The sequence below is a fragment of the Centroberyx affinis genome, unplaced genomic scaffold (assembly GCF_046629955.1).
Source record: "Centroberyx affinis isolate AG114_WGS23_722 - 3 ecotype Tasmania unplaced genomic scaffold, CSIRO-AGI_Caff_v1 ptg002495l_1, whole genome shotgun sequence".
NCBI classification, from domain to species: domain Eukaryota; kingdom Metazoa; phylum Chordata; class Actinopteri; order Beryciformes; family Berycidae; genus Centroberyx; species Centroberyx affinis.
The window spans coordinates 1-107,500 of NW_027280721.1; the positions used below are offsets into that span (position 1 = coordinate 1).

General features: G+C 41.6%; 8 protein-coding genes across 12 annotated transcripts; 2 read left to right on the top strand and 6 right to left on the bottom strand.

Annotated features, from left to right (window-relative positions):
* The first annotated feature begins 1,400 nt into the window (after positions 1–1,400).
* Positions 1,401–7,539, top strand: LOC139656534 (phospholipid phosphatase 2-like). 2 transcript variants are annotated; one of them, XM_071534146.1, is made up of 6 exons: positions 1,401–1,434; positions 2,940–3,091; positions 3,584–3,846; positions 4,405–4,462; positions 4,878–5,054; positions 5,630–7,539. In XM_071534146.1, the coding sequence occupies exons 1-6, from the start codon at positions 1,407–1,409 to the stop codon at positions 5,777–5,779; spliced, it is 828 nt and encodes a 275-aa protein (XP_071390247.1). In that variant the 5' UTR covers positions 1,401–1,406; the 3' UTR covers positions 5,780–7,539. The 2 variants fall into 2 exon arrangements, with proteins under 2 accessions (XP_071390247.1, XP_071390248.1); XM_071534147.1 differs by lacking the exon at positions 1,401–1,434 and having other exon boundaries at positions 2,927–3,091.
* Positions 7,540–11,746: 4,207 nt separating this feature from the next.
* LOC139656551 (TLE family member 5-like) lies at positions 11,747–16,568 on the bottom strand. 2 transcript variants are annotated; one of them, XM_071534170.1, is made up of 7 exons: positions 16,264–16,568; positions 14,518–14,615; positions 14,137–14,200; positions 13,539–13,583; positions 13,116–13,178; positions 12,683–12,757; positions 11,747–11,993 (listed from the first exon to the last, which is right to left on the bottom strand). In XM_071534170.1, exons 1-7 carry the CDS (start codon positions 16,288–16,290, stop codon positions 11,754–11,756), a joined length of 612 nt encoding a protein of 203 aa, XP_071390271.1. In that variant the 5' UTR covers positions 16,291–16,568; the 3' UTR covers positions 11,747–11,753. The 2 variants fall into 2 exon arrangements, with proteins under 2 accessions (XP_071390271.1, XP_071390270.1); XM_071534169.1 differs by having other exon boundaries at positions 12,677–12,757.
* Positions 16,569–18,009: 1,441 nt separating this feature from the next.
* LOC139656544 (guanine nucleotide-binding protein subunit alpha-11-like) lies at positions 18,010–44,525 on the bottom strand. 2 transcript variants are annotated; one of them, XM_071534161.1, is made up of 7 exons: positions 43,541–44,525; positions 33,288–33,472; positions 31,446–31,600; positions 27,829–27,957; positions 23,825–23,954; positions 23,112–23,265; positions 18,010–22,651 (listed from the first exon to the last, which is right to left on the bottom strand). In XM_071534161.1, exons 1-7 carry the CDS (start codon positions 43,674–43,676, stop codon positions 22,461–22,463), a joined length of 1,080 nt encoding a protein of 359 aa, XP_071390262.1. In that variant the 5' UTR covers positions 43,677–44,525; the 3' UTR covers positions 18,010–22,460. The 2 variants fall into 2 exon arrangements, with proteins under 2 accessions (XP_071390262.1, XP_071390263.1); XM_071534162.1 differs by lacking the exon at positions 27,829–27,957 and adding an exon at positions 29,304–29,432.
* Positions 44,526–45,898: 1,373 nt separating this feature from the next.
* LOC139656557 (uncharacterized) lies at positions 45,899–50,486 on the bottom strand. The gene is made up of 4 exons (XM_071534201.1): positions 50,228–50,486; positions 48,040–48,588; positions 47,709–47,869; positions 45,899–46,426 (listed from the first exon to the last, which is right to left on the bottom strand). Exons 1-4 carry the CDS (start codon positions 50,390–50,392, stop codon positions 45,997–45,999), a joined length of 1,305 nt encoding a protein of 434 aa, XP_071390302.1. The 5' UTR covers positions 50,393–50,486; the 3' UTR covers positions 45,899–45,996.
* A 3,583-nt stretch (positions 50,487–54,069) lies between these two features.
* tpgs1 (tubulin polyglutamylase complex subunit 1) lies at positions 54,070–56,015 on the bottom strand. Of its 2 annotated transcripts, XM_071534165.1 has the most exons (5): positions 55,567–56,015; positions 55,446–55,512; positions 54,732–54,785; positions 54,362–54,674; positions 54,070–54,301 (listed from the first exon to the last, which is right to left on the bottom strand). In XM_071534165.1, exons 1-5 carry the CDS (start codon positions 55,877–55,879, stop codon positions 54,140–54,142), a joined length of 909 nt encoding a protein of 302 aa, XP_071390266.1. In that variant the 5' UTR covers positions 55,880–56,015; the 3' UTR covers positions 54,070–54,139. The 2 variants fall into 2 exon arrangements, with proteins under 2 accessions (XP_071390266.1, XP_071390265.1); XM_071534164.1 differs by having other exon boundaries at positions 54,070–54,785; positions 55,446–56,015.
* Positions 56,016–56,145: 130 nt separating this feature from the next.
* Positions 56,146–65,614, bottom strand: LOC139656545 (inositol-3-phosphate synthase 1-A-like). The gene is made up of 11 exons (XM_071534163.1): positions 65,349–65,614; positions 64,862–64,984; positions 64,572–64,733; positions 63,494–63,623; positions 62,913–63,106; positions 62,613–62,762; positions 61,597–61,812; positions 59,051–59,215; positions 58,816–58,929; positions 57,364–57,581; positions 56,146–56,611 (listed from the first exon to the last, which is right to left on the bottom strand). Exons 2-11 carry the CDS (start codon positions 64,973–64,975, stop codon positions 56,410–56,412), a joined length of 1,665 nt encoding a protein of 554 aa, XP_071390264.1. The 5' UTR covers positions 64,976–64,984; positions 65,349–65,614; the 3' UTR covers positions 56,146–56,409.
* A 3,406-nt stretch (positions 65,615–69,020) lies between these two features.
* LOC139656539 (programmed cell death protein 10) lies at positions 69,021–77,479 on the top strand. The gene is made up of 8 exons (XM_071534154.1): positions 69,021–69,133; positions 69,787–70,011; positions 70,637–70,690; positions 71,813–71,930; positions 74,145–74,271; positions 75,381–75,459; positions 75,556–75,638; positions 76,546–77,479. The coding sequence occupies exons 2-8, from the start codon at positions 69,922–69,924 to the stop codon at positions 76,625–76,627; spliced, it is 633 nt and encodes a 210-aa protein (XP_071390255.1). The 5' UTR covers positions 69,021–69,133; positions 69,787–69,921; the 3' UTR covers positions 76,628–77,479.
* A 3,233-nt stretch (positions 77,480–80,712) lies between these two features.
* On the bottom strand, positions 80,713–97,393 carry LOC139656548 (beta-1,4-galactosyltransferase galt-1-like). Its single transcript, XM_071534168.1, has 5 exons — positions 97,277–97,393; positions 83,972–84,655; positions 83,223–83,553; positions 82,845–83,020; positions 80,713–82,353 (listed from the first exon to the last, which is right to left on the bottom strand). Exons 2-5 carry the CDS (start codon positions 84,625–84,627, stop codon positions 82,104–82,106), a joined length of 1,413 nt encoding a protein of 470 aa, XP_071390269.1. The 5' UTR covers positions 84,628–84,655; positions 97,277–97,393; the 3' UTR covers positions 80,713–82,103.
* Between the last annotated feature and the right edge of the window lie 10,107 nt (positions 97,394–107,500).

Sequence of the window (107,500 nt, forward strand, 5' to 3'; positions counted from 1 at the left end):
ATGTCAAAAATGAATTGTCTTCAAGCTAAAAACCACGCTGTTTTTCTTAGTTCCTGAAAAGCTGACATTTTGGAGATGCAAGGTAACAACAAGCACACTTACCATACACTGTAAGTCTGTAGACTAGGCCTCTGTGTGGTTAGGGGTTTTGCTTGTGGCTGAAACTCTAAACCAAGTTTACATACTAGTGAGATTTCTGTCTTTTCTGCTCTGTAAAGTCGACTGAGAGGAGAAACGCAAGCAAGGAGAGGAAAGGGAACGTTCACTATAAATGTTCACACCTGACAGGCTGCTGCAGTGTGTATGACCTCAGACTTAATTCACACTCCTGACCAGTAGACACACACGCGCGCGCACACACACACACACACACACACACACACACACACACACACACACACACACACACACACATATATATATATATATATATATATATATATATATATATATATATATATATATATGCAGTCTTCATCAGTGACATCATGTCAGAATTACCTTCCCAAAATTACCTGTCTGGAACATGTTTACCTTTCTGCATTAGTGTGTGTGTGTGTGTGTGTGTGTGTGTGTGTGCGCCTGTGTGTGGTTTCACTAAATCCCGCCTGTCAGAGCGACTGTCACACACAGTCTGGAGGAAGGAAGCAATCTGTTAGTGGAGAGCCACTCTATGGCATTACCGAATAAATATACAGCTCCCGCTTGCAAAAACAAACTCCGTCCCCCGCTCTTATTAACTGGACGAGTCAAAGCGCGGAGTTCTTGAAAACAGGAAGACTATTTAATGGTTCTAGTGTAGAAAGTTCCTGACATCGGCCTCGTGGATCGACCTATTGTCCTGCTCAGATTTAAGAGACAGCTTTATGTTCTTCTGGAGCCGCTGTGCCAGTCTGGCTCTGAGCCTTTTGTCTGCGCTCTCCTGAGTCACTGTAGAACCAAATTATCTTTTCTCCGTCTCTCTCTCTCTCTCTCTCTCTCTCTCTCTCTCTCTCTCTCTCTCTCTCTCTCTCTCTTTCTGTCTGTCTCTCTCTGTCTGTCGGTCTCTCTCTCTCTCTCTCTCTCTCTCTCTCTCTCTCTCTCTCTCTCTCTCTCTCTCTCTCTCTCTCTCTCTCTCTCTCTCTGTCTGTCGGTCTCTCTCTCTCTCTGTACGCACAAGCATGTGAAAGAAAGGGGGGCGATAGGGTCGGCGGAGGTGGAGAGAACAAGACCTCCATTCCTTACACTTTTCCGTGAGAGATCAGTTTTGGGGAATTTCTCATGATAACACCATAAATACACGATTCAGAATCCTGTGTGTGTGTGTGTGTGTTTGCAGTAGTAGGTTATCAGCCCCTTTTTGTATGTGTAGTGGGTGTGTGCACATTGGCACGTTTGCATGCTTTGTTGCACACGTCTTTGTAGGTATGCGTGTGTGTGTGTGTGTGTTTGTGTGTGTCCGGTCTCCAGCTCCCAGGCCCTTGACTGTGTAGACAGTGCCCCGAGGTCAAAGGTCAAGGCTGTTCTGTCCAGAGTGTATCCATGGTGACAGCAGGTTCCTCTGCTGGGAGAGAGAGAGAAGCCTTTGTCACTGTGCTGTACTGATGACGAATACGTTTACATGTGTTGTGTGGTAGACTTGAGGCTTCTGCCCACAGCCAAACATTAGTCCAACAGTGTGTTTTTAGCCGTTTCCTGAGCCGCACTTCATTATGTTGTGGTTCATGTGTGACTTGTCAACGCAGTGCTGACGGATCTGCCCCAAACTCTCTTAAAATGCCTCTTAAAATACTTCATGGTTTACAAATGCCACAGTCACTACTGCTACAACCACTGCTACTTGACTTTACTGTAGGGATATGGTTGAAATCAATATCATGATAAACATAAGGATTTTTCTCTATCAATATATATCACGATATGGTTTATGTATGCAAAATCACGTTAAATAATCAAATTAATGTTCATCTCATTGAACCGAATGGTGATGTTAGGAATATTATTTGAAAATTTCAGGTTTCTTTTACACCACACCTACCATACCTCATTTTATCAGAGTTTTTAAGTAAAATTTGCTTGTCATCATCAATTTAGACAGCAGAAATGTGTGTCACGATATTAAAATATCTTCATATCATCACGATATGATTACAATAAACGATAATATTGAATTATCGTTAACTTCCACCGGTTTTTAGCTGGAAAAGGCTCTGTACAAACATTAGAGATGGGACAATATATTGAAACTCAATATATCACAATACAAAAATGTGACAATATGTATTGTGGGCCGGAAAAATCAATCGCGATTTTAGCTATTAGCCATTTTATTCTGCTGTAGTAATCACAAACGAGACGGCTTGTCCATCACGATTTCACAAGCCCTCCATCCAAATTATATTATTTGCACTTTGGAATGACATTTTTAAATTGTTTCCATTCTAGCAAGTCAGTACCATTGCTAGGAAGATTTGTGGCTCAGAAATAAACACAAGAAGTCTGCGCAGTCAGACTTTGTTGTCACTGAACTTTTATTTATTACATCGTATCGTGGTTGTATCGAATACTGAACCTCATATTGCGTATCATCATGTCGTGAGATAAACATATCGTCCCATCCCCAGCAAACATGATATTACTTGGACACAGTTCTCATCCACTATTTCCTCTGTAATTTCATGCAGTGCTCCTGTTGGGGGTAATTTCAGTTTGTGTTCTGCATCAGCGTTGTTTTTTTAGTACAGATTGTAGTGCCTAAAATGTTTTTCTTTTTGCAATATTTTCTCATAATTGATACATTCATTTTACACATTAGTGCTTAACGTGCTTGGGAAGTGGGGAACTTTGTCTAGACTATTCTGTTGTTTTAATGTCACATTTTCTCGAGCAGCAGCGATGTTCTTGCTCTGCTGAATACAGAATACTGAGGACAGACTGTCATCTCTTGTGTCTTCCTGCAGCCGCTCTGCCTTCAGCCATCCTGACGCTGATGTTCAGCCCGTACCAGAGAGGAATCTACTGCGATGACAAGAGCATCAGCTATCCATACAGGAGAGACACCATCTCCCACGGAGCCATGGCTGCTGTCACCATCAGCTGCTCCATCGTCATTGTGAGTCCCGGCATCTTGTCAGCCTGAGCCTGCTGATCACTTGCATTACAAAAACAGACAAACATTACAAAAACAGATGCAGTTACACAATGGGAAAACATTATATAACAATTGATTCTGCGGCAATTGCACATTTTGAGAGAAGGAACTGCTGTGCTGAACCTTTTGAAAAGATAAGATTTTAATAGATAAGCAAAATATGAACACTATCTGAGCACTATCACTATCTGATTTCAAAGAGGACAAGAGAGCCGCCATTTTAAAATGTGTTTCCCACTTGTAAAAAATGACTGCTGGCACAAAAGTAAAACTGACAACGGATTGTTTTGAGGATTATTTAGACTATTTCTGTGACTTAATCCTTTACTTTTTGATGTGTTACTATTCTTGAAATATTGAGCAGTGATCAGTAAAATGAAGAAATCCTGAATATTAGCATTTTGGATTGAAACCCCTCATTTTCTCTCCGTATCCCTTTGATTCCTGCCACAGATCACATCAGGAGAGGCCTACCTGGTCTACACCAAGCGTCTGCACTCCAACTCCCAGTTCAACCAGTACCTCTCAGCACTGTATAAGGTGGTGGGCACCTTCCTGTTCGGAGCTGCTGTCAGCCAATCGCTGACCGACCTGGCCAAGTTCACCATCGGCCGGCCCCGCCCAAACTTCCTGTCCGTGTGTTCCCCGGTCGTCTGTAACGGATACATGCTGCAGGTCAACTGCACCGGCAACCTGCGCAACGTGACTGAGTCCAGGTGGGGAAACACACGTTTATCTCTCTCCAAAACTGATACCAAGGCCAATATTTTTGGATTGAACATGCTGATAGCTGATATTTGAGCTTATAATCAAGATATTTAAACTTTACCGTTTTCATGCTAAAAAATTGTAAAAATGGAAGTATTCGGTTCCACTTTTATTCGTTTTTTTGTTTTTTCGGGTCTTATTTTATTCTTGGACAGATGGAAAAGCCTCTGAAACTCATTGAAACCCAGGATAATAATAGTCGGAATAACAAATACGTGGAATCTGATCAAAGTGTTACATAATTGAATCACTTCAGGTTAACGGCTTCCCATAGACACCCAATATATTATTGATCAATTCTACAGTAAATATGTAATCCAACAAACTGCATCATATCCATCATATTGGAGGTGGACGACACTGATTGGCCGATTTTTAAGAAAAAGCCAATATCTGCAAACTGATATATCGGTCTAACCCTAATCCTCGTCTCTTAATTGTTTTCATTTCACCACAAAGAAGTGAATAATGTGTTTGTGGTCTGCTGTGTTTGTTTTGCCTCCCAGGTTATCGTTCTACTCTGGCCACTCCTCCTTTGGGATGTACTGCATGCTCTTTCTGTCGGTGAGTGTCCCATTGTCACTTGGTGCTTGTGACTTTTCTTTAACTGTGGAATGTCTGTTTACCGAAAAAACACACAAATGAATCACAACAGAACGAGGCGGTCGACACGGGCGCGTGGCTGACGTTCCATAACATCATTGTTGTAATGCTACACACTGTACAATGGCCGGAAGATCACTAATTCAGTCCCAAAAGTGTCACAAAAAGGGAGTTACGTGTGTGTGTGTGTGTGTGTCCTGGGATACACAAGCAAAAAATTACTGGAACTCCTAAATGCAAAAACACCATTCCTCACTCTTAATAATTAAAGGACTGGGAGTCTTTATTTGGCTCACTCCACTCCCAGATGCTTGATTGCATGCAGCTACATGTGGATTCAAAATAAGTGTGTGTGTGTGTGTGTGTGTGTGTGCAGCTGTATGTGCAGGCCCGGATGCAGGGGAAGTGGACGCGGCTGGTCAGACCCACCATCCAGTTCTTCTTGGTGGCGTTCTCTCTGTACGTGGGATACACACGCGTGTCGGATTACAAACACCACTGGAGCGACGTGCTGGTGGGACTGCTGCAAGGAGCGCTCATCGCTGTGCTCACCGTGAGTATACCTGTGTGTGTGTGTGTGTGTGTGTGTGATTTTTAGTTTGTGATAACTGCAAAGTCCTCATTTTGGTGATGGTCATTACTGTGTTTCTGCACTGCACTTCCCATAGATCACCTGTCAATCAGTCAATCAATATCTTTTTCGGATTTTCTTTCGATGAGGTTTGAGTTTCTGTCGGTGGCGCTCTTCTCTTTGTCTGTTCAGCCATGGCGGCTATCACTGCTCATGCTAGCTACCCAGTTCTTCTTCTTCTATTGATTCCAAACAAACCTCTGTTGCTGCTGCCAGAAACATAAAACGCATCAATTCCTGTGCGTCAGAGGAATTTTTCCCTGGATTCAAGACCTACCAGACTCCGGGTGTTTAGAGCAGCAGATGTAAAAGCTTTCATGAACTGGCCACAGGTTGAATCACTATCATGTTATACCAGTCGGGGACAGAGAGCGCAAAAGCAAAGCAAAACGAACATCTATTTCTATGAAAATGCCATTGAATATCGCTTTAATCAACTAGCGTAATAACTGCCAGGGTATTGTTTTTTATTTTAAATCTCTCTCCTCTATGTTCAGGTCCGTTACGTCTCGGACTTCTTCAAGCAGCGTCCGCCTCGCTGCACGCGACCGGACACGGCCGAGAACGAACACCTGGAACGCAAACCCAGCCCACAGCCTCCCGACTCGCAGCACGGAAACCACTACAACTACTCCGGACCCGTATGAACACACTACAACAACAACAACAACAACAACAACAACAACAACAACAACAACTTCGTACACTGCTACAGCTACTCTAACTAACCCGAGCCGACATTTTTCTAACCGCAGCGCCGTCACCAAAGGATCTAGAGCTTGTAGAGAAAACACATCTATATCACACAATAACCACTATCCTGGAGTCACAATGCGGACTAGACCTGCTTCCTCTGGAGACGACTTCACAACTTTACAGCTGTGGAAAACTCACCAGAGATTCCCAAGACCTGTCGCAACAGAAGTTCTACTCTGTGTGTGTGTGTATGTGTGTGTGTGTGTCTGTGTATGTGTGTGTGTCTTTTTAGTTTGGATGTGTGTGTTGTAGAAACATGTCAGATGGATTTGCAGTGTGTTTGTTTGTATGTATATGTGTGTGTGTGTGTGTGTGTGGTATGTAAAGTGTAGTACTATTTGACAGTGTGCAATTTTTTTTTATCACGTTTTTATGTCTCTTAATGCTATGCTCTGTTTGTTTGTTTGAAGAGAAACCAGTTTTAGAGACGATTATATTCAATTTCAAGACTGTGAGTTAACCAAGAAATGAGGGAAGACTGCCAAAGAGATCTGTAGATTTCAACCAAATATTCCTTTCTGTCCTTGAATAGAGCAACTAAAGCATTAAGCATGGGAGCTGAAAGTTTTCCATTTTGTTGCCTGTTTTGTGGTCCGGGCTTTTGGTGGCAGTCAGATAAGACTGTGTTGTTATTTTAGAAAAACTCTTGTCTACACTGGAAAGAGATTCTATCTGTCTGTCCCTGACACTTAAGTCATGTTTCTATGCCATGTCTCTATTTTCCTGCCTTTACGAGACATGCAAGTGTAATGACGGACTGCTTCAAGTGTTACATACATACAACTACCATTATGTATAGTGCTAACAGCCATGTTTATTACTACTGTATCTAATAAACTGTATAGTTTTTAAGAATGTATCACCACTACTTTGCTGTGACGCTGCATTGTAATCTATTGAGCTGGTAACATTGTACCGGCTGTCTCTCTTCTTCGTGGAAACTAACTAATGTTGCCCTTTATGCATAGCAGCTGAATCTGAGAAGGATGGGAGATAAGACGGCTAAAGATGAACTTGGCAACAAACTTACTTAGACGTTATGGAGCCATGTTTCCTGTGCTGAATATCCAATCAAATGTTTTTCTCTGCAGTTTTGGTTAACATTGCAACTCCCTAAAAGTCCACAGGTGTGTAAATGTTGAGCCATGTGAAATGCTACTGTAATGTAGCTGTTTTTGTAGTGTTTTGTTTTTTTGTAGTGGTTATTCTCTGACAACAACTTTGAATACTCCACATCCTATGGCCCACTTTTTTTGTATTTTTATTACACCATTAGGCATAATTTTTTATGACTGTATGACTGCTTTTCACTTGGCTCAGCATTAGTAAGGGAGTTTCCAGGTTAGGGCAATTCTTGCTCAGGCTTCCGCGAAAGGAAAAGGTTTTGTATTTCATCAGTTATGGATATGTTTTATCTGTGTCTTGTACCTCAAGTGCCTGTGGAATCACCATTTCACTTTCATGGATGGATAAAATGTGACACAAACCAAATACAAGTACATCTTCATGGACCCGCCCCCTCTCTCACTCCCTGTAAGAACATAATGTGTGTGTAACCTCCTTGTCACATTGCACATAATGTACAAGCTTTTATTCTTTTTTTTTTCCTTTATTGGTTGCTTTGTTTAGTTTCTATAAATATTAGCCAGCATGTTGTCTATGAGTGCTTACTTCTACAGAACAGTGTACATGTGAGCAGGAGACTGCAGTCATTTGGATTATTGTCATTTAAATGTTTTTTCACTGAATAATTCTCTGCTGCTGTTCTTGAAAACGGTGCACAACACGTCGAGGCGAGGTTCGTGTCTGGACCTGCTGCTGGGGGTTGTGGGATTCCTCAGTGCCAGAGGAATGGGGCCGTTTGTTACGCCATCTCCGAGACACTTGGCAAATGCCATTCGCTTTAAGTTACGACACTGGATTGACCAGGGCAAAATGATTTTTGCCAAAAGTAACTAAGTACATTTACTGAAGTACTGTACTTAAGTACAGTTTTGAGGTATGTTCCTTGAGTATTTCCATTTTGTGAGACTTTATACTTTTATTCCACTACATTTCAGAGGGAAATATTCTACTTTTTACCCCACTACATTTGTCGGTTGTAGTTACTAGTTACTTTGCAGAATAAGGTTTTACATATTAAAACATATGATAAACTCAGACCTACAATATTCAAATACTTCTTAAAGGTTACTGCATCAATACTCTGAAATACACTAGAATGAGTACTTTTACTTTTGATACTTAATACTTAAGTAAACTTTTGAATGGATGACTTTTACTTTTAATTAAGTATTTTCCCATTATGGTATTTCTACTTTTACTTGAGTGAAGGATTTGGGTACTTATTCCACCACTGGATTTTTGTAAAATCATTCATAGGTCTTATCTCATTGTGGCTCACTGAACGGGGGATTTTTCCAAGACATCCGTACCAGGATCTGATCTGTGCTGTAAAGGGTTAAAAATCGAAATTTTTATAATCTGGCATGACGTCTGACTCATCCTCCATCTCAGAAGTGACTAATCCAAAGGGAATTCTGCAATACTTTGTGTTTATTTAACAACACCGTGAGCCTGCGTGTTCCTGTAATCAAATGCATTCCTTAAAAGACTAATATGTATCTTTGTCTGCTGGGAGACAAACCTCATACCACATTAATGATTTCATCGAGCCAGGGAGGAGGGAGGGGATGTACTTTCAGTGTTCAATATCAAAATGAACATCTTTATCAGCTTCTGGTCAGAGGCGTAAAGGCTACATATCATGACTCAAAGCTGACTAGAAAGTGCTGGAATGAGTCAGTTTGCAAGTGCAAGCTTTTATTTCAACCTTTAATGTAGCCTATATTTCAGGAGAACAGCGTCTTCCAGTTTATCAGTCATTTTCACACGCATAATAAGTAGCTAAAGAAAAACAAACGCTCTCAATCAGGTCTTTTATTTGTAAGGCACCAGAGAAGCTTCCTTACTGCTGAATGGTTCATTCTCATTAGAGTACACAGTTGCTTGTTTTACATCTTTTTTTTTTGCCCCACTTTCTTTTTTGTTTAAATGAGGCTACAATATTGTTCATAAACATACATTATAAACATGTTCATGTTTTGTTTGCACAACAAAAAAAAAAAAGATTTAAAAAATGACAAATGACATTTACAAAGCTCAAAAAAAAAATGTTAAGTGTTACTGCCTACTGAGAGAATGGGAGAGAAAAACAGGGGAAATGGCATGGTATTCAATATAGTGCCTCTCTTACTATAGGCAAGTAATGCACACATACAACACCAAAGTCTTCCATGACACTTGCTCACACACACACATTAAAAAGCAGCTTTGAAACATACAAAAATGCTTTAAAAAATATGTATATTGATATATTCATATGTATACAAATTGGCCCTTCACAGCAAAAACAAATGCACATACCATTCATATGTCTGAGTTTTGCCAAGGAGGTTTTCGACAGAGATTTGCTTCAGCATAAAGAGTGAATCTCACTCAGCCAATTGATCTGTACTTGCACTCGCTATGCTGAGGTCAAATCTCCAGGAAGGAAAACGTTTCGGCTCGCCAAGGCTAGCACAGACAGAAAAAAAAAATAAAAATAAAATAAAATAAAAAGCCAGGAGAGCGGTACTGAGACACAACCTAAGTGCTTTTCAAAAAGAAACAGAGGGAAGGTAGAAACTCTTGTCTTACCATCACACATGGACACACTCATTAGACATAAAGGTGGGTTGCCAACGCTCTGTAAAACACTCTCATTGCAGGGGAATAACGACTAACACCAAGTGTAGCAGTCATTAGCCCACAGTCAGGAACTAAAGACAAGAAGAGTACAGAGTTGAACGTGTGTGTGTGAAACCTCAGACACTCAGATGTGAACAGAAAGAGGCCAACCTGCACCTTTTTAGGCTTTGGAGTAGAACTTCATACTGATGATCAACTGACTTGGTGGAGAAAACAACTTTACTGCCCTCTGTTGCCTGAAAGGTGAATAACACTTCTATTACTACTTTTAGGGCCTTGTTCATGATTATGCTTTGTGATTAAAAACAAATCAAAATTATATTTAGCATTTATAATTTTGATAATTCATGATAGAAACTAGATTTAACTTTTGATATGAGACGGGATTTTTGTGAAACTCAACATAATCTGCTAGTTTTTACAATAGGATCAATTTCTCCCAAATCACAATTTGGCTTGGATTTGGTTGGAAACACATTTTGGGTGTGAGAACGTTTTAGAAATGCGTTCTAGTCTGAGGGAACATTGTTTGCCGTTGCTTACAGAGCTTTAGCGACTCACCCATGACACGTTCTTCATCAAAACAAAGGGAAAACAAAAAGGTAAAGATCTTCCCTTGACAGTCATACAAATCAAACATGATAGGAAAGACAGGTGCTTGATACAGTATCAGTACAAACTGAAGTGCTACGCTAACTTACAGAAATACAGTACTCTGAAAATCACACTCGTCTATCTTTTACAACCATCTGGTTCTGAAGTTTAGGTCCCATTCAAGTTTGTCTTGGTCAGTCAGAGTGGACCAACAAGGGGGAGGGGCAGGAGCAGGGGGGGAAGGAAAATACAAAAGGTGCTTTATGAAAAAAAACAAAAAAAACAATCAAGTGTTTTCTTCTCTCCCATCACATTCATTCTAGCACACGCACAAACATTTTGAATATCTAATTAGCCTGTCTTTAACTTCATGAAACAAAACGCTTCAAAATAAAAAAGGTTGATGGATTTCAGAGCTTAAATTCTTCGGATTTAAAGTTGAGTGAAGGATCACACTGCATAGTGTAGGTAGCAGCTAGGCCTGTTAAATCAAACACAAATTAACCGCACCTGGCTGGGAAAATTATGATTTTTACTCACTATCGTTTTCAAATGGAAAAAAAATCCCATTCATTTGGGATTGAGGTACATAGCGGAGTTGATGCATCCAGTGGTTTGAAATATGAATACATAAACACTAGCGGGCAATTGAGGTTTGAATGCATCTGACAAAGTGAAATGTCCCTTTAAAACATCCCATTTAAATTTAAAAACTTTTCAAGAATTAATTTGGCCCCCAGTGCATAAATGCATGGCATCACTGTCCAAACGGCTCCAGTCAATGTATTTTCAAGAGGTTGGGGGAAAAGGATGACGCAGCTACATTGCCCAATCAAAATGGAGGGAAAGTAGTAAGGGGGAAAAGAGATGGTGCAGGGGTTAATACTCCTTGTTGTGATTGGCAGACAGTGGGGCCAGTAGGGTAGAAGCAGAGGGACAAAAGAGGACAAGAAACAAAAAAAAAAGAAAGAAAAAAAATCACATACAAAACAGATTTGCTATTAATAACTGATTAAAAAAATAAAAAAGCAACTGTGAGAAGTAGAGGTCTGTGGAAAAGGAGTGAGAAACATATAATCCTGCAAGAGGCGGAACCATTTGTTAGCTTTCATCCTTAACTCTCACTCCAAACTCTTGAGGGAAAAACTCAACATTTCACCTTGGTCAAGCCTAACAATAGTGGCTTACACTAAAAAAAGCATCTATTTAAAGTCTAGAAGCCTGAACTGAGTCTATTACCACTAAATAATATTAACAATCCACTCTAATCTCGCTCTCAGCCATTCGTTCTCTGCACATCCGAACCATTCCCAAGTTTCACCTCCGAGAAGAACTCAACACCATCCTCTCTTCCCAATGCAGCTTGATGTCATCCCAACTAGATCAATACTCCCGCCCCTCTGCAGAGAAATCGCCAGACTCACATCCATCTCCATTTACAGTTAAGACTATCATCCCCACCTTTCCTTTCCCCCCTCCGCTCGTCTCACCCCCCCTCCCCCTCTCTCGTCGCGGTTTGTACTAGTCGGACTTGTCTCCGTCCTCGTCTCTCTGCTCCCTCTCGGCTGCGTCCCGGGCCTTGTCCTCTTTAGCCAGCTGGGCCTGGGCGTGGGAGTGGTTGGCCAGGATGGACGAGAGGGAGAGCAGGCCGGAGCTGGAGGAGACGGTGGGCAGGGTGGGCGGGGTCAGGCCCAGGGGCAGCGGGGTCATGGGCAACGCCAGGCCCTGCAGCTGGGACAGCTGGTGCACCTGGAGCTGTTGCTGGAACAACAAAAAAAACCACACACAAACACAGAAAAGACACAGTATACGCAGGTGAGTGCATACTTCACTGGCATCGAGACCGACTTTTACGTAATAGATGTCCACACATTTTGTACGTACAGCATGGACTATGAATCATGATTAGACATCTGGTCTGATTTTGACGAAACTTTATGTGTCCTCGCACTGTGTTCCAGCGTTTGAAAAATTACACTTATTGGCAACATTTTTAACTCAAAATTTGATATCCCGACCACAACTCGTCCGATTTTGACAAAACTTGGAGGGACGATGCATTTTGGCACCGTGTTCTGGCATTTAAAAAACATTAAACCGTTTGGTGTGATTTCTGAAGGTGAAAGGCCATAACTGCTACACTACCAGTTTGAAGGACCATGCATCTTGTTACAGATTGGCCCAAAGGGTGCCTGCATCATTTGTGGGGGACGACATGTTTAACTTGTTCTGCATGTAGCTACACATACACAACATGTTCCTGCTAAAACAGAAACATATTCAGTACTGAATCAACTAATAACAAGCTTGCAAAATACTATTGTATAGCTCAACTTACTGGATATGACTTTGAAATTTAATATCGCTCTCTCTTGGAAATATGCACACACAAACACACACACACTCTCTCTCTCTCTCCTCAAAGACAGTAAAAAGAAACTCACTCGTACCCGTATGATGGAATTCATCTCGGGCGGTGTGACTTGTTTGGCTCTCTCTATGGCGCCCATGACCTGCTGCTGATGCTGGAACAAAGAGACCACATGGTCACACACACCGCTGCAACTGATCTCAAAGCTTTAACATTACATTGTACATGAGGAGTTGGCTAGAAATCACAAGGACAATGCACAAGACAGTGTCAGGCATTTCAGATTCACTAATTATTTATGTTATTTTAAGGATAAATAAAAAAATATTAAGATTGTCAGAAACTTTGGTGCTGTCAAACATGACCAGAATGTAGATTTCACAAGGCAAGCGGTTTGGCTCTATACCAAGCTAGCATCTAGTGCCTCAGTTCATATCAGCATTGACAGTGTATTTGCATGGGCAGAGAAACTGGTGGAGGTTAGTAACTCATGAAGATGTCAGCGTCATTACCTCCTGTGACAGGTAAGGGAGCACCTGAGCACAAATCCCATTCAGTCTCTTCACTATTTCAGCCTGCAAACAAAACAAGGGAAACACTCAGACCTGGGCTAAACAGCATTTGGAAATAATTCTTAGCTGTACAGATATTGTCAGGTAAGTTGTCAGTAAAAGAATTATATATTAAATTGACTCAAATACTTCTGTTCGATTGTCTAAACTTTCTAGTGCTCACTGTATTGACAAACCACACTGATCTGACACATAAGTAGACAAAAGTAAACGTGTCTGTAAATAATATTTGACCCAGGTGTGCAGACAGAATGGGAGAGACAAACTGGTGTACAATGTGAAATAATAGAGGGATAGAGAAGGAGTGATAGTTTAAAGGAAAGAAGGTATGGGTGCATCAAAGAGGAGACAGCAGTCGTTTACCTGTTTGTGCATTTCGATGTTCAGCCCATAGGACATCTCATAGTACTACAAGAGGGAGAAAGAGAAAGATAAAAAATTATGATAAGCTAAAGTCTCTCACACACACACACACACACACACACACACACAAAGAGGTATAGTGCTCATTTCAGAATTAGGATGGTGAAATATCCAAATCAGAATTATTTGTATTCACCAGGTAAAATTAATGAACAAGCATTTATTTTATTTTATTTTTTTGCATTTATTATACAATTCAAAGTAGAGGGAGACAGGAAAGATTGGGAGAGAAAGGGAGAGTGACATGTAACAAAGGTCCTGGGCCGGATTCGAACCCAAGACATCGTGTTTACATGGTACTCAACATAAACGCACTGCACGTATACAGCCAAAGACAAATAAGACTAGTTCTGTGACCTGCACTTCAACTAAAACACGCCAAAAACAGGGAAAGATGTGGAACCAAAATTATTCCCAAAAACCACTGAGAAAAATCTGAGGGAAGACAGTGCTAATCTTTACCTTGGTATTTTATGAGATACCTGATACAACAGATAAACACAGTAGGGTTTCACTGACATGAGATAATGCCACTCACCATGATATAGTGACGCTGCATCTCTGACTTCTCAGTGGCCAGCTTGTCACACTCCAACTTCAAACTGGTTAGAGAGAATAGTACACACTCATCATTTAGAGCCATGTTGCATTTAGGTCTTTTAACATGTTCACAAACTTGTTAGTAGCTTACACATTGCAAGCCCATTCAAAATAGGGCAAAATGACTAGCAAAACTCTGCGAGTCTCTGCAGTAATAGACAGCCTGGCCGTGTGGCTGATATGATGCTTCCTTTAGCCCTAAATGTCATTAAGCCATGATGAGCCTCTGTAATAAATTGAATCTTATGTAAATTAATTTCATTTGTTGGAGTCAAAAAAACATTTAAAGTGTATGTGTGTGTTGTGTGTGTTTCAGTACCTGTGGTACTGTGCTTGGAGGAACTGGAACTCATCCTTGATGCGGTCACAGGAGTCAGAAGTGGTGAACTTGAGAGGCTGACTGGACTGAGAGGATGCCTGGGAAACGATAACAAAACAACACAGTTAGATATCATATTCTCACACAGACGCACACTAAGACGCCTGGATCCAAAGGAGAAAGTCTCTCACACTGGGCTCAGGAAAGGAATTAGAAACTACCCTTGCAAGCATCAGGCCAGGGGTGGATGTCTGTGTGCTGCTGCTGAACACATGTGCGAGGATAAGTGTGTGTGTTATGGTTTGTTTAGTAACAGAAGGCTGACCTCTGAGATTAACCCTTTGAGAGGATAGCAAAGATGTAGGTTAGCCTCAATAGGGCTGTGTGTTTGTAAAATGAGATACAGCGAGAGATAGAGAGACAGTATGTTTGACTAGTATGCTACAACTAGGGGGATCAACTAGGCCTCGATTATTCTGAACTAATCTGAACAAGGACAGATTTATTCTACAGATGTCATGGACTAACTGATACGCAACATCATACTCACCCACCAACAGAGCTCTTTCAGGAATAAAAAGTGTAATGATTGGAAAAATATGTTTACAGAAGGGTAGATTAAAGTGCACCCATGCAGACCATATGTGAGAGGTATTTAGAGGATGCATTAAGTCTGGTTAGGTAGAGAGATGGACTACACTCAAAACCCCCAGCCCAAAGCTGTAATCCAGGGTTTAATCTGGTGCCCTAAACCTTATTACTCTCTAAATAAGTGGCACAAGGGCAAGAGGTTTCCAGTGGGATTATGGGACTAAAGAGAGAGGATGCAGTCACCCGGTTACACAGAGGTCGCTGCTCTGCATTCAAAGCGCAGTGGCAGTGCAAATGCAAAACTGCAATGCTTTGCTACTGCACTGTGCTTAAAAAGTAAGTGCAAATAGGTTTGGGGAGAAAAAATGGTAAGGTGGCATTACAGTAGTTGTGTCTAAGTCATGGTGTGAGGGCACACACACCATCTTCAGTGTCTGCATTCAGCTATGCTCTCTTTCATAGTATTACTCCAAGTCTGTTACTGGATCTATACCATCGGGCTTGGTTACCTCAGAACCAATGCTGCCCACTGTTAAATACATGTTGCTAACCACCTGCATTTTGCATAGGACCGATGCTGTGTCTCAACTCATTGCGTTTGTTTAGAGAGACCTGACATACAGATGTATCCCTTCTCCAAGTCAAGTCAATCCCTGTCAACCAACAAACAATGTAGACAACGCCACAGGCCAGGGGGGGATATATCTGTCCGTCTGTGTGCTAACTTACTGCTCCAAGTGGGGCTAAGGATGCGTGTGTGCAGTTTGGTTTGGTTACTTCAGAGCCAATATGGGTCTGAAGTAGGCTAACTTTACTCAAGCCAAACTTAGAATACCGTACTACACTCAATGCACTAAATTATTAAATTAGCAAGTTTGGCTAACAGGGAGTTGTAAAATGTTATCTAATGTTGTGTTTGCGACAAAATACGGGCGAATTAGCTAGCTAGCGTCACAGCTACGTAGCTAACTAGCGTCACAGCTAAAATCGTGTGTTCTTTTTCATTTGAAGTTGCAAGCTAGCTGTTAGCTACCCAGTACTGCTATTAGCTTACAGCCTTTGCTAAGTAGTGCTAATATCAGCTGGTGCTCGATAGCGCTAGCTAACTCAGCTTGCTTGGTTGCCAACTTGGACAAGTTAAACTAATCAACTTACCGAGTGTCTTGATTGAGGAAACATCATGTCAACAGTGGATTTCACCGTGTTTCCTTGGACTAACCGAATTAACAGGCTAGCTGGCTGGCTAAGCTAACAGATACCCAGCTATTTTTTAAATGATTGAAAATGCTGTTATCACTCTATACTCTGTCATCGTTTAAATAACGTTAGCTAGGTATCACTGCACTAAGATCCGATCGCCTTCCAATCCCTGCAGGAAAATCACTGCCCCGAAGATGAAGATAACAAAAATAAAGCGTCTTCAAAGGGCCATCAGGTTTTTGGAATACGCCTCTCTGGGGAGATCCTCGATGTTGACATATGAGCCCCTGACATTCCTCTGCTTTGAAAAGAAGAGCAGCATCACCTACAAAATAAACCGAGCTGTCGAGGAACGGGCGCCCCGTGTGATCCAGGACTGAACTGTAGGCGCACCGGAGCCCGTTCATTCAGACTGCAGCGACATCACAGACCTCTTCCGGAGTGAGTCACGTTTTACGACGGAGCCGCTGGAAAATACCCGAAAAACGAGTAACTGTTAACAGACCACATAACAGTTTAATTCATTATTAATAACGTAATCGAGAATCACCTCTCATACCGGTACTTCTGTGTCGCTTCATGTGGCTACTGTTCAAGAACTATATTGCAGAATATTATTATTATTAATGTTATTATTGTTGTTGTTGTCGTCGATTAAACATTTAATATTTACTGCACATTTGACTCAAACTTCGGCTCTTGTGGTTCTAAAATTACTAAAGCACGGCCTCTTGTGGCTTACTGCTCAATTTACTGAAGTGCAGGATGGCATGCAAGCCTTTTACCTTTTACAACTGGGGGGGCAAATGAGAAATGTTGTCTCTTCTGTTGCAAACCCAGGATGATTTAACTATATTGCTGTTTTTGTCACATGGATGCCCACAAGAAACAGGGCTGAGACTCATTTTAGGTCCTGCCCATGCTGGGATTACTGAGCAGACATGCAGGGCCCACGGCATGGGGCCCTGGACCACCAAGGGTCCCAAAAACTCTGGTTTCACATAGACAAATTAGTAATTTCAATGTAATTTTGCCCTCTTGCATTTCTTACAATATTTGTGTATTTTATTGGCCATCTTCAACAGTTGTACACTGAGCAAGTCTTAATAATGTTTATCTAACCTGTAGCCTACTTGACTGGGCAGACGTACAATGTACAGGGTCAGAAGGTGATTGCTGGCTGGCAGGATAATCTGGGCATGGTCCTACCCATAGCTGTAAAATCAGGTTCTGCAGGATAGTTAATAATGAGGTACAGTATATCTGATCTGATGACTGAGACAAAATTAAATGATTGTGTGTGACTGAGCTGGCAAAATCAGTGATGTGATCAGAAAACACAGAAAAGCAAGAAAGCAGTATTCTCCCATTAGAATGAATTGGAGGTTGTTTGTTCAATAAACCTGAAATCCTAGAAAATCATATCACTGACACTAGTTGTTGCTATGAGAGGCTTTACTATAATGGAAAACAAAAAACAATCAAACATCTATATATGCTTCAAAGTGCTGGATCTTTGTCCTTTGTGCTGCCTGGGACAAAATGTATATTTGTTATAATATAGCGATAAAGTGACCTCTTAAATATCTCAAGTCATCTCCCATGACTTCTTGAGTTGACATTATGAAAATTAACAGACTGCTTAACAACTAAAACACAAACAATCATGAAACCCACTCAACACACACACCATCAGCAAGTATAGGAACAAATTTATTTCAATTTAAAACAGATACCTTGTCATTATGTTTCTCTCTTAGAAGGCGGCAATGATCATAAGTCATGTTCATGTTTGAATGAGGATCAGGCAACAGTGGTTGAAACAAATACATGAAACACATAAAAAAACAAAGAAATATGGCAAGAGTAATGTAAATCAATAATCGATAATAACCAACCGATTCAACCCTTTCGTCAAGGGCTCCGCATCAATGAAAACATCCAAGCCCTCACTTCCAACACAAAATAAACAGCACATGCAATTATAATTACAGTTTCTTAAAAAACAGCAGATTATCTTTTAAATCTTCAATCTTAAATACAGAATAAAGTCTTTGTGTGTACTTAATCATCTATCCTTTTAGTCTCTGGTGTGTTTTTAAAAAGGGGGACCATCTCAGGTGGCGGTCCTTTGATGATGACCACAGCGTTGGCACTTAGAGAGAGCCTGGCTCTAGAGAGAGTGGGGTTGGCACACTCAGTATAATACATAATTTACATTTGGTTTACATACAAAATAAAGAAAAAACACAGCATTTTATACACCACTACACAATTGACCATCAGGTTTCATTGGAGTGAAAAAAAATAAAACAAAAAAAGAAAATCAAGTGGTCCTAAATACAATAGTGTTCCGGTAATGTTTTCTTATCATACAAAGAGAAGAGGAAGAGAGAAGAACGAAAAACACTTTTTTTTTTTATTTAAAAAAAAAAAAAGGGAAACACGCTTTAAGTTCTGAATATGCACTAACTGCACGTTGATCTCCAAAGATTAAGTATGATTCCACTTACTCCAACTCACAGGAGGGTACATTATACAACCCCAGTCATCCAATGGTCACGGAGCATGCTAGGTAACGCTAAAGGGCCTGCAAGGTCTAAAAACAGCCTTCACTATTCAAGGCAATGAAAGGCAATAAAGGGGAAAGTGTTATCGTGAACAAAAAAACCCAAAAAACAATCCAGCCTTTTCACTGGACAAGAAAAAGATGCGATTGAAGAATGAAAAAGGGGGTTAAGTTTCATAGACTGCCTAGCCTCTTCCCAGCTCACACACAGTGAGACAGAAGGTGTCAAAACACACTGCAAAAAACCACCGAACCCAAACGAACAGCCAGTCAGCCCTTGACCACGTACCACAGAGTCGTAGTGCCGAGTTTGAAGGTGACTGGGAAAAAAACACAATGTTGTTTCTCAGCGTGTGCGTCACCGTTAAAGCAAATTGCACTCAACGCACAGTAAATGTTCTCACAACTACTGTTAAATACTTCTGTATCCACACTGGGACATCAATCCACATTAATACTGGCATCCTGATCTACCCATCTATCTCCGTCTAACTGTTGGCTGTCTGCTTGCTCAGCACTAGGCTAGTGTCATTTTCAGCAGACAAAATGGCAGTTTAAAATTTGTTGGCCATCAAGCTAGGACTCAAAACACTGTGGGGAAACATGCAATACTTAGTGGTGTCTTACTAGTAGTGTCTTTTAGTGATAATAGTGTTTCTATACTGCATGAGGTCGACTCCAGGTAACACCGTGATACTAATGCAACCAAAGAAACGAGGAATAGTGGCGGTCAGGGGGAAAATCTTTGTCTGAGGGCCGGATAAATAAAAAAAAATGTATAAGAGAAACTGCTTAGTGTTGGTCATCTCTCTCTCTCTACACACCTTATTATGTTTGCATTAACATCCTGCCTACAATTCTTACAGCACATAAGTAATGTCCATTTATAAACAAGGATTAGTGGATGACTTGGTTCACTGTGGTCCTATACTCCACTCCCCACTGTCTGCCTGATGCACTGTGATAGCCCTTAATGAGGATGAAGGATAAGTCGCCTGTAGAAAAGGTCAAAGACCAAAAAAGTATATCTGCACATCACTGGCACTATCAAAGCAAGCTTCAAAAACTGGAAATAAACAATGCAAAAACCAACGACAGAATTTTTTGTGTTAAATTACAAATAGCAAGCATGGACCGCGTAGGTCTTCAATCACTGATAAAAAATTCCACCTACTTTCGTATTGTACATTTTCTAAGTATGCATTACAGCGCTGCGTCTATAAACCAAGAGGAAATACAAGTTTCTTTTTAAAATCAAACGAAACAAATGTGAGGGCTCCTAAAGAAACCATACAGTATTATCATGGATGGAGATGCGATGGCAAGTACAACTGGAAATGTCTTAATAGAAATAGAAAGCAGAGATTAAGTCCATACTATACCAGACATTTGTTTTTTTTGTTTTTTTACAGCAGTTCAGACTCAAGTAGGCTCCACCATGAGAAAGGAGCACTTCAACATGACAGAATCAAAAGCAGTCAAATTATCAACACCTTCAAACCTGGTCCATAAATTAGATAAATAAAAAAATCTTTAATTACTCTTTTTAAAATCATCTTGTCACCATATTGTGAAGAATCTTACCAGCCCTAGTTAGTATTACTGTGGAGCTGGAGCTGTTGCAGTAGTGTGGAGTTGTGAGGGTTCAAGAGGTTGGTTGGGTGGAACCTCTGTTCTCTGACTATTGCTCCTTGTCCATCGTTTCCTCAACACCACTCTCAGCTCTGTGTGTAGTCCTATTAATCAAGTGAACAAAATCCATAATCACAGTATCAATACTACCATAAAGTCATAAGAAAAAAAAAAACTGTACGCTATCGAAAGAAGTGGATTTTTTTTTTTTTTTTTTTGCCAAAGATGGTGTACCACAGAGCCTTTTTGTACAGGAGCGTTTTTGTGTATATGTATTTACAAACAAATATACACAAACAACAACGTTTGCAGACTTCAGAGTGCGTTTTCCGTGAAAGAAGGTTCGTAGCCCCCCTCCTCTCACCACTCGACAGCAAGCAATCTTTTTATAAACAAAGTGACTATACAGTAAAAAAGTAAACAGAAGCACGTCCTGTGTTGATATAATGGGATGACCACCATGTCACCGTCAGGAAGTGTGTCTGATTGGACGGCTGAGTGACGCAGGTACGGCGTACGACGTCACCGAGATGTTACACGGCGCGGATTTTATTCACACCTCCGGGCATGAGTGTGTTTTACTTACAGCTTTTATTAGTCAAATAAGCTACTTGCAGCCCAACCTGCGAGCGTGTCCAGTACGCTAAGGGCTGATAAACACCGATGACATCACGCTCCCCTCGGCACCTGCCTGTGCTAATCAGAGCAGAGCCCGTGTCAAAAAGCAAGGTCTTCCCACTCGCTCCTGGTGAGGTGTAGTGTGGGCGTATATCAATGGAACCAGATGCTGACGGTCACATGGAAGGAAACAGATTGTCTCTGTGAATCCATACAGAAAACATCTGGGGAGGAGGGAAGCGATGTGATCAACTTAAACATAAAAAATCCCACAGAAATCTGCAAAGGATACTTATGTCAAGTAAATTTCCGGTTGCTTGTTTTTAGACGTTTTCGTTTTGCACATTTTTACGTTTTTTGATTTTTCTTACCTTGCTATTATCACCCTACGATTTTGCCATCATTTGTTAAATAGAAGTAGACGTAGCAACAAATTACTATCATTAAAAACATTTAAAAAATCTCAGCAATGAACAGAGATTTCGATTAGCTTTTTCTCTCCCTCTCGTGCTTTTTTTGTCTTAGTGTGTTTACATATGCATTTACTTTATAATATATATATTTCTATTTTTTTTTTTGCGATTGCGATGCTCACACTGGAGGGTACATTCATAGATGCAAGGTGGAGACAGAACCCTTCGCCCCGTCCCCTCACATCCCGTCCGACTCGTGTTGTTTTCCCCCGCCGCGAAAACTGTGGTGGCTCTTCAATGATGCGGCTCTTATTCCACACTGCATCGCTGCTCCTCGGGTGGATTTAGGAGCTACAGTTTTCACTTCTTCTCCACACCGCCAGGAGCTCAGAAAGGAGACGAATCTGAGGATCTGATCTCACACCACCAAGGGTCAACTCCGGAGGGCCAAAGGGTTGAACCCACAATTCACCAAAACACAGCTCCTCGCTAGTCATTGTTGCCCCAAACACATACTCACACATACCAAGCACACACACAAACACCAAAGTCCCCTTCATTGTCATTGTATAGCCCGTGGGATAGGTCTATGTGCCAAATCGGTGTGCCAGAGCCAGCAGCCGGGGCCAAAATTTCACAAATGGGACCAGATTTGGGGAGGAGCGAGGACTCTGACACAACAAGCTGCCGAGAGAAGGAGGAAGAGGGCGAGCTTTGGTGAAAGAGAAGGGGGGCGATTGGAGGTGGGAAATTTGTGAATCCATTGTACTGAAAAACAAAAAAAGGAAGGGTTCTGTTGGTGTGTGTGTGTGTGCCGGCATAGTATGTTGTGTGATGCATGTGGAGTTGAGTGCACACTCGGAAAGAGGTGTGCGCGTTTGTGCAATGGGGGAGGAGGTGTGCGTCGTGTGTGTGAGCCCTCACACCAGGTTGTACTCTTTGAGGTTGAGCTGTAGGATGGTGTCTTTGACAGCTGCAAACACAAAGCGGATGTTCTCAGTGTCCGTGGCACAAGTGAAGTGGGAGTAGATGATCTTGTCGCTGTCTGGGTTTAAGTCCACAAACATCTTCAGGATGAACTCCCGCGCCGCCTGGGCATCTCTCTGGGGACCTGGGATACGGAGACAGACAGGAAAGTTTATTGCACTTGACCTTAATTTGTATTTGACATGATATGGTTTTATGTTTCTATTTTGAAAGTTATTTTCTTTGTTGTGTTATCTATAACTTGGCCGGATTTAAAATCTCAATGAGACTTTACAACGGACAAATAAAGGTTAAATAAAAAAAAAAGAAGAATGCAATGGCCTATTAATCCAAACGTTAATTGTAATAGATCAAAAGCTGCTTTATGTTCAGTATAGTATTAAATGTACAAACGTGTGATCATTTAAATACAACATTAAAACATAATAGAACTGAATTATCAAAAGACAGTTTCAGCTAATTTATCAAGATAATACCATTTACCAGAATATTTTTTTGCACTAAGGACAACGCACCATGAAAAACGCGATACCAGCCCATGCATACACACAAACACACACACACCAACACACAGACGATCTCACCATCAAACTCGGGGAAATAGTCCACCAAGTGTGAGTAGGAGATCTTCTCCTCCAGCAGGTCCTTCTTGTTGAGGAAGAGGATGACGGAGGAGTTCTGAAACCAGGGGTAGGTGATGATCGTCCTGAACAGAGCCTTGCTCTCCTCCATACGATTCTGGGGTGGACAGAGGGAGGGATGGGGGAGAGAGAAAAGTACAAGAGTCAGTGGATCACGTTCTGTGCTATCAATCCTTGATATAACTTGTTAAAATGTATGTGTTTAACATGCATACTACACACTGCAACTATAATAAATGTGTGAATGCTTTTATGTGTGTGTGTGTGTGTGAAGGGCATGAGTTAGGGAAGCATAATTAATGATAGATGAGTATTATTATTATATTAATGATAAATAATGACAGTCGCAAACATAAAGGGCTATTTTCTCCATCAGTGGTCATGGTGTGCCAGGTAGAAGAATCCCTTGACAAAAAACAGCTGGAAATTGGAGAAAATCTTTCTTTGTATTAAAACTAAGCAAAAGAAATGTAGAAACTATATAGAAAATGTTCTGATGCATCACAATTCATATCTCAATCTCAATATTATGGGAACAAAAAGAGCAGTACAACCGTTTTTTGCACTGTGCAGGCTTTGAGTGTGTAAGAGTGAGAGAAAGTGAGTATGATTTTGTGTGTGTGTGTGTGTGTGTGTGTGTGTGTGTGTTCACCCACCTCGTTGTCTGACTCTACCAGGACCTGGTCGTACTCGCTGAGTGCCACCAGGAACATGATGGAGGTGACGTTCTCAAAGCAGTGGATCCACTTCCTCCTCTCTGACCTCTGACCCCCTACATCCACCATCCTGACAGAGGGATGACGGTCAAGAGGGAGGAGAGCAAGTGAAGAAGTGGGAAGGGAAACAACATATTAGCATATAAGCCTTGGCGTGCTTAGTACAAAGAGCAGTCAGGAAAATCTACTGTTTTGTTATAAGTGATATATTCCAAGATCACAACAGCAAAATGTGACAAAGTGTTCCAGGTCCTTGTCAAATAGGATCTAAGGTTAAATTCTCAATATTCCCAATGTCATGCCATGGCTTAAGGAATCACTGTTTTGTTGTTCTGATTCAGGTTTTGAATCCATCAAGATAGACTTAGACAAGGCCGGTGTTTTTTAATGCATTGCTTACCGTCAACAAATCCTATGAAAATAACAAAATCAGCAATAATTTTGTTTTGCCAACAAATCTCGTCCATGTAGCCGGTGCCCAATGAAGCCATGTCCCAGCAGCCATAGAACTCCATTGTATTAAAAAAACGATTAAAGACACGTCAAAGAGCCATGCTGTTGCTCTGGGCAGCATATTTCATCATCGCGATGCACCGGGCCGGCCGACTTTTTCCTAAAACAACTTAATAAGCCGGCTGTAAACACGTTTACGATCTCAGGAAAGTAGTTCCGTGGCACAGAAAATAGTCCCCGGTGAAGAATTTGTTCCCATTTGAATTTGATTTGGTAATAACTACAACAGCCTACAACTTTTCGTGGTAACAGTTAGCGATTTTTAAAATTGAAACTACGTCTTTGTGAGCTGTATTTCAAGGTTTTTAGCTTACAATTGGAGCCAATGACTTCCGGGTTGAAGACTAAAAACGGTACGTGGGAAGTCAGAAAGTAACGGGAGTAGAGCAAACACATTGTTGATTTTGTTATTTTCATAGGATTTGTTGACGGTAAGCAATGCATTAAAAAACACCAGCCTTATCCTTTAAAAGTTCTGTGCCAAAATGAGATACCCAGCATTAATACAGTGAAACCTAATCTTACAAAATGATTGACTGCACAAAGCTAAAGCAAATTACGGTACTTTTAAAAAGGGCAGTAGGTAAACAAATTGACATTATAGATATATTGAATGATAACCTTCAGGTAATGATTTGTTTCACAATAATGTAGCATTTTGGAATATAACTCATTTTTCTTTGAATGTAGATTTGTTTCAAGTCCAGGAAGACTTATTTCTAGTGTAGGTGTTCCTTAAACATTTTCAGCACATGACCCAAATGAAAAATATAGTCTCTCATCCTGGGACCCATGAAAGCATATTTTTACTGTCATGTGGGGACACAGCAGAAGTAGGCCTATCATTCATTTTGGGTCCCGGCCCATTGTTTAAGAAAACAGTTTATTTTGCTGCCTTACATTTTAGTCAGCTTGTTTTGAGAGAAAAAAATAACACCTGATGGATTCAACACCTAAGAGGCTGGACCAGAATTACAATCAAGACTTCAGCAAACTTGGCTATGATAACAACAGTAATTTTCAGGACTGATATCTCAGAATAAATGTGGGGGACAGTTTGCTGATCTCTACTTTTGGTGAAAACTACTACTAACTAAGACACCAGGCACAGTAGACAAACAAGAAACAAACACATAGACATGTTTTTGTCAAAGTAAATAAGTGAGTCATGCACGTCACCAACCACAAATATTAAAGCTTCCCACTTAAGACAGATCTAGGATCAATTTAAACATGAATGCCCCTCAATTTAAGAATTCACGTGTTATTTTGTATGGACTATAACAGTCAACATTTGTGAACATGAACAGCTCTCCTGCAAAGCCACAAACTAGAGAACTGGGACTCAAATTTGTGACACTACTAACTTGTGACTTGAGACGCCAGGGACTTGCTATAGGGGAAAATGTTCTGCTTGCCCTTCTTCACCTGTGTCTAGCAGTAGCACTAGTGACAAAAAAGGAATCAAAATGTTCTTCCATGCTCTATTCGCCAGCAGCTCTGCACGGTCTAAATCGATTACTGATGCACTCTGTCCATTTGAAAGGATTATTTTCAGTTGACCATTTTTCATTTTTTACTACCAACAAATGAGTCCAAATAGGATGTTATCATGGGCATTAAAATGTGAAGGACATTAGTTAAATGTATATCTTTCTCTCTAACACATAACTGGATTTATTTATGCTTAAAGATTCCTTCCTGCAACCAATTGCAAACTACAGTAGAAGTAAAATGGAAGTGACTGCACAATATTGAATTGCACCACATGGTATTGCATCAAGACAGTGCTGAATCGAATCGTATTGAATTGTTTGCTGCTTAAAATGTATCTTAGGTGTATTGAATCGCTGATTCTGTATCGAGATGCGTATCGAATTGGTCTCAGAGGGAGATATGCTCACCGCTAACAGAAATAACTTAACAGGAATTCTTAAATTGGGAGGCTTCATCTTTAACCTTGTGTGATCATCAGTCTAGAGGTAACTTGTATTCCATTTCATGTGTTAGGGCAACAGTGGAGGGTCATAAAGCATGTGTTTCTCTACCAGACAACTTTCCCATCTTTCCCTGGTGTGCGTGATAAAGCACCACACTAGAACGATTGTGAAGTTGTGAAACTCGCGTGGAGAAGACAAATGGAGTAACGGAGGAGGCGTGAAATGAAGGACAAAAGGAGAAACAGAGTAGATGGAGAGGGGGGACAGGTACAAAATATACAAGAGAGGGTAGGAGGCAGGGAAGAAAAATGAAAAGGAAGAGAAAAAGGAAGGTGGAGACGAGGAAAAGGGGACAGAGAGAGGAGAGACAGATGTACAGAGGGCACCTCTGATCGTGGGATCCTTTGGATGGTAGAAGGATGCAGTCCTACGTCACCTGACTGGGAGCTACAAGCTGAGAAACATACATCTCAAGAAATAGAATTCATTAGAGATGCACTAACATCTAATCTCTCTAGGGTAGCAGAAATTGGCGCACAAGTTTTCACTTTAATACAAATACCTGCAGTTAGATAAGCTGGCAATTGCTGTGGCCATTCATGAACAGCAATGAAATAGTGAACGAGAGTTTTCTGAATCCTCACAAGGTTTCAGCTTTCCTGAGTGTTTCTCCTTGACAAGGTCACCCTTCACTCGTCTGGGAGTTTAGGTCCCAGTTTCATTAAGGCTTCATCTGTGACAACTGATTCAGTAAAATGTTCCACGCCAAGAACTTCTATAGTGGAGCTTGTGTATACCTGACATGACTACAATCTAATACCTAACCTTGCATATTTTGTCTCGCCACTAGATGCACAGGTGCAAGCCTCTGACCGGGTGCTACATGGTTTCTCATCGAGTTGCACAGATCTGATAGAATTCAAAATGCAAGGGCGCCCCCCGATGGTGGCCCAGTCCGCTGTGGTCCACAGAGACCCAGGGCCAATAAGGGCCCTGCAGGACCTGCGGCCCAAAATAACATTCCTCCACCGCGGAGAGGACGACCTCGTTTCTTCTGCCAGCCGGAGAGGAAAGGAGGAGAGGAGGAGGAAGAGAGGAGGTGACCCATTTACAGAGACCGGGCACCAGAATGTAGGACTTCAGCTCATAAGGGGGTGCTGTATGTGTGGTGTGATTGTTGTTGGTGGGTGGAGGGGTGGTGGTAGGATAGAAGGTGTGAGACAATGAGATGTCTTTCAATGTAGAGTAGGGTTGAGAGGAGTGGGAATGGGGTATAGACACTCAAGGCAACTGTATAGATCAATGTCAATGGTTACAAGTCAGTCCTACTTTGATTAATCAGTTTTTGCAATTAATGGGGTTGACACAAGAAAAAAATAAATCATGGTTTTGGGCTTAGGACAAGACACACGTTAGATGACTTATGGGTTAAAGATGTCAAGAGCAACATGGAGGGACTGAGCACTAGAGCCAAAAGGGGCATCTTTCTACCTGAAAATGATGCTTTGCAAGTCGAAGGGGTACTCTATGATTCCTGTGGTGGGGATGCGCACCCTGAGCACATCCTGCTGGGTGGGAAGATAGTTGGGATCTGCAATACGATCCAGATCGGAAAGATAACTACAGGCAGGCCAGTCGAGGAGAAGAGAAAAAGAGAGAAAGAGAAAAAGACAGGAAAACAGTTATATAAAGCGTGACAGGCAGTTACCGCAACCCCCCTGCCATTCCAGGAAGCGTGGATCGGTCCTGTAGAGAAGGCTTCACAGAAAACGCCACATCTCAGAAACACAGGGGTGTTAGTCAGTGTCACTGCTCCGCCACCACCACACAATTTACTTGACTCGCTCCTCCAAACAATTTGAGGACTGTATTCAACTTTCATGGCAAAGGCTTGACAAAATTCTAGCCAGCTAGCAATGGAAAAAAATCTCTTAATTTGCAGTTTTGGGTTACGAACAATTAGACCGTGATGGAGCTGTGAGAGATCAAGCGCTTTGTGGATTGTGTTTGAGGCAGTGACAGTGAGGTGGTATCAGTGACAGTAGTAGCAGTGACCTTAGCAGCAGAAATAGCAGCAACCTGGAATGAGATAAAGAAGGTTTAGACAATTATTATATCAAGGATACCAGGAAACATATACAGGACATAAATAAGCTGTTTCCATTCATAATCAAAAAATGTTTCAACTCCAAACTACTTCAAAGCGTGTCCAATTCCAATTAGCTCATATATTATAAAGCTACTTCCTGGTGAACCTTTGACATCACTGTCTAATCCTTCTTCATCAGGTATTTGGTGGCTGCTCCCCTCACGCTTCAGTGCAGCGCCTCAGTTTTCATCCCGGGGCCAGAACCTCAGCACAACTCTGAACACAAACCACTGATCTTTAATCAGGTTGACCCACCTGCCCCTCAGGCTCATCTGATCTCAATACAACATAACTTTATTTTCCTCTGTAGGACAACTAGCTCTATTCAGACAAATGGGCCCTTGCCAAGTAACTTGTGATCAGTGCAGGCTGACATTAAGAAAGTTTGACATCTCACCATGGCAATGTGAGAGCATTTGCAGTCAGCAGTTGTTACAATTGTGCTGTAATTGCACCGATAGGGATATTGACATAGTACCATAGTACCCATAGTGAAATCTATTGTATATTGTACACCCAAAACAATTGTTGATGCATCATGACATAAATATCCAAATTACAGTCATTCTTACAATTAAACAACTACTGGAACTGATTGTGAAATGGGCCCAGAAGAGAACCTGGGTCTGAGAACCATAATTACCCCCTTCCCCTCCAACACATCTACCAAAAGAAATTTACTGAAAACTCTGGATCAAACAATCAGTGACTCTGGGCAATCCAGCTCGCCTGAACTAGTTAACATCCTGACAGTCATCAGTGGTTTGGGTCAGCCTGTAGCCGTGGTGGTGCTGCGGTCCTGGTGCCATGGGGGTACCTGAAGATGACGTTCTCCAGGTCAAATGGGTACTCTATGATGCCCGTGGTGGGAACACGGACCCTCAGCACGTCCTGCTGGGTGGGAACATACCCCTCCGCAGTCACGCGGTCTATATCGCTAAGGTAACTGGAGACACACATGAACAGTGTGGGCAACACTGAAATGAAGAAATATTCACTCTCTCACCCCCTCTCACTCACTCATACATGCACACATACAAATGCACAGCTTAAACATATACAAGCACACACACTACACACAGGCCACACATTGACATGGACACACACACACACACACACACACACACACACACAGACCTGGAACAGCATTAAACTGTAATACAGTAAGGCCACAACCAGGGGGCAGTATGAAGTGAGTGAAGCAGATTAAGTGTCTGGGCATTTAGCCTGGGGTTGCATATTACAATGTAATGATGGCAAACATTTTAAATGGAAAATATAGCTCCATTTTATTCCAAGGTGCAAACGTTTTTGCAGTAAAAATGGATCTATATCTACCATAAGAAATTTCTCATCCTGGCTTTGATAGTGGGTGGGTTTCCTACCACTATACTTGTACCAGTGGTGGCCATCAGACCTAAAAAGCCCAAATTTAGATTTTAGTCAAGTTGTGGCGGGTTTTCAACTAAACTGTATATAGCTGCATATGGCAACTACTGGCCAATACAGATATCAAACCTTTGACATACTGTAACTGTGAGCTTATAGACACTAACAATAGTAACATCCCCTGTGTCGATACTTGCTGAGAACAGACACAGCTATGCATCACACACATTTACCTCTCTGTGCTAATTTGTTACACTTTGCTGAATTTACAAAGGTCTGGCTTGCATGTATGTGGGCACTTTTATATTGGAGTATGTTAATAGTTTCAGATGACAGTGTCTGGTTTATATCCAGTGGCAAAATTTGAGGCATGGTGGCTCGAGAGTCGCTGATCTGCTCTCAATTAGCTATGAGTGCTAGGTGGGTGAGAGAGCGTGAACTCTGGGTCAGGGCTCCCAGTCTCAGCTCCTCTCTATTTCTGTCTCCCTTCAGTTCTCAGGAGCCCCGATGACACATTGCACTAAGCGCTCTAATGAATTTTCATATACTGTAGATAGACGTTCAGGGTGGATAATTAACATCAGCCACCAGCCAAATAATGGTCAATTTTGTCCATGGCTTGTCGGTTTTTATAACCTTTGGCGGGGAACCAGCCAACATTTCCATTCTAAAAATCATATGTGGCTGTTAAATTGTGAAAGTGGCTGGTGAATTTTGAAATAGGTCAGCCAATGTGGCCGGTGGATAATAGGGTTGGTGTTCTGCAGCCCTGCCACGCATCCATTACAAAATCCACACGGTAATTGTGCTGTTGCAATATTACACATACACCAACACACCCACCACACAGAGCCAGCCACCACCCACACAGCCAAACACACCCTAATTATTATGAAAACGGGTTCCCCTTGAGAACAACTCTGTCTCCTTGACACACATCACATTATCTGCATGCACACACAAGTTCACTGTCATATATATTAATGAAATCACAGACACACCTGCACAACTCAAATCCTGGAAGCATGTGCATACACACACACACACAGTTCCCATACTTCATTACCGTATACACACTCACTCAGATTGTGTGTCACATAGTGTTGGGAACTGAGACCTGGTTCCACTGAGAACCTGATTCCAATGTTTTCAGAAGTGACAGGATCAAAACATATTTGCCTGATCAATTATTATTGATGTCCAGTTTATTACTGTTCTTTTTTTTTTTTTAAATGAAAAAGACCAAAAAGATTGTGTTTGGGGGAAGTGCATAGTTGCAAATCAATCAGAGACTCAGTACTTTGGGGGTAACATAAAGTCCTATAAAAGATAATATAAATAAGAAAGGACCAAATAAGGAAATCATTAAGGATTGTTAAGAAGTAGGAATTACATAACCGACAACATTGATAAAACCTCATCAATTCCCAACCCTAATGTCACAGACACACATAAACCACACTTAATTACCTTCTACATATAAATGACATAAGCACACAAATATGTCACAAATATTCACATAAATACCATCCTTAAATCCCACACACACACATATAACACAGAGACGTACTATTTGGTGGAGTCAGAGAGCTGGTATTCTCTGCGGCGGTCGTAGGCCTCCTGGATGCCCGGGTCGGCCCACAGGGTCTTGATGGCTGTGATGTAGGGCTGGTCGAACCCGTTGATCTTCTCGATGTCCACCTCCTTCACCAGCATGGCATTAGACTGGACAGAGACAGGTGAGGGAAAGAAGGTGAGATAAGGGAAAGGAGCAGAGGAAGATGGGAAAGGAGGATGAGGAGTGAGAGAGATGACAAGGCACACAGACATACAAAGAGCATAAGGGAGTGGCCAGATTTATCCACTGTGCCTCTCTCTGGCTATTTAAATTTTTTTTTTTTTTCAACGAGGAGCATCTGTTTATCAGCCTGGGCTGATGGAGCCCCCCCTTGGCTAGACTTCTATCGGTTTTGATGGACTGAAAGTTTAAGCTTGTTGGACAGATGGATATGTTACAGATTGTTCACTATTCATTTAGCCAGTGGTTCTCAAACTTTTGGGCTTGTGAACCTTTAAAACGAAGCAAACAGACTATACATTTCAAAATAGCCTCTAATACCAAAATATATTGAATATATTTTGATACATATATGGACATATGATGGATGTGGAGGGGACACAACCCTTGATGCTCCAGTTATGGGACAGTCTCTCTAAGCTCTAGTCCACCTTGCTGCCTTTAACTAGTCTGCCCTTGAAAGCGAACACAAACTGTTTAGGTGAACTGTTGATTCATAATGTAGACCAGTGGTTTTCAGTCCTGATCCTCAGAACCCAGACTAGAGCTGCAATGATTAATCGATTAGTTGTCAACTATTAAATTAATTGCCAACTATTTTGATAATCAATTTAATCAAAATCCTCCAGCTTCTTAAATGTGAATACTTTCTGGTTTCTTTACTCCTCTATGACAGTAAACTGAATATCTTTGGGTTGTGGACAAAACAAGACATTTGAGGACTTTGGGAAACACTGATCGACATTTTTCACCATTTTCTGACATTTTATAGACCAAACAACTAATCGATTAATCGAGAAAATAATTGACAGATTAATCAACGATGAAAATAATTGTTAGTGGGCGGCCCTAACCCAGACAACTGCTGGTTTTCTATCCTACCGTGTAGTTAATTGCGTTCACCTTGCATCCCAGGTGTAAATCAGTGCCTGATTAGATGGCCAGAACAAAGACCAGCAGGGCTCTGGGCACTGAGGACTGGGATTGAAAACCTCTGTTGTAGACCGTAATTATGTAGGTTTATGATGCCCACACCTCCACTAACTCACTCATTTTCTATCCGCAGTTGTATTCAAAGCTTGCCTATGTGCAAGTAGTCAATCATTATATCCGGAGGGAAAAATTAACACTGGCCACCAGTTAAATGCTGACAAATTTCGGCTGTGGCTACTGGCTAGTATGTTTTTCTACTCTATCAGCCATTTTTGCAGGTAACCATCCACCATTTGCAGCTATACAATTCTAAAAATGTAGTTGGTGTTACATGTAGCATTTTTTAACATCCAACATATCAATGGCAAATTAAAATCTGTGAACAAATGAGAGCACGAGACGATTGGTAGCCTCTATCTCACACCAGTGTTATTGTTTGTGCTTGTGTTTCTCAATATTAAGGCCACATTTTTCATAAACCCTGTTACTCATCCCCTCCTCCCCAACATCACTTTCCATACGTCTTTTTTTTTTTTTTAAATGTGGTAAAGATCTATTGATGTTACAACGATACACGTAGCACCTTTAAAATAATGAAAGGGGATTTTGGGATGAACCAGTCACTGGCTGGTGGGCTATAAAGTTTGTTTCCTTCTTATTATTTCGTGGTTCAGTTCTTACCCGGTTCTGTTCGTATTTGAAGGGGATCTTGAGGGTCTCTGTGGCGCGGATCATGGACTGCATGGAGGTGAAGATGTTCTGGTACACCAGCCGGATGAATCCCCTCTTATCTTCGTCTGTGTATCCTGCTCCATGGATGATCCTCATCTGCTTGATGAAGGTGCTCTTGCCGCTCTCTCCCGTACCTGAAGAGCACACAGAACACAGAGGCAAGAGGTAAGAGACACAGAAAAAGTGCAGAACACAGCAAGGTTATGTTGTGGGCACAGTGAGAGAACGTGGCAAAGCCAAGTAAGGGCTGACAAGTTGGCACATTGAGAACACAAAACAGCTGAAGAGTTGGACAAAGAAACCAGGAAGCAAGTTACACAGAGAAGGCAGCTGTGCACAATGAGAACGCAGATCCTCTGGAATTGAACTGAGAACATAAAAAAATAAATGAAAATAAGTGAAAACTGAATTCCTCCAACTGTAAGAAAACAGTACATAATGTATTCGTCAACGATATCAAGACTTGAAGAAAAATAGGATGTAAGGACAGTAAGAGAAAGGAGTTAAGATGGAGTTCAGGGAGGACATCTCCATTTGAGCAAGATTGGCATTATTAAAAAAACCTATCAGAGGCACCAACACCTCCCTCAAGCCAAGTCGTTTTCAACACGCACACAGTACCAGAAGCACTATTTGAAGGGTTTCATTCCAAATCCTATATATCCCTTTATGCAAAAAAAAAAATGCTACATGAAATTCATCAGTAAATATATCAAAAACAGAGATGAGCCCATCCTCAAAAACATAGGCCTAACTATTTTGGATGCAAAGGCCTTAAGATGATTCATATCTTTAATAGTGACCAATAATGGGCTTTACTTTCATGTCGGCAAGCACTTTCAGTGTCAGTGAAACCCCAGTGTTAGGTGTCAGGGTTTTTTACCCCCCACCAAATGGTGGATAACTCATTTTGGAATCAAACTCCTCATTTGTCAGTTCCACAGTGCCAAGATGACGACAACAAGCCAAAGCTCTGACCCAAGACGGATGGTCCATTAAAGGCAAAAATGACCAAAAGTTTTTATGCCAGTTGAAGAGATTTGAGCACATGGTGCAGTCTGTTTGCTTTTTTAATAATGTGTAATTAGTATGCACTAATTACAGTCAATCAATAAGCAAGGGAAATCAGCACTACAAATGAAACCAAGTCCTGATATAATACTTCGCCCAAAACAAGATTAATACGGGACAGCCATCTAAGTGAGTTCCAGGCGTTACAAAATCCTTCTAGGGAAATTCTAAATTGATTAAACTAAACTGGTTATGACTGCTAATATGTCAATGGCTCTTTGTCTGGCACCGAGACCTTCTCACAGAGTTTGGAAAGTGAACAAAGCAAAAATGTTTCCAGGAAGAAGAGGAGACATTTGTGGGGGAAAATCACAGCTAAGTCGATGAGGATGAGTAGACAACTTGCCATACATTCAGGATCTAATGCACAGCTGCCTCTCCCTAAAGGTGACAGCATGGGTGGTCGTCAGGTTTTAAAAGGCTGCATGCCATCAGTGATCCTCTCCTGTGTTCTTATCTGGCTGTAAGACCATCACATTATTTCAACTGGTGTCAAGTTTCCAGAACTATGCAGTATGAGAAGGAAACAGAAGAGGTTTATACTATAAACGATTAGTGTGCTTCACTTTTTTGACATCCTGCAAATCCTGCGGTACAACCACACCACAAACAGCCTTGATTTTCACAATCTATGCATAGTAAGATACCCTTTTTAAACCCTTTGTTTAAAGATCTACAATGCTTGCCGAATAAATCCGCACTTGCTGAAGGGGCTAGTGGGCCTAACCCACATTTCACACCATCCCTCTCTGTCCCACATGCCCAGAAACAGCACCCTCAGGCCACAAAAAGCTGATGGCATTTCAATCCTCAGTGTTCACCAAATCAAAAGGGATCCAACACATCCATAATATCTGCAAACTGAAAGGGAAAGACGAGGAGGAAAAAAAAAACCACACACACACACATCTCACCACCACCACCTACATTCAAGGTTTTTGAAGAGCAGCCATATTTCCGTTGCCATAGCAACCCCTCCTCTGTCTCCCTCTCTTTTTCGTTCCCGTGTTTTTTCTTTTTTTCCCCCCTCCCATCCGCCCCTCCTCTCCTCTTTCCTAGCGGATAGTAAATATAACTGTGAGCCCCTCAGGCTTGCTCTGTGCTCTTCATCTTTGCTGTAACACAGAGAAGAAGGGCCTTCTCTCCAAAGAGCCCTTCAGACCAGAGAGAGTTGGGGAAAAAGCTGGTCTGAGGTCAGTACCAGGGAGTTCCTAACACCAATGGCTCTGTTAGGATGTGGGAAAAGGTAACTGCTTCTACAACGGTGCAGAGAGGCTGTTTCTATCTGAGCTGCAGAATACACTTGGCTTTCAACACTCTCTCCATAGAGGGAAGTGACCCTGCTCCATCCTCTCTTACCGCAAATGTCCAATTTTGGAAAACAGACAAGACACTCAGTGAAACACTGAAAGGAAGATCTAATCTTTCTGACCAACGCAAACCAGTTCTCATCTCTTAAAAATGAATGGCTGACAGCGTCTGAATCTATGCACCACGGTGAATGCTGCAGACTGATGCCTACAAGGTAGTTGGCCTAATAAAAACTGTGATTGTCTAGCTAACAAAAGGAGTCGAGCGAAGAGGAGAACAGAGTGTATTCTTTGTATTGGGCTGCTGCAGCAGTGTCCTGGTGGCGACTGCAGACTGCTTCAGTGAGGGAGCAGGAGGATCACTCTACAGCTAAATGTCTGATTTATTTCTCGTGACCCCGTCACAAGATCTCCCTCCGCTCTGTTCTCTTGACTGTCGTGTCCCTCTTTCACCAGGCTACACACTACGAGTCTCTGTCTCCCTTTCCTCCCCCGATTCACCAACCCAAGCCACAACCACTCCATGCCCTCACAAACTCTCCCCCACTCCCAAATACACACACCCTTCGTCACACCCCCCCTAACCTCCCTTAGGCTAGAAATATGCCTCCCCCATTCTCATCTGCCTCCCTGTCAAGAATTTTGGATATTCATAACTAGAATCTGTCCATTCTTTTTTGGTGATGACCTAGAAAAAGGAGGTCACCTTTTAATAGCTCACACTACTTGGGCTTGATAACACTTTCCTTTCCAGCTAGCAATGAGCGCGAGAGAAAGAGAAAGAGAAAGAGAGCTTAGAATACGCCCCATTGCAACAGTGCAGAGTACACTACACTGCCCACACACTAACAGTGGTCCGATGTAGAGCCAATTTGTTCCTTGGAATAGAGCTGCAAGTCACCAGGGTCAAGGGTAACCCAACTACAATGAGTGTAAAAATAAAAATTGCACTGAATAGCCAAAACAAAGACAACCATGAGTGAAATGAAAACGATTCGTAAATAGTAACAGCTATCCATCATGAAAAGATGCCCAACAATCCACTTGTACCCTCCATTACCAGGCTAGCTTTCATAAGACTTTACATAACACAACTGATGTCAGCTCATGACACAAGACCTGATGGACTTGACACCACTATCTTAGTACAGCAGTTTTGGTTGAGCCCAGGTTGCCATACTGTCAGTCTATGTAGTTATGTCTGTGTGTGTGTGCATGTGTGCAGGGCCTGTTTTGTTTATAATGTCTGCTCATGTCCTACAATTCTTCTATCTCTTGCAACACATGCAGGCATGGGTGGCCACAGAAGGACACACACACTAGTAGTGCCATCTCCGCTACACTGACTTCCCTCTGCAATGCCCGTGACTGCTTTCAATGAACAAGGGAAATCCTGATGTGGGTTATTTGCATCATGGTAAAACCGCATGCAAATACATATATAAGCAGTCCATTGGTATAAACTGTGCCGGCTTATCTGGGTTTATGACCTGCCCTTTCAGGCAATCCAATCTCAGTCTAGAGACCAAATTTGTATAGATAAAGCACAGGTAAGGCATTAACAAAACTTCAAAACTTGTATCAGCAAGGAGGTGGCCTTTTATCAGCGCCCTAGAAAAAAAAAAATATGAATCAGGGAGTCACAAGGCTAACCAAAATGTAGCGTGGGCCTAAATCTTTCACAAAATTCAAGTTGGAAACCAGCCTCTTTCAGGCACACAAAGGGACGGGTTTCAGCCAAGGCAGCCTGGAGCTACACAACACACACACCAGCTGCCTACCCAACTGTGGACACACAGAGATCCTGTGGTCAACCTCGAGGCATGGATGTTACCTTCACCATGATGGCCCATTTCCTCCCTCCCTTTCTCCCGCACTGAGCTTGGCCGCACACACAGTATGAGGAACAATAAGAGAAGACATCAGAAAACACACACACGCACACACAGGATAGAAGACTATTTCTCTCTCCTTGTCAGTTCTATTTCAGCTTTGCAGCGTGTGCTGCTTGCTGTCAGTATCTGGGCAAAACGGTATTGCTTTGCACTGGATGTCTCTCTGCATCCACTGAGTGCTCAATGTGCGTGGGTGTGAGAGCTGTAAATTGCATATATACGCTATAGCATGCACATACGCATGCACTCGCAAACTCACACACCTTAATTTGACCACCTTAGGACGGCTTTGTCTGTTTGCCAGTGAGTATGCGCTGAGTACTGCTCTGTTTGAGTGGGTGTGGGTGAGCAGCAAATCAAATACTGGCCTTACAAAAGGGTTGGAGCTAGCAGCAGTATCTTAGTCTGCAGTACACTTCACTGTGCTGGGCCGCTACCAACTAAAAGCAGACAAATCCTAGATGACAACATTGTTTCTTTAGTTATGATTACACTTGTTATTTCAATGTGATTTCTGAGATCTGATCATGAAGATTTTATGAGATCACATCATTCTGTGTCCACAAATGGCCAGAAAATGCCTATTATGCATCTCTGATGGCTGGTATATTTATTTAAATTTACCCACATTACCTTTTCACACTCTTTCTCTCACGTTACATCGCTCATATGCTCATTGTGGCTGGATTACATCCAGACTTTGTAGAATTCCAAACACAATGCAAGCCTGACAACCTCCATATCTGCTTTTGGACTGCGATGAGAGCAAAATCTAATTTTTGTGCATCCAGGCCACTTAATGCGTCCTGGTGTGAAACAAACTAATGAAAGACGCATTGAAATGACAAGTATGACCGTAGCCTTTGACCATCACACCTAACACAACTTTTGAGACTGAAAAAAGGAGACGTGAGAGAGGTTGAAAGAGTATGAACAGGAGAAGTGTGGGCTTTGCTGTACACACAAAGAAAACTGGTGGGAGGAAACAGGAATTAATATGCCACCCTGTCGGCACAGAGAAGGCTGAAGATAATGATGGTGAACAGAAAGCCAGTCTACGTCCCTGTCCTGTCTGGGGACCAGGGTAGCAGCAGTATGTGGGACAGTCACCATCTAGCCTCATTCACCCCCATATCTCCAGAGAGCCACCCGTGACCCCGTTTAGGAGTGTGTATATGTGTGTTCATCTGTACACTAGTGTGCAATATGAGCGACTGTGTGTAAAAGACACCAAGTAATAGAGAGACAAAGAGTGTGTACAAGGCTGACTGAGGTGAATGCGTGCCTGCATGTGCATTTACTGCAACCTAGCAGAGATGTAGGCTATAAGAGGTGCTACATCTGCTGGGACAGGGAGGCTGGACAGACACACTGCCTACGTTCTATAAAGGGGAACACACACTGCGTGCATGCTGACTTCACTGTCATTCCAAGATTAATGAAACTGAGGCTGACCCTTTGACCTAAAACTAGAATGAAATCATTATCGAGAAAAAATATATATCTAAATTATTATTGTGCAGTTTAGAAATATAGAAAACCCTGACCGACCATTGGTCCAGGTATGGAAACAAAGCACTGGCTGGGACCGGTCCTACATTAAAATGCAACCTAAGAAACCTATTGCAACCTAAGAAAACACACTGTTTCATGAGAGTATCCAATGACTGAGCGATTGATTTCAGTGTCGTGCACTCTAGGTGCTCAGCTCACCTGGTCCTACAAAACATCCATTCCATACATCATGTTGCAATGTGTGTGTATATTTAAAGTGTACAATTATATTGTTTCTATGTTGTTTCTAACTTGTGATGCTGCTTTCTTGGCCAGGTCTTTCTTGGAAAGGAGATCCCTAATCTCAATTAAATGTACCTGGTAAAATAAAGGTTAAATAAAAAACTGAACAAACTCAAGTAGGCTATCACACAAAGTAGCAAAGTGACACATGGAATCTGCCTTTACTGAATCATCACAATCCTTTCATGCCAAACCAAAAAAATAAGCACATATCAAAGTTACGTTCTCAGCTCATTTAACATACAAAAGGAAGGAACACAAAACAGATTTCAGTTTCTCTAAAGTCACATAAGAGACAAATCCTGGCCTCCTCCAGTGTGCCACTGACCCTTCCTGTTTCTATAGCTAACGGTAATGTACCTGACATTAAAGATGCACAGAAAGATCTTAAGACAGTTTTGAGGGACATGGGTTTTTACATAGCAATTCTTAATAAAACAATATGTTCTTAGTTTGGTATCATTGTTTCAAACTCCTGCAAGTAACACCAACAAATTATGCACCTTTACCATGGATAACACACCACTTTCCAGACAATGCATTTTGATATAACAGTTATGATTCCAAATCAGATTTTTCATCAAATACTTTCTTGTCTGTTCTCTTCCAAAATACTTTCCAACATAAAAAAAAAAAGTGACAGCCAAGAGTACAAATGCAATGTTTGTCTGTCTCGCAATTATCATCATATTTTCCAGTGTCAGGTCTGACAATGATAAATAGGATTTCCATAATGACTATGAGCATCTCCACAGCACTTTGACATTCACTGGTATTAAAAATATACATGCACACACACACACGCACTCACACACACCAAACCACTGAGGAGTAGAGCCAAGACGTCCTCATTGCCATATATGATCAAAATAAGAAGGCTTGGCAAGAAAAGGGAGGTCAGCAATAAACATCTCAGCCTAACCCCTGATAATCTTCCTGGTTCAACTACAGACTGTTCCACTGAAGGTTGTCTGGAACAGGTAAAAAGCAGTACTGCTGGGGGAGGGGGCTCAACAGCAACGATTCAATCAGTTGTGATTTAGCAAATGACTATACACAAACCCTCTGCCTGGGGAAGGATGTGCTACCAAGCCGTCAATAACAACATTTGGGCTGCTGAGCCAACTTTTGCCCCGAATCAGACCCCTTTTTCAAATGCTGTCTGGAACACATTATGTGCCCGAGATGACACAACATGCCACGCTGACGTCATTCCAGGGATGTTTTACTGATCACTGGACATTCTGTCGTTCGTATTTCATACGAAACCCACATTTTCATGAAAAGCGCGTGCCAACTGGTACATCGACAGCTTGACTGGGAGCTTAACGTTTACTTCAGTCAGCACTTTGGGAAACCCTAGAGCGTTTGCCCTTCCCTCTCACTTTACTGACCATCCGCTCACTCCAGCAGTTCATTTACCCAACGCAGCAAAGGCCACAACTCCCGGCCCACTGTGTTTTGACCAAGTAGAGGCAAACTACTGGTCTGTGGAGCAGGAAGCTGTCTGTATGGCCTGATATGGCCCTCAGAGACAGGCAGCCAGACCGTGGGCACCGCTGCAGCCCTGGCAGGGTTGTTTTTTTCTGGCCAAGCTGCAACTGGTTATAATTTTATCTAAAAAGCTGATCCTACCATTCTCCTTAACCTCACTGGAGACCTGTCTACACCTAACAAAAAAACAGAACCAAACTAAATAATTGCTTTTTCAAAACATGGCTATTTTGGACATTGCACCCTGGTCATATAGTAAAAAAAAAACCCTGGAAGGAAGGAGAGGGGACAGTGATGAAGAGTGGACCAGTAGTATTAAGAGAAACACTTTGACTGGGCTATGCTACAAGCAGCAGACATAGTAGTTGCATCAATCAAATCCCAACATCTATCAGATGATGACTGGATTACGATTGATTAAAAAGAAACCAAAAGCCGTTTGGCATCCACTACTGGACATGTGCTAGAATATTTTGACATTCAGGCAATAGCAGTCTGCAGTAAAGCATTATGTACAACAAAATGTTTACATGCTCTGTCAGAATGAGCTGTTGGGACTATGGTCTATTGCTCCAAGTGAAGCTGAAATTTGCAACCCATCTCCTGTACATGGCACTTGGGTTCAACTGTTGGGTAGCTGATGACAGAACAACTCCCACAACCTTCTACTGAGGCATGTAGAGACAGCCAGTCCTCTAAATGTAGCTGAATGTCACTCTCCCTCTCCTTTACAGTACACTCGAAGGAGCGTGGTGGTTGAACTCTCGGTAACAGGGATTGTCTTTTTCCTCCAGTGAGGTGTGGAGAGGCCGGCGGCTTGCTGAGGGCCATGGGTCTGAGAGCAACGCCAGGGGATAATAGGAGTCAGTGACATCTCAAAGTCTGAGCAGCGGCTGTGTTTAACCAAGCCTATTAAGACCTGGACTAATCCTGCCTTACACGTCCTTATCCAGGCTTCCACTGACAGCCTTAACTCACTTAGGATGGGCCATTTACAGCATGACTGATCGCAGCTCTCGTCTCACACTCGCACACATATACACGCATACACTTTCTAGTCGCTTTTCCTCAATGTTTGCTGTCTAAGTCAAGGATATATTGTATAGTACTTGGACAACAACAGTCTGCTGTCAAATGGTAAACCAGTGACAAACCATAACAGTCACTAAAGTTGGGGTTGAGAGACATTGTAATTGACCACCCGACTTCCTAAATATCCTGCATCATCAATCATTCAGTTAGGCCAACCCTTAATTTATTGTCAGACCACAGAATTGTCACTGCAGCACCCAAGCAAGAGACACATTTTCAGACCATTTCATTATGACTGCACAAAAACATACACCCCTTTTCAGCTGCTCACCTCGGGAGCCAGGTACAATGGCAATTATAATGGATAATAACATAGAATAGAATATGATACATCTACAGTATGGCTCTGGTGTGGCCTACTTCTCCAAGCTGAGGTATTCAGCAGGGAAATGAAAGGAGAGAATGCCACACATGTCAAATAACCTGGGCTGCTTTTGGTGGGCAAGAAATGAGAGCAAACGTTTTGAAACAGAGGATGCAACCTAGATAATTATAATTGTCCTAAAAAGGGATAACTGCGTTTTCCAAATAAGTTTTATACAGATCTATGGGTTTAAATGGATGGTGGGTCACATCATGTGCAACCCATTTAAAGTTAGCCAGCTACAAGCTGCGTGCATACAAAATACATTTTTCTGAAGGGGATGCAGAATTTGTGTTTAAGTAAGGTCTATTCTTCCTCTCCAAGTCTAGTGAACTATGAATCAATGCAGTACAGGCCAACTTATTCAACAACAGCACCCACCTGCCCACACACAAGCTACAAAAATAGCTAACTACTCAGCTAGACTCCAAGTTGAGGGGGAAAATCCTTCAGTATCCTTGGCCCCTAGAGGGGTAAATTTTTGGGTGCAGACGAATACATATATGCAATAGATAAATGGATGGGCGTCAATGTCTAGCCGGTGTACAGAGGCACCTGAGCAAAGAGTGCAGAGAGCTTCATCCAGTTGTACAAATGTTATGCAACCTGCTGAAAGCAACCAGAAAGCAAGAGTGTAAGCACCCGAGCTATGGCCTCTATTTGCGAGTGTGACCATCTTCTCCCTCCCAGTAAAGCATGATCCACCACCATGTTAGAAAGCGTCTAGCTAAACCACCGGGGTAGTTTGCAATGTGGGCAACTGGTTAGCTTGATGACTAGCCAACAATATCAAACTAGCCAGCTGTGTTTAGCTGGTTAGCATGTGGTAGCAGTTAACGATGACAGCCTGGTAACTTGGATGCCAAGTGATCTGTTGTCTACACACCATCATGCAAATACATATACCTGAAAAAAGAAACAGTATCGCTGGCTAGCAAAATTCTGGTGAATGTGTATCTGAACAAGCTAACTTATCATTAACTGACCGAACCAGCCACAAGACAAGCATTTCGAAAATCATGCCATACTGATACTGAAACTAGGCTTACCAGCTAGCTAACCTTAACTAGCAGCATATTGGCTAGCATGGTCAAGAAGGCCTAAGAAAGGTTAGTTTTCAATATAACGACGTCAAGACAGAAAAAAATGTATGTATGGGAGAATTAGCAAGCCATATACCAAGTAGAAGTAATTTCAGCTCTCTCCTCGAGTCTCGTTTGTCTCGGCGGAGTTGCTTGTCAATTTCTGCATTGATTCGTTTCGACTCCTTCGCCTCTTCGCTCAGGCAGCAAGCCATCATGGACTCCAGAGTCATCCCCTCTTGTTTTGGCAGCCCGGTTCAGACGGGACCCGATAACACTGTCCACGGTTCAGTATACCAAATCCCGATCCTCGCTTCGATCTCAGGCGAGGTGGTGGTTTGTGGGGCTGGATGGGATTGGGGGAGGGGAGCCTAGGGCCTCGCTGTCAAGTTGTCCCCCAGCCGAGAACAACTGCGACTTCACCCGGGCGTTCTCGGCAAATCACGGGAGATTCGGACAGGGGAGGGAGTCAAGAGACGGTGGGCCTCTCCCAAGATGCTCTATCCGCCCGTTTCTTAATATAGCTAATGTTAAATTAGTGCAAATGCCACCGATCAGCTGCTTAATAGCTGGTTTTATAATCCCCCGGTCTGTCACTTTAGTCCGATTCTATCTTCACAATCCGTCAAAAGTGGTTCAAACTGCAGTGTCGCGACATCCAAAGCGTGCAAACCCGTAACAGGAGATTTCTGTGCAGTCTCTCCAACGTTAGCTAGTTTAGCCCCCCCAAAACAGCACTAGTCCTTGCTAGTACGCTAACTTAGTAAAAGGGTGGACATGAATTTACCGTAGAAACGTTATTGCACTATCCGCGCCGCAAAAACACACCCGTTTATTTTCTGTCGATTTGTCTAACTACATTAACGTTTTCTAAGTTAGACGTAATGGCTAGGAAAGCTAGACGGTCCCTTGCTAGCCAGCTAGCTCCCTTAACAACGCCTTAGCTAATGTGTCAACCCGCAGTGATTGAAGCAGCAGGCTGGTGAAGGGATTTGTCCGCCTAGCTAGCGATAGCTGGACAGCACTCCATCACATCCTGAATCATTTTGAAGGTAGAAGATGAGGTTAGAGCCTGGAGGAAGAGTGCCTGCCGGCGGATTTTGCCAGAATATATAAACAAGTGGCTTTTGGGTAGCTCGTCGCTGGAACAAGGTGGGCACACACTAGTTTAATGCCAAGGAGGAGGCGCTGGGCAACACGTTGACTGACAGGGGGTTGCATGAAACCGGTTTGGGACAAATCAGTTGAATGGACGAGGCGGGTCCTCAGGGTGGGCTCTGACTCTGAGAATGGGCTATGAATTGGGCAGGGGTTGTTTTTGGTAATTTGACATCCTTCGTTAACACATTGGCCACTTGGTTGAAAATAATTGCTAATTGAAGCCCAACACCACCTACTGTAAAATGTTTTTTGCATTTTCCTGCTTGAACTGCGCACTGAAAAGGCTTTTCAATGTAGATAGTGTTGTAGGCTACAACATGGCTACTGGTCACATTATCAATTATTATAGACAGAAGACCTTTTAAGAAGTAGGCTACTCAATCAATGATCTGCAGTATAATGCAAGCACTAGACCAAAAGACAAATTATTATAGAGGTCTGTGGCCACAGATGTACTGTAATGCCAGTGACATCTTGTGGCCATAGGATATAGTTGCATGTCACTTTTGCTCACGACATTCATTCAGGAAGTTCATGAAGTAAATTAGGAGTGATGATGCACTCTAACGCAGTCTAATGGGAGGCATTCAGAAATTTCTGGGCCCCATGATGCCTCTCATTGGGCACTTAACTGATCACTAAGCTCTCACAATTCAGTTTTCTATATCACATTTGTAATACTGTACTGTCATTGCTTTTTGTGTTGTTGATTATTATGTACTTCTGGACCAAATAAGCCTCATATCTGAGAGTCTCGTGTCAAGCCAAGAGGTAAAGCAGATATACTGAATATATATTTGAGATTGGGGAAGGAGAGGAAAGGCTGAACTAGGTCCAACGTTGGCAATCAGTTCATCTATCTATCTATCTATCTATCTATCTATCTATCTATCTATCTAGCCAGTAAAGGCCCATACACAGTCATTCATTTTAACACAGACTATAGGGGTAAAGCAATTAGTGTGGTGGTGAGTTTCCAGCCCACCTTTTCCCAAACAATGTGATTTTCTTGTGTTTTCCCATGCTTCTAAATACCTGGAAATTGGCAAAATATTTTTTCATTTTTTTACATACCTGCATCACAACCTTGATTGTCAAAATGCCAGCATGTCTAGATGAGGAAACTTTGGTTATAAGTTCAAGAACTAGACAGAAAACCATGACTAAAAGTAAGAGAAAACCAGATACCACAAACTTATCTTTCATATCAAACTTGCAATATTTATGCAAGACACAATGATGCACTACATAAAAAAAAATATAAATATTATCATGAAACAAAATAGCACAGGGTCTAAGTAGAAAGATGTAATATAATACAACAGACGATGAGAACAAAACTTTACAAGAATTTACATAATTTCAGTCCTGATCTGAGAGAAAATTCCTCAGTTAGTCCTGCTGTTCAAAATAGTCACAGTAGAGCTGTCGGACGTCTTCTGCCTGGGTTTGGTCGGTGCTGGATGAGAGCGTGTGCTTGTGGCTGGGCTGTGGACTCTCTGCCTCGGCCACCTCCTCCTGCCACTCCGCCTTGAACGCGTCACCGTGGGACTCGCACACGTTGTGCAGAATGCAACAAGCCAGGATCATAGTGGGCACCACGTCCAGTCCGCAGTCGTTCCTCTTGCTCAGGCACTGCCAGCGCGCCCTCAGCCTCAGCAGCGCCTCCTCCGCCACGCACGCCGCCCCGCTGAGCCGCCGGTTAAAGAGCCGCTGTGGCTCTGTCAGCGCCGCTCCAGCAGCCTTCCTCCCCTCTGCCTCAGGATAGGACTTCATCAGCCAGCTCTGCAGCGGGTAGCAGGCCTCCCCCAGCAGCACATACCTGACAGGACAGAGGGCTCTCAGTCAGTAAAAAGTGCAAAAACAAAATAATTATGACTTTAAGGCTTTTATGACCAATTAAGGTGTATTGCAACATTCTTGGACATATAGTATATATTGTTGTACAGAATGTATGTGAGAGAAAATGATCTAGTTTTGTCACTTTTGTGTAGTCTCTTTTTTCAGTGGGATGTGCGATTGGCTATATTCCCCTCAGTGTCCCGTTGCCTCCCTCACAATCTCCAATCCTTCAACCTTTTTTTTCACACACCAAGGCATGTGAAGTCATTTTGGTTGACTCAGCATGATGGCTTTACCAAATGAAACCTTGTCCTTTCACCTCAGCTCAGCACGGTCTCTGTTCATTTTGTTCACAGGAGCATCTGAGAAAGGTTTCGACTATGGAATTTCAATGCTGGAAAACATCTAACAGGTGCAAACATTATTTCAGTATGGGGCTATAGGCTTTTAGTTAGCTGAAAAAATATATGCATTAGTTGTAACAATTATGATTTACAATACAAATATAAACAAGGCAATGAACAAAATTATACTGGCTTACAAGACACCATTTCAATAAAACATGACAGTTTTGCAATTAGGCTCCTTTCAATCACAGGTGGTAAATATTCCATCATGATCCCTGATGTAATCGTCAACATCTAGTTGCCCAAGCCTTGTGTACACCAGGCCATCAGGTTTAAGCTACAATATGCAACTTACTGACACTGAAATAGCAATAAACAAATCTGTGTCTGTCTCTGACCTGGTGTGTACATACCTAAATCCCCCCATTTGCCTGAAATAGTTTTTTCAATGATGTTGAGGACATTTTGAAGCATGTACCATATGCTGTGTGTGTGTGTGTGTTGTAGTGGGTGTGGCCAGTGGCAGGCTGGGTTGTGGCTATCAAGGTGAGGCTAGCAGCCACAGGACAGGGAAGTCATAGAAATAATGGTAGAAAGCTGTAAGAAACTAACAAAAAGTGAAAGTAAAGGTGCTGCAGAAAAGACACGTTCAAAAACATGGATGAACATTGCCATTGTTTTTTGTTTTTTTTAACAGTTTGCCTGTGCTCGTCATGTGCTTCTTTAATACTTCTTGTGGCTTTATGGATCCCGGTTCCCTCAGTCTCAGGCTAGAGGAGGCGGGACTAACAATGCGCTTCTTGTGTCAAGGTGAGAAGCTGCATATTGTCGCTTTGAAATTCCTAGTAAACGTAAATGTACTCAGCACTGAATTTGATCCTGATTCAACAGTCATGCTCTTGGCGTCAACAATACCTGAGTGGTTTTCCCATGAAGATAGGGGGCGACTTAGGTGACAGTCCGCCCTCTGAGGCTGTGGCCCAAAGTGTTGAGTTCTGTAAGATGTCAGCTGGGTCCGTGCCGCCTGGGAAACTGGCGCATACATCCCAGAATTGCCCCAGACCATTAACAGCCACCTGAAACGACCAGAGGGACAGAAAGCGGCAAAGCAGTGAAATTACCGGACTGAACCGATTAATGTGTCAAGACGTGTGATGCGGTCGCTCCTGTAAACAAACCCAACATCATCTAACAGAGGACAGTGACAGTGAGCATGTGTTTAAGCGAAGGAGGGCGTCCTCTCTACCTGGGACAGCACTGAGAGCCAGCCGGCAGGGTTGGCGTAGTCAGACGCGTTGGCCGACGGGGTGATGATGGCCGTATGGAGCGTTGCCACGGCAGCAACGCAGTGCGGGAACCCCCAGTGGGACAGGAAGTGCTGGGCCGAATCCTCCAGCTCCTGGTCGGTGGGCGGCCGCAGGTAGACCGGCCTGAGGAGCGCCACGATGGCGTGACACATGTCTCTGACGCACCTGCACACGGTGGATTTGCCCACGCCAAAAAGGCTGCTGATGGTGCGGTATTCGATGTTGGACGCCAGACGCCACAGAGCCACGGCGACGCGCTTCTCCACCGGCAGGGCCAGGCGGAAGCTGGTGTCCTGCCGAGCCAGACGGGGCCGCAGCTTGTCACACAGGAAGAAGAACGTCTCCTGGCTCATACGGAACTTATCCAGCCAATCGGAGGGTTGGAATTCTGTCATCACCACCCGCTCCCACCAATCGGTGCTCTGGGTGTTGGTCCAGGGCCGGGTGCGGATGCGAACGTTGGAGCGTATGCCTCCTGCTATCATCATCTGGGGACAGGGAGAGACAAAGCTGAGATTCATCAACTCAAACTGGTGGACAAGCTGTCTAGCAGGGGACGGTATTCAGTAGTATTCTGTTACATCACCGCACACAAAATAATCGCAATACTCTAAATTAACAGGTGATTATAATCAAATGACATCCAATGAGCTGTGTATGTGGTAAAGCACCATATTGGTAGGAAATCCATCTGACATCATGGGAATACTATCATGGATGGATTACTGAACGGGCCAACCGGGCCCAGGCCCAGGGGCCCAAGAGCTCAGGGGGCCCCTAAGCCAGAGCCTGATACATGATGATGCTGTCACTAACTGTACATTTACTGCCCTGCAGTCAAAGGGCTTTCACATCAACACCAAAGCCCCAAAATGCCCCCTATAATAACCTAAACATTTGTTTTGCAGGTGTCACCATGGCACTGTCAAAGTGAGTGTTCCCCTCAGTTTATATATAGCACTTTAGCACTGCATTATTGTCCAAAGGTCTTGTAATGTAAAGTCATGGTTTACAAAGAATGTTGTTTTCCACCCCTGATCTGTCAGTAGGGCCCACTGACTCATATACCATGCCGCTACTGTGTGGCCATACAGTAGATTTTGGGGCACTGCAGGTAATCAGAGGCATTTTGCACTTTAAAATATGTTTTTTAGGGCTAGAATATTGTGTTTGCACCTTGTAATTCTTTTGTAATTGTTCATTTAGTTTTCTCTCCCATAACTGCAATAACAAAAAAAGACAATAGGCATAGCAGTATTATATACGCAATGAGGGCATACAATATTTTTTGTGTTCATCTCACTTTTGTATTTAAAAAACTGTTTTGAATATGAATTTGAATGCAATCTTTAATAGTATCCCTATATGTTATCAACATCTTTCAAAAAAGATAAGCTTGTGTAGGCTTCCACTTTCCATTCTCACTAGATTAACGGGTGTATGGGGGGCCTGTCGATAGAGGGCGCTGTTAAAGTTTGTGGACTGTAGACAGAGGACAGATTCGTTTAGCCTTCAGAGGTCTACCTGTTTTTGCTATTTAATTTGCAACATGACTTGCATTCAGTTGTTAGACTTAAACGGATTCCAAAATTATATTTAGATAGGTGTTTTGCTAACGTGCTGTTGGCTTTGAGTGTGTCAATTCTGAGCTGTAAATCCTGAGTTGAGATTCAGGTGATATTGTGCGATTGCCTCTGCGTATACTTGTGCCGTTTACTTGTTGCAATAATTTCTTGTTGTGGTGGTTGGGGGCCCTTACTAGGTATCTGTGCCCAGGGGCCCTTTGTCTCATAATCGGCCTATGAATACTATGAGTAGTGCAAGATGTACAATTTTTGTTGATAGGTCTCTGATTGTAGGATCAATGATTCACACATGTAAAATATGTTTTAGTATGGCAAAAATACCATTGGGTTTAGATATTTTACTCCAGTGTAGTATACTGCAGTGTTGCTGTAGGGGTACTGCAGTAAAATATATTATGGTATGGCAGGTTAATGTAATACACAGCAGTATTTACAGTGTAGTATTACCACAGTGTATGTAGTTTATACTACTCTGGTACAACGTAACAGGCTACTCAGAGAGAGAGAGAGTTGTGTTATATATATTATTCTCAGTACTGACCATGAGCATCCTCCTCTGTCTCTGGAAGAAGTACTGTCGATGACGGATGCGCCTCTGAATCTCATTGCGTCTCTGCACGTTTGCGTTGTTTATGTCTCTTCTGCGCTTCAGCAGCATGTACGTCATCAGGAACATGAGAGACCGCAGCTTGTCCTCTTCTTCCATTTGGACGGATTCAGCCGAGAGGCCGCACAGAAGACATTAAGTTATGTTCAAGGTAATTTATTCACAGCAGAGGGAGCCTTATTGACTTTTCACCACTGTGAATTTCCGCTCTTCTTGTTTGACTTGTCTGACTCCTCAGTAACCGCAAAGTAAGGTGCTTCCGCCTAGCGGCTGGAAGTCAGTAGTGGACGAGAGAAAGTGTTATGTGTGCTGTTACAGCTGAATCAAATTTTAATGGTTTGCACATTACCCTGAGGAAATAATTAATAACAAATTGGAGGCAGAAAATATTGGATTATTTAATCATCGTCAGTTTTAATGTAGTTAATTACAGTTCAAACAAGTGCAACTGGCCTTCATTTAAAAAAATTATTTACATGTTTCAGCATTCACTAATAACAATACAATTTAAACACTATAATTACAAACAATATAATGCAAAATCTATTGTTATAATTGCTCAGTTTTGGTCTTTGTGATTATTTTGCAAGGTAATTAATAAAGACTTTGTACAGTGATATAGAGTGATTTAAAAGATTTTTTTTCTCTCCACTCTCTGTGAAACGGCACTGCAGCTTGTACTTTCCATCTTGGACTTTCCATGATATTTGCATTTAGTTGAACTACCACCAAGCTACTGCAAAATCTAGTAAAACTACTAATTTGATTATATGTAGTAGAACTATTCCCCAACACTGATTAAAAGAATACTATGAGAACATTCTGCATTACAATGGCCTATCATGAATACAGTATGGCCGTGTTTACAGAGTATATCGTCTTTGCTTCAAAATGTATTCACCCCCTTGCTTTTTGCACACTTTATTGTATAAGATGTGTTTGTCTGCTGAACAGTTCCTCTGGAGCGGTTGCTGGTTCAGTGCCTTGCTCAGAGGTACTTTGACAGTATTTGCTGAGTCAGGAAAGAGCACCTGTCATTCACTTTATCTTGATTTCCAGAGTCTCATGTGCTCTGATGTTTTGGAGCATACAAGTGATAAGAAGAAGGAGTAAAATGACAATAACAATATAGTGCGGGGCCAAAGCAAGCCAAAACTTAAATTAATGCGGGTGAATCAAATAATAGCAAAGGACACTGATAGTAGACTTAAATGGGCTGTGGTTTTCAGACGGAACATGTAATTGATGTGTAAGCCAAGCAAAACACCTGGCCCCATTTCCTGCAGAATTAAATATCACTGTTCAGTTCCTCCTTAATGTTCTTCTCCTTCCTGCTAAAACAGCAGAAAAATTACTTTGGTCCTCTGCGCCTCTGAAATAGAAAGGAATAATTGATTTAGTAAGAGTATAGTGCTGCGGCTCGCCTTCTCTCCTTACCAGAAACTCTTACATAAGATGAAAATGTGCTTTGTTTTCATGCTCTCTTTCAGTCTGGGTGATTTGTTTCATTTGTGAGATTTTTCTTTCTTGGGGAGCTGCTGTGTATTTCTGCTCAGCCTCTTTAATCTCGTCCCCACAGTGCAGCCTTCTCTTCCTTCCAGGACGTGCTGGGGAAGGATTTTGGCCTCCAGGTTCTTGGTCATCTTGGCATCTCTCTGCGCGGCTTGCTCCTGCTTCAGTATGTCCAGCAGGGCGAGGTTTTTTTTCCAGCATCCCTCTCACTTCAGCTTCTCTCACCCTCATCTCAGTCTGTTTTGTGTTGTCAAACTAAGCATTTAGCTTCATGACAATTGGCTGGATGCCTCATTGTATTTCTACACACATATGTATATTTATTCTCATGAATACATTTATGACAACTTTTGTATTTGTATTTACGGAAACAAACTATTTACTGTAGGCTATAGATTGCTGTACGTTCTCATTAATTATGGGAATACAAATTGGAAAGCTAGAACAGAACTTTCACTCCAGTGATAAAGATCTCGGCGGCTGAGTTCTCGAACTCCTTGGCGTCCATTTTCCCACCTGACCTCCCTGTCCCCTGTCTGCTGTTCCGGTGGGAATGTTTGTGAGCCATAGAAGTGTGGATATGTAGCAGAGCGTTGCTGGAAAAGACCAAACATGATCAGTTGACTCCCTAGATTAATAAAGAATCAAACATAAGCTCATCCATCATCAGGTATATATGAATACAAATACAACTCCAGTCAACAGTAGGAGACAGTGGTTATACTTGGCAGCTCCCAGGTGGGAATATGTATGAATTATAGAAGTGTATATACTGTATGTTGCAGGGTGTTGCTGGAAAAGCCCAAACATGATCAGTTGACTTTCCGTGGAATTAATAAAGAACACATCCAGAACCCTATTCCCATCCTATTGCATGATGGGATCACAAAACACCCACTTCTTGGTAGGCTTACTGCCTCAACTACCAATACACAACCTCGTAGGAATCTTTAAGTCACAGAAATAACCACATTTGATGAAAATGCCATGGTGTCCTTGAAAGTGTTCAGTGTGTTATTTTTTCTAAAAAGTTGCATATCAACTTACACATTCATGATGCTTATTTATATGGTATATAATGTGACTTGTTGCGTTTTACTTTAAATCCTGTCTCAAGTCTGCAAATCAAATTTTCTCTACAGGAGAACAATGATTTTATTGAATTGCACTGAAGGTTATTGTTTCCAGCCATAAAAAGCAGTAAATATCCAAGCAGACTGATCTGTTGTAGGGTGTGGCATTGTTCAAAGCTGAACTTCAGTGGTGGCCCAAACATGAAAAACACTTTTGGAAACATTTTGTCTTTCTTTTTTAAAATTGGCTTGAAACTCAATGTTCTACATTGGTTGTACTTGGCAGCTTCCAGGTGGGAATGTGTGTGAATCAGAGAGGTGTGGATATGTAGCAGAGCGTTGCTGGAAAAGCCCAAACATGATCAGTTGACTTTCCGTGGAATTAATAAAGAACAGAACTTGTATATTGCATGATGGGATCACAACACACCCACTTCCCCTAAGTGGTAGACTTACCGCCTCATGACTAATACACCACCTAGTAGGAATCTTCTCACCACATTTAATGAAAATGCCATGGTGTCCTCGATAGTGTTCAGTGTGTTCTATTTTTCTAAGAAGTTGCATATACAATACATTTTGTATATAAAATTGTATGTTCTTGATGTTTATTTATATGGTATGAAATGTGATTTGTTGTATTTTATTTTATATCCTGTCTGTAAACCAAATTATATGGACAGAGATTAGTGCCAGCAGAAACTGAACTTGAATTGCATTTATATGAATTTCTGATGCTTGAATTGAATTATTGTATGGAAAAATGTAAACTGAATTGCAGAATTTGAATTTGTATTGACAAATTTGAAGGTGAATGTAATGTTTGAATTTGGTCATTATTGTTTCCAAATTTAAACTTTTCTTTCAAACTAGTTTGAGGTAAAATAAATAAATAAATCAACCCTCAATATGCTTTCAATTTCAGTTCTTACATTTCAATTTCAAGTCTCCCAGACACATCTGGGGATTTAGGTGGGCGTGGCTAGCTTGTGGTACTGTTCTCCCATGTTTCCACTTTTATTATTTTCAAATTGGTTTGAAAATCAATGTTTATGTTGAAAACAGATCAAACTAAGCATTTAGCTTCATGAGAATTAGTTGGACGCCTCATTGTATTTCTACACATATATGTTTATTATTTTACATACATTTTACAATACATTTATGACAATGTTTGTATGTGTATTCACAGAGAAACCATTTACTGTAGGCTATAGATTTCTGTACATTCTCATGTTTTATTTGAATACAGAGTAGAAAGCTAGGACACAACTTTCACTCGAGTGATAAAGAGCTCGGCGGCTGCGTTCTCAAACTCCTTGGCGTCCATATGTCCAGCCGGCCCGCCGGTCTGCGCTGCAGCCATGGCCTGGGCCAGCTTGTAGGGAGAGATCTTGGCGCTGGCCTCCAGGTAGCGGATGGCCTTCAGGTTAGCCTCCAGACAGGGGTTGGCTTTAGTATTAGCATTAGCACAGCGGTTAGCATCAGAGCCCTGGGAGGTCTCCAGGGCTTCCTGAAGGGTCCCCAGCACGGCCAGGCACAGCGCCCGCGATGCAGGCCCTTCGGCCGGGCAGCACACCTCGGCGTAAAGCCTCTGAGCCTGCCGGATGTAGTCAGAGAACACGGCGCAGGTCAGCACGCCGTGCCGGAAGACGTCGTATGGGACGGCCTCGTGGTCCTGGCAGTGGAGGCGGCGCAGGAGGGGAGCGGAGGTGGAGGCGGGGACCCCACCTTCGCTGCACAGGCACTGGAGTGTCTGGGTGTAGAGGCCCCCCCTCACCCCGCCTCCACTGGGGCTGTTGGTGCAGGAGCCCTCAGGGACTTCAGGAACCCCACTTCCACGCCTCTGGGGCCCCGTGTGGCTCAGCAGGTCATAGGCCACGCGCACGTTGTTGCTGAAGGCAGATCTGGATTTAACATGCGAGAAACAGAGTGTGAAACAAAAGCAACACAGGGTTTTCTGTAACAAGTAGGAGGAAAAGACAGTTTTTCACTACAACCTACTGTCACATCAACATTAGGCTACACTATACTGTATTTGTGGTAGATGATAAATCATCATCATCATCACATATTAAGTAAACATATTAGGCTACATTATGGTACACAAACCATATGAGCTTCAGAGAGACTGATGACTGCAATACTAAGCTATACAGTCTATACCAGAAGATCCCAAAATAGGGTCCAGTGACCCATCAGGGGTCTTTGATGAGGTTTAGAGAGGGTCCCTGGCAAAATGAGGAACAATTTAATTATACTGTTAAAACATTAAAATAGCAAGTGACCACAATAAGAGAATTTATAAGGGCGACTAGTTCGATTATAGTTTCACTCTCCCCACTATCACTCCAATTATAGGTTATACTAAATCATCACCAACTCTAAAACCTCCTCAGATGGGGGTTCCTTGGGACAAAATGTCAAAGGGGTCCGTGATCTAATGCACATCTATTTGGGGGTCTTTGACGCGCGAAAACAATTTGGGAACCCCTAAATTTGACCATACTATATTACATAGGCCTATTTATTATGATACTCGGCCATTACAGGGCGTTATCCCAAACCTCTGAGAGTGGTGCGCCAGCCGCAGGTGCCACAGCGCCCGGTTGAGATGCTGCTGCTCCTGTGCGCCTGCGCTCAGCGGACCGTTGTTCAGCTGATCCCCATCACCGCATCCAGCTGTGCCGGTCTCCGACACGGAGGCGAGGTTGCAGAAGTGGTCGGCCAAAAATCCGATGGGGTCGTCCGATCTGGCCTCGACCATCTTCAGCAGCGCCCCGCGGAGCAGCTCCCCCACCCCGGCCTGCGACAGGAACTCCCTCTCGCTGTCCGATTTGGTCGTTTTGACGTCGGTCATCCCCGGAGTGACGCCGGCCCTGCGCTTCTCCTTCTCCGCCATTGTTGTCCCGGGTAGCAACGGCGACGGAAGTGATTCCTGCCTCTGCCGGGCCCGTCCGGTTGGAAAATGCAGCCGTTTATGCGGATCGCCCCGGTCCATTAAGAATGCAGCGCTACTACGAAAACGTCGCAGGAACGGTCTGTGAATCGAGATGGCCGAGAAACCCAAAGACAAACGACTTGACAATAAAAATATCACCAATACAACCCCCCTTTTGGCTTGATCTGTCTTTTTCCTTGGTTGCCAGGGACGCCTTGGTTGCTAGGGACTATGTCTGATACTGAGGGTTAGGGTTAGGGTGTGTGTATGTGTGCGTGTGATCACACTATAATGCAATACATAAACACGCAAACAAACAACAATGATCAAGTTAAGCTTTTATTGCCGTCTATAAGTTAGTGCACAACATCTTGGGGAAGTTTAGGCTGGTAGGCCCATATCTGTTTCTTTCTTTCTTATAATAGCCTAAATACTATTGCTAAGATTCACTCAAAAACATTGATGGAGGCCTATTAAAATGATATAATTAATACAGGAAATCCAGACTTAGTTCTTTAGATACAAGGTAATAGTTACAACTGAGAGATGCATGTTTAAATCTTAGGCTACAGTGTTGATACTTCGGATCATCATCCAAACATTGCCTCATTGACATGTGCACCCCCGATCCCATTTGTTATTCCATTAGGTATGTGGTTCCCGTTGGTGAGGGCGACTTTGTTCCAGGCACCCACATCACCGTTGATGTGGGTGCTGTGTGGAGGCAGGAAGCGTCGCTGCAGCTTGTGCTCCAGGTGCATGTGATTCTGAGGGGGAAGTCCGAGGCACGCTCTGAAAAACACAAGCAGGGGAAGACCTGGTCACCTTCTGACACTCAGAGAGACAGTTACTTCTGACAAGAATGACATCAGCCTGGGTCCGGTTTCTTAAAAGCATCGTACCTCAGTTGACTTTAACATAAAATGAAACTTTAATGATCCCTGTGGGGAAACTGGATCGCTGCAGCAGCAGATAGCAACAGGATACAGCAAAGAATATATAATAGAAATAAGAGCATAGCAAATGGGGATTATATAAACAGACGTAACTGACAATTTCAACACTAGAACATGTTAAGCTCTCCTGTTTCTCTAGTGCTAATTGGGCAACAGATTTATCCCACTGTGCAAGCTCTGGTTTCTCAAACTGTGGGTTAGGACCCAAAATGTGTTCCCCGGACAGTGAATAAATATTATTAAATATTATTGTAAACCAATAGACAAAAATTATCTCAGCAAGATGCTTATAGATGTACATGAGCCATCTCTATACTTGCAAGGTGCAGTTAACCGTTTAGTGTTGCTACAAGTCTCTCTTTATGCATGTTAGAAATATAAAGTTATAATTTATTATAATCTTATTGCTTGTTGACAGTGGCGAAAGAGATAAGATGGCTAACATTATAACATGCTAACAAAAAAAATTTAAATGTATGTTTTGGTTTGGTTAACTGACAAACTAATACATGGTTTGGATGGAAATCAGCATGTGTTGGACATTTGTGTGCAAGGCTTTTTGACCCTTGTATTGGATTTGGTCCGCACCTCATGATGTTCTCTATGCAGGCTCTCTGGCGGAAAAAGGCGTTGACGAGCGGGGCGCCTGGCGGGACCAGGGGGGCCTTACAGAGGAAGGACAGCAGTGCTAAGACACTGTGGAAGGACTGGTAGTCCTCCTCGTCCTGCGGACGCACGGTCACACGCTGACACAGCTCCGTCAGGATCACCAGGTCCAGAATGATGGGGCTGGCTAGTAGAGAGTCCTTTAGCGAGGAGACACAGGTGTGATGGTGCGGTAGAGCGAGAGGGGAAAAGGTTGGAGAAATTAGACATTTGCAGATACACAGAACCTGTAGTGAATAAACCTTGTGCCATTTTGTTGATTTTATCCAAATAAACTCAGTTTGAAAAAAATAATAAAATAGAACTTGCACGTGTTCAAGTGTTTGAATGTTATTGGATGTATCTAACCAGTTAAGGTGTAGTTTAATTTCAGCTTGTTTTAAATTCAGCATTTAGAAACACACACACATTTTAAATTTGAAATGCACTTGCATGATCAGTACAAATTGCATACATTTAAATGTATTCATTCAATTTATTTTTTTTCTACTTGTCAGTTTTATAAATGATAATGCTTCATTTAAAGCAATTTAAAAAATGACAGTACTTACTGTAATTTAGTTATAATTACTTAATCCAATTTCAGTGAAATTTGTTATACAGTTGAGATGCGTCAACCTTACAAATTAAGACGTTTTTCTGGGTGTAGGAGCGGGAGAGGGAGAAAGCAAATACGTCAGTGAAATAGCCAATAACAATGTCAGTGACCCTCGGGTGTTTTGTTGGATCAAGCAATATCACATGAGAGGAGTGCTGATATACCGTACAACAGCACGATTATGAGTGTGATAAAGTTCTATAAACAAAACTATTATCATTAGTAATGGTACTTTGAGACAAGAGATTATCATTTTTGTCTTTTATTCATCTCCGCCAACAAAATAGTTCCCTCAGGATTCCACTACCAAGTGTTGCCAAGCAACACATAAACTGTTTATTTTAGAATACCTGTAAAGCAGAGTGATACATGAAGTAAAACGTCCCAGTGCTGTTAAGACTGTGTATCAGCACTCATGGAATGCCTCCCGTCCAATCAAAATACTCAACCAGAACTAACTGTTGTATAAGAAGGCTTAACATTAAGCTGTGGCGTCCCAGGACCGCCCTCCTCTACACCCGCTGTCAACACTGATTAGGACAACACTCATCTACAGCACCTGGTTTATAAACAAGAACAGTAGATTATCTTCACACCCAGATTAAAAACAATCATGAGCATATTAAGTAGAATAGCTCTGAGTGTTATGTTCAGCTGACAAATTGGCTGTGTAGACTCACTGCTTGGAAACTGTCCCAATATTTTTTGGGGGATATTTCACAGATACACATACGTCAACATACAGAAATACAGAATACAGATAAAGGAACACTGACCTCGCAGGTGTTGTGCAGTGCAATGGTGTTGGTCCCTCCCATCATTATTTCAGAAATATATTCATCCATGGCACGCTTGCTGTCCCCCACATAGGGGACATACTTAATCACTACCTGAAATAGTCCACACACACACACACACACACACAATGAGAGACAATCATGACTGAAGTTCAATCAGGTGTTGCATGTTACCCTCCATATGGTGTTCGTTCTCTCACTCTCACACACTCACACAGTGGTCAGGTTTCTCTCCGGGCCGGTACAGTATGGGGTTGGACTGGACCATGTCATCCACCACGTTGCTTTTGGAGATTTCCTTGGAGCGGAACTGCTGCGGAGCCGACAGGTTCTTCCCGTCGTTGTTGCCGAGGTGATTGTAACTCACGATGGAGGTAGGCTGTCATGGAGAGAGGCAACTCTGTTAAATGTCTTTTTATTCAGATAATGTCTCAAAAACAAGTTGGCTGGTTCCTGGCTGCCAGTTTCATCTTGATATCACCTGAGAGCTCCATTACAGGGAGCTGTCAAATAGGTATTCCTAGGTGAGGCTTTCAAATGTGACATAACTCATGGGCCCAGCATGATCACCTGATGCGAGAGATTAACATTGTGACTGAGATGACGTTTTCTGTGCCGCTGTAGCACATCAGACGCGATTTCACAAGACTACCAGTTTGTTCTTTCTTTGAGTTTGTTTGTTCTTTAAGAAGTGAGTACCTGTGCGCACAGCATGACGGGATTGGGTGACAACGTGAACCAGGCACACGATACGACAAGAGAAGTTTTTTTTTAAATTCCTATTATGTAGTATGAGCAAAACAGCCGCTGCACAAGAACCAATCATATTCAAGCAAAAATCAGGACTCAAATTCTCCCGGTTATTACATTTTTGTTCTTCGTTCCACTTCGTCTTTGAATGAAGAACAGAAGGTGGCTGTATTGGGAGTTCCCAAACTCTGTATGACTGATCTCTGTCAGATTAAAGATCTTGATAAATCTTGATGTGACAGCTGCCAACACAAAACCAAACAATGGCAAACCCAGCTAACCGGTCTCACAAAGGTGGTAATAAACTGGCTCTGTAAACCCAGGATTTACCTATCAGCTATGAGCACGTTCACATAAAAGGGGCGGGGTTTGGACAGACCCAGAGCAGTATACAACATAAGACAATACTATTCATCTCCGTGGGGAAATTATCTCTTTGCAGCAGCAAAAGGAATATGACTCAGCAGGCAGAAGGAAATGGAATATAAGCAAACAACTAGAATATAGAAATAAGAAATAAAAAAAGCGGAAAATAATAAAACAATATAAGTGGTAGACTATAAATAATTGTGGGGTTATATAAACTGCTGCCAATTTCAGCATATTTAGAATGTAAAAGTGGGAAGTGTGAGAAAGAAATGGATTACTAACATTTATGCTATTCTCTCGAGAAGAACAAACGATTAAAATGAATAAATATGAGCAATACAAAAGCATTATAACAGCGAAAAGGAATGCTGCTGCCAAGGCTAGAAAGGATTGCTGGAGGAAAACTGCAGATAGTGTAAATGCGTAAGTAAATAGGCTTATCACTGCCCCGTCACTGGCACAGTGGAAATACTTTTCATTGACACAATACTTTTCATTGAGGAGAATATCTATTGCTTAAATCACTTTCAGAAATCTTATGAAAGAATTCCAGAGCGCTCAGTATGCAACAGTAGTTTTCATTCATCATTGATAACTATAGTCAACTAATGTAAGCTACTTCTCCTTTTTTTTTTTTTTTTTTGTGTGTATAATTTGTATATTTGTATGTGAGGATGCCGTAGAAAAACTAATAAAAAGTTGGTCACAAAAAAAACTATTTGATAGAAGCCCTCTTTCATAGCCAGAGTGAGCAAACAAGCCTTGAAACGCTACAAACATTTATTATATCTCTGATATAATAATTCAGTTGGTTCTGCTGGTCTCTAAACACCGTTGCCCTGTGAACATCCATTCTTACTATCTGTTAATTCAATAGATTCCCCTAGTAAAGTTCTTTTAATTGCTTGTCTTATTCATTTGAATTAAATACTTTACTTCATATCTGATTATATAAATGTAATTTTTGTCCTACAGGTTATTTTAATGAAGCCCACAGTGGAGTGGTGATGCCATGTTTCTAGAGAGCTGGTGAGGAGATGGACTTTCTGATAGCCTGAACATAATCCCTCTGGTGTGTAACGATACCTGAAGTGGCCTCAAATACTTTAACTGCTAACTTTAGCTCAGCTAGGCTAAACAAATGATGTTAGCTTGCTAGCTTACCTATCCCATCACATCCATATAGGTGTAGTCACTTAGCTAGCTTGCTAGAGTAAATCATAATTTCAAGAGATATGTTTTCCAGAAATATGATTATGGATTTTATTTGGGCATAATGAAATAAATAAAATGCTAAAATACAAAATAGATCTACAAATATTGTTAAACAAACCCAATGCTTGAACACGTCCAGTGAAATGCCCACAAGCGACAAATTTTGATAGGGCAAAGCAACGCAAAGCAAAGTTGTTGTGCTTGGTCAGCATGTATCGTCAGGCTAATTAACTCCCTTTCATTCTCACCTCAATGCTGGTTCCGCATAGGCCTATAGGACAACAAAAATCAGAAATTGACCCCTCCTTTGTTGCTGCTCCTAGCCTCTCATATGACCGCATAGACATATCATCATGCATCAGAGGTCTCACTCAGTCTGATTAGTGTCACATCATTAGAGCAGCGGCCCTCCTTCCTTCCTCTCACCTTGATTCCTGCGCTGACCAGAAAGTCCACCAGTACCGATTTGACCTTGGTCTGACCAGACTTGAAGTCGTCTCCTCCGATGAACACCCCTTTCTGCACGGCCAGCTCTATAGCTCCTGGGACAAAGGTGTTCTGTGGGGAGCCGTTGATGTAGGCGCAGCCCTCCTGTATGCTGGCCACCGCAAACAGAGTGGAGGGAGAAACCTCCGCACCAGACTGGAGAGCATAAGAAAATCACACATAAATACTTGATACTTTACAGATACTCAACTGTACTTCACGTCAATAAAGCTCCTTGAATTGAACTGAATTGAATTGAATTGAATTAATTAGTATTGTCATTACACTGAGGGAGAAAGCTCGCAAGGCTACATTTCCCCCGGAACTGTCTTTACATTATCTCTGTTATCTCTGTTCATTATCTAAAATTGAGTAATTTGCTGAAGATAACATGTCAGTGAAACAGACCATTATCACTGCTGACAGCAGTAGAGGTGTACTGAAGACAGGAGATCTGTCTTCATGTATGATGTATGATTTGCCCAACAGGGGCAAATCATACATTTTTCCACCTTCTGATATTAGGAATAGCTGACTGTTTCAGACTTAATTTACACATCCACAGTAAAGTGCTAGGAAAACTAATCTTTTCATCCTTTAAGCTTTATTAATCACACAATGTGATGGAGGATTACCGTTTGGTTCTCAGCATTAGTTAGAAATGAAATTTGAAAGGGTAACTCATAACTGCTGGGCAGCAACACAATTTGGGCTGGTTTCAGAGACAGATTAAGCTTATACCCCTCTTTTATATTGGAGAATTCTACTGAAACAGGCTTAAAACATGTCTGTGAAATTATTCCTTTAAATCTCCCACTTTAGCTCTTGCAGCCTCACAGAAACATTAGGGTGCACCATTGATAAATCGGGGAGTTTGTCAACAAAACCTTCTTTTCAATATGGGCCCTAGTTAACTGTCCCACACACTCTGACCTCTCTCCTTTCCCCCTGCTCACCTGGATGGCAGCTAGCAGGTTCTGGGCGGTGTCGTTGACCCCGGGTGTGACATCACAGAAGCGCTCGGTATTGGCGGTCCACAAGACGATGACTTTGTCTACGCCACTCGACTGACGGAAGTCTCTTATGTCTGCTCTGATCTGCTCCACCTGGAGCGGCACAGGAGGTCAAGTCAGAAATCAAAGTTACATGGGAGACAAGACACTATGAAGTGGAGTTAATGGATGGAGACGGGACACTTTTAGGAGGCAACGCATCTCAGTCAACTGACCAGCAAAGTTATGAGGACTAAGACTTACCTGCTCTGCCATGGTCCCTGTAAGGACGTTGTCTGCTCGACTCTCTTGGTTAGCAGCAATGAATTCTGGGATATATATGGAGGGTCTGGGTTTCAGGCAGCTCATGTGAGGTCGGAGCTGCTCTTGTAGTGACCAGTCAAACACCTGGGCTCGCTCCATTGCACGGCCAAGGTCCATTGACGAGATGTCCCAGCCTGTATACATCCATTTATACATGCGGAAGGACACACACACACACACACACACACACACACTTCAAGTAAACAATATGCTACATCCCTTGGGCATTGGGCTCATCTTTGAGACCTACTTTATGTGACAACTCCAAAAAGTAAGCCTTTCTTTAGCCTCTTGCTATGATGTTTAACAGACAACATTACAGAAGAAGACATTACATGACACAAATTGCCCCTCTCTGGCCGTCTCCACCCAAGGGAAGGGCTGCCTGGTCCTTAAAACTGGCCTGAGGTCGGCTTTCTCCTGCCATTAACACTGCTGCTAACTCTCTCTCCCCCACACACACTTGTCAGTTTCTGAGTGAGAGGTCAGACCTTGAGCTGACTGTCTGGAATCATCCGTACCGTCAAAGATGATATCATTAGGGTGCACCATGGGTAGGAGGTCACGGAAGGGCACGTTGACCTCGCCCTCCGGCCCTGATCCAAGACAAACAGTAGACGCCTGCAGGAGGGAGCCGAAATAGTTCGCTTTCTAAAGAATGTAAAGGGAGAAAGCAGGGAAAGGCATTGTCATTTCATTCTCTCTCAAGATAGAGTATTTACCGGTTATATGTTTTATCATATGCAGTAATGCATCTTATGCATGTTATGGAAGCCAATGGGATATAGGCAAGTGGAAAAAACATGGAAGAAAATAGAGACATCACAGGAACCGGCGGATAGAAGTAACAATTGATGCCCATATAAGGGAACATAGACCAGAGTCGGTTAAGCTGTTAACAGTCTAGTGAACCCGTCAACATGTTCAGCCTATAATGAGGTTTCTTCTCTCTGCCACTGTATCAGGGGAGAGACAGTATAGTTATAAAATAGGGCAAGAAGCTTCTCTGTTGGCTCCATAATGGCAGCCTATCAAATGATCAAAGTCTGTGTAAAGAGTTCTAGGGCTGCAACTAACGATTATTTTCATTGTCGATTAATCTCTCGATTATTTTCTCGATTAATCGATTAGTTGTTTGGTCTATAAAATGTCAGAAAATGGTGAAAAATGTCGATCAGTGTTTCCCAAAGCCCAAGATGTGACGTCCTCAAATGTCTTGTTTTGTCCACAACCCAAAGATATTCAGTTTACTGTCATAGAGGAGTAAAGAAACCAGAAAATATTCACATTTAAGAAGCTGGAATCAGAGAATTTTGACTTATTTTTCTTAAAAAATTACTCAAACCGATGAATCGATTATCAAAATAGGCGATTAATTTAATAGTTGACAACTAACCGATTAATCGATTAATCATTGCAGCTCTAAAGAGTTCATTCATCTTCTACAATAAAACATTATTTTTATGATGACGCTACTGGCAAATGAAACTTTTTAAACAGTCAACAATAGGCTGATGCTCTGTGTGTGTGTGTGTGTGTGTGTGTGTGTGTGTGTGTGTGTGTGTGTGTGTGTGTGTGTATGCTGGTGTCTCCCCTCACCTTCTCTCCAGTCTTGGTCCTCCAGGTGAGGCCCATCTTGTTGGCCTGCACGGCCGCTGTGACGGTGGTCCCGTTGTTGCCCCCCCAGCCCACCAGCATCACACCCACCCGGGGCACGCGCCGCTCCGTGCGAAACGTCATCTCGTTGGTGGAGGGGGACACCTGGATCCGGCAGGGAGCGGGACGGTGGGAGAGACAAGGGAAGAGGTTGTTGATGTGGATGTTTGTATGAATATACTGTATATGTGTGTGGAGTCAAACTTGAGAGAGAGAGAGACAGGCTGGCTTACGGTGATTTTGCTCCCTTCTCTGTGCACCGATGTGGTTTGGTAGGAATACTGAGCCTCAATGTATTTGTCTGTGTACCTCACATTGGGACTGTTAATATGGATGTTCGCCGACATAGCTGCAGTCTGCACAGAGGGAGAGGAGCACACAAAGACACAAGACACCAATGGGTGGGTCACAGCAATGAATTCATCTGACTTCATCCTCTGAATCTTTCCCTATGATGACATCATGACAAATATTACAGTTCCACCCGGCACACTTCTAGCATTACCCATGTGGTAGATTTCATGAAATGGAATAGATATCCCTAAAAGTCCCATGAAACTGACCAATTGACCAATAGTTTGACATGATGCTCCTACCCAGCGCGCATCTGACCTCCCTTGACTTATCTCAGGGTTATTGTGGCGTTAACACCGTAAAGATAGCCTAACTGAGAAACTGATAGCTCGCATGGCCCGACAGAAAAACGAGAATCTTCCTTACCTTTCCCGTCGGGTGTGTAAAGCGTCCTTAATAGAAATTTCTATAAATAAAGATGCCAGTGTGCTTCGCCGAGAGGTGGATTCTGTGTTCGCCTGACAACATTTACCAAATTTCTTTTGTCAGTCGAAATTTACTGTCAGTTGGGAACTACCTGATCGTCTAGCTGCCTCGTAATGATCGTGCGTCCCTTGCTCAACTGGATGGACCAATAAGCTTCCTTCTTCCCCATTCTGAGAGAGGCATTTGTCGCACACACCCTAGTCTACGTAAAGGAGAGAGAGGAGTGTCTTATTACAGGCGTTATTGACGTCACGTCGGCGTCGCGCCTAATCCTCTCATTTGGGCTAAGCGTCTTGTCTTGTCTTGTCACACCAAAGGGGGTCACACACACACACACACACACACCGACTTTTCGAAAATGAAGAATGAAGCACGATATGGAGCGAAATGCTGAAGACTTGAGCACCCGCATGCAGCGTTTGGTTCACACGAGCCTCGATTCTGGGAGTGACATTTCATCAAGTTCCCGGAAACGCAGACTTGGCATGATGCACCCATTTGGATGCGCCTCCGGCTCGTGCCACAGCCAAAACGAATCGTGTGTAAAACCTCCTGGGTGTAGCTCTAGTTCCACAGTAATAATCCGATTTTAGTGTATCCTATAATACAGTGATTCTCACCCTTTTTCATATCAAGGACCCTAATTTAGTCCGCATAAGGACCACGGACCCCCATTTGATGAGATTTTGTCTCTCTGACCCAAATCTGAGAATATTTTTATCGTTAGATTTGATTTTGTCCAGAATTCCATGACTGTCTGTATTGCATTTAGAGAGATAACAGAGAAACTATGATCAGAACAGTCATTCTTCTACATTCTCTCATTGTGTTGACTTCTTGTAAATGAAACAATGCTGAAGTTTAACAATTCATCAGTTTGCTCAAGGACCCCTGGTGGTCCCCGGACCCCACGTTGAGAACCACTGCTATAATAAAAATGAGGAAGTGCCATGTCGAAACGGGCGAAAACTTCCCCAATTGGCTGATAAATAGTTCTATTCTATTCTATTCTATTCTATTATATTATATTATATTATATTATATTATATTTCACTATTTCACCATTAATCAAGCGCACACACAACACTGGACACAATTTCTAATCATTTCCTCTTAGCATATTATTGGCCAAATTAACTGTGGTTATCTTTTGTCATAAAACTGTGTTTCTATCTTTAGTTAAGAGTAAAGATGAGAAACTGCCACTTCTAAAGGGACAAAAAATTGACAAACATTTTGCTCTTCGGATAACAAAGGTTCTATTCTATTCTATTCTATTCTATTCTATTCTATTCTATTCTATTCTATTCCACTAAAGGCTTTTAATCAAACGTTACACTATAGACCTGTAGGGCCAGGTCCCTATAGCTTCAACCTCCACATGCTAATTAACGCTGGTTATCTTGTGGGTTTTTTTTAAACATTAATTGTTGTACCGAGGCGGCTCTGGGCGGCTTGGTATTTCGGTCCAGCAGAGGAACTCTAGTGGGCTTATTCCTTTTCCTTTGCATTAATTCTATTAGACACATTTTCCTATAGGCCTATTAGTTATAGTTAGAGTGACTTTAACGTACGTTTTTTTTAATCCCCTATGGTATCACTAACATCCCCGTAGGATATGGCAAGGGCGGAATTTAGGCTATTCCTGTTACTGTAATTGAGTAGCGTTTTTTGTGTAGCCTACTAGTAGGCTACTTTTTGAGTATTTTTTCTAAAGTCAGTAATTTTTCTTTTACTTAAGTACATTTTGACTTAAATATTGTCCTTAACTACATTTTAAATAACATCCATTAGCTACAAATCCTGTGGCTATAAGCAACACAAACACTCACAAACTGCCATTCGCAGTGAACGGTCAATCAGAAGAATAGGGTAATCTGTCTTTACTTTGTTTGTACACTTTCAAATTTTTACAATTAGCCTAAAATAATCTAGTTAAACTCTGTCCGTCCTTTTAGAATTGCATGGGAAAGATCACATCTACAATGTCTAGTCTAACTCAGTAACTTTTACTCTGAGTACATTTTAAATGAGCAATTTAGGCTACTTCAGTAGATTTTTACACCGATAATTTAAGTTCTTCCTAAGTAAAATATCAGCAAAGTAACAATATTTCTAGGCTACTTGAGTAGGACCATGGTTTATATTTTTTCTATGCCTAGGCTATATCCTTTTACAAAATGCTAAATTTTTAGAGATAAAATAATACCACGACATGCGATTAGGTCACGATAACTCACCGCACCGCAAATAATCTCTGTAGGAGTGCTACTGTAGGAATATTTTAGTGAGTTTTCGTTAGTGAATGGTTGTCACGTGGTCGTGTCATCACATTTTAGTCAAGCCCAAATAGTTTAATTTAATAAATAGGCTGCCATGGTCATGAGATAACGCGTATTCTGTTTTGTTTCAACAGATGTCAAACAGCATTACAGCGACACGTAGCCTGCTGCAATTATGGATGGTTTTTGGTTGGAGAAAATATTTTGAGACCAACAGATGATGGATGAACAGAATTAGTTAAAACATTTGCAGTCAAGTGTTCTGCTCTAAAAGCTGTGTAAGCCCATCCATTGTGTGGGAAAAGAAATCATTGCGTGAAGTTCATCGTCGTTTTATCAACCAAAGACTTATACTATCTGTTTGTTTTATATTAGCGTCATCGTGTGCGTTTCCATGTCAGTTTATCACAATTTAGTTTGAGCAAGGCTATACAGTCATATGACTTATGAACAGCACGGACCTCATGACATCAGCATGACATCACTGGTTTATATCGAAGGAATCCATTCTTCATATTTCCTCTCTTTGACAGTACTTTGCCACAGATTTGAGATCATATATATTACCTGAATTTTATCCCTTTCCCTTTCCTAATGTGGAATTTGTATACCAGCAAGCTGCTACAAGACATGAGCCTGAGGGCTTCATCCCCTCTGACCCATCAGGACACTAAACAGACCGCTGAACTGACAGCCTAAGAGACAGACAATTAGACTCTTGACCCACACCACAGTGCAGGCCTAATGGACTGTAATGAGGAGATAGAGAATTGGTCGTGGAGGCACTTCTGGACAAGATATTATCTGCTAGAATAGATATATGGGAGCATATGGCATCCCTCTGATTCCAAAATAATCACTGGGAGTGTCCAAGAAAAATACAGGCAACTCTTCTCGTGATTTATTATTAAAAACACTTTATTCCCTGGCTAGTCCATTGTGGGACAGTTAAAAGCCAATTGTGTCGGTTAACACGCCTTCATCAGGGAGACATCACTGACAGCTCAGGAGTTGGAGTATTTTCAATGCCTTTGATCACATGCTTTGATCAGGTAATCGGTGTCAGCAGCTACCTTTTTTATCGTGCTTTGTGCCATGTTACCCTAAACTTATTTCAGATAATGTAATTTAATAACATTCTGAAACACATTTAACCTATGTTGTTGATAAAACAACAACGTGTTATTTTCTCCGTTTTCTCTATGGCTTGTGGTTAGATTCTCATAATGAAACGCAAAAATGACACAATAAGAGAATTTATCCCTGATATTACGTAACAGCCTTTCTGTCAACGCTCTGATTGGAAGATGCGTCTTTACGTAGCAACCGGAAAATGTCGCCTAGGCCAGTCCTAAAAAACTTCCGCCTTAAGTTGTAAAGAAAACATAGCAGCTAAAAGGCAATCGACGGCGTAACCTGCCCATTTAAGAAGTCAGACCAAAGGTAGATATGGGTACATGTTTGTCACGCATCTGCTGAGTTACATATTTGTCATAAAATCGTTTGTTGACGTGTTTTAGCTGAACGGTAAATACAAATGTATCGTTTACTGTCGCTAGCATCTAAGCTACGCTACTAACTGCTAGCAGTATCATCGGTTCGGTCGGCCATAGGCCTCAGTTGAACCTCTTCATTAGCTACTTCGCTAGAAATTTGCTGCTTTACCTACACTGTCGATTATTGTTATGGCAGTGAATTGGTTAGTCTGTTACTATAAAGAAAACATCTGACATTACGTTACACGAACTACTTTGCTAGGCAGGTGCCTGTGCAGTTAGCCAATAGCCAACTAGCTGTTCCCTTGGACTGACTGCATTCAGTTTGCGAGTCAGGTTAGCCAGCCAGCTAGCTAGCCAGCGCGTCAGGGACTGTGGCTGACAAGTGAACTAAGTATACTTACTTACTATATGACTTGTTAAACAGTAAAACAATTCAACAAGTCATCGATGGCATAAATAGTACGCCGCTGTTTAGTAAAGCTAGCAGGACTAACGTTAGTGGCTTGGCTCATGACAAGTTATGAAGAGCACAGCCAGACATTTCTTGTTAATAACTAACCCTACCTGCTCTTGTCTTTCAAAATATCTTATCTCCAGGCTCTTGTCACTCTGGAGCTTGTGCGGTTTTCAGAGTGTGTGTGAGTGTGAGTGGGTGAGTGTATGTGTGAGTGTGTGTGATTTGCAGTTTTCCTTCCCTGCACCTTTTCACCGAGAGCTGCTCCTCCCTGGAGGATGACAATGGAGGAGATGAAGAATGAAGCGGAGACAAGCTCCATGGTATCCATGACGCTGTACGCTGTGATGTACCCAGTTTTCAATGAGGTAAAACTGATCGCCTTTTGTGATTTGTTTATTTTTGTGTGATGTTGTTATGCTCTTCTTAAGCCCTATTCAGATGTGATTAGTTTTACAGGAGAAGGTAGGGGAACATCATCGTTCTGTGATTTTAGTCCCTTACGAATCTGCCATGCCAGTAACTTTTATGGATTGCACGATCCCACATCAGTAAAGATCCTGGCCTGTTTTACCAACTGTTATTTGTCCTGTAAAACCGATGTCAAGGAAATCTAGTCCGGTCTTTTTATTTTACATTTTATGGCCGGAGAGGCTGAACTTCCATCCCATGGCATTCTGAGACATTAAGTAGGCCTATGCCAAAATATAAAGGCTAATTGATGAGAAGAAAAGATTGAAGGTGCGTAATTACATGTGATGAGTGCATGAAATAGGCCGTCTAGCCAATACATATAGTCCTGTGATGACAGTTGCATATCAGACATTGTCCTCAAAACGAATCCCGCCAGAATAGGGGGCTAGATTGCTTGAGTAATGTATGAAAATCTGTACACACTACATATACATGGTGAGTTTGTGTTTGTGTATGTGTGAGTGAGCGAACATACCCAGCTCTGACACTGATGTTGTGTGTGTTCTGTTTCCTCATCAGCTGGAGAGGATCAACCTATCAGCAGCTCAGACACTCAGAGCAGCCTTTATAAAGGTAAGACTATGAATGGATAAGTGTGCATGTGGAGTGCATGAAGCCTACAAATACAACATCATTCCTTCACCGTCCTCACAAATTACTGTCATAATATCTGTGACTTGAAGCAAGGCTGCATCCTGAGTCCCGACCTTTTTTAGCACTCGCAGCTACATTTACATTTTAGGCATTTAGCTGACGCTCTTATCCAGAGAGACTTAAAGTGAGCAAGCAGTCAAGAGTTCAGTGTCTTCCTCAAGGACTCTTTGACAGGAAACATGGCTGTTTATGGATACACACTGGCTGAGGAGGGGAATGAAACTGCAACCCTCCAGTTGCAGGATGACCTCTCTAACCACCAGGCCACCCCATCTGTTGGCCGATGCAAATTTTAATTCATGGAAATGAGTCAAACTTGGCCAGTTGCCATCACTCACATCAGAGCCTGGGCCTCAACAGTCATCAGATAAGGCTTGATCCTGTCTTTTTATTTGTACACTGATTGTGCTGGAATGATAGAAGCACACGGATCATAGATCACGTCCATGTTGCCGTCAGTGAGCAGTGGTATTCACAATGTGCACAGATGAAATAGTAATGAAGGGGAGAGGCAGCTTCATCATTATACAAACCAGAGGGAGATGTGATCACCTTACAGCTGTTATTTTACTATGACACTTGCGGGCCTTTTGTTCACTCGTCCCACTAATTGGTCTCTCTACTGCCCCCACTGCTTCCAGGCCGGTGTAATTCAAGGTTGAATTATTCAGGAGGAGAGCTTTGTATATTCATCTGAGCTGCTCACAGCGGACCCTAAATCACACATCCAATAACAGACCTCCAGCTTTGTCCTCACCGGCTCTAAGCCTCTGCTCGCTTTTGTTGGAGAAGACAAACTTGATCACTCCCCAGTTTCCCTTTCATTATACATGAACTGCCGTCTTTGACCGAGGGCTGACATGTCTTCGCTGCATCCAAGACAAAGATATCACACAATTCCATCCATGCTAGTCACCCACTGGCTGGCTCCACCTGTCCCAGGCAGTTGATTAAGAGGAGGCTCAACTTCGTGATGAAAGGGTTTAATAGGGGTTATGAAGCCAAGCCCTTGGTGAATGTGCTGCTGTTCATTTTTTCCAGGCGGAGAGGGAGAACCCCGGCCTGACTCAGGACATCATCATGAAGATCCTGGAGAAGAAGAACGTCCAAATCAACTTCACTGAATCCCTACTGCGCATGGCAGCTGATGATGTGGAAGGTGACACAGAGAGAGTTAGAAAAATTAGATGAAGAAGAGAAAGTGTGTGTGTGGGAGGGGGGTTGTGCAGGGATGCAAACTTGTCACCTTATGGCGATATTTGGCGTTTTGATTCTGCAACGGATCACCCATTTGAATCTTGTGAATTCAGTGAGAAAATAATTAAAACAAGGGGAGTCAGAATAAGGAAATATAACACTATATAATATAACACTTGTTATCCAGTGTTATCAGAATACCTTTTTAACTAATTGGTCAGAAAAACGTTGCATTTACCAACTGGATTGACTGGTTTCCCGTTGCCAAGCAGTAGAAAGGCTGGATTGTGTTAGTTTTTTACTCTCTCTCTCTGCCCTTTTCCCTTCTCTCCCCTTTCTTCTTCCCTCCCCTTTCTCTCTCATTCTTTAATCTCACTCTCACCATTACTTGTTCACAAATGGTACTGGCAGTCTTATGACTGGGGAAACCCAATTTGACAGTCAAAATCAAACTCTACCAGTGTTCAATTTCTCTTGCGTCTTTCTTTGTCCCTCCATATCTATTATGGCTAACCCTCCTTTGCAGGGCTTAAAGACCTCCGGCCAGGTGCCAGATTTCTGGCATATGGACGTTTTAGATTCACAAACTTTTTTTTGACTTTTTTTTGCCTCATTCCACATGGGTTTTTGTTTTTGATGCGTTTTATCCAATCATATTCAGCGAAGCAAAGCAATATTTTACATTTACCAATGGAATGCGAGCAAGTTTTTTTTTTTATCCAATGAACAGCAAGCTACTTTCTATCACAATGTAACACCGATTCCGTGGTGTAGCACAGCTGAAATATGGAAACAAAGTTTATGAAAGTTGGTGAAGATACATGCATCACTGAGACAGGAGTAAAAAACAAACGGCGATAGGTATGGATTGAATAAACGGATGGAGACGGGAAAACATTTGACACTTGGTGCGACAAATTAAGGGAACCGGGTGTTTGTTCTCCACTGTGTGCTCAACCAGCAGAAAGAAAGTGCTCTTTCCACATGAGGTAAATCCCAGACACAACGCCGCTATGCGCGCACTCCGATATCTGACCACACCGGGAGCGACAGTTACAGCTGCTGCTCCAGCAGCAATGACAGACCTGAACGTGATCTGTCTTTCACAATTTACAATTGTCATTCATTCTTAAAAGTCCACTGATTTCTGCATCATTTTTTTTGTACCAGGTGACCCCTGGGGGGCTCCACAGTTATCCTTATTGCACTAGGTTTATAGATTAATAATGCTGTGTGTTGAATATTCATTCATTCAGCACAGAAATGTGTCAGTTGTTCTCTTGTTATTGGACTCGTTTTATAGAGAAATAGAGAAATAAGTGTAGTGTGCTGACACCCCCCCCCCCCATCAGTCAGGAACATTTCAGGCTCAGAATGGTCTTTTGCTTTATTGCTTTATTTAAGGAATATTCGTCGAAGGAACTTTAGAGCTATAAGCAACTTGGAAGTGTTCATGAAAGTGATGCACCTAATGCATATTTTTTTACTCTCTCCTGCTCATTCATGCTGCTGTCTGTCCTTTGAACCAAAGTTAGAATGAATAGTTGCATTAACATGAACTAAAGGTTTTGAGATATTCTTCATTAAAAAAAATAATAGAAATAAGCTTTTAAACACAAATTTTTTCGAAGTTTTCACTCCCGGGAACATGACCCTGGACCCCCTAGCTGTTATGTGTCGTCAGCTTTTTGTCACCTTTTGTTCCCTGATGTGTTTGCATCTCTGGTGTGTGTACGTCTTTGTTTCCTGTCAAAAATGTTTTGCATATGTGGGGAAATTGTCAGATTTGGTTCTGAGACCCAGGTTTGCTCCTGGGCACATTCAAGGATCAGTTCTAGTTGCTGTTGCAGTTTAGGAATTGCTCTTATTTTGTATATTAATATAATGACATATGGACAATTGTGCTATAATTGTAATTTTTGGTTTTTGGGCAGCTGGTTGAGCAAGAAGACCAGATGGTGAACTTTCATTGTATTTACATGTTTCCACTTGGACGATTTTCCAACTGTTGTGGGGGTGCTGCAGCAAGTGTGTGCACACATGAGAATGTTTTGCATCTGTTCTGTCTGTGCACTTTGTATCCTCAGTTTATTGGTGTACACCTCTACATGTTCTGTTGCTCGACTTAATTTGCTCTATATGTTACATGTGCTTGTGTGTGTGTGTATCTGTCCAGAGTTCATGATTGACCGGCCTGAGCAGGAGTTCCAGGACCTAAACGACAAGGCCAGAGCTCTGAAACACATCCTCAGCAAAATCCCTGATGAGATCAATGACAGAGTACGCTTCCTACAGACTATCAAGTGAGTGTGACAACAATGCACACACATGCACACCATGATATGAGGGGGGGGGGGGGCAGCAGCTCAGTTATCAGTTATTTCTTTACCGCTGTTCTTTCTGATGAAGCAACAGTTTTATCAAAACATACGACTCCATAAGTGTCAGAAAAAGACGTTTTGTTTTGCCCCCGCAATGATTGGGTCCATTTATAATTGTCATCTTTGTGAACCGAAACTGGCCCGGAGAGGTGGAGTCAGGACATGATATAAAAACAGGCTGCACCGCCTATATCAAGCCTGAGTGCCCCGGGGTTAATAACAAGCACATCCATTCGAATCCTCCCGGAAAAAACTTACGTTAAATGTGCGAGCATGTGCAGAAAGAGGCGAGATAAAGAAAGTGATCGGAATGAGTGTTTACATGACAAAATTTTATCCATCGACCGGATTATGAAAGGGTTATACCAGCCCTCTCAAACGGAATGAAATTTAATTCGGATCGGGCCAGTTTATTCTGATTGAGGTGTTTATATGAGGCATTTTTATTCTGATTGGGTCGCTATTCTGATTAAAAGGCTCCATGTAAACGAAACCTGTCTGTATATGCTAGCGAGAGATGCTGCAGCAGCAGAGGGGGCTCGTAGCCTTGTAGAGAGAGAGCGCGCCAAGTGTGTTGTCAGCGGAAATCGGTCCGTCTGATGCAGCGCTTCCGGCCAGTCGTCCCGCAAACGTTGGCTGAACATTATTAGACATCACTGTAAATGTGTGCGGGAATTTCCCGCATTATAAGTGCTAGATTTGCGGGAATCTATGAAATTATGCGCAATACTCGCAATCCCGCACTGAAATTCAGCCCCTGAATGTACATGTTGTCAACAAATGGCAGTAGCTGACACATCTGTCCCATGTACAACTGCACTGCTGTGTAAACATACAGAACATCTTTCATCACACACTGTATATAACCATTGTTTGGGGTGTTAGTTCAAATAACTAGGAATGTAATTATTCCCATCACACAACCCTTATGACAGCAGTTAATTCATTGTCACTGTCCAAGCGTCAAGACTCTGGTTTACTGTTTCCTTAAATCCTGGGTTCTAATTGGGGTTGCTATCGGTTTCCTACAGAGACATAGCCAGCGCCATAAAGGAACTCCTGGACACAGTCAACAACGTCATTAAGAAATATCAGTACCAGAATCGCAGAGTGAGTAAAAGACACACACACACATATATATATATATTCACATTTTTCAGTTTCTAAATGATGCCTCTGTGTTTTATTTATTTCCTGCATATAAAGGCCCTGGAGCACCAGAAAAAGGAGTTTGTGAAATACTCCAAAAGTTTCAGTGACGCCCTCAAAAATTACTTCAAAGACGGAAAGTAAGTGGATCCATAACATCCCATGTCATGGAGTTTATGCTTTATTTCACCATTAATTTCCTTCATAGACAAGTTGTCTCAAAGAGACTCTCAGAGCTACGCATATATCTACCTGTCTGTGTTTTCATAAGCTATGTGAATGTTATAAGGAGATGGGGAATTAGTTCAGCTGACAGCACATGGAGCAAATTAGGATTTTCCTTGTCAGATGGTCTGTTAGTTGCCTTTGTTGTTCTTCGTGGTGAAGCCTTGTTTATTTGATTGTCTCTGGAAGAGGTTTGAGAGGATTGAGATGTTTGCAGAGTTGTTATGCTACGACATACCAAAGCAAGCATTATGAATATAAACCCTAACCCATAAATTGAAACATACATGCACATCTATTGTATAATCCCCTATATGTTGAAATGCTTTTTAATTGCATGTATTTACTATTCAGTGCAAGGATTAGAGAAACAAAAAAGTTGATCCATGAATCACTCATGTCATAAGTTCATCCATGAAATGGCATTGTAGTCAGACTTGTCTGTAACTCTTGTATTCTTTTTGCTGGGGGAGCTAAGCACAAGAGGCATATATAAATAAGCAAACAGTGAGCATTATAAAACCTCCATGGATAAACTCCATGGATAAAAAGCAGAAGGTAAATGGCGCGTCCTGGTGGCTCAGTTGGCTAAGGTGTATACCACGTAACCGTCTCTACTGTGACCTATCCAATAAAGGCAAAATCAGCAAAAAATATTTTAAAACAAAAACAAACAAGAGGGTAAACAGGAGCAGGAATTTTAAGTGAGTCAGCAGATGATCTGTTATCACTAACAAATTACCAGTTGTTTAAACAGTGTTTTTGAGCTGCTCCAGCCTGTTTTCTGAAGTTATAATTTATTTATTTATTCTTTGTTCCCAGGGCGATAAATGTCTTCATCAGTGCAAACCGGCTCATCCACCAAACCAACCTCATACTGCAGACCTTCAAAACCGTGGCCTAGCCCTCGGAGACCACAGCCCCTCCCCACCCCGCCCCACCCCTCCCCCCCCCTCACCCCAAATGTGGGGAGCAACTTCTAGAATGGTGGATGGTTGAAGAACGCCTGACCCATATATGTAAATTAGAAAGAGTTGATTTTAGGGTTGGGTTCGATTCTGAGTCGAGATTCTAGATTCCAATTCAAGAGACTGAAAAGTGCCATTTGTTTTTTTTTCAATGAGGATTTTTCCAGTCTTGAAATGGAACTGAATGGGCCCAAAGTCTGGTTGATTGATTTTATTTGGACAGTTTTAATTTATAACCCTGGTCTTGTTGGGAGTAGGTGAGGCGAGGTGTTTATTAAAGACTAATTGCCATTTTTCTAATATATTCATGTTGATCATTTTACTTTTAGCTTTTCAATCATGGTTACACATCTGAGACCGCATTCAGTAGGGGTGCATCTCTGCCGTCTGTATTGGTTTCCTCTCCTTGCCTCCTTTTTTTTTTTTATCTTCCTCTGCCACGCTCTGCATGTGCAGGACAGACAAAAGCAGTAGAAATAATCCCCCTCTAGTAAACACACTTTTGTCTGCCATTGACACATGACTGCAGGTGAAGGAACGGAGGACAGGAGAGGAAACGGTGTTGGACATTTGAGAAGCAGCCCCTGATTTCTTTTCTCTTTATCAGAAGACAGAAAGCCAAAAGACTTCCAGCACAGCGTGCGCCTTACCGAGTCCTGTAACATTCCCTCCTCTCAGAGTGTAACTAAGTGGAGCCAGTCCCTGCTGTTGGGGGATGTAGAGAGAGAAATGAAAGTCCTGTATTTAACTGATATCTGGTTGCAAATGTTCAATAAATAGTTTCCAAATGATGATGTTTTTTAAATGTGTCCGAGTCCAGTATGTGGGGGTTTGGGACAGGGGATGACTTGCTTATTTAATTATGTTTAGGGAATGGATTACGTGTGGGAGGGAGGGAGGGAGGAAGTATTTTAGGTTTTGAGCAGGTGATGTGATGTGAGACTGGGTGGCTGCTGGGGTTTTATTTTCTTTTTAAATTAACGGATACACATTCTCTTTTGCCAATGACCCCTTTGTGCAGGCAAAAAGGTGTTATAAGTCTTAAAATGCATATAAAGGTTTTTAAAAAGATAAAGATTTGTCCCAGAAATGTATTTTAAGAAGCAGGATCCACAAAGTACAGAAAAGAGGAGTGTCCGTGAATATGAAAAAGAAAAGAAACGTGTTCTACTTATGAGTATTGCTACACACTGAAACAGCAGTTTTACCAAATGTGGTACATCTCACATGAGGCAGAACGAGGGAGGGAGAAACCTAGTTGCGGGATTGGTTTTTTGCTAGAACAGTTCTGTGCCTGTGCTTTCTGCCTTGTGAGATGAACCACAATTGCACCACACTTGGTAAAACTGCTGTGTTTTCAGTGTGTACCAATACTCAAAGGAAAACATTTTTTTGCATCATGTTTGTGGACGTTCCTTTTTTTTTTTTACTTACTTTTTTTTATTACTAATTACTGTAGTGTTAATGTTAATTACAACACCACCCCATTAGCCAACAAACTTAATACTATGCAATCTAGTAAACCTGATGTAATCTTGTCTTCTCCTAAGGACAACACTGGAGAAGTTATTTAATATTACTTACAGTACAGTCATCTGGGAACTAGTTAAGTAATCCTGGTTTGTGAAATGCCCCCCAACACTGTGACAAAAGCCTGGGCTTGCATCATCACGTTTCCTCATGTTTCCTAACAGCTATCTCGTATCTTAGATCACGATGTGCCCTTTATCATTTCATCACCATAAGCTGACAAAACACAACATTTATACATCCAGGCACTTCCGTATTGGCAGATGTTTCCTAACTGGGCCAGGTCGCGTCCCTGATACTGCTCTTCTCAGCTGAAACACTGCTGTTCAGTTACACAGGAAGAGATAAAAAACATTTCCAGTGTTGCCTGGAAACAAGGAAGCAGCATAGAGAGAATATTGCCTAGGGAGAATACGGCTTCAATAACAGCTTTATTAAAGAGTGGTGAGCCTCACTGTTTCCTGCAGCTTGGTAGCAGTTGATAACTTGATGTATACATTTGATTTTAAAGCCCCAATCTAGAGATTATTTGGCCAAATAAAATGCAGGTATATCTAATTGGATTCCTGAATAGAAAATTCACTTTTTTAGTTGGCAAATTCTGTCGACTGAGTCTACTTGTTATGCCAAAAGCTCAGATGAATTTGTGTTTGAAAACAGAATTGAAACAAAAGCAGCAGAGTGGTAGCAGAGATACACCAGGGGACGCCATGCTGCTGTTAATGATTAGGGTTTTAAGAAGAGAACCCAAAGCCGTTCACATGTGCTCAGTCTTGTCCAACATCTGGCCAAGTTATCAAAAATGTGAGCAGCAGGTCCTCAGTGCCTTTGAGGAAATGAGCCACTGCTTTGCCTTGTGTTAACTTAGTCGATGATCTCCACCTGCTGCACGTAGCCTACTTTTCAGGCAGCAAAATGTAGCACATAGCAGACTATTAGTGAGCTAAAATGGTCTATGAAAGCCCCAACTTTTAGCAAACTTTTCGCTCTCGTATTTTGCTCTAATGATAATTCCTGTAAACTAAAGTAAATATTAACCTGTTGCAACCTTCTGCCATGTTGTCTGTCAGATGGGGGCACCGAGTGAACATGGGTGTTTGGAGCAGCAGGTTCTTCCCATGATGTGTTTGATCCAGCTTTTACAATGTCCCATCTATTTCTACCATACCATATCCCGTCAATACAGAGAGAACTGCATTACAGTTTGTTTGTTTTTTACAATTATGAGCATTTCTCACTACTAAGTACACATCTTCAAAACTCTTCATACAACTCTGCACCAACATGCAGCTTGGCACAACAGTTCATTTCATGCCCAAAATGCACCAAATTTTTAAATTTAAAATTAAATACTGCATGCATGTCTCTAGATCAAATCATTCAACCGAAACACCAGCATTATTATTTTTCTAAATAAGAACACTTTGTCAGTCATAACACAATGACCTAAAAAACACTGACAACAGGTAGCATTATGGTCGATGTCAGTCTTTGAAGTAGTAAATGATTTTGTGCTCTCTAGTTTTTAATTTGTCTGTTTTCTCTGTTGTTATTGTAATTAGCTTCAATATTACTTTGTTCTTTGGTTGATAGTATAAGAAATGTATATGTTCGATTATAAAACAGAATGGGACCTCTTTACAGAAGGTAGTTCAGTATATGCTACAGGAACAATTCATAGAAATGCTGCAGTAAAGCTTCAGTGTGCTTTATTTTTTGTTTTACAGTAATAGTACAGTACAGTACAGTAATACATTAAATGAAAAGTAAAAAACATTCCAATATAGTAAATTTTTATGTTAGCTTTGAAAATAGTATGTAAACATTTGCACAATGGGCTGTAGATGCACACAGTTTAGCTGGTGGTTGAGCTGAGTGAGAAATGATTTCAACAATTTTGAAATTAGTGATCATTGAATGCACTTTGTGTCAAAGCAATGAAAAATCATTCCCAGTTTGGTCCACATGGAGTGCTGTTGTGCTTTGTGCAGAGGGAACTCAGTATTGAGAAATGCTTGTAACAAACTGTAAAGCTCATATAGCTGTATGCTCATCTTGTATTGGTCTGTCACCTCACAGGATGTGTGGATACAATATCCATGGCCTTTGCTCAATGATTCAAACCAATTGTTAATGTGGAAAAAAAAGGTTGTTTTTCTCATACACACTCATAATGAAAGAAAAGAAAGCTGAATAGCTATACTTCAGTCACTCATTGTGTTTGGCTCAGGCAAGCCACTTGAGTTTTTTCTAATGATACAACATCAATCAGGAACATGAAAACCTTCTGTTGAATTTATATAGAGAATTTGTATATATATATATTTATATAGAGAATTTATATATATATATATATATATTTTATTTATTTATTTTTTAGCACTGCTGTTGCCTCACAGCAAGAACCACCATCAAAAGACATGTATGTTAGGGTTAATACTCCTGTCAGTTGATCCCCGGGGCGCTGTTCTGCGGCCGCCTGCTGCTCCTGTTGTGTGTGTGTGTATAGGATGGGTCAAATGCAGAGGACAAATTTCCCCCCCATTTCCCCATGCAAATATACAGTGTTGACATGTTAACAAGCCCAACCCATGCCCAAAAGGTCTTAGTCATCCATTGTCTCCAAATATATTGGCTGATACCAGAAAGCTCCATTCAGAGTTTCCTAACCAGATGGAGAGTGGAGCATTTGTTTGTCTTGTGTCAACTTGTTTGTCTTTGTCAACTTGTCATGCCATACAGATTGATGATCGCCACGCTTTACATATTCTCCTTGTGCTGACTAAATTCCAGCCAGGATTAATTCAGGTACACCATGTATGGATAGTAGGAAATATGATTTAAAGAACACATACACACACCATTTATGAATATCTCCTTGAAAAATAAGTTAGTTACATGTTGAAGGAGAGTGGGGAGTTAACAGACCTTATTATTAATTTAACAATTTTGTAAAGACTGTATCGGTGAAGAGGAATGTGACAGCACAGGAGGAATTGAGATTCAAACCCATTCAAGCCCACAACAACAGCCCAGAGGCAGCGAGTCCCACAACATAAATAACTAGAAATAACTATAAACTTTGTTTTATCATTGCAAGGACAGTCTTTATTTATTTATTTATTTACATATATACATCAACTTTTGGTGTCTGCAAAAGTAAGTGACAGGACTTCCACCGTTTTTGTAGAATGACCCAAGATCATTTTCTCAGCTACAGTGGTAATCAAAACATTATGTCACAGTGAAGTTGACCTTTGAACTTTTTTTTAAACCAACTAGATGTCCTGGCAAATCTGATAATTTGGAGAGAAATTATTACTAACAATCATTATATCCACAACCGTTGTAGTTGTAGCAAGGCGGACTGCGCTAATTTACTTTGTTCAGACTGCTAGTGCAACGCATGTAGCATTTATTTCTTAATCAAATGGATTCAAGGACTACCTTCCATGGAGTTCAGCCAAATAGAGTTCAAGTCACAAGAAACTTTTCAAGGCTGATACGAGAGGGAACGGTTTGTGTCTCCAAAGAGAGAGAGACAGTGCTTGTGCATCTTTGTCTGCCTTTGTAAAGTTCCAGTTTCAGTGTCTTCTTCAGCTACTGACTCACAGTGAAGATTTGAAGGAAATGAGATGGTAGGAGTATGAAACTTAGCAGCGTATTCACACACACGCACACACAGGCGCGGTGACATTAGCACGAACCCATGTGGAAAGTCGTTTCGCTTCACAAAGGAGAAATAAGAACAACTGCTTTTTGTTGTTTAGGGGGAAGAGTGTCACTTCCCCCGCTCAGATTTCACCGGAATGTTTTCTAAACTTCGCCTGGTCTGGCTGCACATGAAACAGCGTTGCATTCATTGGCCTGCGCAGCACGTGTTCATATGTGCGTCTGTCCATCCGATCCATCTGCCCCTGACTTCAACAGCCCCACTCTCCTCAGGACCTTGTCCACATTGGGGATCAGTTTTTGGTGGAAGTCCCACAGTCGGGTGTCGACATTGTGCTGCTCCAGCTTTAAGTTGCGTAGAGCGACCCGGACGTGAACGATCCGACACACGTCTGGTGGAACCCGGAACACTTCTCCAAAGTGCTTGAGCACCGTGTGCACCGAAGTCTGCTCCACCGCCCTGTGATGCACGCACACACACACACACACACACACACACATTCATTCACAAAAACACAAAGAATATTTTTTGGATGCTGCTGCTGTTACTGCTTATGCTATTTCCATATCCACTACTAGACACAATTAATGCTTTATACAATGAGCTCCAAAAGCATTTCTGACAAGGAAAAAAATGCCCATTTTGGCTTTGTGCTCATATTCCTTTGAATTTAAAATGATACAGAGGCTACAGGGTTTAAGTACCAGCAGTAAGCTCATTGGAGCTACAGTATAGCACTTTTTATAGAGGCTATCCCCATTTAATGTGTATGTACAGTATTGGAACAAATTTTGGTATGTTATCTAAATGTCTTCACATGAAAGGACTTATATAGAGTCTTACAAAAGACTTAAGCCAACTGTATATTTGTTCAACCCACTGCATTGACTCTCAAAGAAAGGCAAAGATCCCATGTGAGACTGCTCATTTAGTCAGAAAAGTCCCCGTACCTTGGCTTAACTATAATCTTGTAAGGGTGGTATATGTTTCTGTCCGGCTCCTCCCTATAGATGTGCTCCAGAATATTAATGCCTGGCACGCCTTTCCACTGGGGTAGGTGAAACTTTCCACTTGGCTCAAAGTGTATCTTGGGAAAGATATGATTCTCAATGAGGAACACTCCTGCCTGCAAGACAGAGGGATCCAAGTTTGAGGGATGCAGCATGGAAGTTGGAAAGAAAGTAGAAACATAAGTAAATATCAAATATGATCATCAAGTTAGAATTTTCATGTATTATGTGATGTCTTTCTCTTTCTCAAGCAAACACACACTCACAAATGTCTACACACACACACACGCACACACACACACACACACACTTCCCTACCTTTGGGTGCTGCTGTTGGAGTGTGTTCATTAGAGGCATTAGGCTGCTGTGTTGGTACGGCATTATAATCTCATCTATGTCATTCAGCAGGACGTAGTGTGAGCGGTCCATGTATCTGTAAATACATTCATTGAGCGTGGTCAACTGGCCAAAGTAGTGTATGTCCCCTCCGTGCTCTGAGAAGAGCCAGCCTCGAGATGGTTTGATGTGGTGGTCGATGGGCCAAGGAACCATCTCCACGAAGCCCTCCTCCATGTAGCTGTGTAGCAGGCGGTCCAGGTCCGGACCGCAGCTGGTGTTGTAGATCACCACCCTGCCCACACCCAGCAACCTGGGACAAGGTCATTAAAGGATTAACATTCAGCGGCCACACACAAACATAGACACAATAAATCTCCAAACCTTTAGACTATGCACTTGAACAGGTGCAGACTCATAGACATGAAGCTATATAGAAAGAATGTCCGCACTCACAAATTACATGCTTTTTTAAATGGCTTTCAAACTCTACAGCAGCAAGAAAACCAATGTGTTACAGCCCCTTGGCCTTCTCCAGCATATGATACAAACATACACACATATAGCAATCTGTCACTATTCCGTGGGCTTATGTTTTCCCATACATGAGTGCGAGCACATACTGCATACAGCCAAAAAAGGCAACGACACCCACGCGTGATGACACTGCCAACCCAACTCTACTGCCACACAAACATACACATGTATAGGTTTTGTAAAGATGTACTGACCTGTACATCTCTAGGGTCTGTGTGAACTGAAGCACGTTGTTGTAGTCTCCAAACAGGTTGGAGATGCAGACTGTGATGTTAAACTGGAACTTTTTCACCTCCGTCCCACTGGTCTTGTTGTTCCTTATGGGGAGGAAAGTCTGGTCGGCTACGTTCACGCTGTCAGGCAATAGAGTGACATAGGTGGCGTTGCAGTCTTGGGGTATCTGACACATGACATCCGTAGTCACATAAGGAAAACCAAAATTGTCTGTGTGTTGTATAATCTTAGCCGGAGTGCTGGTACTGTAAAACCAGCCATTACAGCAGAAAACGCAGTGAAGGGGCTGGATGGAGTCTCTCCTGAATATACCAATAATGCGTACATCCCAATCCTTCAACCTCTGGTCCATATAGGCTGACACCAGCAGGTGTGTGGTATTTTTGAGGGGGATGATGGTCTGTGCGGGGGTCTGCAAGGGGCACACGGGCTGATAATTATGTGGGACTCGGATGGACTTCTTGGGGATGGACTTGGACCTCCAGGAGATGGACTTGTACATCCAGGGGAAGGACTTGTATGTCTGTGGGGATTTCACAGCAGCTAGGATGATGAAGATGAAGGCAGTCAGGAGGAGGAAGATAAACTTCCCCCTGAGTTCTTTACACCTGTCCATCCAGATGCAGACAGGATGGATTTCCACCCTAGGGCAGAAGTTAGAATCACCATTACAGAGATTACAAATGACACATTTCAAGAACCAAGCAAACATTGTGATGGCTATAAGCCGGGCTCTGTTCATCTCTACAATAGCCTTAACAGGTGTGCATGTCATCACTGAAACAATCAGAATCAGAAACAAATATTTTTTTCAACCCTGCATGTTTCATTGATTTTCTTTATGAAAGAATAAAGCACTTAATCTAGGCTGTCATGTACTCCAGAAATAGCCTTTGATGACACGTGCATTCCTATTTCTAATATCCCGTGTTGCTGCTTCAGCAAGGTTTTGTTGAAGCCAAAGTTAATTTCACTTCATGTTCTGCATTTTCCACAAGACACTGGGCCTCATGCAGCAACATTCTCTTATATTTTCTCTTAATTTTCTGTTAAGAGAAAAAATAAGAGAAGTCAACTCCAGATGCACCAAACGTTCTTAACCATCCAAATGCTCTTACCCAGGTGTGCTGAATAATGAATCCCACTTGATCATAAATTGGAGGCGCGTGGCCGATTGTTTGTTATTAGCATAGGTAACGCCCCCTAAACACCACATAAGGGCAGGTGTTGTGCCGTGTGCAAATACTCTGGCACATGGCCAAGAATTGGAGAGGTGCTCTTGGCAATCTGACACAGCTCAGCAGCCATTCATCCGTCTCATCAACTAGATCTGTGCGATCTCTAAAAATGCGTTCTCTGCGTAAGGCCTGGATGGCCAAAGCATCTAAAAGCAGCATGTAAGCCATTCAGAAGCTGAATGCACGCAATATCATCCAAGGGTTTTTATAGTCTTAATTGGGATCAATGGAACAATAGTATTTCTTTAGACCACGAATTTAATAATCCAATCATTATAATTACTCTAAAACATATAATAATCTAAATTTATTTATATGATATTCATGCGTTTTTTTATGTTCCTCAAATTTAAAACTTATGTTTCCTTGCATTGGACAAACACTGTGAGAACGAGATGTATTATCTTGGTAAGAGTGCTCTCGACCACTCGTAAAATTTCCTCTTACCTAAGAGAAGAGCAAAAATACGAAAACATTGGTGAATCCCAGAAATCAATGGGTACTAACAAAATAAGAACAAATCGTGGATATGAACAAAAATAAGAGAACATTTGTTCGTATATCGCTTCCTGCATGAGGCCCATTATGGTAGTTAGTTAGTGGATTAGAAAAACAAGCCTAAAAGCCAGAAACAAAATCTACAAAATAATGTCTAGCTCTCTTATGTCACAGTCAAATCTGACCAATTTACAAGTTTTTGCTACCATAAATACGGTTTCTTTTATCAGATTAGCATGAGGCTTCATGACATCATCCACACTAGGTAACAGGACACAAAAAAATCATGTTCACAACTTTTAGTGAAGGGTAAGTGTTTTATTCAAGCTTAGGACATTTGTGTTGTTGGACCATAGAAAATGAATGAGTAATAAAGAACAAAGAGGACCAAATTCAGAGTCCAGGAGTTTAGTTTGGTTACTTTCTCATTGACAATACCCAAAATAACCAAACCTGACCAAACACACACACACACACAAACACGCCTGCAAAACTCCAGCTGTTGTCCCATCCTCATCTCGCCCTATGTCTCAGACAACTACACCTGGGGCCCGTTCCATAAAGCGTGCTAAGAAAAGTGGGGAGTCCAAAACCTGACTTGAACGAACCTAACAAATCAGTCGGGGCTAAAGCGGTTCCATAAAGGTCAATTCAGGTTCACGCAATCAGACTAAGTCGAGACAGGTTCAACTAGTCAGGATAATTGCGTGTGCACGCCATTCTTAAGCAGCCCGAGAGGTCGAACATGGATCACATCGATACACCATGGCAAAAAGCAATGGGAAAGAGAGAGCGGCGATGTTCACAGCCACCGAGCAGCGCTTATTAATAGAAATACGGTATATGAAGGAATGAAACATATAATAACCAAAAAATGTAATGCAGCTGCCATAAACAAAACAAGAGAGAAAGCCTGGCAAGAAATTGCTGATCGATTGATTGCATAAGTAGCAACTAAGTTAAAATGTAATAAAATATTTTGATACAAACAAAATTAAATCTTGGGCACAATACATTCAAACAGTTAGTAAGAACAGAAAACCTGTAGGTTATTAAAATATCTTATGCAAGAATACACAGATATTAAACCTCAAGGCTGCAAATGTATACATGTTTAATATATACGTATTTTACAGCTTTTGATTTCCCCACCTCTGATCATGAAATGCAATCGCAGGTGGGGACACGCTTTCCCCCACTCTCTGGTATGTTTTATTCTGTCAGTGAATTAAATACATGTATTTCTCCAATATGACAGTACATGGCGCAAACAACTTCCAAATAAAACGCATGGATTAAAGAAGGTGCGTTCTTTCCAGCTCATAAATTTGCAGAGCTGTGGATAAAAGAAGGGCGACCAAGTGTAAAAAGAGGAGGAGGTCCGTCATCAACGCTAATTGTTTTGCTAAAAGAACGGTGCTGACTGGCACACAGCTGGCATCACCTGCGGGCCAGACGCATAAAACTGTAGATTCAAGCCAAAGCAGCCACTGTATTATGCAAAGCCATTACACACCGGCACCGCTGTATATTCTGAGCCATAATGGCCCGATTGATCACACCAGTAGGTCTGATTTATTATCTGATGTGCGTTATTCCTATTCCCACATTACTGTACGATATGGTGACGATATGTAAACCTATTTACTCCACTAGAATAGAAATCAGGCTTACGTAGAAAAGGGATATACAGTACTCATCAATGAAAGCACACGCCATGACTGACAAAGAACGACACATGGGTTGAGGTCCTTATTTACTGAATTGATTGATTGAAAAACCATACACCCACTAAACACATCTAAGTTTACTTTCTGACATTGGTTTAAATGTATTAATAAATACATTAACCAATACATTTTTAACCATGGTTTCCTATCGGGCAAATACTACATTTCTGGTCAATATATTTTTTTGCAATTGTACTGTTAACTATTTATGTAGCTATTGTCATTCTATTGGGGTCATTTGGTTTGAGACATATTTTATGTAGCATAAGCCTAGACGTTTGATATCACATACCATATAATTAAACACGTATATCTTATCATTAATCGTTGTATAATTTATTTAATTTATTATTTATTTAAGTTGATTTTCTATGAACTTTAATTTTTTGACTGATAGTGGTTAATAAAGTAAAATAATATGGCAGCACGCCAGAAAGTCAGTGGTAAAATCATGGCTTTCTTGTCGGGTCAGTGTTACAGGAACTCTGGTTAAGCAACAACTCAGGCTTAGCCTGAACAGTTAGCCTGCCCCGGACCAGGTTAGTTTCCCAGCATAAGTTGCCATAGTAACTGAGCTTGAGCTATGTTGAATTTGCTTTATGGAACCAAATAAACTGAAAATGAGTCAGACTAACCAAAAGAAGCCTGGCTTATTTGGTAAACTCGCTTTATGGAACAGGGCTCTGCTCCGCCCCCGAGAACCACCTCCAAGCAAAACATTACAGCTGTTAGTTATGAGAACCTTCTCTTTTCTCGCAGACAACCACAACATGGTGCAATGCTGTGCAATGGTGCAAAAAGGCGACACTGATAAGGAATTATGTTGGTTACAGGTGTAACACAGCATGGGCATCTAATGGTTTGTGGTTGCTAATAAAGTTTTGAAGCATTGCCTGAAAAGTGGGCGAAGCAAAATAACTAGGGCCTTGGCGTTAACAAAACCCAACTAGAAAATGTGAGCTGGGTTCACCCTCAAGGCATTTAGACATTGTGGTTCACCCTCAAGGCATTTAGACATTGCATGAACATGAAAAGTGAAGAATATGCTAGTTAGACAATAACATCTCATGTTACTAATTACATTCGACAGTAGTTGCATGGTGCAGCGAGGAGAGAGAAAATGAAGAGTTCTATTCCAGAAGGCTGGGAAAAAAAGTTCACCATCTAATAACTATATCTCTTAGGATCCACTCAGTGTTCGAACACCTGACCTGTTTATGTGGATTCTCTCTCTCTCTCTCTCTCTCTCTCTCTCTCTGTCACACACACGCTCACACAAACCCACACCCACAGTGTCACTGTCATCCAGCAATGTAGCAAAAAGGATGCAGCATATTACAGTATTATTGTAGACTTTTAACCTTCCTTTACCTGCCTCATTGCTTCCTGGATGGGTGGAGCCTCAGAATCAATATAGGCAGCCAGCTCACCTGTGGCAAATGTATAAATGTTTGAGAACAAAGAAGTTGGCTGGCCTCATGTGGATGCCTCATCCCTCCAATAAATTAGATTCAGTTTGATCTGTGTATATGATATGTAAGTTTCCTTTGGTTTGAAATGCATTTATAGCAGCTTTAGTAGTTTATGATTTATTTGCTGTACTAAGTTTCAGTAGCGGTAAAGTCATTTCTTCATTCCTAGGTTTACAAAGTAATTGTATTTGAAGTTAAATGACCTTTGTTGGATTATTAATTATTGAAATTAGGAATTATGATGTTTAGATTAATATCCTTTATCCCTTTTTCTTCTGTTATCAGATAAACCAGTTTAAGCTATCCCATAATAAAAGATTGGACTGGAACCACTGCTTTTTTTTTCATCTGTCCTAACAGACAAGCCATTGAGTTGGTGATATTCCTGGAACCAGACTATCCTTAGGAGGTCAGTATTCCTTCAAGCTAAATATTCTTCAGTTATAGTAGCACTTTTCAGTGGAAAAGTTTTAGTTGTAGCTCAGGTAAGACAGTTATTTAAACAACTAGTTTTCCCTGCATGTTTGCTTTATTGGACAGTGGCAGTAGAGAGACAGGAAAGACGGGGCAGAGGCAGCAAAGGGCTGCCTGCCTAACCGCTGCATTTGTGACTTTACATAAACGGCACGTGACGCTCCAGGCAAGACAGCTGATTCACCTGCCTGACTTGTTATGCAGGGGTAACTTGATTTCCCCAAACTGCTCAACTAAGCTTATCAAGAACCTCTAGTACACAGGAAATATATATTGTGAAATAGGTATTGTAAGTGTCACAGTGCCATTACAATCCATTTCCCTATAGCTAATAATAGGACATGTCAAATGAAGAGGTTTTCAATGTTTTATTATTTCCTTAAATTGACATCTGAGGAAGTGATGTCTTAAAGAGACACTTTCACACAAATGTTTCATTTAATGCAGAGGGAGTCTTCATATTAAACCTTGTCTTCTAGCCAAAACAAAGGTTACATGATTTGACTAGAAGGCAAGAAGTCTGTCTTGTTCTTCATGGTGTTTTGGTAGATGGCACACCCTGTGCTTCTCACAATAAAATAAAGTCACAAGGGATCATAATTACGTCACTCCCTCTACACTCAGATGACCGTCCTCCCCAGTGCTTCATTTGTAAATGAGTAGTACGCATTAATGATGAGTAGTTATGCATTAATATTCAACGCAAATACTTTCATAGGATATCTATTTTAAACGTAGGAAACTATGTCAGCAAATAATGAAATGACGGCAATAAAACGTGTCATGGTCATGCCATGCAGCTACTGTAGAAGTAGAGACCTAAAGGCGACACTCAGCTGGACCGCGCTGGTTTTGAAATGCCCACATTGATGTGAGGCTTACAGCCCTTCACTCAACCAATTATATTACCAATTATTTCTGGATACTCAACATAACATGGGCAATTGCCCACATAACTGCGGGACTTACAGGTCCGCACTCCAAATAATTTCTGTTTTCATCTATGCAAATATGAATTTAGATGTTATTGTCTCCGCAGAGAACTGTAACACGTTTACAAAAAAAAAAAAAAAATGCTTACCTTGTCTAATTTTTCAAAAATAGTCCACACAGTGGACATATGGACAGCAAATTCAACTGTCTTAGCCATGACGATGTCTGAAGTTTACCATAAGACACACTGCAGAGCAGCTCACTCATGTGACGTGATTACTATGCGCTTGCTGCTACTTTCTAATAGGGTAATCACCCGTCTTCATATGAAAATGAGCCAATTTGTTTTTTGCAATGGAGGGGAAAGGAAGAGTCAGCTAGTGGGATTATTACATGGCAGACAAAAAAAAACCCCAAAACAAACTTTCATGCAGGTAGTCAATGCAGGTAGTCCAAAACCGCGAGGTGCCGGATCCTGTTCCGCAGGATCCGGCACAAAGCACTGGCCCTCGCCCCTGCTGATTACCGTGATTTTCTTTATATGTCAGCAGGTAAGAATATCCTTGAATGTCTAGATATTGTGTTCAGCACTGCCATCACCCATCCTCCACTGCATATTGTAATCCACTGTAAACAGGCCGTGTTTTATTATATAGGCTATCCAGGTATCTGCATAGAAAAACAGTGGGGAAAGGTCTTCCAAGGTAGATAAATCAAAAGTAAGTGTATTCATGCTCCATATAAGCACACAAATAAACAAAAACGTGTAATTGAGCAAGGGACGAACACAGAGAAAGCTTATATACATGCAGCTATGCAAAGCATTTCCAGCTCAAAGCTCTTCCTGATGCAGCATTGAATGGGAATGGGAGAGGAACCTAAGGGGAGATCAAGTGGCATCACCTGAGACAGCCCAAAACACATATAGCCACAGTATACAAATAGTAAATCTAAGCATGTCTACACAGATAAGACAAAAAATAAGAGCTTTGAGTGTGAAATGTGTTGCATAGCTGCATGTATATAAGCCTTCTCTGTGATCGTTCCTCGCTCACTTATGCAGTTTTGTTCATCTGTGTGCTTATGGAGCATTAATTAACTTACTTTTTGCCTTCATGGTACTGCCTATCTGTTTATTATTATTTCTTTTTTTTGTGTTATTTTTTGATTTGTTATATATCCTTCATACTGTGAAATTAAGCGGTTCAGACTCAGACGATTTCTAAAACTTAACTTGCTCTGTCTCTTCTTGACTACTGCAGTGCAAACATTATGCGCCACATAGGCCTACATGACCTGTCTAGTGGTGATCTATTCTTGTAAAAAAATCCCCAGATTTAAAACCTCCCTAGGGCTAGTTCTCATTCCAGTACGCTGATGACACCGAGAAACATACACCAACAACTGTCACTTGATAAACTGAAACTGGTTTTCCCCCCCAAGAAGCCTCTTAATGTTGAAACCTGTTGTTGAATCGAAACTGAATGTCCACGACGCCCCGTCACATTCTGTTAACAGAATCATATGTTTTTTGGTTATAATAATAATTTACAAAATATGAATAATATGGTATCACTCTAGGCTTGAAAAGCTGGTGAAAGGCCAGACAATGGTTTAATTTAACTGCTCGATGTTGACTTCCATCTCCTTTACGGAGATCAAAACAAACATCAAGAACTTGTTTAATTAAAGCCCTAAATTAATGCCCTGAAGGAACAGTTTCACACCCTAAAGGGGGCAAATCCAGTCTAAGCCTGGAGCTACAGTATATGTCAACTTCTGACAGAAGCTGCATGTGGCTATGAAAACTAGTGGTATAAAATCCTACTATTTTAGAAATTAGCACACGAAAGCAGTTTCTATATTTCCTCTAGAATCTCCACCCTTGCAACCCTGGTATTGACTAGGAATGGGATTTTTTTGGTTCACTGCTGCTGCAAGTCCAGCTAATTAATGGCTGTCATTAGTAGTTTAATACATCGACAAGACTTTAGCAACGCCTTCCTAATATTGAGCGGCAAGGCGGTGCAAAGTCTATTTCAGGATTCTGGGTATGGAGGTGGAAGATTGATGTACAGTACATACCAGATTTGACGTCCAATTTTCAGTTTTCTTTTCTATGATTTTGGTTAATCTTTCGAGAAAAAGTTTGCAAATAGCACATAGTAACTGTCAGCTAGCCCACTAATTAGAATATTGTTACAAATGAATTAGGAAAAAATAGGCTAGCCTGCCTTTGCTGTGTCGCCTCTACCTTCTTTTCTTTCTGTTTTCATCTCTTATTTTTCTGTCTCTACCTCCTCTACTTTCTGCCAGTAGTCACAGTCAAGTCTCAAAGGGCTTTACCATCATATACATGTCAGTAGTCTCATAGAACAGTCTCATATCTATTATTATTAGGGGTTAACTGTACAGCTGTAAAATGCTACACACACACACACACACACACACACCTGGAAAACTGCCCCAACAGCTAGAACAATGTAAATACAATGACAATTCATCATCTGGCCTTATTGCTCAGCCTGCCCCCCAAAAAATAACAATGACAACTGCAACATAATTGTCCATATATCATAATATAACGCTCCAAATAAGAGCCATTTTTAAACTGCAGCACCACTGCAGTGAACTTGGGTCTCCGAACCAAAATTACCCCGATCCATCACATGTACAAACAAAATCTACAGAAAACACTGTTTTGATTAATAATTTTTCATACTGGGAATTTTCTGTAGTAAATCAAGCACAGTCTGGTTACTGCTATATTTACTGTTTTTGTTAATGTTAATTCATGTTGTCAACAGTATTATTCTTGTTTTGGATACACTCTAGTAGTGAGACATCGTTAAGCCATTGTTGGTGTGGTGGCCCTACACTGGGCCTGTGTGGGCTACATCCCATCTTTTGCAGCATTGCTACCAATGTTGGCCCAACAGTGCTCTAATGTTGGCAGGCTTGATGCCCATTTTTAACAACCTTGCCAACATTGACCCAACATATTTGTTGTTGGCAACAAGCAGAACTTCAACATTAGGATAAAGTTGGTTGAACCAAAGTTGGCCCAGCAGTTTTCCGAATGCAAGCAATTTCCCATGCTGTATACTAACTACATCTGTTGATTTATGAGCATACATGGATACTGGAAGTTGTAAAAAGCAGCACACCAAGTATCAAGGTTTAAAAATCTTTCATCTGGGGCGCCCCGGTGGTTTACCGAGCAGTGCGTGTACCGTAAGGCTCAGTCCTTCCCGCAGCGACCCGGGTTTGAACTTTCTCTCTCCCATGCCTTCCTGTCTCTCTCTCACTAACTCTATCGAATAAAGCATAAAAATGCCAAAAATAAATCTTTACAAAAAAAAAACCCAACAACTTTCATCTACAGCTCCCCTTTATGACTTAATTTGGTGTATCATAGCTTTTACCTGCTGTTACAACCTATGCCAAATCCTGGCCATGGTTTGGGGTGTGTTGCTGTCTGTTTCAGACCCGCCCCCTTTGACTCAGTGACTGGTGTGTGAGGTGGCCTCACCTGGAGCTTGTTGGCAATCACGACCAGTATAAAATCCGGAGAGAAGCTCCAGTCACTGTCGCTTGGCTGCTCGTCAGACATCCCCTTAGTTCATGCCTGTGCTGTAGCAGTTGCTATTTTCCCTCTTTGATCTGTTTCTTTTGTGGCTCCGATTGTGTGGAAGCTCTGTAGGGGTGTGCTGCCATTTGTTTCACTCCCCCCTTTTCCCCTGTTATTGGTCAGGGAGTTCAGAATTGTACTTTTGGTTTAACCCAGTTTAGTTATTTTATTTCTAGGCAGTGTGGGTTGTTTTGTTTACTGGTTTGGCCTTGGCCACCCTGAAGCCTTTTAAAGCTTCCTTTGACTTGCTGATTGAGCCTTTTGTAAAATAAATTGTCTTTTGTTCAGTTTATTCCTGTTTTGCTCCCTTTTTCTTGGACTTAGTTTATGTTACCCCCTTGGTACCCTAGACAACATTTAGGAGTCAAAACACCTGCAATAGCTTTTAGATGTGCAAGGCCTATTCAGTCTATTTTATGGAAAGAGCATGTGAAGATGTTGTCCTACTGTATCAGTGTAGACAGTTCTGCCAAAAACAATGTGGTTTCCAATGAATATTTGTTCCTTAGCCCAATATGTCATCAACATTGATTTTACCCCATTTTCCATCCCCCTCACTGCAGACCACCTCTCTCACCACTCAGACCACACCTATCTGATGTCTCTGCCTATGCAACCAGGAAGTGTAGGCCTTTGACTGGACAATTGACCTATTCATTACCTGAGTTATCGCCTGCTTGACTGATGCATCACTGGCTTTTATCATTGACTGTAGATCATTAACCATTTTACAGGCAGCTTCCACGTGGTCCAGAGTATTTTATTCTCTGTGCACCTGAGCAGTGTGGCAGAGTGGGATGTGACTGTCTCAGGATAAAAGAGACTGCAATGAAATGGAGTGCAGACCTGTGTCAAAAGCCTAATCACCACGCAGATCAAAAGTCCCATCTCTGTCCCCCTTTCCCATGCAGCAGAGTGAATCTCCTGGGCTATCGCATAAATCAAAGTTAAACTTCATAGGCCACCATTTACCACTTAAAGGTGTCAAAACGCTAGAGGATGAGAGCAGTGTTTTAACTGTGATATCAAAATAGATAATCCGGTATTGTGGAAAAATCTCGTCAGATTGTTATTATTCTTGTTATAGTGCTTACTAGCTACTTTTCTTTGTAGCAGCAGCATTAGTGTTAACACACAGCAAAAACTGTGAAAATGTAAGTTCTTTTATTTTGTATCCAGACTTAAGAAACTTATTTCAGGATTTTGTTTTGTGTGTGAAATCATTTTACTGCACTGGCAGATGATTTTACTGGCTTCAACAAATTTGACTTTTTTCCAAGATAATGTAACATAATTGACATGAGATAAAAGGTGTTTACTTGGTAAAAATGAAATTGTCTTGGATAAAGTTCCTTCTTTCAAGATTTTCTTCATTGTTTTATGATGATTTCTTGAAAGAAGTCATATTGGCATGTATCAAGTGAAATTTATTGAAACCAGCAAGATTATCTGCCAGTGCAGTGAGATAATTTCACTCTAAAAACTCATAGTGCAATTTAGTGAAATCAACTCATCTTTATCCATTAACATTGTCAATTTCAACCTAAAAGTGCTAGTTATGAGCTTCATGAATTAAAATCATGAATTCACATCTTGTGACTTAAAATTACGAATTGAAAGAACACCTTATAAAGCATTCACTAAACTCAACACTGTTAGTTTATTAGCAGACTTCCCAGTATGCATTGCATTCGGTTTAACTCTCCTGAAACTCTTCCCTCTTCTGGTTTGAATGAAGTTACAGGATATAGACTTGTTTGGTGGATCATGGGTCAATTTCTGATTTAAAAAAAAAAAAATAAAAAAAAAAAAAATTAAAAACCATGATAAAATCTACTATCTATCTTATCTATGTATCTTGGAATTCACAATTAAATAAGTTTTTCTCTGATGCACATGGCAAGTACAATCCACTACAAGTAAGTGTATAGCTGCATACTAGCCTATATGCTGAACTGTGTATTAATCATGTGATAAAAGAGGAACTTGAACTTAAACCTAGCAAACCTTGTGGAAAAATAAATAACACTTGATTTCAGTTCATCATTTAATGCAGTCAACTTGGAAACACGAATAAACATGACTAGACATTTGTTGATTGAACCTATTGTCTTAAATTCACTCAGTTCGTAGTAGTGTTAACACAAATAAATATAGAAATCTTATAAGAAATTTTAGAAGACTACAAATATCACTGCAAAACTATATACAATCTCCTATATGAATATTGTAGAAATATTTTAGTGATACCACAGGGGATACAAAACAGGTCAACTATGAAGTAAAAACCCTGATGCTGAAGTTACAGCTCTGACTTTCCTTCCCGCTTTTTGTTATTTTTTGGCTGGGATTCTATGAGTGTCTCACATTAAGAACAATATCCTTTTTTTGCTGGAACAGGTTTATTTGATCGAGGCAAATAGTATAAAGTTTCATGTCATAAGCTAGACGGAGAGCGCCGTGAGATCCAGGCGTGTCTTTAATTAGCGAAAAAAGACAATGTTACTCAGCAGGGGCTCCCAACTTCCGCGCATGCACAGTATGGTAAAATTAGAGACCGACCCTCATTGAGACGTTTGCTGCTGCATTAGATAAGACAGCTGAGTGTGTGTGCAGCTTGAGTTTATCTAGAATTACTTATTGCGCAATATAGTTATAACTTTTTCACGCGCTGTCCTCTGGTTTACTGGCAGTTCATCTATTGTCCCCATTACTTAATTATGCTATTCACTTTACCATATGGTATTGAATTACACAAGCCTGGGTTTGCATGTGTTCGTCGGTTGTTGTTTTGTTGTTGCTGTTGTTTTAATTTCTTGTGGTGTATGATCTACTTACTGGCAACAAGTGAACCATTTTGGCCATTATGTGTGTGGTGTGGTGTAGCGGTTGGTTGGCTAATTGACAGGAATAGGATAGGCTATCCGATTTTCTCCCCCCTCCCCAGAATACACCATCTGTACAGATATAATAAAATTTTACACTATATAACCTATATGATATCTTATATCATAGGAATATATTAGTGGTAAGACACAGGAGCTAGAAAATACTATGAAATGTGATAAAGTTACTATAAACTCACTATTAAATACAGATACGACATAGGGAGATTATAGGGTTTATCGTTAGGGTTGCAATAGTAACCTGCAATTAATATCTGTATTAGTGTTACTGTCGATATCAGCAACGTTTTAGTATATAGTAGCAGAGTGTGAGTATTAGTGTCCGTATTAGTATTAGCATTAGTATTAGTAGGCTATTAGCATTAGAATCATATTCCACTTACTGAAGATTAAAGTTGCAGTGTGTCCTCTCCTCCTGGCACGGCACGGCTGAGAAAGACACGCGGAGCAGGTGGGGGAGTAGCGGTCATGACTCACTCTCCGTCTCCGTCTGCCTGGCAGCGCTCCCTTGTTCAGCGTTGATCTCTCTGGGCGGTAACGACTCGGTCCAGGGTGGGACGGAGCACGGCCAGTTTCAGGAAACGGCCTGGAGGGACATGTGTGAATGGAGCGAGAGCACTTTGTGCAGGTGAAAAATGTAAATGCCACCTAAACAGGTTTTTGCTCTGAGAGCATACTGTTAGTCTCACACAGATGTAAGTTAACGCTGCGTTGTTTTTAAAGCAAAAGCCTATGTTCCTGTAGTTTTAACCAAACTGCTGCTCTCCACCTGCTGTTTTGCCCCCACCCAAGAAACCTGCCTTTCACTAACAAAACTAATCCTAGGCTAATAAACTTTAATAATGGGCCTACTATACAAATATAACAGCAAATGTACAGACATTATACCACAGGAAAGTCCCTGTAATAATAGCCTACAATATAGCCTACGATAGAATATTTAAGCATAACACACGACGGGGAGTGCTGTTATAGCTGTTATAGCACTTACTCTCGTTGTTCTCTCCTATCTAGAAACTTGCTTGTGTTGTATGCAAATCTCATGTGTAAGTCGCTTTGGATAAAAGCGTCTGCCAAATGTGAAATTGTAAATTGTAAATTGTAATTGTTATACCGTATTTCAGCGGCAGGCCTAATCGATAATCACAATATTTGATCATTTGTGAGACAACAGATTAAGATTTTTGATGTGGCCAAGTGTTGCATCACATGTGAGTAAAATGTCTGTTATAGCCCATATCAACACTCATGGAATATGGCTCCTGTCCAATCAAATTACTCAACTAAAACCAACTGTTGTGTAACCTAGTGCATTTTATGATGCACTGCACAAAGCCAGTGAATCAATCTGAATATATTTGAGAAGTTTGTTTTGTACTGGACATTGGATTTTTGACTTCTGGTGTCAGTAGCTGCAGGCAATGTCCGGTGTTTTCATAATGAGGAGAAGATAGAAGGCTGACTACAAATTTAATTTTTTGTATTTGTTTTAAACATTTCTTTCAGTTTATGCAACAATCAATAACATCCAGAGCCCTCCTTTGACTGATCAATAATTCCACAAACTTTAAGAAATTATTACATTTTGTACTTTGAACAAGAACTGAAAAGTTTTTGAAAGTAGCATCCTGCGTACTGTGCTTGCCCAATTTATTCTTCTCCTATCTCTCCCAACAGTCTGTTGATATTAATGACATCAACTTCCACACAATAAGGAGCTAGACAACATTAGATATTTTAATAGAAGTTACTCACACACCTTGGGATTATATAAATCTCATTATTTGGCGGGTTCCTTACCACTGCAATCCACCAAAAAACAAGATATTTTGTCTTTTTGCTCACTGCCAAGCTTAGTGCTGCAACTGGAGTGCTGTAGCTACACTATGGGCTCCCACATGTGAAGGACACCCATACGCTTTAGACCACAGACCCCCATTTGATAAAGGCTTTGTCTCATGGACCCCCATCTAGGAATATTTCTGTTGTTTGTCTCTACTAGAATAGTTACATTCTCTCCTAGTGCTAACTTCTAATGAATGAAATAATAGTGCAATGAAATCATCTATCTTTTCTCTGGGATCCCTCTTACAGACCTGCTGGACAGCATAACAAAATGAACAAAATGCTAAATGTAACATGAAGAAAATGCTCTGTAGCGTCTCATGCATTCCTTGTGTTTAACTTGCATCCTGACCCGACCCTCACACTTTTGTTTGCTCCATTTGGGGGTTTTCTGTGAATTGAGTGTAACTTTGGAAATATCCTCTGAATCAGAAAGGGGCACTCGATCATCCGAAGCGAAAAGGCCTAACCATTTACAGTACAGACACTACAGTAAGTGGACTGGAGCATCTTGTACAGTATTATTGTTCCTCAGAGGGAGTTTGCAAGACTATTTGGGGGGTTGTGAGATACTATCTATAAAGTTTGAAAATGATTAATGATTTTAAAAAAGAAGGTTTTTATTAATTAAAGTATTCACTGTATATTCCCCACCTTAGATCAAATCAAGATGGATTGCTTTACAGTGGGGAAAAAAAAAAATGGTGTCACGGTTTAGCATTCTCTCCTCTTTCTTCCTCGTTCCCTTCTCTCTCTCTCCTTCTCTTGTGTTTACTTACTGTATGTGCTGCACACTGTTCAAACTTTATCTTGAACGTACGTGCCAAAAGTAAACTATGAAGTTTAAAAGTGGCATGATCAGAAATGCCCAGAGTGCTGTAGAAACTACCATAGAATACCATAATGTCAAATGATGTGTGTCTATTTCAAAGCAGTGCTAGCAGTGACGTTTGAACTTCTCCATAGATTAAGATCTTAAGGCAAGAGATCACTCCGTGCACTGGCAGTTCCCCCACCACAGCTTGATTAATATGTGCTAATCATTACCTCCGCCAAGGAGGTTATGTTTTCGGTGCCGTTTGTTTGTCAGCAGGATTATGGAAAAACTACTGGGCCGATTTTCATGAAACTTCATGGAAGGGTGTAGCATGGGCCATGGAAGAACCCATTAAATTTTGGAGCGGATCCGGATCCGACTCGAAATTTGCATATCATAGCAGACTGGACTATTGGTCTTGGTGGAGGTCTGCGCTCTCCAAGTGCCCTTCTAGTTTAGCAAGTGTTCAAGGTCTTGTTGAACACATCACTATGGAGCTCTGTAAAAGTTTTGCATCGTCCCTAGCGATAAAAGGCCAGAACGTTAAACATTAATTTATCACGTTAAAATACGTATTCATTTTCCTGTAGACTTGCATTCATGTAATGTTTTTATTTTTAACCACTTTTTAAAGTTTTTATTTTTAACCACTTTTTGCTTTTTATCTTACTACTATTAGTTTTTTGCTTGTCAAATCTACTTTTATATAAATGCAATATAAATACAGTTTATGATGATGCTGATATTATTATTATTATTATTATTTTTATAATTAGTATTAGTATTAGAAGTAGTAGTAGTAGTAGTAGTAGTATTGCTCTTTTCCTAGTAGTTAACAGACGCTTTTCATATCCACTGAGCCTGTCTATTTTTCCTTTCTGGTAGTGAGTTTGAAAGTCTGCCAGTGAGCTTTACAATTAGTTTTAGCTCTGATAGTAAAAGTTGTTTCCCACCAGCAGATGTCACCACAGAGCAAACATTAAATGTCACTCTGGCTTGCTGCATCAGTCTGGCCCCGGCTGCATGGTAGATGTTCTACTCTCATCATGACAGATGGCACTTTAACACAGCCATCTTGGATTTGAAAAGAAAGAATAGAGAATATTGCAGAAAATGAGATCATTTTCTGTAAAGCTGTTGAAATTCTGCGCTCACCATGAGTCCAAAACCTGCAGTTTACCCCTGGGTGCGGCAGTGCGGCTCTGCAGAGTTTGGGCACAGATCTGGGAGGCAGCAACACTGTTCTGTAAGCTCTATTGTTTCCAAACCTCTTTCTCCAGTTCAGACTGACTGCTCAGTCTTTGTATTCTAATGCGGCGAATATTGAACTTGACACTGATTTATCCTGACAAGTGTATTTTACACCACATCTTTAATGTATCTAGGACATTAAAGGACAAACGTGTCTCTGGTCTCTCTAGTCCATCAGACATCATCCAGTGAATTCATCCACCCCCTCCTCCCCATCCCCCCCCCTCCACACACACACACACACACACACACACACACACACACACACATACATGCATTCCCCCTTCTATTTCTCAAATTTTCTCAATGCAAACTGACACACTGTTTTTTTGTAGAGGAAAACCAAAGTCTATTAATTGATTTCCATGAGAGCGCTGCCTTCAGACCGTCTCGGTGTTTTGAACTGTTAGGCCACAAGGATAGAGCGATGCGTGATGCAAAGGAGGGCTTTAGAGAGTCTGCTTTGCATTTGATCGACCTCTTACTCTTTCATCAGTTGCGATGAGAACTTCTCCTCAGCCACGATTAGAGGGGCATGTTGAGAGATGTAAATTTAGACAAGATCATAGAGAAAGCTGCAAGGCTTAGCCAGCCAGAAGTTAGAGAGATAAATCAGGTCAAACAGCACAGGGGACAGAAGCCCCAGGAAACGTTTGTGGAGAGTCTCAATCCAAAATGAGAGATCCACCATTTCAAAAAAGTGACCGTGCGCGTGCAAAATGCTTGCTGGCCTGAGAGTAAGTGTGCTCTTTTTAACCTTTATTCATATGGGGAAGGTTTACTGAGCATGTATGCTCTTTGATGCCCTGCTTCACGTTCTTACAGTTACACACAAACACACCTGCGAGCACAAAAACAGTCTTCTACTGTTGGCCGCTGAGCCACTCCACTGGAGCATTTGGGCTTTAACTGCCTTGCCGCAGAGCACCTTGGCAGTAGTTGCTGAGGACGGGAGGTAGTTGCTTGTTTCTCACTCACCTTCTCAATGCGGACTTTTCATGGGCCGACCTGGGGATTTGACCCCACCCCCCTCGGTCCTTTCTGTGTGGAGTTTGCATTTTCTCCCCAGGTTTCCTCTGGGTGCTCCGGTTTCCTCCCACAGTCCAAAGACATGCTGGTCAGTTGAATTGAAGGCTCATAGGTGTGAAATTGCCCATAGGCATGAGTGTGTTTATGTGTAGTATGGTATATGATGTATATGAGGTGGTACATAATGTAATATATGACATAGCATATGATGTGTAGTATGTATATGGTGTAATAAACAATGTATATGAAGTATGTATATGACCTAGTATAGGATGTACATGTAGTATGTATATGTATGATGTAGTATGGTATATGATGGTATGTAAAGCCCTTTGAGACTGTGATAAAGGGCTATATAAATAAATGTGAAAATGGTTATAGAATTACTAAAACTTAGTTACTTTAAGTTATGAGCGAACTAATCACTTCTTTCTTTTTACAAAGTGGTAACATCTTCTACAATACAATATGTAACTGAACATTAAATGAACGTCAAATTTCCTTTCAAAATGGATATACAGTATAGTGTTTTGGAGTCACTTCATGTGCTGATGACGGTCAGATAAAGACAATGACACTAATACAATAACCTCCATGCTCCATACTGTTCCCTGTGTGGTACAGCGGTCGCCCACTCGCTCTAAGAAAAGGAAAATTGACAGATTCAGGTTCCAACTCGAGCGCTGGTTGTGGATGTGGCGCGGTTAAAAGCAGACTTTAAAAAAAACACAACCAAACAAACCGGATTAGCTGCAGCCACAGTTAATCCCATTTTATTGCAGATACCTCGGTGTGTATGCGTGTGTTTTTGTGCGTTTGTATATGTGTGCACTTGTATGGGCACACGTGTGCATTTGTGTGTTTGAGTGTGTTTGTGCGTGTTTGTGCGGGCGCGTGTTTAGGTTTTAAGGCGGTGTTGATGGAGGGATGCTATAGCTATCTCCTTTTTTAGATGGCATAAATTATTGTGTTGGCAAGCGTCTGGGTGTGTAGGTATCAGTGTGTATTGTCCATGTGTGTATGTGTGTGTGTGTACTGTATATATATGTGAAACACACCCCTGTAAATCAGCTCCCTAAGGTCCCACCAACTCTCAGCTCTTTTCCCATGTTGTGTAGCCTCATTTCCTGCTAGTGTGTATTGACGTGTGTGTATGTGCATTTGTGTGTGTGTGTGTGTGTGTGTATGAGTGAGAGAGAGAGAGAGAAAAAAAGAGTTAAAGAGATAGAGAATAGGTATATGTGGGTGTGTGAAAGTATGTGTTTCATATACATCTGTGCACTGTAAATGTATGTGTATGTATTTACCAGAAACGGAGAGAAGAGAAAAAAAACAATAAAACCAGGGAGTTGAATAATGGTTTTGATGAGGGAAAATGTGTAAGTGAATGACTGTATCTTTGCCTGTTGTTATATGTGCTAATTGACTTGATGTTTCTGAGCCATTAGACCGTGTATTTTCATTGGCCAAGGGGCAATTAGCTTATCAGAGCTGAGCACACTTACTCAAATCCACAGTCACACACACACACACACACACACACACACACACACAACACACGCACGCACACACACACACACACACACACACACACAGACACAGACACAAACGCTCACAGATACACAGATAGTTGACAGTTTGATCGATGGATGTCTTAGTGACCATAATGACTTGGTCCAGCCCCCTTTCAATGCAGCACAGCTTGGGTCCGAATACAATCACCCTTTATCACGATATCACACATGGACACACACACACACACACACACACACACACACACACACACACACACACAAAATAAAAGGCACATCAATCATAATCACAGGCACCTTTAAAGACAATAGAGCTGAGAAGGGAAGGGAAATGGCATATCCCTAATTACTGTCTCACTGTTGTTAACGCCCAATAATCACACGACCACAAATACACACACACACACACACACACACACACACACACACACACACACACACACACACACGTACAAACATCAGCGGCACCGAGGAAGGATGATGAGGCTTCTTTCAAGAGAATTGGGTCTGATGGAATCAGAAGAGCTCTTTGTGTCTCAAATCTTTCTCTTCTCTTCTCTTCTTTCTCTACACTTTTCTCTCCAGTCTTCTGTCTCTCCATCACATTAATAAACACACACACACACACACACACACTCTCCATCTCTCTCTGTCTTGCTCTCACACATATGTACAATCTCTCTCTCTCTCTTGCTCTCTCTCTCTCTCTCTCTCTCTCACAGACACAGACACACGCACACACCCTCTCACCAGATCCATTCCCATGGATTTGTTTCCCTCTCTCTTTCCCTCCGTTGGAGAGTGGAAGTGATCTATTGATCGGGTGGATCTCTCCCAATGACCCACCACTGAGCTGGGAGAGCCACTCGTCCCCGGAGACGAGAGCAGCTGGACCGTCTCTCATCGATTAAAATGAGTCATCAAGGCACCTTACAATTGCATTCATTTTTCTGTGCAGAATGTGTCAATGTGTCTGTGTTGGCGCTGTGTGTGTTTGTGTGTGTGTGTGTGTGTGTGTGTGTGTGTGTGTGTTTGTGTGTGTTTGAGTGTGAAAATGCTCATGCAGAGTGGGTCTTTATTCTTTGGCCTGTGGGGACTCAGGCTACAGTCTGCATTGATTTTCCTGGAGGAAGTCAGCTCCTGTAAAGTGGAAGGTTTCTATTGGATTTGTTTACCTCCTTTTCTTTCCTTTCTGTTTCTCCCCCCCCCCTCTCTTTCTCTGTCTCTCCCTCTCTTTCTCACTCTCTGTTCAGTCTCTCTTCTTTCTCTCTTCCCTCCCTCCCTCTCTGTTCTGTCTCTCTCTCCCTTTCCCATCCCCTCCCTACTTTATTGTTCCTCTCTCTCCCCATTTCCCCTGTCTATTCTCTCTCTCTCTCCCTCTCTTCTATCTCCCTCCCCCTCCCTCCCTCTGTGTACTGTCTCTCTTTTTCTGTTAATTCTTTCTCTCTCTCCCTTCCTCCCTCCCTCTCTGTTCTGCGCCTGTCTTTCTCTCACTCTCTCTCTTTCCATGCCCACCTCCTCCTCATTTCCATTCTCTCTCTCTCTCTGTCTCTCCCTCTCTCCCTCATACAGTGCAAGGAAGTCTTGTGTCTTGTGCTTTCGTCCTCTACAACCCGACATGTTATACTAACAGAATAATTTGCATTGCATTATACAGATCGCCATCGCATTCTCCGCTGCAAGTGAAATGCCGTTGTAACAGGCACCTTCCAGCCCTAACATTCCCTGCAACACCTCTTCCTCCCTTCTTCCCTCTCCTCTTCCTCCCGTCTTCCCTCTCCTCTTCCTCCCGTCTTCACTCTCCTCTTCCTCCCGTCTTCACGCTCCTCTTCATCTCCTCGAGAGAAGCCGCTGACAGGCTGCAGTAGGATAATTGAGAGTTCTATAGATCGCATGGGGAACATTGATTCTCCAGCTCCCCCCCTCCCTTCTCTATTCTCTTCTTACTTCCACCACCTCCTCCTCCTCCTCCTCTTCTTCTTCCTCTGGCTGTCACTCGCTTGCTCTTTCTCTCTCTCTCTCTCTCTCTCTCTGCCTGTGGTTCCTTGTCTGATCACAGGTTGTAATTGCTGTGATCTGCTGCATAGATATCTCAGCTGACCTCCTGATCTATCTGGTAATCTGTCAGTGTATCGCTCTTTCACTCAGCAATTTTGTTGATTAGCAGTTTAAAAGACATCTAAATGGTTATAGACGTCTAGGCTAAAATAAGGCTACATAGGGTTTAAAAGTGAAAGGTTAGTAGATGTCTATGACTTAGACTACATGTTCTGGGGTATATGGCAAAAAGAAAATATTATCTTGTGTATGTGGACTTCTCTGGTGCATATTTCTGATATTTACAGCTGCTTATGCATCATTTAAATATGCAAATGTATGTAATGTAATTACTGCTTGGCCTAAAACTGGGCTATACATAGCCAAAAACGATCCTGGGCTATATGAGAGCTAAAGCAAAGATGCAGCATTGAAATCACATCAAGTGCTCAGTGGGATTCTGTCTGCCTACTATAACACATCATTCTCCATTGTGGCCATGAAGAGATAGATAGATGGCAAAACAAACTCTGAGTTTGACAAAATAAATGAATAAAGAGAGAAGGGAAAGAAACTGAGGCAAAACAGAGAACCAAAACAATGTGAGGAATATTGAGTTGCACCCCCTTTTGCCCATGTCCCAGGTGTCTGAAGGATTTAAAATCCTCCTTTAACCTGCCTCTTCCTCCTTATTTACATCTGCCTGTCATTACTGCAGCAAATTTAACAGACGAAATTGTTAAGGGATTGTAGCTTTTACCTGGATTCATCTGGTCTGTTTGATGGAGAGAGCAGGCGGCCTTATTCCACACACACGGTGCCCCAGTTACATCAAAGCAATAATCCTCAACCTTTTCATATAAATAGATGTCAGTTTTCTGCTCTCTGTTGGCGATTGATACAACACAATACTGATTCAACATATACCCAGTTCATTAAAGCTTTTACATTTGCTGTTCTAAACACCCAGCAACAGCGGTTTGTTTGGAATGAATAGAAGAAGAACTGGGTAGTCAGCATGAGCAGCGATAGACACCATGTCTGAACAGACAAAGAAAAGAGCGCCACCTACTGAAAGTCAGACTGCATCAACAGAAAATCCAAGGAAAAAGACATCACAGTACTGGACACACTGTTTTATTGTGATCTCTGGGAAGTGCAGTGCTTAAACACCACAGCAATGAGTGCTAAGCACCAAAGATAATGCCAAAATAAAAAAAAAGAGGATCTCACAGATTGCCACTTTAATGTCTAAGGGTCCAGAAAAATACCCATACCAACTAAACATTCCTCAGAGAGAAAATTGTATTTTTTCAAACCTGACATCTGATAGTAGTGCAGACTAAAAAATAAATAGTCCTGTAGCCGATGCAGACGGTTGTGTTTTCTTCGGTGTTGCAAGGTAGGGTTGTTTGCACATTGATCTGCCTTTCACTACTCCGCTCCTCTCCTGATATGGATTCTTGGGCTCGGCCTTGACTGGCTCGTTTACGCTCAGTCATCTCGCCGACTCTGACTCTCAGCAGTGAACACAAACAGCCGGCCCTTGGCTCGCCTCTCCATCTATCTGCTGTGTGTCTCCACATCACTCTCGCTCCTTGTTTCACCTTGACTTCATAATGCATTTACACTGGCATGCTGTTATCTTACCTGTTACAGGAGATGTGTGATTTGAATGCTAGCTTTAGTTATGGGACTGTATATATCGCTGTTACGTGAAAACACCAATGTTTTCACCTCAGTTACCTGTTCCTTTATGGCTTGAGAAAATTCCTTATGAAACCCTTTCAAAGCCCATTAGAAAATGTCACAAATGCATCGTCATCAAGCTAAAAACAAGGATGTTTTTCTTAGCTCCTGAAAAGCTGACATTTTAGAGATACAAGATTTTCACCTGACAGTGACGATATGTTAGTATATTAATGTTGTTCATCTTTATTTTAAGTGCTCTATTCCTAAATACAATAAATACTTGCTGAGGAAAAAAATCTTTAATATTGAGGATCCACTCTGTAAGAGGATTATCATTTTGTCCACCAAAGACTTACTTACTATCCTCTAAATATTACTGTAATTTACTTTAATGATGCTATCAT

Coding starts and splice junctions, on each gene's coding strand:
- LOC139656534 (XM_071534146.1), top strand. CDS start 1,407: ATGCGTGTGTGTGTGTGTGTGTTTGTGT. Junction 3,847..4,404: donor CGCAACGTGACTGAGTCCAG/GTGGGGAAACAC, acceptor TTTGCCTCCCAG/GTTATCGTTCTACTCTGGCC. Junction 5,055..5,629: donor CGCTCATCGCTGTGCTCACC/GTGAGTATACCT, acceptor CTCTATGTTCAG/GTCCGTTACGTCTCGGACTT.
- LOC139656551 (XM_071534169.1), bottom strand. CDS start 16,290: ATGATGTTTCCTCAATCAAGACACTCG. Junction 13,584..14,136: donor TGCAGCGTCACTATATCATG/GTGAGTGGCATT, acceptor TCCCTCTTGTAG/TACTATGAGATGTCCTATGG. Junction 11,994..12,676: donor ATTCCATCATACGGGTACGA/GTGAGTTTCTTT, acceptor TTGTTGTTCCAG/CAACAGCTCCAGGTGCACCA.
- LOC139656544 (XM_071534161.1), bottom strand. CDS start 43,676: ATGACTCTGGAGTCCATGATGGCTTGCTGCCTGAGCGAAGAGGCGAAG. Junction 33,473..43,540: donor GCTGAAATTACTTCTACTTG/GTATATGGCTTG, acceptor TGTGCTCTTCAG/GTACGGGAGAGAGCGGCAAG. Junction 31,601..33,287: donor TCAAATACGAACAGAACCGG/GTAAGAACTGAA, acceptor GTCTCTGTCCAG/TCTAATGCCATGCTGGTGAA.
- LOC139656557 (XM_071534201.1), bottom strand. CDS start 50,392: ATGGAAGAAGAGGACAAGCTGCGGTCTCTCATGTTCCTGATGACGTAC. Junction 47,870..48,039: donor GGCTCTCAGTGCTGTCCCAG/GTAGAGAGGACG, acceptor TGGTCGTTTCAG/GTGGCTGTTAATGGTCTGGG. Junction 46,427..47,708: donor TTCATGGGAAAACCACTCAG/GTATTGTTGACG, acceptor CTGTCCTGTCAG/GTATGTGCTGCTGGGGGAGG.
- tpgs1 (XM_071534164.1), bottom strand. CDS start 55,879: ATGGACCGGGGCGATCCGCATAAACGGCTGCATTTTCCAACCGGACGG. Junction 54,786..55,445: donor CTGGCGCACCACTCTCAGAG/GTTTGGGATAAC, acceptor TGTTAAATCCAG/ATCTGCCTTCAGCAACAACG.
- LOC139656545 (XM_071534163.1), bottom strand. CDS start 64,975: ATGTCGGCGAACATCCATATTAACAGTCCCAATGTGAGGTACACAGAC. Junction 63,107..63,493: donor TAATGATATCATCTTTGACG/GTACGGATGATT, acceptor GGATGTATACAG/GCTGGGACATCTCGTCAATG. Junction 61,813..62,612: donor ACCTGCTAGCTGCCATCCAG/GTGAGCAGGGGG, acceptor TATGCTCTCCAG/TCTGGTGCGGAGGTTTCTCC.
- LOC139656539 (XM_071534154.1), top strand. CDS start 69,922: ATGACAATGGAGGAGATGAAGAATGAAGCGGAGACAAGCTCCATGGTA. Junction 71,931..74,144: donor GGCAGCTGATGATGTGGAAG/GTGACACAGAGA, acceptor GTATCTGTCCAG/AGTTCATGATTGACCGGCCT. Junction 75,460..75,555: donor ATCAGTACCAGAATCGCAGA/GTGAGTAAAAGA, acceptor CTGCATATAAAG/GCCCTGGAGCACCAGAAAAA.
- LOC139656548 (XM_071534168.1), bottom strand. CDS start 84,627: ATGGACAGGTGTAAAGAACTCAGGGGGAAGTTTATCTTCCTCCTCCTG. Junction 83,021..83,222: donor TCCAACAGCAGCACCCAAAG/GTAGGGAAGTGT, acceptor TCTGTCTTGCAG/GCAGGAGTGTTCCTCATTGA. Junction 82,354..82,844: donor AAGATTATAGTTAAGCCAAG/GTACGGGGACTT, acceptor CGTGCATCACAG/GGCGGTGGAGCAGACTTCGG.